Source organism: Podarcis gaigeae (assembly GCF_964106915.1).
Source record: "Podarcis gaigeae genome assembly, chromosome: Z".
Lineage (NCBI taxonomy): Eukaryota > Metazoa > Chordata > Lepidosauria > Squamata > Lacertidae > Podarcis > Podarcis gaigeae.
Window position 1 is genome coordinate 46,318,994 of NC_139691.1, and position 144,179 is coordinate 46,463,172.

Here is a 144,179-nt window from a genome sequence, read left to right on the forward strand (position 1 = left end):
GCAAATTTACCCCTGTAAGCTGCTTGGGGCAAAAAATGCAGCTGATTTTTGTTTATGGTTTCCTCTATAAATCATAGAATCATAGAATTGTAGAGCTGGAAGGGATCACTAGTATCATCTAGTCCAACCCCCTGGAATGCAGGAATAATTTGCCCAATGTGGAGCTTGAACCTACAACCCTGAAGTTAAGTCCCTTGTGCACTACCATATGAAGTATCCCAGAGCTTAAGTGCCATGTGCTATGATGGTACATTACAAACACACAAAAATGGAGTCCTGCTGAATCACACCAAAAGCCCATCTGATCCTGTTCTCATCATGGTCAATGAGATGGCCTAATGGGAAGCCTACAGAGATAACCTGAGAGCAACAACACTCTCCCCACTTGTGCCCCCAACTACTGGCATTCAGAGGTAGAGTGTCTTCAGTCCTGGTAGGGTCAGCAGCTTTCACAGCTAGCTACTGATACTCTTTTCCTCTCTGTGAATTCAGCGAAACCCCTTTTAAAGCCATCCAAACTGGAGACCATCACTGTGTCTCATGATAGTGAGTCCTTTATTTTTTATTATATGCTATGTGAATAAGTGCTTCTTTTTGGCTTTCCTGAATCTTCCAACATTCCTTGCATGACCCCAGAACACAAGAAGCTGCTCAGTGGCAGAGTGCAGGTGGAGCGGGACTGGCACGCGTCCTGGGGGCAGGGCACACTGCCTGTGGGGGCAGCGGACATGGTGGGGCAGCTGCAATTGCACCCTTCTGGGATCGTGCTGCCGGAGGCGATGTGCTCCCCCCACACTCCTCTTCCTCCACCAGTGAAGCTGCTGTATGCTAACTCAGGCCACTTATTCATCTGGCTCTCTCTCTCTTGTCTACATTCACTGACAGTGGTCCTGTAGGGTTCAGGCAAGGTCTCTTCCAGCTCCATCTGGAGATGCTGTGGGTTGAACCAGGGAATTTCTGCATGCAAGGCAGGTGTTCTGCCACATGCTCTTCAACAATCCTCAGGCCTGTGACCCACCCCCATGGGGGAGCCACACCCTATTATGAAAGCAACCATGAAATCTGGCAGCCACATTAAAGGCTCACACATTTAGCAAGGGTTATAAGCCCTTGTGGCCAGTGCTCAGTTGCCATCAATATTTCCTTGCTGCTTATGTCAGGTCTCAGCAAGGGTTGGGCTCCAAGAAGCTTGGTTCTGGAAGAGCTAGCTGACACCCCAAGTGGGCAGTGGTATGCAACAGGCAGGGTGGAATAATTTTGCAAAGCAGCAGCTGCGATTTTGGAGGCCCAGGTCAAGGCAGGGGAATCAGAGGCTAGGCAGCTCCTTCAGGCAAGAAATGAGTTACTACGTCTGAGGTGCATGCAAGCTTTATGGAGTCTGGCAGACAGGGACTGGCCCTTCAATTTCAGTTGATGGGAAGTTCAGACAGGCTGGTACTGCAGTTGAATCCTGGAGCTCAGTGCTGCTGAGGTGGGAGGAAAGTTGTAGTACTGCTGGGAATTCCATGTTTGCTCCCCTGGACGTGGCTTACATCATTAGACTTGTGCCCAGTTATTGATGTTAATAGTTTTATTGTTTTGGAAAATAAAAATGTTTGGAGGGGGAGAAACAGCATGCACCCACTACCCCCAGTAGATACATTTTTGTACCCCAGTAGATGCACACAGTACTTGATTGGAAATCTGCACTGCAAAATTCAGAGAAATGCAAATTTTAAAGAATGAACCTAAGAGGAGCCCTGCTGGACCAGGCTGATGGCACATCTGCTCCAGGATCCTGTTCTCACAGTGGCCATCTAGATGTCCGCAGAACAGTTCCCAGCAACTGGTAGCTGGAGTTTCATTTGTAAATTAGGTAAGTTTGCCTTTCAATGCAAACTGAATTGAATTCAACCCTCCCCCACACTCTCCACTGTTGCCAGGAAGAACGCATTGTTTGATAGACAATTGGGTTGACCTAACCTGGCAACATTCTTATGAGAAACAGATTAATTTCAACAGGAGCTTTCAAAGAGCATTGAAAAGAAAGGCACAGCATCGGAAAAGCACAAGTACCAGTAGACTAATTTTGTTAGACAGGTAAAAAAAGAGAGGCTAAAATCGGTGGCAACTTTCTTATCTCTTCGCTTGCTAACCACTCATCATGCTGCAGCACTGTTGCTCAGTCACACCACTTTGTCCTTTCCTGTCTACTCCTGGTGGACTGAAATTCATCCTGACTTGTGCAAGTGAGGCACAGAAGACATTCCGACGCTTGTATCTGCCACACCATCATAGTCAAGCCTTTGGTGTGGAGCAAGGAAAGGATTTAGAGCAGCATTCATTTATATTCTTATGTTCTGGTCTCTGCCAACGTGGTGCCCTCCAGATGTTTTGGACCACAACTACCATCAGCCCCAGTCAGCCTTTGGTCCAAGGGGAAAGTTAAAAAAAAGGTAACCTGTAGCCTTCCAGATGTTATATGACTCAAACTCCCAACAACCTTAGCCAGTGAAAACACCCTGATCATAAACCACCTATCTTCAAAACAAAAAAAATTCCTTCCAGTAGCACCTTAAAGACCAACTAAGTCAGTTCTTGGTATGAGCTTTCGTGTGCATGCACACTTCTTCACACTTCTGAAGAAGTGTGCATGCACACGAAAGCTCATACCAAGAACTGACTTAGTTGGTCTTTAAGGTGCTACTGGAAGGAATTTTTTTTGTTTTGACTATGGCAGACCAACATGGCTACCTATCTGTAACTGCACCTATCTTCAGTGTTAGCACTTAAAAAATGCAGACAGAGTCCAGAAAGAAAAGGAATGCTGACAATACTTTACTGCAGAAATGGAATGAAACAGATTGGAATAAAGAGGTGTGGGATATTAATGATAAATTAACATATGCTATTAAGGTAAGATGGGGTATATGCAGGAGAAATGATTTTGAGGCGATATGGAAGGTGTTTGTAGAATTTGTACTGTTAAAATGGAAAGGGGTCAAACCATCACAAGAGGTGTTGAAATTTTGGGTGGTTGGATTATTGCAATGGAATGGTCTTGGGGGTGGGGTGCACATTTTTATTCTTATTTATTTATTATTATTACTTTGTCAAAATAAAAAATAAAATTATATATAAAAACGAAAGGAATAGAGAGGCTTTGTCTTTCATACTTCAGGCCTTGTACACAGTAGGGAGATATTCAACCAAACATACAGAAGAAAAGCTCCCTCAGAACTAATCAGCAAATCAGAGCACATGCTACCACAGCAAACATCAAGCCACACAGCCTGGTTGCCAAGCAATTCCTCTACCTGCCCCGCCCCCCTCTTGAGTAGTTAAATTTAACACAAACTGAATTAACCCTTAGGCTGCACACAAAATGATTCCAATATGACAGCCACATGTTTGGGGATAGAATTTGTATTTACTGGGGAAATCTTAAAGGGGACATTCAACTCAAAAGCCAGTTTTGGCAATTTCAGCTGAGTATCGCCTGCTTCTTGGGAGAAAAGCAATGACAAACCTAGACAGCATCTTAAAAACAGAGACATCATCTTGCCAACAAAGGTCCATATAGTTAAAGCCATGGTTTTCCCAGTAGTGATATATGGAAGTGAGAGCTGGACCATAAAGAAGGCTGATCGCCAAAGAATGGATGCTTTTGAATTATGGTGCTGGAGGAGACTCTTGAGAGTCCCGTGGACTGCAAGAAGATCAAACCTCTCCATTCTTGGGGAGATCAGCCCTGGGTGCTCACTGGAAGGACAGATCCTGAAACTTAGGCTCCAATACTTTGGCCACCTCATGAGAAGAGAAGACTCCCTGGAAAAGACCCTGATGTTGGGAAAGATTGAGGGCACAAGGAGAAGGGGACAACAGAGGATGAGATGGTAGGACAGTGTTCTTGAAGCTACCAGCATGAGTTTGACCAAACTGCGGGAGGCAGTGGAAGACAGGAGTGCCTGGCGTGCTCTGGTCCATGGGGTCAGGAAGAGTTGGACACGACTAAACGACTAAACAACAACATCTTATAATCACAAACTGTAAAAGTGGCAGCAGTTAGTTTTAGTTTTAAAGGGGTTAGTTTTAAAGAACCCAGTGATGTTATTCCTGTCCCAGTTTTGTTTGAGTCCATTATGCACAATGCTTGTTTTTTAAAAACCAATTCCATTGCCAAAAGATATCAGAAAACGAGATCACCAATGCTTTTCCTGGATTTCTATGGTGTGAAAGCTTGATTGCATTTTGCCCTCTCAGGGCTCTATGAAACACAATAAGAAAACTGCATTTTAATTATCACCCCAGGATGAGATAGGTTGTCAAAAGGCAAGCATTTAAATTATTTGAAATCAAAAGGAGACTGAGTGCTAGCAGAATGCACGATGTGTCTTATCAGCCTTGTTAAAATCAAACAGTACAACACGCCCTATCTAGCTAAGGTTGCGATACTCGGCAATTCAATTTTGGAGAGTGTGAAGCTATCAGATTTATGAATATGGATGAAACAGATGGTAGCAAGGACTTTGGGTGAGGGGAAGAAGCACATCAGTTGTTGATTAGCTTCAATGAACTGGAAGATTCCTTTGCTGAAGTCCCTCAGCCACCAGCCACACATTTGGAGGGGTAACGAACACAAAGCATGCATTGAAGTGACCAGGAGCACCGGCTGCAATCACACCATGCATGTGAAGCACATTTAAAGCACATCACACACACAAGAATCCTAGGAACTGTAATTTGTTGAGGTTTCTGGGAGTTGTTGCTCTGTGGGGAAAACTTTTATTTATTATTTTAGGGACTGTTGTCACCCATATGAATCTGTCTGAGCCTTAGATGGGCATCAGAGGCTCAACGTTAACTGAAAGCCAATTGCTGGATACTAAATTCAGGGTCTTTTCAGTGCTGCCACTAAGTTTATAGAATTCTCTCTCCTCCTTCTCTCTTCCCATTCATATATGGCATTTTAAATATGTTTTTATTCCAGAAGGTATTTTATGACTGGTCTGGCTCTTTTTAATCTGCTGTTTTTACCAGCTTTTTATAAGCCTTATGCTTTTAATTTCTCAATGCAATTTTATATTGCATTTGCTTGGGGGTTTTTTTTGGGGGGGTGTTAATGTCACATGCTTTGGAAAATTTATTTGAAAGGCAAGGTAGGAATTATTTAAGTAAATAAATTAAAAGTCAAATAACCATGCTAGATTTATCAACAGCATTCTCACTTTTAAGATTCCTCATCTACTGCACGATGCATATATAAAGCAATAATGCAGTGAATATTTTACATATACATTATCTCTGTCTCTCCTTTTTCTTCTCCCTCCCCCCCCCCACACCATTTACTGTTGGATTTTTCCTAGTTTATAAAGCAAAGCTTTAATACTCTTCCTGTTGATGGTGGAGTAATGTTAATCATACCAACTTCAGGGTGCCAAGGCTTCTCAATGGGGAATATTAAGCACTTGTTGAAGTTTCTATCATTTTTTAGACGTGACAAGCCAGACATGACTGATGGATTGATTATGGGGAAGAAAAACCTTTCTGCAGATCCTTGATTGGCCTGGAAAGAACAACACTCAAAAAGCAAAAGACTCACTGATGGGTCTGATGGAAAAGCAAGCAAGGTTGATGAAAATAACCTTGAGAGTGAAATCCTAGGGAACATTTCACTGATTTTGCAAGAGCACTTTCTAAGGTACTCTGCCAAAAAATATATAATAGAGGCCTCTAAACCCACTAGTTCACTTCGCCCCTGTCAGTGAAGTGCACACTTAGATGATGACGGCTTAGAAACTGTTTTTGCATATAAAAGGTATATAAATTAATAAATAACAACAACGCTTGACTATGGGCTATATTGTCTTTATTTTCTTACGTTTATACTGTATCCTGCTTGTCTTCCACTGTGGTTCCCATATAGTTACCTATCCAGGCACTGACCAGACCCAGACCTGCTTTCAAGCATGGTAGTAGCCCCATATGCCTTCAAGCCACACTCTTAGACATAATGAAGTATCCTTTGAAAAAGGTTTTGGGCTTGTCCACATTCCTGCTTGCCCAACCTGCTGTTTACTGCTGAACTGGAACAAACAATCTTTTTTTCTGCAAGTGGACATGATTCAGTGGTAAACAGTGCAATTTCCCAGAGAAAGTAGCAAAACTGCTCAAACTTATGCCTAGAAACCACAGGACAAGTGGAAAACCTCTTGGACCCGTGCAAAGGACAAGCAGAAGTATGGGTGAGCCTGTTGACTGGATCTCCATCAGCCCCTGTGTTACTCCAAGGCTATTGCTGAACTTTTGGTTTCTCTCCGAAGGTATTTTCAGTACTGCTTATATATGTCTTTCGTTGCATGCACTGCATTTGTGATGGTAAAGCCTTTGATACTGACTGACAGAGAACTGGTGTGATGCCACAGAACATTTCATTGCTCAGGGAACAGAGCAGTTCACAGTCCAGCTTCTGTGGGGGAACTGAAAGTTGTCAGTTTGACAGCAATTAAACCCTTGTCTGGGCAGGTGGGAGATTGAGAAAAGTTTCTGGGACACAGGAGAGAGTTCTCATATTGCCTTGTTAACTTAGTATCCCCATATTCTGGCCACACCACACAGTTCTGGTCAATTTGATGGGCTAGATTCTCCCCCCATTAAAAAAAAAATCACTGGCACTTATAGATGCAAAGAGACTAACAGTGCAATCCAAACCAAGGATTTGACAGAATGGGGCAGTTTGGATTTGATAGTCTTTGGCTTGCCCAGCTAAGATGTGCCCAAGTTGGCATTAAGTCCCTCACTGTAGCTGAGTCTAAGATATGCTGACATATGTCCCTCACCCAGACAGGGCTCAGCCAGAAGAACTTACAATGGCAGAACCTATATTGGCATAAGTCTCCCAAAAAGGGTATTCTGGATTTGTAGGGTAGCATAGGAGGAGCAGGACAGAAACTGATGCCTATTCCACACATCTTTCCGCTTGTCACATGACCTACTAACCCAGAGGAACTTAACAACAACAACAAAAAAGGTGGTGTAAATCAAATTCTTCCCAATTCCTCTTGAACTGAGTTTGGAATAGGGGTACCTGAAGTTGGCTTTCTTTAGTTTGAATTCTTCAGTGAGTAGCCAGTTCTTTGGCTTCAGGCTTTCAGTTGTGAAGGGACATTTTGGGTCTATTCATCGGGTATTTTGATCCCTGTTTATCTAAACCATGCATTCACCTGAGTGCTTTGCTATCCCTTTCAGCTCTTGTGGGATAACCTGGTTTCCTGGCTTCAGCTGACTCTCCTTATAAATTGGCACAGCACTGTTTATTAAATCTGCTCCATGGCATGCAAAATCCATTCCCTGGCTTAAAAATAGCACCAGGATCGTGTACACCTCAGTTTTTATATACCATCTAATGCTTTCTAAAGCATTGTGGTTAGCTGTTGATGTCCTGTTTTTAGAAGTCTGCAAGCTATATGATCATTACTGTGCAAGCTGCGGACAGAGGCAAAAATAATAATAAATAAAAATCCAAGATGTAAGCCAGTGTTCTTTTCCGCAAGGTGACCATATTACACATGGAGCCTATATTTCTGGAAGGAGTTTTATGGCTGCTCATTAGCTCCCCAAGATTATAACAGGGGGCCTGTCAGAGGAAAATCCAACTTATGATTGGAAACCACAGCTTAAAAAATAAATAAAACCTGCCTGTTATGTATTTTTGTTCTTAAGAATATGCCCAGGAAGAACAGGACATTGAGGGGGCGAGGGAAGAGGGAAAGACTTCTGCAGTTGAAAAGAGATCTATCAGCTGATAGATAGATAGATAAGAAAGAAAGAAAGAAAGAAAGAAAGAAAGAAAGATTGAAATATTATACCAGTCCTACAATACTTAAAACTGTTGATTTTAATTATTAAGAAGTGCCAATGGCCCATCTTGTCGAGCATCCTGTTCCCACCAGATGCTTGTGGAAAACCCATAAGCAGCAACACTCTCCCCTCCTGCAGTTTCCAGAAGCTGGTACTCAGAAGCATTACTGCCTTCAACTGTTGAGGTAGAGCACAGCCATCATGGCTAGTTGCCATTGATAGCCATCTCCTTTATGAAGGATAACCCTCTGTTAAAGCCATGTAAATTGGTGACCTGTGGGAGCGAGTGCCATTGTTTAACTACACTTCTCGCTGCCACAGACTCTCCCAGCTCACTAAGCCCTCCTCAGTGGCGTAGCGTGGGGGGTGCAGGGGGGGGCCGCACCGGGTGCAACATATGGGGTTAGGGTTAGGGGGCGCAAATCCACAGGTTAGGGGGCACAAATCCATGGGTTAGGGGGCGCAAATTACTTGCCTTGCCCTGGGTGCTGACAACCCACGCTACGCCACTGGCCCTCCTGCCTCTTCAGTCTTCTCCCTGTTCTCCCTCTGACCACTCATTGTCATCCCAACACCAGTCCTCCCACCACTCCTCTGCATCCAACCAGTCCATAACAATAGCCATCCAAGTACGAAGCCTTCGCTACATCTTTTGGAAGCAAGTTCCATCGTTAAACTATGCTCTGCATCAGGAGTGGGAAAGCTTCTTCAGAATAGAGGTCACATTCCCTTCTGGGAAACCTTTTGGGAGCCACATACCACCAGTGGGTGGGGCCAGATGCAAAAGTGGGTGGAGCAGTGAATGTAAACATCATCGTTGTTGTAGATTTATAACCTGTCCTTCAAAGGCTGATCCCAGGGCAGGCTACAACAATTTGAAATTCAGTATTTCAAATGTTGGCAAGCAAGAGGGATCTTCAGAGTTCAAGGACACATTCCAGACAGAGAGAAACCCTCAAGGAGGATATAAAGCAGTTCTCATGTGGGGTGCATTTGTATTTATTATTCTATTTATATCTCACCTTTCTCTACAGGTGGCAAAAATAGTTCTCCCCATTTTATCCTCACAAGAACCTTGTGAAGGAGAGAGGTTAGGCTGGGGGGGGGGGCACTGTGAATGGACTGCAAACTACACAAAAAATGACCCTCAAACTAAGCCCTGTGTGGATGAAGCTTTCCCAAAGAGGAGCCAAGCTTCCTCACCAGTTGCAAAATGCAGCCCTTCCCTTGCCATCTTCCCTCAACCGCTCAGAAGTCTTTTATTTAAAAACAAATGGAAAGAAAAGCGGGGGGGGGGGAGGACAGCTCCTGATCCATGTGGATGGAAACCAGCCGGACCATTGTGAGACAGGAAGACAGAGAGGTAGATGGAGATAGTCCGAAGTGGAAAAAGCATTTCTGGGAACCAACTGAGCCAGCAGGGAAATGACAACCATGTGTCCACCTGGAACTGTTCTCTTAATGACAATTTCTACATCATGAACCCGGGAACAATTTATTAGTGAGTGAAGAAGAAAAATAGGGAAAGGGGGAATGCTTGATGCTATTCAACTCGTTCTTTTATTTTGCTATGGTGCTGTTTTTAAATCTACTGTTGTGTTGGCATTATTTTAATAAGTATTTACTGTTTTTGCTCCTTTTCTGTGTGGGATGCCCTGGAAGTATGTGTCATAAAGGTTGGTATAAGAATTCACTAGATCTAGGGAAATCTAGCTGTGATTCCTGCATTGCCTGGGGCTGGGCTAGATGGCCCTTGGAGTACCTTCCAACTCTTCAGTTCTATGAAATGCCGTATTTTTCGCTCTATAGGACGCACCTGACCATAGAACGCACCTTGTTTTAGCGGGGGAGAACAAGAAAAAAAATCTCTCCCTCTCTGCTCAGTGCCCCTTCAGCAAAGCAGCAGGAGAAACGGAGCTCCTTCCATTTCTCCTGCCGCTTCGCTGAAGGGGCGCTGCGCAGAGAGGGGGAGATTTTTTTTCTTGTTCTCCCCCGCTAAAACAAGGTGCGTTCTGTGCGTTCAAGGTGCGTTCACCTGAAGCCGCTGGAGCGCAGCAGGAGTTCCCACTGCGCTCTGGAGGCTTCAGGGGGCTACCTTGGAAGCCTGGAGAGCGAGAGGGGTTGCTGCGCACTGACCCCTCTCGCTCTGGAGGCTTCAGTGAAGGCAACCCGAAGGCTCAGGAGCGCGGTGGGAGTTCCCGTTGGGCTCCGGAAGCTTTGGGTTCCTTTTGACCTGCTCTTTGGGGCTGGCGGGGGGATGGAAGCGCTGCTTTCCCCCGCCACCAGCCTCAAAGACTAGGTAGGGGAGCAGCACAAAGGCTGCACACCGCGTTCCCGCTGCCCCAAGAGCTTGTGGGGCTGGCGGGGGGGGGGTGTGGAAGCGCTGCTTTCCCCCACTGCCAGCCTCAAAGACCAGGTCGGGGAGCAGTGCAAAGGCTGCGTGCCACCTTCCCGCTGTCCCCCGAGCTTGTGGCTATAGTGGTGCAGCTGGGGGAAAATGATGCGGCAACTACTGATTGCCTTGCATTGTGCACCACAATCCAAAGGGATTTGGAAGAATTGGCAGCCTTACTACCTTCAGTGAGAATAATGTGGTCTCACCTGCTGCAGAGGTGAACCTGGCGCGGCATTTCCTGCCCAGAGGCCGCTGAGAGGGCCAGGAAGCGCATAAACTCTGCTGTTTGCGGGAAGGTATTGGAGATGGGTGGCTTGATGATTTTGCATGCAGACATTAATTTTTAGGCTGAGGCCCTTTACTGGGCAGATGGAGTGCACCTCTCCGATTTGGGGAATGATGTTTGGCTGGATGCAGTGGCTGCAAAATTGGGTACTTGGTTGGGGTTGTGAGTGGTTTGGCAGCGAGCGTAAGAGCTCGTGTGGCGGTTAGACATTGGTTATAAAAATTGGTGGACAAGTGGTCAGGATAGGCTGTGTCTGCCCCTCCAATGGTGGTGTGGAAGGGAATTCCGTTAAAGGAATCCTGGGGCTTGCCACGATTTTGTCCAATCCCTGAAATGGGACCAGGGCTGGCAAGCCTTGGGGAGCTGGTTGGGTGAGTGGTGAGGGACTGTCGCTCAGCTCAACTGATCCCCAACATTGTTTTCCCTTCACTGACTTCTGAGGGAGTTTGGAAAGTCAGTTCTGTCCCAGGCGGGGGGACAGATAGTCATAACCAATGCCTAAGCAACCACTCACAGATTATGTATTTTAATAAAGTTGTGGCCAAGATTATGCCAAAAACCTTAAACAAAAATTACGTGTGTTTGTGAATTATTTTGAGGGGTGGCTTGGGGACCTCAACACACAAATGGACTACCAAAAATGTGTGAGGCAAACGGTGGAAGTCTTTTAAAAATATTTTAATTAAGATAGATAAGGATATGATGAAAATACATAATTGAACATAAATATAGATTGGAAATCGCTGTGTATAGTGACTACTTATCTACTTTTAAAATTCTCATTCTTGATCTTATTTCTTCATTTTCTTTATCTTCTTCTTTTTCTTTTCTTTCATATTTTACCTTTCATTTCTTTTCTTTATTGTGAATATTGTTTTGTAGAGGTGCAAATAATTGTAAATATGAGAAGAGGTAAAATGTTTTCTAATTTTTTATTGGTTACATGTATATTCCTCTTTTTTTTTTGTATATTTGTATTTTTTTCTAATCCGTAAAAGGGAAGCCTTTATGGAACACCTCCCTGACACTCAGCATCAAAGCGAGGAAGATGGCAGGCCTCTTCTCGAGATCTGGAAGGCATATGTGGCCTACTTGCCAAATCTGGAACTAAGTGGAAGGATGACTAAACTTCTGGTTGCAAAGCGTCTGGTACCTGGGAGAGATCAGGGGGATGAGCCTGTGACAGAAGGAGGAGACCAGTGGACTCCAGTGGGAACAGAGCTGAGAGGAGAGCATTTGCCTTTGGTCTGCTTCTTTGGCTCATGTTAAAAGATACACTGGAGAGGAGAGGGAGGGAGGAAGAAGAAGTGGTAGCAACCGTCCACATAGCTACCAATAGGGATGGGGGAGAAACTTGATTCAGATGGCATTTAAAAGCAAGCCTACTTAATCTGCACCTGCAGAAGGTTCAGGGCCGCTATACAGCTTCGCTTCCAATCAGTGCATGTCTCATAACTTCCTGATTAAATCCAGTAGCTTTTCATATCTTAAATGCTCGTGGGCATCTTTTGCTTGCCACGCCTGCGGGCTCTCTTCCGGCCAATGCTGCCAATGACAGATCTCAAAACTTCGGGTCAGTGAGATTCGGCAATCGCAGCACCTTGCGCCTGCTGGACCTCCTGAGCGGAGCGGGTTGTGTCTTGCTCCTCGTGAAGTAGGGTGAAATGTGAGGAGTGTTGCAAGCCGGTGCAGAGGCAGAAGGTCTGGCCGAGATGGTAGAGCCCGGCTTCTCTGTCAGGGGCTTCTTCCTAACCCAGTGGAACACCAGTATCATACGCCTCTTAGATGGGTTGGACATGCTGAAGAAGGTGCTGGAGGCCCAAAGACCAGGGTGACTTCAAAGCGGAGGACGTAGCAGGCAGTTTCCTATCAATGGTGCCAAATCCAAGCAAATGTTAGCTCCAGTCCTGTTAAATCGATCCAGCAATTATGAATGTTAAAGAAGGGATTAATTCCTCAGTCAGTAGGAAAAGACTTTCTGTGGCTTTTTCATAGATGGGAGCCCCCAACTACTGCCACTGTTGACAGCCTGTTGCCCCTTCACTCTGCTTGAATGGGTTATGTCACAATGGTTCCTTCATCAGGTGTTTGTGAGCATGAAAATGCTGTTGGGAGTTTCAGCAATGAAGGCTCAGGCATAACATACTGTTTGAAAGTCTGAACATTTCCTCTTTTTTTATTTAACAAAGTTTATATACCACTTTTATAATTTATATACAAATTATTAGGAGAGTAAGTTAAAAATATACTGTAGTTTATTCACTTATAGGCTAGTTTACATACTTTATTCCTTCTTATACTTCTATCCCACCTTTCCTCCACAGAGCATACACACTTCAGCCTCCACCTTCTCCATTTTATCCTGACAGCTATATTGTGAGCTAGGGCCACAGCTCAGTTGTAGAACAACTGCTTAGCATGCAGAAGGCATCAGGTTCAGTCCCCAGCATCTCCTGGTGGGACTGGGAGCGCTCCCTCTGCGCTTCGGAGGCTTCACGTTGCTATCGCTGAAGCCAAGGAGCCTGCATTCGCTCCATAGAACGCACACACATTTCCCCCTTAATTTTGGAGGGGGAAAAGTGCGTCCTATAGAGTAAAAAATATGATAATTAAATTCCAGGGTTATGTGTACAGCCTAAGTGGGATTCCACTCCCCCTTAAGTCAGTTTCTCATGTTGATCTGCATATAGTGGGTATGTTTATCCTGGAAAAGAGGAGACAGAGGAGATATGGGAGGCATCAAATATCTCAAGAGCTGTCATATGGAAGATGAAGTGAGCTTGTTTTCTCCTGCTCTGCAGGGTAGTGTCCAGATCAAGGAAGGTAACAGTACCAATCTATTCTGCCTTGGTCATACCCCACCTGGACTACCATGTCCAGTTCCAGGAACCTTGGAAGAGAACCAAGTTGACAAACAGTCTGGAAACCAAGCCTTATAAGGAACAGTTAAGGGACCTGGGTATCTTTAATATGGAGAACAGAAAACTGAAAGGGCTGTCACAAGGTCCTGATAATGGAGTAAACTTGCTTTCTGCTTCTCCAGAGGGAAGGACCTGGATCATAGGATCATACAACTGTAGAATTGTAAGGGACTCTGAGGATTCCTGCAATGCAGGAATATGCAGCTGCCCCATTCAGGGATCGAACCTGCAGCCTTGGCATCATCAGCACCACACTCTAAACAACTCAATGGATTCAAACTATAGGAAACCAGATTCCAACCAAACATTAGGAAGAACTTTTTGATAGTAAGAGTTGTTTGACAGTGGAATGGACTCTCTCAGAAGGTGGTGGACTCTCCTTCATTGGAATTCTTTTTAACAGAGGTTGCCTGGCCATCTGTCAGGGATTCTTTACTTGTGATTCCTGCATTGCAGGGGGTTGGACTAGATTACCCTTGGGGGTCCCCTTCCAACTCTACAGTTCAGGATTCTGTGATTCTGTAAAGGAGCCGTGATGTAAGAGGGGAGGTTAGAAGCACAGTCCCACTTCAAATCAGTTTCGGTAGCACACTATGTGTGAATAATGCCTGAGTATTGCTTAAATGCCCCTCAGATTCAGGTGAGGCTTCCAAGTAAGCAGGATTGCAGCCTACCTCTCACAGGCTGAGCATCTGAAGAGCTTAAATGACAAAGGCTGATTCATGTAGCTAAGAAGAGACGCTAACCCAGCACCAAATTCTCATTTAAACTCCCTGCTGTGAAGAATGTGCTGGCTCTTGTTCCTTAGATTTTGCTTGCTCAAGGTCTCTAAGGGACAAGGGGATTACCAGAACATGGATAAATGTTGTGGAAGTGCTGTTGTAGCACAGCAATACATCCCGGAAGTGCCCACATGAGGATTCTTGCAATCCTTTTTTTAAAAAAAAATATACCGAAGTTAAAATATACCAGCTAAAACATCAGAACAACAGAAGAGTCCTGCTCAATCAGGCAAGTGGCTCATCTAATCCAGCATCGTGCTCTCACAGTGGCCACTCAGATGCCCATGGGAAGCCTGCAAGCAGGACCTGAACACAACAGCCCTTTCCCCACATGGGATTCCCAGCAGCTGGTATTCTGAAGCATACTGCCTCCAAAGGTGGAGATGGAGCATAACCATCTGGATTAGCAGCCACAGATAGCCGAATCCACCATGATTTCATCCAATCTTCTTTGAAAGCCATTCAAATCCTCTGCTGGTATGGTTGACTAGCATCCAACAGGTTTTTCCCCTAGTGTTTTTCAAGCCTTCCATGCCATATTGTCAAAGCTGGGTGGCCCTTCTGCTGGAATCAGAAGTCAAGCTTTATCTAGTAGTGAAAACCCAAGAAGGGCCTCCCCTGTTGATCTTAATATAGTAGGAAAGCAGATTCCACAGGTGAACTCTGGTAGAAGAGGAGCTGTGTAGGCAGGCAGACTAGCAAGCTTGAAACCTTCCAAGGGATGAGGGAGAAATTTGATTCATCTTGCATTTAAAACAACCCTAATTAGCACATTCTGAAACAGAAACACAGACCTCTTTTGAATTTTGCAGTTCTTTGAATTTTACGGTGCAGTGCTCCAGCAGATTCATACGTTCCATGTTCCTCTTTCAACAGATCTTCTGAAATCTTTCTCCCAGTTGGAAGCCGTCTTGGATTTGAATTGATCTTATCTATGTGGACCGGGAACTCCCAGAAGTGCAAGCTGGATTTCGAAGGAGCAGAGGAACCAGAGACCAAATTGCAAACATGTGCTGGATTATGGAGAAAGCTAGAGAGTCCAGAAAGATATCTACTTATGCTTCATTGACTATGCAAAAAGCCTTTGACTGTGTCGACCACAGCAAACTATGGCAAGTTCTTAAAGAAATGGGAGTGCCTGATCACCTCATCTGTCTCCTGAGAAATCTCTATGTGGGACCAGAAGCTACAGTTAGAACTGGATATGGAACAACTGATTGGTTCAAAATTGGGAAAGGAGTATGATAAGGCTGTATATTGTCTCCCTGCTTATTTAACTTATATGCAGAATTCATCATGCAAAAGGCTGGGCTGGGTGAATGCCAAACTGGAATTAAGATTGCCGGAAGAAATATTAACAACCTCAGATATGCAGATGACACAACCTTGATGGCAGAAAGTGAGGAGGAATTAAAGAACCTTTTAATGAGGGTGAAAGAGGAGAGTGCAAAATATGGTCTGAAGCTCAACATCAAAAAAACGAAGATCATGGCCACTGGGCCCATCACCTCCTGACAGACAGAAGGGGCACAAGGGGAAGGGGACGACAGAGGACGAGATGGCTGGACAGTGTTCTCGAAGCTACCAGCATGAGTTTGACCAAACTGTGGGAGGCAGTGGAAGACAGGAGTGTCTGGCATGCTCTGGTCCATGGGGTCATGAAGAGTCGGACACGACTAAACAACTAAACAACAACAACAACATGTGGTGTTGTTGTTTTAAACTGTTTATATGCATAATAGATAACTGTTTTATATAGGTTATTATATTGTAAATTGGTTTTGGATGCCTTAATAAATGAAATGCTGCTGCTGCTGCTGATGATGATGATGATGATGATGCATGTGCCACAGTAAATAATTATCCATAGAAACACATAAAGGTAAAGGTAAAGGACCCCTGACAGTTATGTCTAGTCACAAACAACTCTGGGGTTGCGGTGTTCATCTTGCTTTACTGGCCAAGGGAGCCGGAGTTTGTCCACAGACAGTTTTTCCAGGTCATGTGGCCAGCATGACTAAGCCACATCTGGCAAAACCAGAGCAGCGCACAGAAACGCTGTTTACCTTCCTGCCAGAACAGTACCTATTTATTTACTTGCATTTTGATGTGCTTTCGAACTGCTTGGTTGGCAGGAACTGGGACTGAGCAACAGGAGCTCATCCCATTGCGGGGATTTGAACCACTGACCTTCCTATCAGCAAGCCCAAGGTCCAGTGGTTTAGACCACAGAGCCACCCCAATCCTAGGAACACATACATTACTGCAAATAAGAAAGTGTATTATTTTAGTAAAAATAGTATTGGAAAAAATGTGTACGCTAGAAAACATTTGAACTAAAATGCCCATGAATTGCCATGAGCACTAAAAACAAGGGGGGAGGATTGAAAGCTGGTGTGGAAATGTGGGGAGCTGAATTTAAGAATTTTAAGAAAAATGAGAAACGGGGAATATTAGAAGAGCCTGCTGTATCAAGCCAATGGCCCACCTAGTCCAGCATTCTGTTCTCAGAGCAGCCAACCAACTGCCTTTGAGAATCCTGCAAGCTGGCCCAGAACACAAGAAAAACTGAAATTGACAGCCTTGGCTATCCCTGTGTCTTAGTCTGGCTGCACATTCTCCCCACCCTGCCTTCATTCCCTTACAGCAGCACAGTCCATCAGCATTCATGCTACAAACGCCTGCTAAAGCTTCAGTGTTTTTCTAGCAAAAAGATCCCCCACTAAATTCAATAAAATCAATAGCTCCCGGGAGTGATAGGTTACTGAGCCGATGACTCACACACTTAATGTCATAGCTGGCCCATGCAGCCTGTATGTTACAAATCCAAATGGCACAGCATTGAGAGTTCGATGAGCCAATAAAGAGGAAAGGTCTCTGCAGGGATCTTGTTACAAGAACAGTTGTTGTTAAGAACCTCAAAAGAAAAATTGCAGCCCTGTACGCACTCACACTAGGTTACCCTTCTGGTTAGGCTCAGGCAGGATATTTGTAAAGAAAGCAAGAGTTAGAGAGACAGTGTGTCTCCAGTGTGTTCTCATCCACAGGAAACCAAACCTGAGTGGCAATAGCCCTGGATGAAAAAAGCGTTCTGCTGGATCTGAAAAACTGCCAGTCAGTTTCAGGGTCCACTTCTACATATAGACCAGACAGATATCTCTTTGGAAGCCCACAAGGGGGACAAGAGGGCACAGCCCTCTCCCACTGTTTTTGCCCAGCAACTGGAAACTAGACGCATCTATCTAGATGGTGAAGGGCCATCACTCAGTGGTAGAGCACCTGCTTTGCATGCAGAAGGCCCCAGTTTCAATCCCTCGCATCTACAATGCCAAACTAGATGCTCTGACTCACTATAAAGCAGTTTTCCATTTTCTTATATTCCCACAGAAGAAGCACAGAGCAGCCATAGCCATCAAATCAAACTTATGTGGTAAAAATAGCATTATAGTGACAACCTCTCGGGGGCACTAGCTTGGGCGGTCCTGGGCGCCCAGATGACAAGACCCTTCCTCAGCTTCACTGATGTGGTCCAAAGAAAAGGAGAGCAAGGTAGAAGTTGCCAGAAGGTGAGGCATCTGAACAAGGCCTGTATTTTAAAATGAGCTTAAAGATATATTTGCAAATGTTTGTATGTTTCATGCCAGGCAGAAACCAGCTGGCTAAGTACTCTGGCAGTTGTTTATCTTCCTGCTCTCCTGAACAAGGGCCCCCCTGATGTGGTCTCTTCCAACTCTATGATTCTATGATTCTATGATTTATAGCAGTAGCAGGAGACAAGTTTCTCAAAGTTGTAAAAGGGAATTACAGGCTGGGAGCAAAGGTTACACTGACCCTACATATTACAGAATGCAATCAAGCTGCAATAACACTAATTAAGAGTTGGTAAATAGTAAGATTTATTGTTTAACAGAAAATAATACCATGTGCCTCCCATAAGACTCTAGCCATATTTTCCTAAGGTTTAAGGTATACTGAGAGAGTTAAAGGGTAATAAATTTTGGGAAGAGCTAATGGGAAAAGCAGCTGGCTGGGAAAGGAGGGTGTAAACTGAAGAGGCTTCTTTTGAAGCTGTTTTTTACTGAGTTCCTTTTTACTTTGCAAAGGCCCTTTCTTCTAAAAAGCTATCTATGTTATGTATGAGATTTGTTGGCTTAATGTAATTAGGCAAAGGATTTAGAAAGTAAGAAATGTTAGATTCTTATTTCATTGATGGTGTGTGAGAATGTGAACCCAAGATCTGTTTAGATAGAATTTAATACCACGAGCCATTTGTTTTAGCCATTTGTTTTGGAATGCAGGGGCAACAGGGGCAAAAGGTGATCTGGTAATTAAGGTGCCTTGTTGAGGCAAATGTAAGATATATGGCTACTTGTCTGTCATTTATGGATAAAAGGAAATATAGCTCTTTATCTCCCATAAAAGGTAATAGGAAATGGGTGTATCTTTTATGATTGGTTCTAGCAAACAGCCAATAGGAATTTCAACCAGGCTGATTGGACAGAGGCAGCCCCTTGCTGGGCTGAGGAAATATAAGTGCTGGCCATCAGGGCTGGAGGGGGCAGAGCTTTGGTAACCATATACCACTGTGCCTATCATTTATTTGTCTGACAAATAAATTATTATTTTAATTTCTCTATTGCTGCATTGAATAGAACAGAAATCGGGCTCCAGCGGCATGGCAGCAGCAGGAGGCCCCATTAGCTAAAGTGGTGCTTCAGGTTAAGAACAGTTTCAGGTTAAGAACAGACCTCCAGAATGAATTAAGTACTTAACCTGAGGTACCATTGTAGTTCTTTATCTCCTTGACATCTGATGGGAGGGCGTGCCACAGGGCAGGCGCTACTACTAAGAAGGCCCTTTGCCTGGTTCCCTGTAACTTTGCTTCTTGCAGTGAGGGAACCGCCAGAAGGCTCTCGGCACTGGACCTCAATGTCCGGGCAGAACAATGGGGGTAGAGATGCTCCTTCAGGTTTACTGGACTGAGGCCGTTTAGGGCTTTAAAGGTCAGCACCAACACCTTGAATTGTGCTTGGAAACATACTGGGTAGTAGTAGTAGTTGTTGTTTGGTGATGTGACATGTTGATCACCCAGAGGACAAGGCGAGGGCACAGACTGGAGAAGCTGAACCTTGTGGAAGTCTCCTTTGCAACCCTTAAAAAGAGCCAGATCCATCACCACATATAACACAATGAATTTTCAATAAAAACAACAGGAAGCCAAACCATTTGAAAACAAATGAAGAAGACTTTAGGTTAATGGGGATTAATGGCAACAAGTGTTATTAAGCATTAATCATTGCCCACTTACTGTCCAGGACAGCATTAAAGGCAGCTAATTCTTTCCCTGCTCTCCCTCCCCCTGCTATTTCACTTTGGTAAGTCTAATGCATAATCAACATTATACATTGTGAGACTCCTCCCTCTCCTCTTGCCATGTCTTTGGTTCTAATTAGAACATGTAGGAAGAGGGATTGGCAAGTGCACATTTGATACAAGGGTGAATTAAGCTGTTTTTTGAGGGGGTATCATTTTGTGACATTTGAATGTATTAATTATTCATGCACTCTTTGAGCCAGATTTTCCAAAACATCCTCTGCTCCAGTGCCAGGACCAGAATTTCAAGATAATGCAAGCTTCTGTTTGGGGTGTTGAATAACTGGGCCATGAAAACATCGTCACAGATACTGCAGAGGGCTTTGGGAAAACAAATTGTGTTCCTAAGTGGACTGCACAGTCAGCCAGTGAGCTACAGAGACCAGTTCATGGTGCTGGTTTATAAAGACCTAAATGACCCAGGGTCCAAGTATCTGTAGGTAGGCCTGCAGATATATACCAGATCAGACCATGGAGCCATCTAACTCTGTATTGTCTACTCTGACTGGCCGTAGCTCTACAGGGTTTCAGGCAGGATGCTCTACCAGTCCTGTGTGGAGATGCTGGGGAGTGAAATGGGGCCTTCTGCATGCAAGGCAGATGTTCTACCACTGAACTATGGCTCTTACCTCAAAAGGTTTTTAAAAAATCTAGTCCTCATGTAAAGGCTTGGTTTATATAAGCCTATATAAATCAGTATAAAAATGAAAACAACAACAACATTGACTATCAACAGCTCTCCAGGGTTTCAGATGAGGAGTCTCGCCTAAGCCTACTTGTAAATTCCAATGGGGATTGAACCTGGGACATTCTGCATGCAAAACAGATGCTCTGCCACTGAACTATTGCTCCTTCCCAACTGAGTGAGTAAGAACAAGCACAAAGTCCCTGAAAAAGAACTACAGTGGTACCTCGGGTTACATACACTTCAGGTTACACACTCTGCTAACCCAGAAATAGTACCTCGGGTTAAGAACTTTGCTTCACGATGAGAACAGAAATCGTGCTCCGGCGGCGTGGCGGCAGCAGGAGGCCCCATTAGCTAAAGTGGTGCTTCAGGTTAAGAACAGTTTCAGGTTAAGAACGGACCTCCGGAACGAATTACGTACTTAACCTGAGGTACCACTGTATGGGGGGGAGACACTGAGTGGGGAGTGAGTTAAGGGGGAGTGGGTTAAGGAAAGCTAATTAGAACTCAGCACCCCACAGCATCAGTAGTTTCACCCAAGAGGAAAATTCAACCCCCTCCCCCGAAGATGGCTGTATGTTGTTTCCATCAGCATCACTCCAAGTCACTTGTCCCATAGAGGTTGGGGTGGGGTAAACCGCTAAAGACTCTGAAACAAAAGGCCTATAAATGCTTTCGCAGTGACGTGAATCCAGGAGGCTTCTCCAGCTTGCATATCCAATTCATTTTGCATGGGATTAATTCTTGCCAGAGCTGCTGCAGCTGTCTTGTTCGGCTACTGTATCCTTCTCAGGCAGAAGCTCATTAAGGAACGGCGTGTCATCACCCAGTGATGGGTGCTGTAGGTCACTGAAAATTTATACTCCCAGCTGCTCTGCTTCCTGCTTTGTCATTAAGGGCTCCTCTGGAGACAATCAAGTTTGTCAGTTAAGGTTCATATGAATACTCTGAATCCAAAGGATTTGGCATATTCCCCTCCCGCCCTTACACATATGATTCGTCAAACCAGGATCACAACTTTTTCTTTGGCAGTGAATTAACTGTGTGGCCTCCAGATCTCTCCTTCCCCTCTTTCCTTGGACTGAGTAAAACTCAGTGAGCCATAGAGAAGCTAAACATGCACCTTCCCAAATAGCCACCATCTTGGCTCCTAGGACTGTCAAGTGAGTCCTTGTTGGTGATGGCACAACTGGGTGCTGCCTGGTTGTCATTGACCTGTTGTTGTTGTTGTTGCTGCTGCTGTTGTATTTCACCTTAAGATCCCAAGGCAGATTACAACAATTAAAACACAATGTGTGTGGAGTATGAATGTAATAGTTGAAGTTTGACAGACTGTATCCCCTCGATACTCCCCAAGAGGCTGCATAAGCTCATTGCAGGAAAGCATGATGATCTTTTCTTTTCTTTTTTAAATAGCAAATTTTGTAAAGATGAGGCAGAGAGCTCATCCAGACCTCTTCTTTAGACACAGGTCTGTACTTTGAAGTGCCATACCTAAGCACGTTCTTTTTCTTTTTGGTACTGGTGCTTTCCTTGCAACCGCCCCCCCCCCCCCGCTCTTTGCCACTGTATTGGAGCAATGAAAATCTATGGAAAATCCAAACTGCCATTCATTCAGATTTAGCATTAAAAAGTGGGTTTTCAAGGGGAAAGCTCCCAGACAAAAACAAAAAACAAACCCCAAGCACTTGGACACAGAGCTTTAAAGTGTGGACCTGTGCCTAGAAAACATGGGGGAAAGTAATTGTGGATGAGCCCAGAATGTTAGACTTGGAGAGATAAACACACACTTTATTTGCAAATAGGGAATCCAACACTCCCTCCCCCAACTGCTCCCTGAATGCAAAGAGCACATCATTTGTATGCAGGGCATTGTTGATTAAATTTCTGACATTTCAGTTAAAAGAAAAGAAAAAAGAGGACCTGGTAGCCAGGGGCATAGGAAGGGCAGTGCAGGGGGTGCGGTCCACCCCGGGTGTCATTCTTGAGGAGGGTGACAAAATGGCACACCACTGGGGGCAGCACTTACTGTGAGGCCTGGACTGCAGTGTACCCGAGGCACGTGTCTCTCCTGGGAATGACAAGGTGGCTCGGGGGCCCTCGCTGCCCGAAACAGCAGAGTGGGGCTTGCATCCACCAGGTGGACTCTGTAGGCAGCTCACCGCACCACCCCCCTGGATGGATCACCGCAGCGCCCCCGTGCAGTGCCCCCGTGGTGCCGGAGTAGCTAGCTTTTTAAAATAATTAGGTCAATAACGTCCTTAGGAGGACAACCAAATTTAAGCACAAATTCGACCCCCAGCTGTGAGGCATTCGCAAGTTTTTTTGCGGAGAAAGTCCTGTTGCTCCACCGTGACCTCCCTGCCAATTTAGATACAGTGACTGAACTGGAGGCCCCTCGACTGACTTCAGGTCCAGTGTTGGACCATTTCGATCGGATACTCCCTACTGATGTGGATAGATTCCTCCAAGTTGGTAGGCCCACCACCTGCCTCCTTGATCCGTGCCCGTCTTGGCTGATTAGGGAGTGTCCAGATGTTGTGTGGACCCCCCTGGTTGAAATTATCAATTTGTCCCTTGACACGGGGACATTCCCAGGGGAACTGAAGGAAGCAGTGCTGTGTCCACTCTTAAAAAAAACTTCATTAGATCCCTTAGACCTATCCAATGACCGCCCAGTTTCAAATCTTCCATACCTGGGTAAGAACAAAAAAAATTCCTTCCAGTAGCACCTTAAAGACCAACTAAGTTAGTTCTTGGTATGAGCTTTCGTGTGCATGCACACTTCTTCAGATAGTTGGTCTTTAAGGCAAGAACTAACTTAGTTGGTCTTTAAGGTGCTACTGGAAGGAATTTTTTTTTGTTTTGACTATGGCAGACCAACACCTATCTGTAACTGATACCTGGGTAAGGTTAATTGAGAGAGCGGTTGCTGAACAGCTTGGTAGGTTTCTGGAGGAAACATCGGCATTAGATCCATTTCAGTCCGGTTTCCGTCCTGGTTTTGGGACGGAGACGGCTCTGGTTGCCTTAACAGATGATCTCCGTAGACAACTGGATCGAGGCGGGTCAGGACTGCTGATCCTTTTAGATTTGTCAGCAGCCTTTGACATGGTCGATCATGATCTTCTGAACCACCACCTCGCAGACGTGGGGATACAGGGCATAGCCCGTAACTGGTTGTGCTCTTTTATCTCTGGTCGGGGACAGAGGGTGGCACTAGGGAGGGAAATGTCGTCGCGCCACTCCTTGGTGTGTGGAGTGCCGCAGGGCGCAATTCTCTCCCCAATGCTTTTTAACATCTTTATGCGCCCCCTTGCCCAGATTATCCGGAGCTTTGGGCTGGGCTGTCACCAATATGCTGATGACACTCAGCTCTATCTGCTGATGGATGGCCACACTGACTCGGCCCTGAACACACTGACCAGATGCTTGGAAGCTGTGGCTGGATGGTTTCGTGGGAGCCGATTGAAACTAAATCCTTCGAAGACAGAGGTCCTATGGCTAGGTCGGGATGGCATGGGGATGAGGGACCAACTCCCTTCTCTTGCGGGGGCCCAATTAGTGCCATTGCCTTCCGTTAAGAGTTTGGGTGTAATCCTTGACGCCTCCCTTTCCATGGAGGCGCAAGTTACAGCAACAGCCAAGGCGACATTTTTCCACCTTCGCCACATCAAGCAGTTGGTCCCTTACCTTTCCCGCCCCGACCTGGCAGTCATCTCCAGGCTTGACTACTGTAATTCGCTCTATGCGGGGCTGCCCTTGAAGCTGTCCCAGAAACTCCAGCGGGTACAGAATGCTGCAGTGAGGCTTCTTACGGGGTCTCTGCCATGGGAGCATATTCACCCAGTGCTTTTCAAGCTGCACTGGCTCCCGGTGGAGTACAGGGTCAGGTTCAAGGTGCTGCTTTTGACCTTTAAAGCCCTTCACGGCCTAGGACCCTTGTACCTACGGGACCGCCTCTCCTGGTATGCCCCACGGAGAGCCTCAAGGTCCATAAATAACAACACCCTAGTGGTCTCGGGCCCTAAGGAAGTTAGATTAGCCTCAACCAGAGCCAGGGCCTTTTCAACTTTGGCTCCGGCCTGGTGGAACGCTCTGCCTCATGAGACCAGGGCCCTGCAGGATCTGATTTCTTTCCGCAGAGCCTGTAAGACAGAGTTGTTCCGCCTGGCCTTTGGCTTGGAGCCAATTTGATTCCCTCCCTCTCTTTTTTTTCCTTTCTTTTCCTTCTCCTCCTGCGATGAGGCTACATTTTAATATTTTAATGTTCCATTATTTTAATTGTTGCATTTTATTTTTGTTTTTAAGTTGTAATCATTCATCTTGTTTTTATTATTGCTTGTAAGCCACTCTGAGCCCAGCCTTGGCTGGGGAGGGTGGTGTATAAATAAAAAATTATTATTATTATTATTAGCTACGCCCCTGCTGGTAGCAGGTGAAAGATTCCTATCTGAGACACTAGGGAGCTGCTGCTGGTCCAAAGACAATCCTGGTCTAGACTAGTGTTGCCCAAAAACCTGAGTTATCGACCCAAACTAAATCAGACCCAAACTCAGGGTCTTAGAAATGCAAATAGAATAACATCAAGGAATATCTGTATATGGTCAATATTTACTCATCATCACTCTCCACTGCCAGGAATCATAACATGTAAGAAATAAGGAATACTGTAAGAAATATGTAAGAAATAAGGAATACAATAAGGAATATTGAAGAACTGCCTTATTATAAATATGGTGGTTCTTTATTGGCTAGGCAGGTGCACTCTGTACATGCCTATGCTCATAGTTCCTAAATAAAGTTTATGCACTATATCTCATAAGCCTTTTTTTCTGCATAGTCCCATTGACCCCAAGGGGTTAATAGCATCAGGCATGAAGAGGAAATTTTATCCTTTCCAGCCCTGCTGTCCTGAGGGAAAACAGAAATTTGGGGTGTGGTATCCTTAATTAGTGGGACGCGGGTGGCACTGTGGGTTAAAGCCTCAGCGCCTAGGACTTGCCGATCGAAAGGTCGGCGGTTCGAATCCCCGTGGCGGGGTGTGCTCCCGCTGCTCGGTCCCAGCGCCTGCCAACCTAGCAGTTCGAAAGCACCTCCGGGTGCAAGTAGATAAATAGGGACCGCTTTCTAGCGGGAAGGTAAACGGCGTTTCCGTGTGCGGCTCTGGCTCGCCAGAGCAGCGATGTCACGCTGGCCACGTGACCCGGAAGTGTCTTCGGACAGCGCTGGCCCCTGGCCTCTTAAGTGAGATGGGCGCACAACCCCAGAGTCTGTCAAGACTGGCCCTTACGGGCAGGGGTACCTTTACCTTTACCTTTTATCCTTAATTAGTGCCTAAAAAGCCTTGTCTCATGTTCTGAGAGCCTGTTGACATGCGTCATTGAATGCATCTTTGCAGATGGCAAGGAATGGATGAGAACGCACAGGATGGTTGATACGTAAAGAGGTGGTGCTTAACACACCCTGCTTGCAGACAACAGGCAAGTCATAAAAGGCAGAGGAACTCTTTCTGGGCCCTGCAAATATATGAATCAAGCTACTCAGCAGATTTACAGAAGTGGCACTAAGAAAAGAAACTGCTGGCCACAGTTGTTTATGAGCATGCTTAGGATGCTTTAAGCCACTGCTATGCAATATGCTTGCAAAATCTTCCTTTTTTTTCAAGAAAATGAAAGCTTTAGCAACTGTTGGTGGAAGTAACATCATCAATCACATCATTAAAGTCTAATGACTCTGTGATGGCCTCAAAAGAATGTGCGGGGTGCATATGCAGGCATGATGTATTATACTTTGAAGGTAGCGTTTGATGCATTTCCAAACAGAATAATTTGTCTGCATCAGTGTTTGATGTGAGATGGGGCAAAAGCACTATCTCAGCACGAAGCAAAAGCTGTGCCATCTAACACATTGCACCTCCTTGAAAGGAGGTGATAAATAAGGGGGGGAGGTAAAAAGTCCGCAGACGTTCTTCTGGTCAGGTTAACTCCCTTCAGTGTCCAAAGCTGACTGAGGTTCATGAGAGAGGCATCAGAAATGCTTGCGCTTAAGGCATTTTTACCCCACCCTCCAGCCATGAAGACAGAGTGCATGCACAGCATACAGTTCAAACCCATGACTTCCCCCAAAGAATCCTGAGAATTGTAGTTTGCCTCTCACAGAGGGACAACTCCCAGCACCCTCAGTAAAATATAGTTCCCAGATACTTTGCAAGAAGTGATGGGTTTTTGATGTGCTTTAATTGTATTGTGTGTGCCATACATAAACTGCCTCAGCCTCTACTTCCCAGCACCCACAGGAGCACCATAAAGCTGTCTCCAGTGTTTCTGAAGCATGACTGGTTTCAGCTAGAATTTGGGCATTTCCCTTGACTAGTCCCATGCTGCAGAACACTTGAACTTTCAGGTGTCCCTCAAAGACCTTTTTATGCCAGCAGGCCTATTCAGTTGTTTAAACATTTTTCATTGTGAGTCAGCCATATTTATTTTGGATATTTTTTTTGTTTAAAAAGAGTTTTTAAGGTTTTATTATACTTGTCAGTTTTGTTGGATACTACCCTGATGTTGCATATGAGGGAGGGTTCTATAAATAGCTTGTATGCATAAAAAGGGCACTACCTTACCCATATATTTCCCCTTTCCTCCTCTGTGTTTGTGTGTATATATAATGGAAGGGGAGTTGAAATCAGAAGAAATTGCACCATTCTCAGAGGGAGGGACCATCCCCAGGTCTGATAATTTGAAAAATGGAAGTGTAAGCATTTGCATATAGACACCGCTACATGCTGCAACATTATAAGCAACACCCCTTCCTATGAAAGTGATACAGCCAGCAGGAGAAATAAGGAGAACCCTTTGGGATGTAGTACAAATTACTTCCTTCTTGTTCTCCATCAAGAAACTTTGGGCACTGAAACATCTTGCAGCTGTCCAAGTAACAGAGAAAACAGCAGACATGGCACCATTTCCTAGACTTTTACCTGAGATAATAATGGTTTTCATCCCATTTTGTTACTCAGCAAAGCCATTAGCATGAAGAGGGGTACCTCTGGTTTCCCTAGAGCGCATCCTTCTGCAGAATGGTTCCAAAGTGCTTCTTAACAGTCACGTTGAGTTTTGTTTCCTGCTCGTGAATATCTTTTAGCAGAAAGGGTTGGGCAAATTGATTTCACTTGAAGGCCTTTCCAAAGAGGCCCATCCCTCCTTCCCTCTAGCATCCTTCCAAACCCTGTTCCTCCAACCCCATCTTTTCCTCAAAGTTTTTGGCCTAACTCAGGAGACTGTGTGGCAATTTTAGGAGCAGATTCACTTGTGGATGACCTCATGGGGGCCACTTGGCAGAAGTGGACAGGGCAATGGATATGACTCTTATCTTTGTATGGGAGGCTACAGACCAGTCGTGCAAACATCAGCCATTTGGATGGCTGTTTCTAGAAGGTGGTGCTGTACGATTGCTGTATGACTGCCAAGGACTGGCAGGACACTGGCGAGTGTGCACTGGGGAAAGGGAGCCTGGAGTCTGACTCAGGGGAGGGAGGCAGTGATTTGTGGGGAACTGAACCAGCCAGGAGGCAAGAGGCGGGCAGGGGAAGCTTCAGACCTTCAGACCTCTCCTGCACTACTGTCTCCCAGAAGCAGGGAGGTGGGATTGAAGAGGGAAGAGCAGAGGAAACTTCCGTGCTCCGGGTGTAGTCTTGGGCTATGTGTGTACAGCCTGTGGGGAGAGGGAGATAAATAAGCTAATGAAGGGGGTTATTACTGCAACTGCTCCATAGAGCATAGGCTAGGCAGGGGTGCATGGGTATTCAGAGCTGTAGAAATGACTGTCAGCTTTGACAATAAAGCGTTAACTATCTGCCATGTGAGCTCTTTTGGCTGGGGAGCACCCATGGCAATGACCCATTGGTAGTCATGCTTTGAGGTTTTGTAAAGCCCGGTCCATCTCAGTTCTGAATGGAGATGGGATTTAAGGCAGCTTTCCAGATTACCTGTTTATCAAGGTGACCTGAGGGTCATGTAGGTGACCTGAAGATGGGGCTGCAGTCATTGCAAGTCATGCTTTGGGAGTATGTAGGAATGGGTGGACCAATTAAAGCTAGGCACAGTGAACTAAAGTCACTTCGACATGACCTGTTTTTTGTGGGTTGATCCAAATCTGTTTGCAGTGAGATTAGACAATGTCAACTAATGAAGAAGAAGCTTTAACTTGAGCTCTCCAACAGTACTTTAGAAGACCCAGAAGATGCGAACCACCTTTGCTTTTTCCCCAGGTGAATGTTTAGTATCTGTCAGTGAAAGCACTCAGCGCTGTTCTTTGCAGTGTAAATCACCAGGCTGTCAGCAGCCTAATCTCAGTCAGACAGCCATAGTTGTCCTTTATCTGTGCAGCACCAAGCTTGGGGATTATTATGCCACTGGGCCACAGGTTGTGCTTGTTTTATTTCCCGGCCATACTGAGCTTCATCTTTTTGGATCTCCCCATCATTTTCGTTTGGCACAGTTTATACACATTGCTGCCCTCGGCTCCTTTGGGTGGCATACAAACTTGACAACTAATATTTATTGAGCATTCAGTCCAGTTTGTTTGTGGGGAGGTTAGAGGCAGCACTTCCTCTGATGACATTTTTCTTTCTTTTTAAAATGTTGAGCCATCTGGCCATCCACAGCAGAGAATGGCAGCATTTACCATAGAGCAATTCAGAAGAATGTAAGGCGTATAGCTCAGTAAGTAGAGCAAGATACTCTTAAACAGAGTTGTTGGTTCGAACCCCACATTGGCCAAAAAGATTCCTGCATTGCAAGGGGTTGGATTAGATGACCCTTGTGGTCCCTTCCAACTCTACAGTTCCATGATTCTCTAATTCTTATAATCTATTACCCCTCCCCATAAACATAGCTGTTCCTCCCCCTTCGGCCAAAAGTCTCTCTCCTTCCCACTAGAAGCCCCACTTTTTATTTGGAAGGCTGTAAATCCTATATGAAATCATATAAAGTTAATATTGAATGCCATTAATGTTATCTTAAATTAATTAGAAATATAAATTTGAGCATGAGCCTAGATATTCTAGAGATTACTTTTGTAGCTGAGACCTGAGGGACATACACACAGTAAGGACTTCCCATTATTGAAAACCAAAAATAAAAAAATACTTAACATTTATAGCATTTAAATTTTATATCATTTATATGATTTAATATCATATTTATAGTATTTCATATCAAAAGGTGGGACTTCTAGTAAAAGAAGATGGGGCATCTGTTACTTTTTCTGACTAATAGGTGGCATGACTTAGACACTTTTGTCCACTTTCCCTTGGAGCAATGGGACTAGATGGGATTCCATCTCTCTCAGGCACAATTGTTCGGGGGGGGGGGGGGAGGCAGTCCCCACATAAAATTGAGGGGGGGGGAGACAATGCATTTATCTAGATCAGGAGTGTGGGAGGATTGATCTGAAGCCAAATCACAAAAGCATAGTGTCATATCCGCTAAACTTTTGTGGCAGGAGAGGGAAACAATAGAAATTTAATCTTCTTCTTGTCACAGCACACCCTTCTTATCTACAGTAGGATATGTTATAAGCTCTCCTTCAGAGAGTGCACTGTATTTTGGACTGGAATATAGACTTTTGTAACTTTTAAGGATTACTGCATTGACTGATTTTCAGCACTGTAACTGTTGAATCCTGGCACGACTTATAAGTGAGTAAACTTTTTATTTTTCTTGTTTACTTAAGCCATCCTAGAGGAATACTTTGTTAAGAGGGAAACACAGAAAGGAGAAGAGTGATCCAAGTCTGTCTGGGCATCCTTGGGTTTCATAATTGTTCTAGGTTACACAGCCTTGTCTCTAAAAGCTTCTAAAGATAAGCTGTGCACTGATGGTGAATTTAACTTTTCTGAAATAGTTATTTGCATTCTAACAACAGTAAGAAAAGGAAGGATAATTAGTAAATAAAGTATCCTCTTCATCTGATTCAATCCAACAAGGAGCAGTCCTAGCCAGTATGGCCAATGGTCAGGCATGAGGGCAGTTGGAGGCCAATATCTGTAGGGTACCACATTGACTGCCCCTGCTTTAGATTATTTATTTAGATGGCATATAGGCCACCCCTTTGCAAAGGTCACGGAACTGTTTACATTAAAGAGAAGTAGATGCCCATACATGAAATCCATAAAAAATAAAATCCACTGAAAACAACAGCAAATCATTGAATGATGGTTACTAACAGCAGCAGCAATCAGGTCTTTTCTCCAAATGCTCTGTGAAAAAAGATGCCACTTTGTGCTCCTTGGAAAATAGGCAGGATAGGAAGGCAATAAATAGATTTTAATGGGCAGTATCCAATGCTTGTCCTGTTTAGAGTTGACCCATTGAAATTAGTCAGCATGACTTCAGTGGGTATACTCCCAGTGGAACATAGCTGAATACTTTCCTTCAAGTATTTGTGCAACAATACTATTCTATTTGTTTTAACAGACTATAAAACTTGGGCTAAATAATCAGGAGGACTTTTTGGCCTCTGCTTTGGGAGGTCTTTCCTGACACCTCCTTGCTCAGCGCTGGCTGCTGTTTTAATAATGGAGTGCATGTGAGATCACAAGGTGAAAATGAGAAAACCCTCTGAGATCAGAGAGTTACAGCAGCATAAAAAGAAAGATGTTCACAAACAGTTTGTCTCTGATTCTACCATCTCATTACTTTAATTGATACGGACAACACTGCCAGCCTTAATTTCAACGAAATGTGAAAACTAGAGGTGAACTTTGCACCTAGACTGCAGGAAATGTGTGGTTTGGGGATTCTTCCACCCTGCATTTGATGGGCTTCAGGAGTCATGTGCTAGAGAGGAAAGATGGGGCACCCACCCTTCATGGAGAACCATCAAAAAAGGTCAACATTTGTCTGGCAGAGGGGGGAAAGAGTGGAATACCATGGTTTGGGAAAATAAATCAACTTACATTTAAATGTTGCACAGTAAGCCAGCAAAAGGATAATTTAGGTAATTTATTAGAGAACAATACTTTCACAGGGCCTGAGGTTCCCCACCTCTGCATAAATAAAGGGCAGTTTAGAAATGTAATAAATATTTCATCAATTAACAAGCAAGTAAATGGATCCCTGATAAAAAGTTCCATGGTGAGAAAATCAGTAGCTGCAGACAAGACTGTTTGCATGCTCACCACTACAGATCTTCCTCTGGGATATGCTGTACAAACTCTATTAGACATGCTGTAGGTTGCTGCTCTGATATGAACACAAGAACCATTGCAGCTTACACCAAGACGTGCATGCTGAAGCTAAGCAGGTGTGGACTGGTCAGTATTTGGATGAGAAAAACCTTGGGAACCACATGTATGCTTTGTTTGGTACCATGATGGAGAGCAAGTGGGATATACATTGTTCACTGTCTAATTCACACTGAAATTGGGAATGTCCAAATGTGTATTACTGAAGGCTTTAAAGATGGGGATTTTCCATGGGGCTATATTCAGCTCTCTGAGCTCCTTGATGGATTGGTAGCTAATTGTTGTTGTTCTCTGCTAGCTTTGAAATGGTGTTTAACCTTAGATCAGTTGATTAAGGTACTGAATGGCAAATGGGAATTTGAAGGGAGTTGCCTTTGGTCTTTTTTCCTAGCCAGCGTGGGAGTAATATGTCTCTTACTGCATAGCCATGGGGCTGGATTGCAGACTAATGGAGCCTGTGAGAGAGGGAGCTATGTTTGTCAGCTCTGATTATAAATTAATTTATTTCTTATAAGATGCTGAACCTGTGCTAAACTTGCACATGATATTATAGAATTATTTGGATGCTTCATGTACTGTTTTTAGTTCTGTATTGAGGAACGTTCTGCAAGTAAAGTTTTGAACAATCTAATGGGTCTGGGCATTGTTTTATTCCAAAACGAGTCCATTTTTATGCTTCCAATCGCTTCAAGCTGTGCAATATTAATATCTGCAATACACATAAATAAGAGAGACAAGTCTCATCCAGGTGTCTAATTCCTGCAGAAGTCAAAGAAGTCAACCAAATATATCTGGGGAGCCAACAGCAAAGTGCAAAGCCTATGCCAAGGGATCTGCACTGACTACTTATTAGATGCTGAGCCAGTTTTAAGTTCTTCCTACAGTGGAACCTCAGGTTGTGAATGTGATCTGTGCGGGAGGCACGTTTGCAACCTGCAGCGTTTGCAACCCGTAGCGCCACTTCTGAGCACGCGCATGACGCAATTCAGCGCTTCTGCGCATGCGCAAAGCACGATTTAGTGCTTCTGCGCAAGCGCAAGTGCCAAAACCCGGAAGTAACCAGTTCTGGTACTTCTGGGTTTCGGTGCGTCTGTAACCTGAAAATGCGTAACCTGAAGCGTCTGTAACCTGAGGTACCACTGTATTTTCATATATAGCCTGAAACAACTCCGAAAGACTGGCATCCATTGCCCAAAAAGCATTTTAAGTACATACTGAACGGTAGGCTGTATACACATAACGGTTTACTCCTAGTACACATTGCCATTTACTCGGCATCCACTGTGCTTCCACTGCTGGGTTTTGAAGTACACATGACATTAGCCACAATCCATATCCATCCTGTAGTGAGTTATTGAAGAAATCCTGCTGCACATGCAAGACAGTCATTGGACATGTGCAGACAGCAGCTTCATGGAACAGGCGCTTGGGGTGGTTGCAACAGCATGGAAAAAAATAAGGAAATGTGTATTGGGTGAAGACATCCCCACCTCCTCTCTGGTGTGCACAGCGATATAAAAACATGACTTGAAATGCAGCGAGGGGAGAGAGGAGGGAAACGACCTTCCTGCATTTTAAGATGCTAATGTGCATATAAATGAGGAACTGAGAGAAGCTGGACTCAACATATTTATTCACCGTTACACATTGCAAAATACACCTGCAAACAAACCATCAGTCGGTAGGGATCCTGCCAGAGAGCTTCTTCCCTCCCTTGGCCTAACAGCATTCTAAGCATTTCAGAGCACTTTCAAAGTCTCAAGCTTCCTCAACGGGTCTCCATGAAATCTGAGCTAATTGCAAGGCGAGTTTGCCGATCACTTGAACCAATTTTTGCGATACTTCTTAGGCACCCCACTGTCACGATCCCCACTCCTTCAACAGTGCCATTTTGCTGATTTGTGAACCACCACCGCCCCATTATTATTTTTTAAGAGTCTTTGGTTGACAGCCTGATTTAAATCCTGCTTTTCCTGAGCAATTTTGTATATTTGCTATTTGTAGCTCCAGGAGTCAAGGACCAGAGGGAGGAGGGATGAAGCGGGACAGCAATTTAATAACATTGATGAATAACAGTGTGGTCTTTCGAAAGCAGCTCCTTTCTCCCTTTATTTAAAAATGCCTGCTGGGGATAAAAAAGCAAGTGTCACCGTGGACTGTAATGAATTTGGTGGATGATAGATAAGTATCCTCTTCTTCGCAAGCTTGGCATAAGACACCAGCAAGGGAAACAAGCAAACACAACCTTCTAGTACAAAATTGTACATTTCAACCAGATTACTGGTTGTAATTTGGGCTCGGACTGAGTTGGGTCAAGACAGCACTGCATCAAGTCGGGCCTCCTGGATAATCTAGGATTGTCACAACAGGCCCTCCAAGTGCCCCTATTTTCCAGGGAGATCTCTGATTTAGAGAAGCAGTCCTAGTTTCTGATTTGATCCTGGAATGTTCCACCTTTCCTTAAAGGTAAAGGGACCCCTGACTGTTAGGTCCAGTCGTGGCTGACTCTGGGGTTGCAACGCTCATCTCGCTTTACTGGCCGAGGGAGCCGGTGTACAGCTTCTGGGTCATGTGGCCAGCATGACTAAGCCGCTTCTGGTGAACCAGAGCAGTGCACGGAAATGCTGTTTACGTTCCCACTGGAGCGGTACCTATTTATCTACTTGCACTTTGACGTGCTTTCGAACTGCTAGGTTGGCAGGAGCGGGGACTGAGCAACGGGAGCTCACCCTGTTGCAGTGATTCGAACCACTGACCTTCTGATCAGCAAGTCCTAGGCTCTGTGGTTTAACCCACAGCGCCACCCGCGTCCCCAACCCTTTCCTTTGTTGTTGTTGTTTAGTCGTTTAGTCATGTCCGACTCTTCGTGACCCCATGGACCAGAGCACGCCAGGCACTCCTGTCTTCCATTGCCTCCCGCAGTTTGGTCAGACTCCTGTTTGTAGCTTCGAGAACACTGTCCAGCCATCTCGTCCTCTGTCGTCCCCTTCTCTTTGTGCCCTCCATCTTTCCCAGCATCAGGGTCATTTCCAGGGAGTCTTCTCTTCTCATGAGGTGGCCAAAGTATTGGAGCCTCAGCTTCATGATCTGTCCTTCCAGCGAGCACTCAGGTCTGATTTACTTAAGAATGGATACGTTTGAACTTCTTGCAGTCCATGGGACTCTCAAGAGTCTCCTCCAGCACCATAATTCAAAAGCATCAATTCTTCAGGAATCAGCCTTCTTTATGGTCCAGCTCTCACTTCCATACATCACCCTTTCCTTAGGATGTCCCTATTTTCATTGGAGGAATGTTGGAGGGTATGGAATTATCCGACCACCGAGCCTTCTGAAGGCAATCCTGTATAGGGAAGGGTGGTGTGTTTTTTTTAATGTTTAATGTTTTATTATGTTTTTATGTATGTTGGAAGCTGCCCAGAGTGGCTGGTGCAACCCAGGAATAAAATTATCATTATGGAATGGGACATCTCTATTTTCATTGCAGAAACGTTGGAGGGCATGTCACAGGGTAGTGGTGGGGTTGGGTGAAGGCTACAGGGATCTGATTCACCAATGTGTTCCCCACAGGAAATGTGCTGTGGTTGCAGACCCCAGCAGGATTAAACCCTCTGTTGACTGGCTGCCATTTGCAGGTGCTTCTTCACAGTGCTGACTTAGGTGTCAAATATCTGAAAGACCATCCCCATCATCCTGTATCCTGGGTGTTAAGAGCAGCATGGAAGGGGACTCTTTTCATAGTTTTCCCATTCTCAGAAGTGCAGGGAATTGTGGTCTGAGAGAGCCCCTAACCTATGAAATGTCCTCCCCACAGAACCCTATTCCCAATCAGTGGTGCAGATAATTGGGAGCTAAATGGATCAATGCTCTCAGCTTCCTGTGTTCCTTTTCTTGTGAGAGAAAACAGGGGATTTGTCTTTTAAGATGATGCTTGTTATATTCCAGTTTTTGCTACAGGTGTTTTCAGTGGTGGTTCCCTGATTACAGAATACTCTCCCCAGGGAGAGCTTCCAGGCTGAACATGTGTGCGTGCACACACACGCTACCCCTTTCTCAGGAGGTGAGGGCGGTTACTTTTTCCTCCCTTGGAAAGTAGATACAGCTAAAGGAGGAACTTGGAAAAGTGGTGCTCTTTCCCGCTTCCTCTTTCAGCTCTATGGTCTTTTCAGGATTACCTACCGTAGGGTAAGCTTGCCAGATGTCCCTGGATTTGCAAATCAGTCCCCTGACAAAATCCATCTAATTAGCAGGAAGTTGAAAAGGGTCCCCAGATTCAATGAAAACAATCTGGTAACCTTACAATATGGAGTTGCACACACATTATAATACTTGCCACTGTCATCTTCAGCTAGGTAGAAGGAAAGAAGCATTATCCAACCACACTTGTTCTAGACTGTATAAATTAGTTCCTATCCTCCCATTCCCAACCATAAAGTTTTATCACTTGAAAAGAAGATTCCCAGAAGGCCATTTATGGAATGGACCCACCTCTGGCTGAAAACAGCTGCATGGAGCTGCTTCCCAAGCCACGGGTGGCTTCAGAGTGCTTACAATAACATTCTCTTGTAGCATCAAATCAATAATTTTGCATTAAATATTTATCCAGAGATACTCTGCACTCGTCTCTCCTCTTTGCCGGCCTTCCACAAAATCATCACAATGTATTAGCATTAGTAAAGTTCATTGCTTAATATGGTTAGGACAGATTAATATGAATATTTTGCTTAAATGAGCAGACATGCCAATCTCAGTTAGACAACGCCTGCAGAATGGAAATCTGTTCTCAAATCAAGACAGAGGAGAGTATGGAAGAAAGGCATTGACTGCGGTGCAATTAGTCTGAGCTGGAAAGCAAACAAACAAGCAATGGAGTTATTTAGATACTGAATACCCCTAAGAACTATTCTGAATCACAGAAAGGAGATTTCTCCCACAGGCAGCAGAAATGGCCAGTAACTCGGATGGCTTTAAAATAAACAAACTTACGGAAGATAAGGCTATACTCATCTTTGGAATCTGTAACAAGGCGGTTTCTGCACATGCCATAGAGGGACGTAAGGGGCAGATGGGGCTTGTTCACCTGGCAAGGTAGCCCGTCTAAAAGGAGGAAAGCTCTGACCCTAAACCTCCACTGTCTTGTGGGATATATTTGGGAGAAGAAAAGGCTAAGGAGTAAACCTACAAAACTCCAGAGTGGAGTCCCTTGTATGGTGCCTTGTATGTCTCCTTCCAGCAACTCCTGCAGCCAAGCTGGTGCCAAGCATCTTATTTTGCTTATTTTGCTTTCCTTTGGACAACATTAGTGAGGCTGAGTCATCTTGTCATCTGAGCAGCCCAGGTCTGCCATACACATTGCCCAGGCTTGGGCCCTTCACTGCTGCTGATGCAGCAAAAACAATGTAGGAGGCAGCAGCTACAAGCCCCTGCAGCCACAGCAGATACTATGATTCTCCATGACTTCACCCCTAGAGATGCACTCAATTCTCTCTCAAGTCACAACTGCATTAAGAGCACATACCTCTCAACTGTCCCTGGAAAACTGGGACATCCCATTTTGTTAATGTGAGAGCACAGCAGCCATTTTGCGTGCCACAATCTCACTCAGTAAAAGCACTTTTTTCAGTGGTGTGACCTCGCAACCCCCCCCCCATAACATGCACTTTTGGGTGCTGTTCTCCTGTACAGTTTTTGAGGGGGTTGCGAAATAATGCTGGTCACATGGCTCATGTGGGAGCATGTCCCCAGAAGATGGTGTCCCAGTTTTTCACCTTGACATGTTGGAGAGTATGAGATCAACAGGGGAGGCCCTTCTTGGGTTCTCACTACTAGATAAAGTGCTGATTTCAAAGGATACCTGTGTTTCAATTCTATTATTATTATTATTATTATTATTATTATTACAGTGGTACCTCAGGTTACATACACTTCAGGTTACATACGCTTCAGGTTAAAGACTCCGCTAACCCAGAAATATTACCTCAGGTTAAGAATTTTGCTTCAGGATAAGAACAGAAATTGGGCGGTGGCGGTGCAGTGGCAGCAGGAGGCCCCATTAGTTAAAGTGGTGCTTCAGGTTAAGAACAGTTTCAGGTTAAGAATAGACCTCCGGAACGAATTAAGTACTTAACCCGAGGTACCACTGTATTATTATTCTTGGAATTGTGAATGACATTCAGCTTAAAATGCAGACCATACCAAATTTCTACCCCCATCCCTTGGGGAGATATGGGCAGAAAAACAGAGAAAAGAAGATATACTTTCCTGTCGCCACTCAGTTAAGGTGGGAATAAAACCTGTTTATTGTGACAGCTATTTTCAGCCAATTAATGTCTGGAGGGACTTGGACTTAGTGATTAATCAGAGGAGTAGATGTTTCTTGCAGAGCTGACCTGCCCTTTTCTAACTCATTGGGTTTATTTTTAGAAGTTCACCAGAAGGAGGTGTGATTTAGGCCTTCTCAAATGGTCTTATCGGTATAGCACAACGTTAGTAAGAGATAGTTGTTGGTGTTTTTCGACACACACTCTCTTTGCTGTTGACCAATTGATTATGTCATCCTAGATGCATTATCTTGTCCTAATAGCAGGCATAAATTGTCCAACAGAGGAAGGCTAAAGAGGGGGTGGATTTCTCTTTGTAACAGTATGAGCAAAAAGGACTAAGACTTGTTGCTGACTGAATATCAGATATCCCTCTCCTTAACCCAGAGAAATATATTGTTCTTAAACTCTGGTGGAGCTGATGAGACTTTTAATTTAGATAACCACCACAAGTTTTCTCCATGCCATGGCTACCTTATAGAAATATCATAATGAAGCAAATGGTCACATTTCTGTACATTGGAGGCTTTTCCTGTTGTGAACTCCATGCTGGCAGTGGGAGGAGCCAAAGTGGATGATGGGAAGAGTCAGAGAGAAAAGTGTTTGGGATTATCTAATCGGGAAAAAGGACTGTCATAGTCCCACTTTCACCATTGCTGCTCCAAGTTGGAATTCCAATTCTACACTGAAACTGGGGTGTCGATCATGGTCTTGTGGGACCCTGACTACCCACATCCAAAAAGAAAAAAAGCTCATCCTCCCCCCAAAAAAGCTCAACACCTCTGGTCAATCCAATGGGTAGATCACTGCCAGTTTTTTTTTATAGTGGGAGTAGATTGCAATCTCTTGGAAGTTGGACGTGCCTGCTATATAGGGATAGGGGTGGGGTATGTTTAAAAGCTAAGAAAAATGATACGGGAAGAAGTAGCAAGGAAAGAACTTATTCCCACAGAAAGCAGTGATGGTCACCAATTTGCATAGCTTTGAAGGAGGATTGGACAAATTCATGGAGAAGGAGAAGACTATCAAGGTCATAGCCATGATGGGGGCTATGCTCTACCTCCATGATTAAAAGCAGCAATGCTTCTGAATATCAGTTGATGGAAAGCACAGGATCAGAGAGTGCTCTTGTGCCCAGATCCTACTTGCTGGTTTCCCTCATGGCTTATTTTTTTAAAAAAACAAACAAACAAACACTAATTTTGATGCTTGCGAAATACCAAGTTCCACAGACCTAAGAAGAACATACTTCAGAGTAAACACACTTCAGGTGGCGTAACTCCTTTTAACTGAATTGGGGCCCTTGTATCCTAGCTCTCTGAACTGTACTGAGCTCCTTATGACTTGCAGATTGATGAAGACTTTTTAATTAAAAACTTGAGCAAATGTCTGCCTAGATGAATTGTAGATTTAAAAATAGGCCCTGACGGGGAGAATTTTATGGCATTCATCAGTGGCAATGGATATTCCAGTTACATAACATTTAATGTCCATTCATCATGTGCCAACTCTTTTTAATTCATTCACCTGTGACTCGGGGATTGCTTCCTATGAGAATCATCATTTTGGTAGACACAACTGCATCTTGTCCCCCTGTGGTCTTAGGGAATTTCCTTCTGCTGTGTTGGATCAACATTGTTCATACTGTCCTGTTCTCATTGGGGTTCTGCACAAATGGAGGACTTGTCAACAGCAATGCCAGTGTGGGCAGCAACAAAAACAGTATTCAAAACTGGTCCAAGCTCAGAATCCAAGCAAGAGAAGTCCACATCAAGAGTTACTCGGAAGACAAAGTCAGAGCAGTCTGTGATCAGGTTTTTAGCATAGGTTGGAGATCTGAAAACAGACAGGGGATGGAGCTGGGACATAGATGAACCAGCAGCTCTTCCAGCCTAGCATTGGCATTTCTAAGCTGAAGCAGCTGGAACCAAACCCTGAACTCAACTGACTCCTGTCAACTCCCTTCATCCAGAAGTCTCTTTGAGAGGAGAGTCTTATTTCTGAGGAGAGCAGGGGGGAGTGTGAGGCAATGCCTCTTCCTCAGCCTTGGACCCATTTAGCCTCAGTTTCAGAGGCTGAATTACCCGGGTTCTGGATGACGCTTTCTTGGCCTCATCACAGGTTCTAGCTCCTCCACCCCAGAATGATCCTGACCCAGCGCTGGCTATAGGGCCAAGACCTCCTTGTCATCCTTGAACAAAGACTCATTTAGCTTGAAGAAGTTTGTAAATGAAAGCAAGTGGAAGTTTTTCTCTTTGTAAACTGACTCCTGTTTAGAAATAAATTTCTCGTCCAAAAAAAAAAAATGGTTGAAAAGATTTACTAACAGAGCTTAGCTTCAAACATTACAAAAACAATGAAAATACTTTGTCTCAGATATACATAAACATATACTGTTCCCACTACAAGACTTAAAGACCTAACTTTGCTAAAATCCAACTTTTGCACTAAAAAAAAAAAAAAATCAAAGCTCTTTCTCTCTCCCCTATTTCCAGCCTATGTGCCTCAGGCAGTTGAGAACAGAAGGCAACATGTTCTCAGATGGAGGACCCTACTTCATGAACATATGCAAACATCTTGTAAACCAATCCAAGTATTACGGCTGCATGTGATTGTAGTATAAAGAGTCAGATCCCTCCACCTCTGTAATGGAAATTTACAGCAGGTCTCCATCTCAAACCCCATGGAAAAATACAGGCATGAATTTCCCTGCAATACAATACAATACAATGATCACATTTGTTCAAAATCTTATGTAACATTAAATAAATGTAACATGTCTGAGATGTGGCATGCATTGATCAGCAGCAGCTTTCTAAGGTAAAACATTCCCAGAAAATTCCTTGCCCAAGTTGGGGATGTGGAGAATGAACCTGGAGCCTTCTGCATGCAAAAGAGATTCTCTACCACTGAGCCACAGACCTTCGCTAATATTGCACTCACTCTGCAATGTGTGCTTGAATGGTCAGCTTCAAAATCTCCTAGAATGCTCTGCTTCTTGCTGGGGCTGGGAACCTGCAGTCATCCAGGTATTCCTGAATGCCAATCCAGTTGGGGAGGAGAAAGTTCAATCCTGCTCAGTTTGACTGTGTATGTGTGGTCCCTTGCCGAGAACAGGCACACTGAGCCAAAGCCCTTTCTCTCCCCCACCCATGCTGTATCCCCTGACTATTGCAGTCATTAATATTGCACATTTGGAAGCAATAGAGTGAATAAAAACGGACTCTTCCTGAAATTAAAACTGTCCAGTCCAAAAACATGGTAATTGCATGAAATCATGCGCTGTTCCTAGCACAGGCATAATGTCTTAGAAATATGAAATAACTTTATCCAGAGCTGAAAACAAAGGTCTGTCTCTCCTCTGCCTGGAGGCTGGTTTTTTTCCTGGAGAGATTCATTAGCACACCATCCTCTTTTGTGGCTTGAAAACAAAGACTAAATCACACAAAATGGATGCCCACAGATTAGCATGGGCATAGGCCTGAAATTCAGTCTCTTTCATGTGACCTAAATTGAAAACCTCATGTCAGAGCAGCATTCTAAGTGGAAGTTTCCATACTATGCCTTCAGCACAACACATACAGAATTATTTTCAATGTACAATTAAAAAATTATAAACACAGACAGCCCCAGATCATTCTGAAGCAACCCAGGGCTACCTTTACCCAACTTAGCCAAAGGGTGAATCTTAACTGGTTTGAGCTGAATCTGGTGCACAACTCTATTCATAAGCCTTGGTCTTGAGACCACTCCCATCCACTTGTGAAGGACTTTTAGGGAAGCTTTTAATGTTTGATGGACTATTGTATTTTAATGTTTTGCTGGAAGCCGCCCAGAGTGGCTGGGGAAGCCCAGCCAGATGGGTGGGGTATAAATTATATGTTGTTGTTGTTGTTGTTGTTGTTGTTGTTGTTACTTCAGAGCATTAATGGGCCAGCCCTCTGGCCTGAAGATAGGCACTCATCCTCCATACCATTGTCTCTTTCCTGGTGCACTCCTGGCACGACTGGTGACATTTGGTGGAAAGCATCTGGTCCGTATAGTTAAAGCTCTGGTTTTCCCAGTAGTGATGTATGGAAGTGAGAGCTGGACCATAAAGAAGGCTGATCGCCGAAGAATGGATACTTTTGAATTCTGGTGCTGGAGGAGACTCTTGAGAGTCCCATGGACTGCAAGAAGATCAAACCTCTCCATTCTGAAGGAAATCAGCCCTGAGTGCTCACTGGAATGACCGATCCTGAAGCTGAGGCTAGAATCCTTTGGCCACCTCATGAGAAGACAAGACTCCCTGGAAAAGACCCTGATGTTGGGAAAGATGGAGGGCACAAGGAGAAGGGGACGACAGGGGACGAGATGGTGGGATAGTGTTCTCGAAGCTACCAGCATGAGTTTGACCAAACTGCGGGAGGCAGTGGAAGACAGGAGTGCCTGGCGTGCTCTGGTCCATGGGTTCACGAAGAGTCGGACATGACTAAACGACTAAACAACAACAATCTGGTCCCAGTGATGCAGAGGGGAGGGGGCACTTGAGGTTTACAATTTTATTCATGGAGAGGCAAAAACAAATGCAGATAACTTTCTCCCTGTCTCAGAGTCCTAGAACAGAGGGCCATGCCATGAAATTGATTGTCAGAATATTGAGTCTAGATAAAAGAAAAAAACCTGAGGTGCTGAGTGCTTTTTTGTGGGATCAGAGCTCCTCGGGTATCTTAGAGTGGGTGGGGTGTTTTTAATGTATTGTTTTAATGTATTTTTGCTTGTCTGTTTTAATATCTATTTTGTTGCAAGTTGTTTTGAGTTGCCTTTGGCAATAAATTTAATAAATAGTAATATGCAAACATCTTTCAGAGTCTGCACCACAGTGTTGGCATAATTGCCCATATTGCCTCTCCACAATTAATCCAGATTTACCCTTTTAGCAGAAAATCAGTTAAGGGAAAAAAAGAGAGAAACCTACCACCAATTACCTGTTTGTGATATCTCAACACCTCATTTGCCTCATTCATAGCTGAAATTTACTGCCACATGATGCAACAATGACTATTAGCCTTGGCTTTAATAATGGTGCGTCTCATCATTAAACCTTGCTGAGAGCACTGCATTTCATAGCGTCAGCACAGAATGGTATATCTTGTCAAGGGCTTCGGCTGGGGAGGGCGGGATATAAATAAAATTTATTATTATTTATTATTATGGCACATTTGTCAGATTTATTCAAAGGAGATTAGGCAAATTCCTGAGGTAAGGATATTGTCACTGAATACCACTTGATGGAGGAGAGGTGTCATGGTCAGTGGTCATGAGGTGAGCCAGCTCTCTCCTAAATAGCCTGCTTGTTTGAGGTTTCCCCATCTATTGAGCGAACACTAGTAATTGGCCACCAAATTTGCAAATACAAAATAATAATAAATCCAGTGTGCCCAGGAACAGCCTCTGCAAGGACTGTTAAGTTCTGGGGTTTTTTACCCTGAGTGAAAAATTGATCAATGCTGCCACCTACCCCACACAGAGTGAAATGTTGCCAAAATTTTGAGCCATTAGAGAGAGAGCAGGGCTTTTTTTCCAACTGGAACTCACCGGAACTCAGTTCCAACACCTCTCAGATGGGCACCATTGCCATTATAAGAGAACAAGAGAGGTGTTCATGGTGAGTTCCAGCACCTCTTTTTCTAGAAAAATAGCACTGGAAAAAAGGCTTTGGATATCATCTAATTTTATCACCTTAAAAAATAAACCAACAAAATGAACATTCCACTTTTCTGCAGAAAAAGTGTCCTCCTCCCTCTCCCTCCCATACTCAAAACTCGAACCATTACCATCACAGGAAGCTTTGAAAGTTTTATTGATGAAGTCAGTGAAGCATCCCAACCTTGGGTCTACAGGTTAAAGGTAAAGGTAAAGGGACCCCTGACCATTAGGACCAGTCATGACTGACTCTGGGGTTGCGACGCTCATCTCGCTTTACTGGCCAAGGGAGCCGGTGTACAGCTTCCGGGTCATGTGCCCAGCATGACTAAGCCGCTTCTGGCAAACCAGAGCAGCGCATGGAAATGCCGTTTACCTTCCTGCCGGAGTGGTACCTATTTATCTACTTGCACTTTGACGTGCTTTTGAACTGCTAGGTTGGCAGGAGCAGGGACCGAGCAACGGGAGCTCATCCCGTCGCGGGGATTCGAACCACCGACCTTCTGATCGGCAAGTCCTAGGCTCTGTGGTTTAACCCACAGCGCCACCCACATCCCTCAGTCTACAGGTTACGATGAGATAAAGTGTGACAGAGCACTAAGATTCATGGCTAGGCTTGGCTAAGTCACTGATCCAACACGTGATATGCCCCCTGGACTCTCCTTTTGAAGAGCACAGTTTATTGGCACAGCTGACATCCTAAGTTTCAGGCAAGCAAACAGGAACTCCTCTAGAGAGACTGGGCATGCATGGTTTGTTTGCGCCTGTGCTGCTGCTTGCACATCTTTGGAGATGGCGGTGGAGTCAATGGAGTAAGCTTGCAATCAGAATTATTTTCTTGGGGGGCCCTTACCTGAAAAGGAAGTCACTGGAGTCACCTTTTCAGCCAGTGGTGTGTCACTTGGATGGGGTGCTCCTCTAACAGGCCACTAGGCCCTTCCCCTGAATCATGGGACTAATCTATACTGGTGAGTTATAACATAAATGCATTATAAAAATGTGACACCAGGGGGTGTTGTACAGCAGTCAGTGGAAAATTGCATTGAGAGTTATAAAACTTTTTTCCTTAGCATTTTTTTAGATCAGTATAGATCCAGTCTAGATCTCCGCATCCCAATCCACTGGGACCCTCCCCTGGATCAGTTGTGTCTCAGAGCCTCAGGTTCTAACCCCCCAACCCTGCTAGGACTTACCCCAAGGTTGGCATCTCCTAATACTCTGAGATTTCCCAACAAAGATTGAACTGAAATGTCATTATGCACTTTGTTCAGAGAGTACCAGACAGGAGCGCATTGTCAGCAGTTTGAACCAATAGAAGTTCCCAAGGGCAGCCCCATATAGAGCACGCTACATTAGTCCAGACTGAAGGTTAAACCAGTGTGAACGAATGACCTTGGTTAGGTCTGTCTTCTCAAGTCTGTGATATTGGCACATAATTGGCACATCATCAGAATGCCACTTCTTCTTTTTACATTGGTGTATTCCAAATGCTCATGTGCAGAAGGTCTGTAGAAAGTCCACAAAGGCTAATAATAATGTACAGTATTCCTTTCTTTCTTTCATACCAGAGTATGCCCATCTTTCCTGTCTGCTCTCCTTCCATTTTCTTATAACTGTCAGACTTTAGATGGAAAGTCCCTTGATGCAGAGGCCTGGTTTGCTCCTATTATAAAGCACCACAAGCATTGGTAGCCCTCAGTGTTGTGCAGTGAAATTTTTCATAGGGGAATGGTTAGGGCCAGAGACATCACCTTACAAGGGTGATCGTGGGGGTGACATATTGACACCCCATGAGTGAGCATCACACCTCCTTTCCTAAGCTGGACAGAAACTTCCCTGGCTTTGGGAAGGAGGCTCCAGGCTTTAATAGTTTAGTACTCTAATTTTCCAGGAACATTCAGGGGACTAGCCTAGTTCCCCATGGCCACTGACCACATGCCATTGGTAACCCTGTATAAATAGTAATCTTGACCAGGATCTAAAGAACAGTTTGCACTACCGTATTTTCCGCCCCATAGGGCGCACCGGCCCATAGGGCGCACCTAGCTTTTTGCGGGGAAAATAAAGGGGAATTTTTTTTTCTTTATTTCCCCCCCAAAACCAGGTCGGGGAATCCAAACCAGGTCGGGGAACAGCGGAGTGGCGGCGCTCCGCCTCCCCGCTGTTCCCCAAGCTTGTGGGGCTGGCCAGCACCAGCCTCTGAACCAGGTCAGGGAACAGTGGGAAGGCACGCTGCGAGCTTGTGGGGCTGGTGCTGGGGAGAAGCGCGCTTCTCCCCAGCGCCAACGCCAGCCTCCAAATCAGGTTGGGGAACAGTGGGAAGGCGCGCTCCACCTCCCCACTGTCCCCCAAGCTTGTAGGGCTGCCTGATATCTGCACAAAGTTATCCACAAGCCTTGGGAGTCCAACGGGAACTCCCCTGTTCCCTCTCGCTCTCCAGGCTTCAGCGAAAGCCTGCATTCGCCCCATAGGACCCACACACATTTCCCCTTCATTTTTGGAGGGGAAAAGGTGCATCCTATAGGGCGAAAAATACGGTAATTCAAGGAGCTTTTAGTAGCCCAGTGGAATTTTTGGCTTTCTGGGGAGCAGGGAAAATTGAATGTGTAATCCTCCTGCTGTTTAGCAATCCACTTGCGCAACTCCCCCACATTTCATCCCAAAAGCAGTTTGCCATGTGGCATACAGCAGTGAGTGGGCGCTGTTTGAAGAGAAACAAGTTTAAAGTCCCCAACAATAAATACCCAAATTGGCTCCTCTGATATAACAGCTGGCGAAAAGTATTTTGCCGTGTTTAAGGACTGCATGGCTCCTGTATACCCTCCAGTACTTACAGAGCCAGGTCTACTGCACAGGAGAGTGAGACAACTGCCTCAGGTGGCAAATGCTGAGAGGGTGGGGGCAGAAGCAGCAGCCCCCAGCTCTCCCTCTTGAGTTCCTCAGGCATTAATATACTGAATCAGACCATTGCTCCATCTAACTCAGTATTTTGTACACTGACTGGCAACATCTCCCCAGGGTTCCATACAGGGTAAATTCAGCAGAGATGCTGCAGATTGAACCAAGGGCCTTCTGCATGCAGAGCAGATACTTGAGGACTGAGCTATGGCCCTTTGTGATCACACTCAAGAACTGTGTCCCTCCAAATTGCTTCAGTTGCCTGGCAATGCATGAAAAGGGTTCAAGTGCATGGGAGATGGTGTGTGATGAGCAGGAAACTCAGAATTTGGCTCACAGTCTGCTGTTCTCAAGGAGCACCCCTAAGTCAGCAGCAGTCCCACAGCTCCTGGTCTCCTTATCAAGCAGAGGGTGGCAGGAAGAGAACAGCATCATGGCATACCCATTGCTAGTGGGTAACTGTTCTGGGTTGGTGGTAGAACAGGGTGTTACCATTCTTGGCTGCTGGAAGATTCACAGCAGACATGGTGCAGAGTTAAACTATGGAAGTAGCAATGGCCAGCAATTTGGAAAGCTTTACAACAAACTCATGGAAGATAAGGCCATCAAGGACCACTGGTTATGATGGCTACATTCAACACCCCCCATTGGAGGCAATATGCCTCTAAATACCAGTTGCTGAGAATCACAAGTAGGGGATAGTTGCTGCTGCACTCAAGCCCTACTGGCAGGCTTCCATACCTGCCACTAGTTCTCCGATAAAAATAGGGATGTCCTATTCCATAACAACAAACAACAACAACAATTTCCTAGACAATGACAGTTCTCTTTCTCAAGCTCTGGGAGGAAGACCTTTCATTGCCTACAGCCAGCCACCCAATCTTAACAACATCTGTTCCAACTCTAAAGACAGAGACTCTCACCTAAGAGATCTACAGCAAACCCTTTTAGAACTAAGATGCCTGCCCAATGAAGTTAAACAACACACCAACAGAGCCAGACTGATACCCAGAGAGAACCTGCTGCAAGACAGACCCCCAAAAAAGAAAATAACAGAACACCAATAGTAATCACATACAGCTCCCAAGTTAAAACAGTTCAGTCCATCATCAGATATCTACAACCTCTCCTAGACAATGACAGTTCTCTTTCTCAAGCTCTGGGAGGAAGACCATTCATTGCCTACAGACAGCCACCCAATCTTAAACAACTCCTCACCCACAATAATACAACAACCAGACTTAACATGGACACTGGTACCAGAGCCTGCAATAAAATCAGATGCCAACTTTGCTGCCACATACACCCGAACAACACCATTACTGGCCCCAACAACATCAAACATACCATCTCAGGACTATTTAATTGCTCATCTTCTAACATTGTGTATGCCATCAAATGCCAACAGTGCCATTCAGCTCTCTATATTGGACAAACAGGACAAACCTTACGCCAAAGGATAAATGGACATAAATCTGACACCAGGAATCACAAGACAGAGAAACCAGTAGGAGAACACTTCAATCTCCCAGGACATTCTATACAAGATCTCAAAGTAGCTGTCTTATTACAAAAGAATATCAGAAAAAGACTGGAAAGATAAGCTGCTGAATTGCAACTTATTACCAAACTTAAAGCCATGGAGAGACCTGGTCTGATTAGAGACATTGGATTCTTATCTCATTATACATATATACATATACACTATACATATATAAAGCTATTTTTAGCCATCTTACCCCTTGCTTTTTCCTGCACGACCAATTGTAGTTGTTAACAGTCATCAACAGGTTTACCACACCTATCAGCCAATCACCCATTCCCACCCCCCTTCTGAATAATACCCCTCCCACCCTCTCACTATATATAAGGGTCTGGTGACTTCTGTTTCAGTGTATCTGAAGAAGGGTGCATGCACACGAAAGCTCATACCAATAACAAACCTAGTTGGTCTCTAAGGTGCTACTGGAAGGAATTTTTTAAATTTTGTTACAATTTCATTATTTACCGGTATACCCCACCCATCTGACAGGGTTGCCCCAGCCACTCTGGGCAGCTTCCAACATACATAAAAACATTAAACATAAAAAACTTCCCTATACAGGGCTGCTTCCATATGTCTTCTAAACGTCGTGTAGTTACTTATCTCCTTGATTTGGTGGCTGTAAAACTCCACACCCTTCAACATTTCTCAGATGATAATGGGGACATCCTAAGGGAAGGTAGGACATTCTGGGATCAAATCAGGATGCCGCCTGTAAATCCAGAACTGCCCCTGGAAAATAGGGGCACTTGAAGGGTCTGGGCAGTGGCGTAGCTAGCCAGTTGGGTGCCCGGGGCATGCATGTGCCACACACGGGAGGTTGCAAGCTGCCCACAGGACAGAGTGGGACACACTGCTGGAATCCCAGTGCCCAAGCTGCCACATTCGGCTCAAGCACCCTGCAGGCCTGAATTGCTTTTTTGAGCAGCACAGAGCATGCAGGGGGTCTGCCCACCCCACCCCACCCTCAGCTGGAGGGTGGCTGAGGGAGAGGTGGCCAGCCCCACACTGCTTTTTCTGGCGGCGCAGTGCCTGCAGGTGCCTGAGCCACCGTGTCACTCCCAGGAGAGACACCATGACTCGGGAGCACTGTGGGTCCAGTGCCACTTGTGGGGACAGCATGTGCCAGCTTCGTGCCCTGAAAGCACAGCCCTGGGCCGTGTTGCTTTTGGGAGCAGCGCACCAGGCTCTGGGGTGCCTAGACTTGGGCACCGCCTTGGGCTCTGGCGTGCTGCCCCCAAGGTACCTGCGGCCCAGTGTGTCCTGCCCTACCCACCCCACCCCTAGCTATGCGACTGGGTCAAGTCTTCCCATTATGGGTTCTGCTTGGCCACTGTAAGAAGAGGATGCTGAGATAAATGGCCTGATCCAGCAGGGCTCTTCTTCAGCTATGGTCTTCTGTTCTTGACATAAATTCTCTTGGACCTCTGAGTAGCTGGGTCCAGATGAAAGGAAGGACAAAGGAAAATGCTTTATACACAGTCAGAACATTAAACCATCTAGCTCAATATTGTCTGCCTGACTGGCAGTGGCTCTCCAGGGGTTCATGCAGGGAATCATTCCCGGTCATGCCTGCAGATGCCAGGGATTGAACCTGGCACCCTCTGCATGCCAAGCCAAGACTCTACCACTGTGGCGCTTCTTGTAGCCATGGGAATGGGGCTCCACTACTCTGCGTTTCAGGGGATTTCTATTCCTGGCATAATAGCCTGCAGCATCAACTCCCTTTCCATCTTTCAAGTGTGGGAGGCAACACTGAAAATGGAGTCATGCAACAAGTGTGGCAAGGGACGTAATTTGATAAATCTGGTTCATTAAATCTGGAGCAGCCCTAGGCAATCTTCTACTTTCTAGGCCGGCTTAGTCACAAACTCTACAAAATGTCCCACAAGCTCTGTTATTAGTACTTCTGGTTCTGGATTTTAAAGGGCTATGCGCGGTGAATGTAAAAAAACAATACGCTGCAGCAGACAGGCAGGACTTGACGTTATTATTCAAGACAACTTGAGCATATTACACCGATCCTGGTCCGGCTGAACTGGCTGCAAATTACTTTCCAGGCCCAGTTCAAAGTGCTGGTTTTGCCCTATAAAGCCTTAAACAGCTCAGGACCACAATACCTCAAGGACCCCCTCTTTCCACATGGACCTACCTGGACCCTGAGATCATCTTCTGGGGCCCTTCTTTGTGTGCCTACTCCTTGAGAGGTCTGGAGGGTGGCAACACAAGAACAGGCCTTCTCAGAAACAATATATTTCGAAGATCTCTAATAGAAATATGGGGTAGGTATGAAAACCTATTGGAAAGAAAAATACCACACTGGTTATCCCCATTAGAAGTGATGAGTGTGAAAAAGATCAATATGAAGTGGGTAACTTATGAAAGGTTACTAAAGAAAGAAGGAAGTAAATGGAAGTTGAAAACATATGAGGAAGTCAAACAGTATGTTAGAGATTGGTTACACTATCACCAGGTAAATGAAATGTTTAAAAAGGATTATAAAGAAAAAGGATTTGATGAAAATAAGTCTAAGTTTGAAGTTGAGATATTAAGTAATAAATGTAAAATTTTGTCGAAAATGTATAAATTACTGCTGGAGTGGCATTTAAAGGATGAAGAGGTAAAGTCGGTTATGATTAATTGGGCTAAAGACTTTGGGTACAATATACAACTGAATGAATGGGGGAAATTATGGAAAGAAGGTTTAAAAATTACTGCATGCAATGTCTTAAAAGAAAATGTGGTGAAAATGTTTTATAGATGGTATATTACACCCGTTAAACTTGCAAAAATGTATAAGGTAAGCAGTAAATGTTGGAAATGTAAAGAAAAAGAAGGAACATTTCACCATATGTGGTGGGAATGTAAAAAGGTTAAAAACCTCTGGGAAATGATATATAATGAAATGAAGAAAATGTTGAAATATACATTTATTTAAAAACCAGAAGCATTTTTATTAGGCATTGTAGGAACTGATATAAATAGAAGTGATTGTAAGTTGTTTTTGTATGCAATGACGGCAGCACAAATTTTATTGGCACAAAAATGGAAGCAAGAAGAATTACCGACGAAAGAAGAGTGGAGGATGAAATTGATGGACTATGCAGAACTGGACAAATTAATGGGAAGAATCTGAAACCGGATTCTATACCAGAGATTCACAGAAGATTGGCATAAATTTATGGACTATATGAAAAGTAATTGTGATTATTCGATTACATTTGTAGGTTTGCAGGAAGTTTTGTAAGGGAAATAATTCAAATTATTGCCTGATTGAATGAAAGGGATGATATTGGTTATGAGGTTAAAGGTAATATAAATTTAAGAAATGCAGGAGAAATCTTAAAGATGGGAGATCATCAGAGGAGCTGATGGAAGTCCAAAAGACTGTATAAGAGCTGGAAATTTGTAAAATGTATGACAATATAAATGTGTTTAAAACGAATAAAAAATTATATATAAAGAACAGGCCTTTTCTGCAGTGGCTTCCCATCTGTGGAATGCTCTCCTGAGGCAATTTTGCTTGGTGCCTTCATTATACACATTTAGGCACCAGGTGAAATGTTCCTCTTCAGCCACACTAATATCTTATATCCTTTAAAATATGTTTGTGGGAGGTTGTGTGTGGGTTTTTGTTTTGCTCTTGTTTTTGTCTTGTATTTTTATGCTGTGAACCACCTTGAGATCTACGAATGCTGCTGCTGCATCCCCATTAAACTTTGCATATTTATGACTGGAACTCCCAGTTAACAGCTGTTGAGCTACTGGCAAACTGGCCACCTTCGACACTGCAGATGGGACCTTATCGCAAGGAATCTAAGGTGAGGAAAAGTTGCCCCCAGTTCCAGTCACCACACAGGGGCAACTTAAGGTCCAAAACTGTTTGCTGCTGCAGATGATTAGGCTTCTGGACATAGAATCATAGAATTGCAGACTTGGAAGGGACCACAAGGATCATGTCATCCAACCCTCAGTAATGCAGGAATCTTTTGCCCAATGTGGAGCTTGAACCCACAATTCTGAGATTAAGAGTCTCTTGCTCTACCAGCAGAGCTACCCCATGTGGAGCAAATGATTATACATCTATGTAGGTAGCTTACTGCAGGTCTCCAATGTGGAGACTTTCTCAGCCCTATTTAGGAGTTGCTGGGGATTGGGACCTTCGTCATATAAAGCAGCTGCTCTGCCCACTGAGCTTTGGCTATTACCCCTGTGTATACATTCCCCTATACATACATACCCATTTGGTAAGTGAGGGGGGCAAATTTAGCAGGGGATCAAATACTTTTTCCCCTCATTGTACATACAGCTTGTAGACCTTACAGCTATAGATATAAACAAGTACAAAGTATTTTGTTGTTGTTGCTCCAGCAATTCAAGATGCAACACAGACTCTCGAGAGTCGCTGGCCGAGTAATGAGCTGGCCTGCCTTAATTACTTATAAAGATGGCACTGGGCTGTTGCTTGGCTGACCAGGCATCTGTTGGTGCATGGGGTGATTTGTGCCCATGTGAAAGCAATTAACCCTTTCCCCAACATGTATTTCAGAAAATATCGCTCAGAAAAACCACCAAAAAGAAAATATTTTGAATCTGGGATCCACAGTAGGGGAGTAAGCTCTATTTAGATCAATGTGACTTACTTCTGAATACACATGAAAAGAATTGCCCTTTTAGAGTGCAAGCCTGTAATCGGGAATGAGCTGCTTTTTTATGCCAGGGATTGCATTTCCTCAGGGCAAGAGCTGGGAACCTCCAGCCCTGGGTCGAAATGCTGCCCTCAGGACTCTTGAGACTCTCCTCCATTCACCCATTTATTCAGCCTTGCTCCACGACCTCCCTAAATGACCTTGCCTGGTTGTGACCATATGCACACCATACATTTAAAGCATTATTATACCATTTTAAAGAAAATAAATATTTTTAAAAGCGTGTGAATTGGGCAGGAGACACACACACACACCACACTTCTCATTGTCATGATGTTTTCTGCCACAAGTCGTCACTGTTGCACTTCCAACATTTCTATCTGCCAATGAAGAAGTCAAACAGTTCCAAAACTCGGGGTTCCATAACTCGATGCTACTCAGAAGTTGGTAGTCAAATCATACTGTGGAGCCAGAAGGGACCCTGGGGGGGGGGGGGGGAGTCATCTGGTACAACTCCCTGCAAGGCAGAAATCCTGTCCTGGGCAAATCCTGGGCAAGGTATTGCCTGAAACCGGTTTAAACTTGTAATTTCAAGACAAAAACAGAATTTCCGAACAGGCAATGTCTCACAAATCCCCGGGCAGCGTAGCACACTTCAGTCAGGCCTCCGGATGGCCACCTGATGCTCACCCACTCCCTCCCTCCCTCAGCAGTCCAGCCACCAGCCTCAGGAGTGGGGCTTGCCTGCCAGTCAGCCAACACCTTCATTTCTTTCTCTGCCTCCATGAGTGCTGGCAGGCTGCCTCCTCTCTCCGTTCCTCTTCACACCTAGTGGAAGTGGAGGAATGGTCAGAAGCTGAAGAGGTAACAGGGTTTAGTGGGAAGGAAGAGTCCATGGCAGAGAGAAGTCCAGAATTAGAGCCAGGAGCTGAAGCAAGAGAGGAGGGAGGCGAAGAGGCAGATATGAGTCTGGCTGGAGAAGAGCCATGGGTGTCTCCCTCTCCTCTTGAGATGTGAATGCTCTGCAATCCCTTCATCCTGGGTCAGGTTGTATATATGTGTAAGTAAACCATATATCCTAAAGACACCACAGTCTCTGCTACACAGACTCCTACACCCTTCTCTATCCTCCATGCACATAAACAAGCATTATTGGAGTTTATGGACACATTCCAGCCAGCCAAAAAAGACCCAAGGAGGGAGCAAAGGGGGTTGCTTAGGGTATGGGATATGACCTGGGAAGAGCCCTGAGGGCCGGTTAGAGAGGATTGGATGGCCACAATTGCCATCCCCAACCTCTGAGGTTCCCCAACTCTCCCCACTGGCTATACTCTCTCTCTCCTTTTTCTTCTTTAATATATTTATTTATTATGAATCCAGGCATAGATAGCTCTATTTAGCTATAATCCATGTTCCGATGAAGGATTTAGGCATTCTATTAAAACAGATTTTCCAGCAGACATTGCAGAATCTGCCAAAGTAATTGTGGGATAAGCAGCCTCATATAACCAACATGCTTAACCATAATGCATGAAGGGGTTAAGACCATAGAGTAAGCTGTCCTGCCAGGCTTCGCTAGGTCAAAGCTTGCTCACCTTGGCAGGAAGGGTTATCAAACTCTTTGTTTTCACTCTTTTCCACAATGTGAACCTCCACAAAGAGGATCAATGCTGGATGCCCAAAGTTTAATCTTTGTGGGTTAAGCAAGCCATCTTTGTGTTTCTATATAAATAATTTGGAAACAGTTACCATTTTGGAAACTAAGTTTTACTGTCTGTCTTTTCTTAGGGCTGTAAGGAAAAACGCACAAATCTAACAATTGAAAAGTTTGTAACTAAGCCATTTTTAACTTACCAAATGTGTGGTCTTTTCTATGCTAAGGGGACTTTGGAAATGACTTAGGAGGAGATATTTTAAAGGTCTACCAGCCTAATTTTCCATTCTTTACTTTGCCGCATGTTTTGTGATTTGAAATCTCTGCTGAGGCTCTCTTACCAAAGAGTAAAGGTAAAGGTAAAGGGACCCCTGACCATTAGGTCCAGTTGTGGACGACTCTGGGGTTGCAGTGCTCATCTCGCTTTACAGGCTGAGGGAGCCGGCGTACAGCTTCCGGGTCCTCTGGCCAGCATGACCAAGCCACTTCTGGCGAACCAGAGCAGCGCACGGAAATGCCGTTTATCTTCCCACCGGAGCGGTACCTATTTATCTACTTGCACTTTGACATGCTTTCAAACTGCTAAAGAGTACAACCAAAGAGTAATTGACCCAAACCTGGATCTAGGCACCCAGGGGATTCTCCTTTTATTTTACTATATCTAGCATTTTTCCTTTTAGCCAAACCAAATCCAACACTAATAGGCAACCTTTTGGCTCATAGCTCCCCATCAGCACCATGTCAATTCCTAGATCCCGCCCCCCCCCCCCATTTATTTCCAATTCTGGTACCCGTGGCCATGGCAACATACACTGAAACCTTTCAAGCAGAACAGAACTGACAATCACTTTAACAGCACAAAATACCTGAGTTTGGGGTGTGTAGGGGGAGAGAAGCACAAAGAGGCAGCTGTTGAAATTAAAAGCTAATGACTAGAAAACAGCTGGAAACAAATCAAGAGGTGATCACGTGATCTTCACTTGCTGGTTCTCATTTGGTTTTCTTTCCTTTTCCTCTCCCTGATCCTAGCTGGTTGGGTATGTTAATGTTTCACGAGAAGGCATGTTTAAAGCCAACAATTCTAGGGTGGGGGGCAGGGAGGGACTGACTTATATTGCCAGTTTTGCCATTTGAAAATAATACATTTCACAGCAACATTCAAATTTGTGCTTGGAATTGTGGAGAGAGGTGCAACGCCACACTAAAAAACAAAACAAAAACCTTATACCTCTCAAGTTGTTAATTAATAAATTGATTATTTTTGTATACTGCCCTTCATCTGAAGATCACAGGGTTGTTCACAACATAAAAATACAAAATGAAAACACAGAATACAATTAAAAAAACTAAAGCAAAACAAACCAATAACCCCTTCCCCCAACAGAAACATTTAAAAGGCCATGGAATGTTAATGAGCCAAAGGCCTGGTTGAAGATAGGCATTTTTGCATAGCTCCTACAGATATGTACAAAGGAATCAGATGAGCCTCCTTGGGGAGAGCATTCCACAAATGGGGGGGCCACTGCAGAAAAGCACTGTTCTCATGTTGCTGCCCTCATGACCTCTCTTGAGGGGAGGCACCCGAAGAAGGGCCTCAGGGATGGTTTATATGGAGAGAGACGGTCCTTGAGGCATTGCGGTTCTGAGCTGCTTAAGGCTTTATAAGTCAAAACCAGCACTTTGAATTGGGCCCAGAAATTAATTGTCCCAGTGAGCAACCTGGCTGCCAAATCCTGTACCAGCTGGAGTTTCCGAACTGTCTTCAGTGGCAGCCCTACATATAACGTGCTGCAATAACATAACCTAATGCATCAATGTTAGGCTACTGCTGTCCAGATACAGCTGAAACTGATGGAAGGCACCGCAATTGCAGAACAAACATTTTATGGCACTACTAAATGTGGCTGTTCCACAGATTGACTCAGTCAAGTGAACACATATGAAGGAAGGCCAAGTAAACTGGTCCAAAGCTGTTGGAAGCAACGGTAAATTAATCAACACAGAGTTTTCTTTATAAACAGAATAAAAATTTGCTGAATAAAATAGACTTGTTCAGAAACAGCATAGTTAAAGAGCATACACAGAGTGCTCATAGCAGCTATCTGACTCTTCACAGAGGCACAGTCTTAGTTGCTGATTTACTGGAGTCCTGGAGCCACTGTGTCTGCCTTAGCTTTACATTCACAGCAACGCATTACAACAACAGCGCAGACACTACACTGGGCCTGCCTGCAAACAGGATACAAATTTATAGAGAGAAGGAGTCATCCTGTAGATGAGTTACAATGATTCAGCAGTTTGCTGTTAACAGTTAGCCGGCTTGAATGATTGTGTAGGCCTTGTAGGCCTTACTGCTGCTTCTTCTCTCAAGATGCTTTGTCTCATGACATTATGTACCAATAGTTACACTTTGAATGTAATGGTAATGACCTGGTAATGAATCAGCAGCTAGTGTAGGTCTTTAAGCAGGGGTATCTGTTTGCCCCAGCCTCTGAATCATGGGACTCCTACCTCGCTCGGTTCGACTGCTACCTCCAAGCAAATGAGCTGACAAGAGGGTCTGCAGAGCAGAAGCGGGGCCTCTTCCTTCAGCCTTTGTGGCCCCGAAGTGTTCACGATGGCCCGAGCATTGGTTGCGCCTCTAGCAGTCTAGGCAGAGCCGTGGGACATGATTCAAGAGAAGCTCTGCAACCACTACGTGCCAAAACCATCCAAGATTGCTGCCTGCCATGCGTTTTACCACCGGAACCAGGCAGAGGGGGAGTCAATCAGTAACTACACCACTGCCCTCAGACAGGCTGCCATGCACTGTGAGTTCTGAGACTTAGACGATGCCCTGATGGATCAAATCGTCTGGGGGTCCGGGACATCCATCTGCAACGGCGTCTCCTCGCCAAGCCAGACCTCACGCTGCAGAAAGCCATTGAGGAGGCCGTGGCCTCGGAAGCTGCTGAACGCTCCGCCCAGGAAATCCACAAGGCCAGTAGCCCGTATTTAGAAGACTATGTTCACTGGACAAACTGCACATGTAAAGCTGTATGGTGAATAGGGTCAATTAATATGCTTATGTGCCTTACTGAAACCAATAAGGGTATTGCTGTATGTAATGGAACCACTATGATTGTAACTAATGCCTTATTATGTATTGTTATGTATTGAAGTTCTCACCCTGGCCACCAGGAGTATCATGTATATAGTTTTCACTCAGGTCCACGTCAGTTACTTTAGGCAGGAAATCCTGGGTTGTTGTTGCTACCATGTTGACAGCCGGCTGCCTATAAAAGCAGGCCGGCTGAGCTGTTTGCTCTTCAGTTCTGTTCCAGCTTACAAATAAAGAGCTGCTTTGGAGAAATCACTGCATCGTCTACTATGTCTACGCACTATTCAACAGGTATGGTTTGCTGCTGGGATGTCAACCCCGTTAGTAATTGTGTGGCAGGTTTCTGCACTATTTGTGGTTTCCAGATCAAGCAACAGGGAAGCCCCACAAAGGGTGCATTGCAGTAGGCCAGTCCTAAAGTTATACAGAGTGCAGGGATGGAGACACAGGACTGTAGGCAGCTGCCTTATCCTGACTTAGACCAATGGTATATGCTGCTCAGTACTGCCTACATTAGTGGCTCTCCAGAGCATAGGACATCCCCAAGCATATCTGGAGATGCCAGGATTTGAACCTGGGTCTTTTTGCATATAAAGCAGGTGTTCCACCACTGAACAAAACCTGCTGTGGTTCTCCCCACCGCACCCTTTCTCCCTCTCCTAGATTCATAGTTTGGGTTTTACTTCTTGTCACTCTGAATGTGTTGTAGCACTATATCCTGTAGAGATTTAAAGTGAGACGATAGGATGACATGTTGCACAACAGCCCCCAAATGGGAGCATCATTAGTGCCAGGAACCTCTTTGACAATGGGATTAATCCAAGAGCAAGAGACCTCTGTTAGTATTGCTGCCCAAACTCCTTGCGAAGGAGATGGGATGTCATTTGTGCTTCTGTTTCTAAAGCCTCTCTTTTTCCTTTGCCACACTGGTGCACGTGAAAGAGTTGTCACTCACTGTCACCCAGCTAATACTAGCCTGTTCTTTCTCTGGAGAGTTGGCTTTTCTGAAGCAATATCTTCCCTTTCTCTTTTTCCATCTTCAGGCATTGGGGGGCGGTTGTGAAAGAGAACATTTGGGTTGTCTTCCACTGACTTTCATTTTTGCATATATTTTGTACATTCTCCTCTCACTGTGCACAAACGCTTCGTTGTTCTCATTGTTCCACGATTTCGGGGTTAACATATTATTACTTATTAACATATTGTTACTTGTTATTATTTGTTAGGCTTGTTAGTTTCTTCTTACCCAAAGGTTTCCAGGAGATTTCAAAACAGTTTAAAACATAAGTATGTTATACAGTTAGTAAATTATACATAACATTAACAAACTCATACAAAATGCCTACAATTCATGTTCAGTATATATACAATATATTCCTCCTATATACATAAAAGCAGCTCTGATCCAGCTCCTGTTCCCGTGCAAGCAGCAACGCTGCCTAGAAAGAACAGCCCGATCCCACTCCTACTTGCCTGCAAGCAGGATCAGGCTGGGGGGAGGCGGCAGTGACATCCCTTGCCCCCTTGCCTGCTTGCTTGCCCAGCCTTCCCTCACTCAGCTCCTCCGAAGCTGGAGGAGGGGTTGTTGCTGTTGTGGCTGCGGCAGCAGAAGGACCCAGCATTGGAGAGTGGCAGGTGCCTGCTCGCTTGCTGCCCAACCCACCTTCCATCACTCTGAAAATGGAAGTGTGGCAATCAAAACAGAAGTTATACTCAGAACATAGCACGTTCTGCTTCCGATAAAAGTTCAAAAACCAGAACACTCATTTCCGGGTCTGAAGTGTTCGGGTTCCAAGTAGTTCGAGAACTAAGCAACACTGTGTTGCTCCACTCTCTTTCTACATGGATGCGCCAACCTCCCCTTCTAAACTAAAACTTCAGTATTCAGGTTAAATTGCCGTGTTGGCACTTTGCGATAAATAAGTGGGTTTTGGGTTGCAGTTTGGGCACTCGGTCTCTAAAAAGTTTGCCACCACTGGACTAGATGATCCTTGGGGTCCTTTCCAACTCTACAGTTCTATTATTCTGTGTTACCCCGATGAGCCCCCACATGCCAAAACCAGCCCAGGCCCTCTTGCTGGTATTTGATGCTGCTTCTATTAGCTGTTGCTCTCCGGGTGGTCATTTGGTGTGAGGTGGTTGCCCTGGGCATGGAGGCCCTGGACTTCAGCTCCAAGGCTTAGTGATAGCTGCAATGCTGTCTGGAGGTGAGGCAGGTGACTACCTGCAAGTTAGCACAAGAGGAAGCAAAATGGTGTCGTTCATGTGTTGGTTGGGCTCCAACTCCCATCAGCTCCAGCCTGCATAGCCAAAGGTTGAGAATAATGGGAGTTGCAGTCTGGCAACACCTGGAGAACACCAAGTTGCCTCCCCCTGAGATAGCTGGTCTTTTGAGCATTGGAACCTCATCTTTAGAACACTCTCCCCAATCAATTTTAGCAAGTAGCACCTCAAGTCCTGATATGAAAAGGCAATTGTAACATGTTGTTGTTGTTGTTGTTACTACCACTGCTATCTCGGTCATTTGAGCAGTTCTTCTGCTTCATGATTCTATGATTCATTACTGGAGTGGTTCTTGGATATAGAAGCTGCTGTTTAATTGACTCTAGCTGCCGCCTGTTGTTAATTTCTGCTCTGCTAGTACTGTATTAATTGTTTACATATTTTATTTGAATGTCAGGCACTTTCATGTGGCAGTTTGCTACAGACTGCTCACACGTGCAAGTTCTGTACACTGTCCACATGACATTGTCCTCATCAAAACACATCCAATATTACTTTCACATTTAATCTGGGTTTGCTCCCCTCATTGACATTCCAATATATATTTTCAAACACACATGTACACATACACATCTGGATGGCATCAGGTTGCAGAAGGCAGGGCAGTATCTTCCTTTCAATCAGGGATGGGGAGCCTGTTGTCCTCCAGATGTTGCTAGACAAGCAATCTCATAATCCCCGACCATCAGCCATGCTGGCTGGGGCTGATGGGCGTCTCAGTCCAACATCTGGAAAACCAGACGTTTCTCCATCCCTGCCTTAGAAATTAAGGAACAGCAACTCTTGACCTTAACATCTGCCTCTGTGCACCCTCTTGCCCAGTGAAACCTAAAACCAAACTTTCCCAACCTGGTGCCCTCCGGATGTTTTCGATTACAGTTCCAATCAGGCCCAGGGCAAATAGGTGTTGTCACCCAAAACAAAAGAGAGAACAAACTAGGGAAAGGTTGGCTTCACGTTAACAACTGTGGTCCCTGATGTGAGCCTGACGCTTGTGAAACTTTCACATCTTGGACAGATTCCTCTTTAAGATGAGTGAATTTGCCTTGGGACCCAGAACTTGAAGATTTCCTTGCTGCCCCTAGATGAAAGAATAAAACTGAGCCCTGGAGCCCAACCAAAGCATTTCCTGCTCTGTTTTTTATTTGCAGCCATGTATGAATTATTCCAGGGAGGATGCATGACTGAGAAATGGAGATGCAGCTGAAGGATCAGTCAGAAAGGCATGACACTTGGCAGGTCCACAGCACACGGTTGAAGTGCTCAGGTTGATGATACAGCCCAAGTTTAATGTGCTTCTCAGAATCTTAGCCAGTCTTTGGAAAAGTGAGGTAGGGACAGGATGGGGGTGGGGGTGAGAATGAAGCTTGCCGGGTGGATTTTGTTTCATGTGCGCGGCCCAAATGGTTGCTGCTGCCTTTGAGGCTGAAAGAGAAACTGGCTCTGATCATTATGTGCATCATTGAACATATATGAGCACAACAGGATGTATCCAGTTTGGTGCTGAGTCTAAGTCACTTGGTGGTATACTTCTGTTCACAGAATGTTTTTTGCCGGTGCAACATTGCTGTGCAAAAGAAAGCATGTTTGTAGTTTTATATATGTGGTATTAAGTGGAATTTTCTAATGCACTTCTACAAAAATTCAAGAAAGTTTTTTTTAAGCATAAGTAGGTTGCTGGTAGATTGGTTGTGCAATAGATTCCACAATTTGATGCACAACACGTTCCCACTGCTAGTCACAATGGTTCGGCTCTGCCTCCACAGTCAGAGGCAACATTGCTTCTGAATACCAGTTGCTACATAACATAGGAAGGGAGACTGCTCTTGTGTTCAGGTCTTGCTTGTGGATATCCCATAGGCATCTGGTTGGCTGCTGTAAGAACAAGGTGTTGGGCTAAACTGGCCTGATCCAACAGGGCTTTTCTTATGACCACTAGTGTGTTACACAACATTAAAACTCACCAGTCCACTTGTGATAGCAGAGAATGCTGGATGCAGTCCATGGTGCTCAGACTGGTGATTAAGATGGCAATGGTCCATTAGAACACCTGAAGCACTGGCTCACCAGTCTGTCCCTGCCTACCTGCCTGCCTGCCTGCCTGCCTGCCTTCTTACTTAAAACTAGTCAGGGTGTGGTTCTGTCTTTCCTTAGCCCTTGCACCACCTACTGTTGGCCTCCCTACTTTCCACCCTGTCAAGTGGTAATGTCTTCTTCTTTGCAGAGGACTTCTGTCTGCTTGAAGGTATTGCCCATTTGAAGGGCTCTGCTCAGTTTGGTTTAAAGATAAAGAGTCATAAGAAGGGAGAGCAGCAGGGGCCTTGCAGCTGCCTGTCAACAATGAATGCCTGGACAGCAGACAGAGCAAGCACCAGCTCATAGTCTTCCCCACCATCATGAGATTGTATTTCTATTTAACTCAGAGATGGGGAACCTTTGGTCTTCCAGACATTACTGGACTCCACCTCCCATCTCCCCCCAACCACTATGGCCAATGATCAAGGTCCAGGAGTTCTGCCAACATCTGGAAGGCCACAGGTTCCCCACTCCTGATTTAAATGATGATAATAATTTCTAAATTTGCACCATGCACACTTAATGCAATTCTATGCAGATTTGTGTCCTTTTTGTTGTTCTTGTTTTGTTAACATTAAAGTTTTGCAGTACCTTTGGGGGGCTTTTGGGGGGGTAGGGTGGGATGCAATGCATAAGTGGTCACACTTCTAGCATTTCTTATAGCCCAGTGTTGTCTACGACAAGTGGATTCTCAAAATCTCTGCGGAATGATACCTGGTTAACTGGCAATTTTAGGGACTGGAGCTGGGACCTTCTGCATGCAGCTCTACGATCTATCACCCAGCTGTAGATCTTTCTGAATCATGTCATATGCAGAGCCAAGTAACTGATCCATCGAGCCCAGTGAACTGTATATTCTCTGCCAGGGTCTCACCAGCTCTGCTATTGACACCCTTTTTGTTCATTTCATTAGCAATGAAATGTTGTACTGAATCAATCAAGATGTAAAACTGTGTGCCATTACTTTTTACTCCAGTACAAGAAACTAAGAAAAGGCCATGGATATTTTGGAATTTCCATTTTCTTCTTCAGCATTGAAAGCAAGCAAGCAAGCCTTATGGGATGTCTTTTAGCTCTGGCAGACTCAAGCTAAGGCAGGTTTTCTACAGCTACAGTCTCCCTCTCATGATTTCCTCTATGCTGAGTTCAAGCCCTTTCCAGCAACCTAAATTGCAAGCATCCTTTTCCCGATGCAACCATTTATTCCGCTCATCTGGCCTGCTCACTCCCCACCCCTCACAAAGTTGGCAGTTAGACATCTCTTCCCCCACCCCACCCCCGCTGCATCGCCTGGTACTGTTTCGAGCAGGAAACCTGCTAAAGAGCACCTGTTTTCCATTTTGACCTGCAAATAACAAAACACTATCAGCTGGCAAAGATAATTACTCACTTGTCAGAGCAAGTGCTACTGCTTGATTTGCCACTCTGCACACACAATATCAGCACCACCTTAAGTCAGGATGTATTAAGCAATTCTTGGTCACGTGCCCCAGTGTGTGAACAGACACATGCTGTGCTGTTGCATTAGATGGCAGGCTGCATACATAAAAGGAAAGATAGCAGATACTGTATAGACCAAGGACTTGCACTGCTGATAGGCTGTCCTTTTCCGAGTTGATAATGCAGCTAATGCCTTGGGTGGGTTGGCCATCACTTGGCATGCCACAGCAACTAATGACAGCAAAATAGGGGAAAATCAATAGGGGAGAAACTCTTTCAGTTCAAGGGCAACATTCCCACGCGGACAACATCCCAGGGACCATAGTGGATGTGGCCATACACATACCCTCTTCCTTCCTCCATTCAGGCAAGAGACATCATCCCAGTTGAATGAAACATTCTAGCTGGGTACAATCTTGAGGGCCAGACAGAGGGAGGTAGAGGGCCACATTCAGGCCCGAGGTTTCACACCCCTGTGCATAGATAGGGTTTACTCCTCCATGAATTTGTAGAAACCTTCACAGGCTTGGTTGCTCATTTCTGTAGAAGCCTGGAAAGAGAATACATTCCCTGCCCCTTTGGAAGAGGGCTTGCACATATGAAATACCCTGGTATCATGTAGCATCATATCAACAATCTGAGGAAGTGATGAAATCTGCAAGGAACATCTTCATCATCACCATCATTTATTTGCATGCTGTATCTCCTTGTTAAATCCAGGCCCGGGTGAGGCAGGGGAGAGATTTTTTTTTTTTTTAGTTTATAACTTTATTATAACAAAACTCCTGCCCTGGACCTCAGACAAGTTCTGCTTAGGCCTGGTTAAGCCACACTCAAGGCAGTTTACAATAAAGATTACAAAAATTAAGTAGCAGTAAAAATAAATGAAAACAATAAGTATACAATCAAATTAGACAATCCCCACATGATTCATAGTAAGGTCTAACAACAGATATACAAACAAACAAAACAATATGATAACAGGAACTAATGAAGCACCTACAAAATTAAATCTTGACCCCCTACAAAAAAACTCCTAAATAATACCCCACCCTGATAATCTCTGGGCATCCTCAGCGTCAGGTTCTGCAGCACTCACGAGTATGATGGTCTCTAGGCCACTTCAGTAGCAGCTTATGTGGCAGGAATCCCTTAGCTCCAGCCTGCTGCCTCTCACTGATAGATCACTGCCTCTATAAATGGCTTGGTGGGTGGGACAAAGCCACTATGTCAGCTTCCCCACAGGTGTGTTGCTGTTGCTTACTGGAAGGCTATGATGGAGGAAAGATGGCTTTGGTGCAAACCCACTGACCGAAGCACCAGATTAGCTCTGCTGGTGTGCTTACCCTGTACGAAACTCCCTTCCATTTTGTCCCGTCTCTCTCCCTGCATGATCACCAGCTGCACACCCTCCAACATTTCTTTGATAAAAATAGGGATGTCCCGTTCCATAATGATAATTTTACTATTTATACCCCACACATCTTATTGGGTTGCCCCAGCCACTTGAGCAGCTTCCAACATATATAAAAATATAATAAACATTAAACATTTAAAAAAACTGGGGTTCAGGGGTTGGATAACTCCATACCCTCCAAAATTAATCCAATGAAAATAGAGACATCCTACCATACCCTCCATCATTTCTCCAATGAAAATAGGGACATCCTAAGGAAAAGAGGGACATTCCGGGATCAAATCAGAAACCAAAATGGCTTCTCTAAATCAGGGATGTCCCTGGAAAATAGGGACCCTTGGGGGGGTCTGCAGTTGACTAGGATCAGGTAGTTAATCTATTCCTTTTTGGCTAGGCAATGACAGCAAAGAAGGAGCAATTTGAATGATAAGCAGACACAGAAAATGTGAACAGACTCAGAAGTCAATTTTCTTGGAGAACATTGTGCCTGCTCCTCCACTACCCACCCCAGAAAGCACAGCAGAAACCACAAACCAGAAATGAGTGACTATTTGGTGCAACCCTAATTCTAACCCTGGTGATATATCAATTCAATGTTTCAACTTTGGGTGATCAAGAATGCCGAAAAAGTAAGGTAAGACACAGTTATGGCAAAGGATCACTTTGTTGCCTTTGGAAGCATGAGGGTACAAAGTATTAAGAAGATAATGTATTAGAACTGATATGGGGGACCTGTGGCCCTCCAGATGTTGCTGGGCTGTGATTCATCACTGCTGACTATTAGCTGTGCTATCTGGGACTGAAGGGAGTTGGAGTCCAGCAACATCTGGAGGGCTACAGGCTCCCCATCCTTCAGACATCAAGGCAGGGTATATCCAAGTTCTGTCAAGGCAACATGAAGCAACAAGAGGCTTCCAGATGTACAGCTAAAAGTGGAGCTGGAACAAGGTTTGAACATTGCTCCAGCAGCAGATAACCCAAGACGGAGCCTTAAATGATGATGATGATAATAATAATAATAATAATAATAATAATAATAATAATAATTAATACTCTCCCCGGCCTGAGCCAGGCTCAGGGTTGCTAACACCAGTAAAATTACAATAAAAACATAAGGGGGGGGGACAATTTAAAATACAGGTTAAAATGCAGTCTCGTTTTAAAAGTAGCCCATGGATCAAAACCATAAGGGGAAGGAAAACTTAAGGGTCAGACTGAGTCCAGACCAAGGGCCAGGCGGAACAGCTCTGTCTTACAGGCCCTGCGGAAAGATGTCAAGTCCCGCAGGGCCCTAGTCTCTTGTGACAGGGCATTCCACCAGGTCAGGGCCATTACTGAAAAGGCCCTGGCCCTAGTTGAGACCAATCTAACCACCTTGTGACTTGGGGCCTCCAATGTGTTATCATTTGCGGACCTTAAGGTGGACTCCGCAGGGCATACCAGGAGTGCAGTTCAGCTCTACCTTCAATGGGAGAAGCCTCCTTAGTTAAAGGGGGAGAATTTCATGTTTCAGCAGACATTGCCTCCAACAGCAGAGGGCAGGCAGGGTCCTCAGGGAGGGAGGGTTCCAGTGTGGCTTTCTCCTTAGGCCAGAGGGGTGCTTGCAGAATGAGCAAAGGGAACATCCAAAGCCAACTCTGAAGGTACCCCCCTCTCACTCTCTGACTCGTCTTCTAAATCCCAGCCTTGTCCCCTCCCTCAACCCACAACAAGTGATGCCACAGCAAGGGAGTAGCAGAAATCCCCACAGCCCAGTGGGAAAACTATAGCCTTAAAAAAGTGGCACCATCAAACCAATCCGAAGGAAGCATCACTGCATTCTGCAGCACACTAATGGAATCATGCCAACCACTTGTGTGCACGTACAATTAGCAGGCCCATTCTCAATGCTATGGTTGGCACCATGCTTGATGGCCACACAAGCCGTTCCATGATGCAGCTTTGTGTGTTGGGCTGAAGGGACAACTGCAAGCAAGGACTTCGTGGGTGCTAGTTATTGTGCAAACATTATTGCCAAGGCAACGTCACTCCAGCTTTTTGGGGGTACATGTGGAGAAGGGTTTTTTTTGCCCCGGTATACACAGTGCAGCTTCCAAGTAAGGCTGGATACAAATGCTCCTACGCAATACAAAGATTTTGTTTTCCCTGACACTTTAACAGGAGAGCAAACTGCAATTAATATACCCCATTAAAGCAGACAGCACCCAATTAGTTATCATCCATTTTCAGACTGGGAATCTAGATGCACAAAAAGGAGAGAAAAAAGTGGAGGGGGTGAAGCCATGGAGCCAGCTTCTTATTCAAAAGGAAAATACATTCAAAACTACAGGTTTTCAAAGACACATTTAACTCACAATGGCACGGATACTCACTTGGCCTTTAATGTGAAATGGAGTGTTAATTTTTTCTCTGTCACCTCTTAATTGCTTCCTTATTATACTGTTCAAGCAGTTAATTGCTAGACAGAGTGAAGGAGTGTTTGCCGGGAAAAGGAAATGCCACAGAAAGCAGCGCAGTGGAGTAATTGGGTTTGATATAACATTCATTGCAGTATTACTTTTAATGGCATCAACAACATTAAGTGGCAAAGCTAAATTGTTTTTCTAACATGAGGTGGGGGTTGGGGTGGTGAGTTGAAGGAAGTGGAAGCAAAAGACTGAAGCAGGAACATAGTGTGATGGGCTGCCATTTCGAATTGTTTTTAAAATATCTATGCACCAATCTGTTGTGCATAGGTGAGCATGATGACCAGCTGTGCTGGAATATGGAGAGGGGAGGGTAATGTGCATGCAAATTTGTATCCATTTGAAAGCAATGCAGTGTGGGAACTGTATGTATGGTATACCCTGCTTTCCAGCCAAGATGGTCTCTCAGAGCAGGTTGCCATTCAAGTGCATGTAAAAGGACATCAGGAATATGGAGATGGCACACTCAAAGTAGTGTTTTCCCAACAGAGACAGTGCCTCTGCCTCTGCTTTCTCCATGCTTGAAGCTAAGAATGTAGGATTGTTGTTGTTGTTATTATTATTATTTATCATTATTATTATTATTATTATTATTATTATTATTATCACCTTCTAAACAACCATCTCAAAGCAATTTACAGATACGATGATTAAAAATGGTTGAAAACACAGAAAAACAACGGATAGGTTTAAAATAAGACCAAAGGCTAAGACGAAGGAACATAAGAAGAGCTGGCTGCTGGATAATGCCATAGAACCATCTAGTCGAGCATCCTCTTCTTACAGTGGCCAAGAAGATGCCTAGCTGGGAAGCCCAGAAGCAGGACCTGATTGGAACAACATTCTTTCCAGCTACGATTGCTAGTAACTTTTATTCAGAAGCATACTGCTTCCAACTGTGTAGACAGAACATATGAAGCATCGTTGGTCATCACTGATAGCCTTTGCACTGATAGCCTCTTTTAAAACCCTCCAAGTTGATTGCTTTTCCAATCCAGTAAATTTCTGAGGAGTCTTGGAGTACAGGACAGGAGAGGTAGTGACAGCAGAGTGGGTACTTTTCACATGTCTTTAAGATTTTTGCATGCATTTGCTCCTAACACGTTCAAAGCTTCAATGCCTTTTAGAGTGAGCTCAAGGATTAGAGTATTTATGGTACGTCAAGCCTTCAGCACAATTGCTTTGAGTCTGTGGCATGCTGAGGTCACAGAATTTGGGGGACGTATTAAGTTCATAGCAAGTCAGCCAATGGTCCATTCAACTCAGCATTGTCTACACTAACTGAGAGCAGCTCTCAGTTTCAGATGGGTTCTCCTCTGGCGCCTCTTTAAGATGCCCAGTATTGAACCTGGGGCCATCTGCATGCAAAACAAATGCTCTACCACTGAGCCACAGCCAAGGCATTTCACTGGGTCAATCTCTGGCTTCTCCTCGTATGACTTAGGGATGCCTGCTTCCTGGGATCCTGCTGAGCCACTGCCAGTCTTTGTAAACAATGGTGAACAAGATGAACCAATGTCCTGACTTGATATAAAGAATCTTCCTATGTGAGGAGAATATATAAAACTTCCTTTTACCTACTGGTTAGTTGGTGTTGTGGTCCTGTGTTGATACTCTTGCACTTGGTGGTTTTTCTTTTGAAATAGTTTCAGAGGCATCTTTATTGCTTTGCTTTGTTGAACACTGCAGAAGCAGAGAGTAATAAGTTGCAAGGGAAGGCTTAGATGAAACAGGAAGCTGTGCTTGGACCACCAAGAAGCCTGAACTAGAAGCTTTCCTAGGGCACCAGTGTTGTCTCATCTGCTCTGCTCTGAGAAGTTAGGCTGAGCATCACTTTCTGGGTAGAAGCTGGAATTGCAGGGAGTACAGCCACTCCAGCCAAGAAAGTCTTCTTGTGGTGGTTCATTGGCTGAAGTCATAGGACACTACCTTCTGCCAAGTCAGGCTACTGGTTTATCTAGCTCAATCTCACCTACACTGACTGGCAGTGGCTCTCCAGAGTTTCAGACAGAGGGTCCAACTTGGAGATGCTGGGGACTGAACTTGGGATCTTCTGTCTGCAAAGTAGATTTTCTACCCCTGAGTCAAACATGGACCTCTCCCACAAATTCCCACTAGCCATTGCTCACTTTACCTGGTCAGTACCAGGCAGTAAGATCAATTCCTAATAAGAGACATCACATTAGGACTGTGCTCACCAAATGGGGGGGGGGGTGGACTAAATCCCCAGAATGTGAAGGGAGGGATTACATGCACTTACTTAAACAACAAAGCATGGATCACTGACTTTAATGAGGTTCATTGCAAGCTAAGTGCCAGTATTCAGAATTGGTATTATTTCTTCTGTCCTCTTATTTATTAAATGCATAGCAATTATTAATGCAGACAAAGCAAAGGAAACATTGAGATTGAAGAGCAACACTGCCCAACCACCACACTTAAAAATACATTGATATAATGGAGAGAACAAGAATGTTTGTCGAATTCAATAAGTACCGTTTTGGCAATGGACAATCCAGAGGGGGGCAGGAATGCTCCAGTTTGTAACTTTGCCTATTGGTGTTTAAACATGCAGATTAACTCATTAGTAAGGCTATTTTTACACTCTGTGATTTATTTATTTCCCATTTATATTTTAAAACAGCTGGCCTTCTCAACACACCCAAAAGACAAGCTACAACAGCAACTTGTGTTGAACCAAATAGGCTTGTCTCAGAAGAGAGTCTGTGCAGCATCAATTAAATAAAAAAAACACACCCACATTTCTCTCAGTTCAGAACTATTTTTCATAGTTTTGTTCCTTATTCATTGGTGTTAGGGACCAGCAGAGAAATTCCACAAACAGAGCACTCAAACATTGTAGCTGGGGAAATAGCTCAATGGTAGAGCCTCTATTTTACATGTGGAAGATCCCTGGTTAAATTCCCTGTACACTGGTACCTTGGGTTACATACACTTCAGGTTACATATGCTTCAGGTTACAGACTCCGCTAATCCAGAAATAGTACCTCGGGTTAAGAACTTTGCTTCAGGATGAGAACAGAAATCGTGCAGCAACAGCGAGAGGCCCCATTAGCTAAAGTGGTGCTTCAGGTTAAGAACAGTTTCAGGGAAGAATGGACCTCTGGAACGAATTAAGTACGTAACCAGAGGTAGCACTGTATCTTCAGACAGGGCTGTGAGAGGCTGCAGGTTCCATCGCCAGCATGTAACTTTTTTCTTTTTTTTTCTTAAGTCTTAAGAAAGCAGCCATCATTGTTAGGGATGAGTGAATCTGTCAGTTTGGGTTTCTCTCTCTCTCTCTCTCTCTCTCTCTCTCTCTCTCTCTCTCTCTGTCTGTTTTTCCAGACTTACAGTAAGTTCAGACCTCTGCATTTCCACCGTTTGTGATAATAAAAAAGGAAAAAGCCCTCCTGAAAATGTATCAGCATTCTAGCAACAGCTTCTGCTAATGTGCACATTTTTGCATGTAGTGCTGCCTAATATACACATTTTCAGATAAAATCACAGCGGACTTTGCTACCAAACTGCCATTTTGTCCTCACCCACAACCACTTCAAATTTGGTGATGATCTGTTCCTCCAGATCAGCAGCACAGCAATAGGCACCCGCGTGGCCCCACAGTATGCCAGCATCTTCATGGCAGATTTATAACATTTCCTCCAACCCACTTAAGCTTCTCTTGTACCTGCGATATATTGATGATATTTTTATTATCTGGACACATGGTCAACAGACCCTGGACACCTTCCACCAGACATTCAATGACTTTCACCCCCCCATCAACCTAACAATGAACCAATCTATGCTAGAAGTGCATTTTTTTTGGACACTACTATAAAAATACAGGATGGGCATATAGACACCACCTTATACCGTAAACCAACTGACTGACAAACATATCTACATGCTTCTAGCTACCATCCCAAACATACCAAACAATGCATTGTATATAGCCAGGTGCTACGTTACAGCCACATCTGTTCCAACTCTACAGACAGAGGCTCTCACCTAAGAGATCTACAGCAAACCCTTTTAGAACTAAAGTATCTGCCCAATGAAGTTAAACAACACATCAACAGAGCCAGACTGATACCCAGAGAGAACCTGCTGCAAGACAGACCCCCAAAAAGAAAATAACAGAACACCAATAGTAATCACATACAGCTCCCAAGCTAAAACAGTTCAACGCATCATCAGAGATCTACAACCTCTCCTAGACAATGACAGTTCTCTTTCTCAAGCTCTGGGAGGAAGACCTTTCATTGCCTACAGACAGCTACCCAATCTTAAACAACTCCTCACCCACAATAATACAACAGCCTGACTTAACATGGGCACTGGTACCAGAGCCTACCATAAACACCGTTACTGGCCTCAACAACATCAAACATACCATCTCAGGACTATTTAATTGCTCATCTTCTAACATTGTGTATGTCATCAAATGCCAGCAGTGCCCTTCAGCTCTATATATTGGACAAACAGGACAAATCCTACTCCAAAGGATAAATGGACATAAATCTGACATCAGGAATCACAAGACACAGAAACCAGTAGGAGAACACTTCAATCTCCCAGGACACTCTATACAAGATCTCAAAGTAACTGTCTTATTACAAAATAAATAAATTCAGGAATAGACTGGAAAGATAAGTTGCTGAATTGCAACTTATTTCCAAACCTAAAACCATGGAGAGACCTGGTCTGAATAGAGACATTGGATTCTTATCTTATTATATATGATAAAGCTATTTTTAGCCATCTCACCCCTTGCTTTTTCCTGCACGACCAATTGTAGTTGTTAACAGTCGTCAACAGGTTTACCACACCTATCAGCCAATCACCCATTCCCATCCCCCTTCTGAGTAATACCTCTCCCCACTCTCTCACTATATATAAGGGTCTGATGACTTCTGTTTCAGTGTATCTGAAGAAGTGTGCATGCACACGAAAGCTCATACCAATAACGAACTTAGTTGGTCTCTAAGGTGCTACTGGAAGGAATTTTTTTATTTTGTTTTGACTACGGCACACCAACACAGTTACCTACCTGTAATATTTTCACAAAGCAGTTTTCCTGCGTATGATGCATTTTGTATGTTACTTTAAACTACATATGAATTTGCCCTTATGCATGCGTTGAACCCAGCTCAGTAGTAGTTGAGAAGCCAGTGTAGATGTTTTAACAACAATGTTATGTTCTGCCAGCCAGATACTCCCATCAGCAGCCTGGCTGCTGCATTCTGCACAGGCAGGACCTTTTGGAACAGGCCCAAGGGCTGCCCCACATAGAGTGCACTGCAGTAATCCAGCCTTCAGGTTACCAAACACATGGACTCCCGTGAGCTTATTGCTACTCTGTCAGCCACCACAGGAGTGCAAAATTTATGCAAAAGGTTTGGGACAGAAATAGTTAAATAAGAACTAGATATTTTAAAAAAATAACCAGATGGCTTACCTGCGTCAAAATCCATTACCTTGACCTGCCCCTATTTTCCTTGATGAAGTCCCTTACCTAAACCTTTTCCCCGTCTACTTCCAATTTGCTATTGTTTAAGCAGCCCAAGAACATCCCACATAACCCTGAAATCAATTTAGTGAGGTCGTCCTTTTGTACAACAGTTTTTAAATCTGTGACATTTACATTTCTATAGCTTTTTTACTTTATTTAAGAGCCCCCCACAAAGGATAGAATATTTTTATATGAAGGAAATGTGGGGAAGAGAAGAGAACCAACCCTGAGCTCTGAAAATATGAAAATCATTTCCAAATTGGTTCAAGGATTTAAAATGTTTGGCGTTAAACGAATCTGTAATATGAGGAATTTCTTTGTGTGTCAAAGTTCTGACGCTTCCATTTTTAAAAAGTGTGCAGAAGGTCCTCATTATACCGTGAGCGAGTTGGTGGAGGCAATTTCTCATTCCATCCCATGAATTTATGTTCTTTCCCTCCAAGTTCTGAAAAAAAGAGCTAGAAATAATCTTTTCCTGACACTTCATTTCTTACAGATGTATTTATACGCAGAGCTTGATTGACTCCGAGATAATTCTGCACCTTCTTCCGAGGCCAAAGAAAGAATTTAGACATAATGATCAGCACCGTCATTGTCAAGATAATCAGTTGTCAAACTTTTGTGCAGCAGAGGAACCTGACTCATAGAATTACTTTAGAGGCTTAGAGCAATGGAGGAGCCCTGCTGGATCAGACTAAAGGTCCACTGAGGGAAGAAGCAGAACTCTTTTTCACCCAAAGGCCACAGACCCTTCCATAAGGATGTTGCCAAAGCTCAACAATTTTGCGAAACAAAAAACAAAAAAAGGTCAACAACTTTGCCAGGATGTTCACTTTTTGAAATATGGCAACCCTATGTTCCATAGGCCGGTAGTGGGTGCAACCAAAAACAATAGCAGACTGTGGCTCATATCAGTGCAAAGTAGGCTACATTCCAGGCATGCAGAAGGCATACTTCTCTGCAGACTCCTGCACATACATCTATCCAACTTCCATACAGACGGGCAAGAAGCATTGTCATAGTTCAAGGACTTGCTGCAGTCAGACAAAAGCATCTGAGAAAGGTGCAGAGTGGGGCCAGTGAGAGCTGTGGCCTCCTGAGGGCCAGGTAGGCCCCATCTGCACTATACATTTCTATTTTTTGTAATAATTTTAATTAAATTTTCCTGTTTTACAATTTCAAATAAACATTTTACAAACTTTTAAATATCCAATGACTTTCCTTCTTCTCTTTCCATGGTTCATTTTACAAACCACACATCCCTGCATATTTTACTATAACCATTCAAATCAATTTTCCACTTTTACATCCATCAAAAATTATTTACTCTGTTGAATTTATCTTAGTGCTGCCAGCGTTTTCAGCTGTATACAGTTATTTCCCATATATTCAATAAATGTTCTCCAATCTTCTTTAAATGTAGTTTCTTCTTGCTCTCTTATTCTATATGTTAAATTTGCAAGTTGTGCATATTCTGTCAATTTAAGTTGCCAAACCTCTTTAGTTGGGATCTAGCTCACTTTCCATTTTGGGGCTAAAAAAACATGAACCTCAGTTGTTGCATACATAAATAGCCTTTTCTGACACCTGGGGATTTCAGTCTGGATTATTTCCAACAAAAAAGACTCCAGTTATTTGGGGAAATTAAAAAAAAGTCAATTCATTATAAACCATTTCACAATACCCTTCCACCACATGTGGAAGAACGTTCCCTCCACTTCTTTACACTTCCAACACTTATCTGATTCTGCCTTATAAATCTTAGCCAACCTACTCAGAGTTTAGAACCATCTATGAATCATTTTCAAATCGTTCTCTTTCAATGAATAGCATGCTATAGATTTCAGGTCACTTTTCCAGAGTTTCTCCCAGGGGTTAAGATCTCTATTGTGTCCTATATCCATCTGCACTATGCATTTCAAGCAGTATCATACCACTTTAAGAAACCATGGCTTCCCCCAAAGAATATTGGGAAGTGTAGTTAATTAAGGATGCTGAGAGTTGCTGGAGAACTCTGCCCCTGCTCCCCTCTATTATTTCAGGATTGATGGTTTAACCACTCTGGGAATTGTAACTCAGTGAGAGGAGAATGTGGGGTTTGCTAACAAACCCTCAGCACCCTTAGCAAACTACAGTTTCCAGAACTCTTTGGGAAAACCATGGCTATTTAAAGCAGAGTGATATAGCTTGAAATGGTTCTCCACCCCAGGTCTAGTGAGTAGCCAATCAATATTCTAATTCAACATTCTGCTTCCCATAGTGGCCAGACCAATCCTTTCAAGAAGCCCTCAAGGAGACTATGAAGGCAATAGTCCTTTCCTGCTTTACCTTCCCAGAAATTGGAACCTGGTGGTTTACTGCATATCTGGACATGCAAACTCCATGACTAGCCACCATGACGAATAGCTGCCAATAGAACCATCCTCCATGGATGTGCCTAAAGGCATCTGAGCTAGCAACTACACCTTGTGGCAGCAACTTCCATCAATTAGCATGGTACTGTGTAAAGAAGGACTTCCCTTTGTCCCGAATATACCTCCAATCCAGTTCATGAAGGAAAGTTACATGGGTCTTCATAACTATGGTTAAGATGGCCCCCATTGCTCTCACAAACCTTCTGACTTCCATGTCCTCAACAACCACTTATCCAACATATGCATGAGTGGTATAGCGTGAAATATGGGACAGGGAAGGTAACAATCCATCCCAGGTTTGGAAAACCTGTGGTTCTCCTCCAGATGTTGCTGAACAACCTCGTCCTCTGTGACCAATGACCATTGACCATTCTGGTTGAGGCTGACAAAACCTGAAAGCCAGCTACATCTGGAGAGCAGCAATATCAAAAGCAACGCAATGGCCAGAAACAATTACAACGTGAAAAACTTTATGGACTAATTCAAAACATCAAAACTAACAAACTGAAGTCTCTGAAAGTCCTTAAATGAATCAAGGTGCCAGACTTTACCCCGCGGAGAGCAAGCTGTGAAGCTTTGTATAATCAGCAAATGTCCGATTCTGATGTCCTTCTCTGAACTCTGCTGAACAGTGTTTCTAGATAACAACTACTGTTTCATTGAATTCTTCATCAGCCAATTAGTTCAACATTCATGAGTAGAAAGATATGTAATTTCTTCATTAACCAATCTTTTTTCAAATAGATATAATATACATCTGGAAAGCAGCAAACATTTCCTATGCTTGATCTACCCTGCTCTGTTGAGGCAAGGGAAATGTTAGCAATTACTGGAGTCTCTTCCAGTCTGGTAAGATTCAATCTCAGCAAAGTACAGTGGTACCTTGGGTTAAGAACTTAATTCGTTCTGGAGGTCTGTTCTTAACCTGAAACTGTTCTTAACCTGCGGTACCACTTTAGCTAATGGGGCCTCCTGCTGCCACTGTGCTGCCGCTGCACGATTTCTGTTCTCATCCTGAAGCAAAGTTCTTAACTCGAGGTTCTATTTCTGGGTTAGCAAAGTCTGTAACCTGAAGCATCTGTAACCCGAGGTACCACTGTAAAGCAGATCAGGACCTTGGCAGCTCCCAGTGGGACCTTGCCGGCTGAGATACGGAATGTGATGCCTCTGCAAAGGATTAGAGTCTCAGCTAACATGTTCCATGTGTGTTGAACGGTTTTTAGCCATGCCTAAATTTAGTTAATTAACAGTATATTTATATAATGAAACTAAAGTCCCTCTGGGTTTATCTCCTCCACAGCAGGGGGTGGGTGGGGGCAGGGAAGAGGCTGAGATGAGCATTTCTAGACCTTTTGGCTTAGATCAAATGTAAGCTAAATATAGTTGGGTGGTGGGCATTGATTTTTGTGGCACTTAGGCTCATCTGACTTCCTTAGAATTGTACTATTAGGTTATTAATTGTGTTTAAAAGTCCCTGGAGCTATTTGCCATGATTTTGGCAGGCTTAATCCACTCTGAAGGATCTAGCAGGCCTGAAAATTCCATCCACTTCTGTCAAAGGGGTAGAGTTGTAGATCATTAAAAAATAAAATAAAATGCCCCTAGTGAATGGAGAAATTAAGCAGATTCATGAGCTGAATCAGGCTACTTTCTGTTGTTTGTTGTTGGCATCCATCCGTCTCAAGAGACAATGGCATAAGCCTGAGCAGTATTTATGGAGGTCCTGGGCTGCCCAGACATCAAGCCCACCCCTGTTTGGACTTGGTGGTCCAAATGAAAGCAGAGCCAGACATTTGGTACCAGCTTGCCTGCAGGAGTGCCATCCAACAATCTTAGGGACTCCACCCTGGAGCTTTAAGGGTTTACTCCTAAGGGTTTACTCCTTAGCCCTTTCTTCTCTTGAAGATATCCCACAAGGCAGTGGAGGTTTAGGAGCTGAGTTTTCCTTCATTTAGATGGGCTACAATCCCAGGTTGACAAGCCGCATCTACCCCTCACTTCCCTCTACAGCACATGCAGAAACCACCTTCTTGAGCATTGGACCTACTATTGGTCTTCTCTGCTCAATCTGCTGGAACTTGTCTTTGCATGCAGGGGAAGTCCCTAACTCACTGATGGTTTGAGACCTATCGGCTACCCTCACCTGGCTCAGCCAGACAGTTGAAGCCATACTCAGAGTGTGACCACTGTCACATGCTGACAGCTTCTAGGAGCCCCAAGTGGGAGTGGAGACCAAAGGTGGACAAACTAAACCAAACTGGGGTGCAAACTGATCTTTGGTTAATGTGCACCCCAAACAACTACCCAGTCACAGTAAAATATTACATTAACCCTGCTTAAAATATTTAACATAAAATCCCTGCAGCCAATATTCAAACAACAACTCAGCAAAGGCTTATCTACCATCCATGTCATAATTAGTCCTGGGGGCATAGTAAAAGTAAGGATATTTTAAAACAAAATGTCAAGCAAAATGGTCCAGGGGTTGGAGTAACACTCCTGTGTAGAAGGGTAATGACATTTGGGACTTTAGTTGAAAAGTGAGTTAGACAGAGGTGTGTGATGTTTTAAAGGGTGTGGAGAAAGTTGATAGGTAGAAGTTACATTCTCCCTCTCTCATAACACTACAACCCAGAACCATCCAATGATGCTGAATGTTGGAAAATTCAGGACAGGGGGAAAAAAGAAATCCTTCTTCATATAGTGCATAGCTAAACTTTGGAATTCACTCCCCCAAGAAGCAGCAATGGCCTCCAATTTTGGTGGTTTAAAAGAGGATTAGACAAATTTATGGAGGATAAGGCTTTAAATGGATACTTATACCAGTTGCTGTAAATCACAAGTGGGGAGAGTGTTGTTGTGCTCTGGTCCTGCTTCTGGGCATCTGATAGGCATTTGGTTGGCGAGTGTGAGAACCAGGGCTCTTTTTTTTCAGCCAGAACTCGCTAGAGCTCAATTCCGGCACATCTTATATTGCCAATATAGGAGAACAAGGCAGGCATTCATGTGGAGTTCCGGCACCTCTTTTTCTAGAAAAATAGCACTGGTGAGAACATGATGCTGGACTAGGTGGGGAGCTATTGGCCTGATCCAGCAGTTCTTACTTCGAGGAATGGAGTCAGAGAGAGAGAGAGAGATGACCTCCCCTGTGCTATTTTGTTACCTGCACAGGTGAGGTCATGCCCACCTCTGGTCACATGTAGAAGAAGTTTGTCTCAGCCCAGGAGGAAACAGGAAGTTCCAACTGGCTGGTCCAGACATCCCCTTTTAATAATAATAATATAATAATAATAATATAATATAATAATATTATTTGCACCCCACCACTCTGGGTGGCTTCCAACAAAGATTAAAAATGTCACACATTAAAAACTTCCCTAAACAGGGCTGTCTTCAGATGTCTTCTAAATGTCAGGTAGTTGTTTATCTCTTTGACATCTGATGGGAGGGTGTTCCACAGGTCTTTTTATGTCCACTCTAGGAATGTTGTATTTGACTGCTCTGTGTTTCACACCCCACAGTTTGCCCACAGTACCAGTATTTTAAAACCTTTTCTCCTTATTGCTCAACTCTTATTTTTCTCTTCCAAGAATCTCCATCTGGCGCAGCTGGGACCTGGGTCCACTGTGTCACCCAAAAGCTTTCCTGAAGTCTCTTACTTCAGAGCATATTCAGTTCAAGATGCTGATCCTTTCCCCCTCCAGCAGCTTCCTTGACGCAGGATAATCCCAGCAGTTTCTGAAAGGTCGCAGCTCAGATTTGAAGGAGTTAAATAGCTGGAAGCAGGTGGACGCAGGAACTCTAGGGGAAGACCCGGGTGGGGAGATGAATAGGCTTGATGGCTGGAACTACAGGGAATCTATTGAAGGCCCAGATGTAAATGCTGGCCTTGCTTCACACACTGTTCAAAGTGGGGTGAAGGTGCTTGGGTAATTGGCTATAAATAACTAACCTCTAGGAGGAAAATTGCCCTGGTTCTTAATTGCTTCTTGTTGAGAGTGTCATGTGGCCACCTGGCCTGGAAATTATTATCACAATGTTGTTTGGGGCTTTGCAGATGAAATCCAACAATTAATAGCTCCCATTTTTATCCTCTATCTCTATCTCTATCCCCTCTGGGGAGCAGAGGGAAACAGAGACCCTTCCTGTACATCCCCACTGATCTGAGTGGGCTTCCAGAATAATGACAGGGGGGCGGGGAGTGTAACGTCAAGACAGGAAGCAGAAAATCATTAGGAGTGCAACACAAACTGGAGGGGAGGGGAAAAAGTACAAAGAAAGAGAAAGTGCCCACAACACAAACATTATCATTGTTAGCATCTTAAGGAAGGGGTGGAGAATAGACTGAGTAGTTGTCTCAGTTTCACTGACTTTCTTGGTCAAAGTTCCTTTCTACGCCATTTTGAGTTCTTCTTGTTGTTTACAGAGCTGGCTGCAAATCCATCATCAGGACAGTTAGCATTGGTAAGACAGTGGACCCTTCCAATGGGCATTCACTGTGATTTGTTTGCAGACAGACTAGGGGACATTGGCTACTTAAAGAGCATTCATTATGATTTGTTTACGGGGAGGTTAGATGAAATTGCATCAAAGCAAGCATTATCCTGCACTTCCTCACTATTGCAAAAAGTCCGGGCCTCTGGGGAAGCAGGTTTGTTGCACGAGACCTCCTAACCAGCTATAATTGCATAAACCTGAATTTGCTGGAATGTGTTTGAATCCCACCGCAAAAGAAGGATTGTCTAGAAGCACTCAGACTTTCGCATTTCACTTCCCCCTCTTGGCCACTAGATGGCAGGCAATGATACTGTTTCATGGTGAACTGCAGGCTGGATGGGAACTCTTTCTGCCACTGCTGCAACCATCTCAGACGCTGCTCTGGGTGACAGTTTTTGTAAATTATGATACACCCTAATTAATCATTTGCAACCACCCCTAGAGATATGTTACGCCTCACCCCAGCAGGGACCTTCAGCATTGATACAGTTCTGTTCCCATATGGCTTTCTCAGCTGGATATTTTACACAGTTGACCTTAGGACTTGATGCTACAGAGAATCTCCTAAATACATTCAATTAATATCAGCCTACTTTATTTATTCATTTCTGTAGGAACCTGAACCAAAACTGCAGCAAGCCAACACCTGACATGCAGAAAGGCATGAAAATTGAGGAAGGGTTGTGTCTACTTTATTCTCTTCTTCTTTAGCAATCACTCGTAGCCGAGTAAGATTGTCTTCCATGAACACAGTTTTAACAGTGAGTCCGTAAGTGACTGTGGAGGCCAATTCTGGATCCACACGTCCTTCCACAGTGGGGACATTGGTTTCCAGGCAGGAGTTGATCACAGTGTGGATTTGCCAAGTGTTCCTTCCTCTTAGCACGTTTTTTCCTGAGTTCAAGTGTCTTCAACGCCCATAACACCTTTGGTAAAGGCTGTTCTTCAATTGGAGCACTTGCAGGCAAGTGTTTCCTAACTGTTGGTGTTTATACTACATTTTTTAAAAAAATTGCCTTGAGACAGTCCTTAAACCTCTTTTGTTGACCACCAGCATTACACTTTCCATTTATAAGTTTGGAATAGAGTAGTTGCTTTGGAACTACTGATAATCAGGCATCCACACAACATGACCAGTCCAACGAAGTTGATGTTGAAGAATCATTGCTTCAACACTGGTGATCTTTGCTTCTTCCAGTACACTGGTATTAGTTCGCCTGTCTTCCCAAGTGATGTGTGAAAATTTTTCAGAGACACCATTGATTTAATCTTTCAAGGAGTCAGAGATGGCGTTTATAAGTGGCCCATGTTTCCCAAGCATACAGTAAGGTTGTTAGTACAATAGCTTTATAAACAAGCATTTTGGTTTCCCTGCGAATGTCCTGGGCCTCAAACACTCTGCACTTGGGAAAAAGCCGCACTCGCAGAGATCAGGCGATGCTGGATTTCGGCATCAGTGTTGGCCCTTGTGGACAGTGGCATAGCGTGGGGGTGCAGGGGGGGGCGGCCACACCGGGCGCAACATCTGGGGGTTAGGGGGCGCAAATCCATGGCTTAGGGGGTGCAAATTACTTGCCTTGCCCCGGGTGCTGACAACCCACGCTACGCCACTGCTTGTGGAAAGATAACTGCCCAGATAGGAGAAGTGATTGATATTTTCCAACGTTACACTATTGAGTTGGATTTGTGGCGCTGCAGAGGGGTTGTTATGTGCTTGTTGGTGCAGCACTTCGGTTTTTTGGATGTTGAGTGATAGGCCAAGCTTTTCGTAAGCTTCTGTGAATATATTTAGGGTGGTTTGGAGGTCATCCTCTGAGCGTGCGCACACTACGTTGTCATCAGCATACTGAAGCTCTATGACGGAAGTTATGGTAACCTTACTCTTTGCTTTCAGCCTGCTCAGATTAAAGAGCTTTCCTTCTGTTCAATATATGATTTCTACTTTGACAAAGTGTAGGACCATGGCAATGAAAATAATGAATAGAGTTGGGGCAATAACACAACCCTGTTTAACACCTGATCCCACTGTGAATGGTTCACTTTGAGAGCCATTATTATCTGTGATTGTTGCTGTCATATTATCATGGAGGAGCCGAATGATGTACACAAATGTCTACTTTATTATCTATGTTGTGAATCATAATCATAGCATTGTAGAGCTGGAAGGGACCCTGAGGATCATCTGGTCAACCCCCTGCAATGCAGGAATCCTGGTTAACAGTGTCTGAACTATTGCAAGAGAGGAGTATGAGGAACTGAGGCTCATAGTGATGATGAGAAATGAAGCTCTAGGGCTAACTGACAAAAAACAATCAAACTGGGAAATCTCTGTGTCAAGGTGGCATCCACCCAAGCAATCTCAAGGAACTCAAAAGCGAAAATTCTAACAAAAATATGTAGATCCACCTCCACACCTGATTACTGGAAATTAGCCAATGTAACAGCAATATAACACTAAGATTAACAAATCTATTATGGCACAAACCTTTGTAGATTAAAGTATATATCATCATCATCAGATGATGATGATGATAATCAAGATGATTATTTTGTGTTAATATACAGATGAGTGTGAAAATGTGGGCACAGCAGTGACAGGTGGCAACACAAGCATCTTTGAGCAACATTGAGTAAGGGTGCAATCCAACATGCACCGGACAGAAAGCCCCACAGAAATCAATGATTTCATCATCATGGCTCAGCTCTGCCTCCACAGTCAAGGCAGTAATGCTTCTGAATACCAGTTGATGGAAATCACAGAATGGGATGGTGTCCTTATGCCTGGGCTTTGCTTGCTGGTTTCCCAGAGACGCCTTCTTAAGTCCTTATGTTCTAATCATAGCTGTCAACTTTCCCCTTTTCTTGCGAGGAATTCTATTTGGAATAAGGGAATTTCCTTTTTAAAAAGGGAAACGTTCTAATGTTCTTCCTATTCAATTATATTCCCTTCTTGTGTAATAATGGCACTCAACTTAAAATGTTACCTTTTGATACCACTTGCAGAAAAAATCCTTTGGCACTTTGCAGTTGTGCAAAAGGATGGGTTTGTGATCATTTCCTAGCTCTCTTGGTTCATGCAAGAGGACTTTAGGACGGGGTGATAGACCTTTGGGAGAGGCAAGATGCTATTAAGGGCTGTCTCTACTCCCCATGCAAGCCAAGATTGATCTTGGCAGAGAGAAGCAAGTTGCTGCTACCCAGGTAGCACTAAGGAAACAGGATGCTATTTTGGGATCCTGATTCTTTGACCACCTCATAATCTCCTGTCTGGAGCTGCAGATTCAAAAAGGGGTAGTGGTGGCAGCAATAACTGGATAGTTAAGATGCAACTGGCCCACCCTTCAGGTCTGTTGTACAGCAGTTACACAAAGAAGGGCTTGAGCAGGCTCTGCTAGCCTTTCCCCTTCTGTTACAAAAACAAAATTGCATATTAAAATACAGGCCAAATTTATATCTCTGGATAGGCTTCACTAAACAAAAATGTTTTAAGCAGGTGCTGAGAAGTACAGTGAAGGGGTCTGCCTAATGTCAATACACAGGCAGTTCCAAAGTGTATGTGCTGTGGCAATGAAGGATTAATTTCTAAGAGACATGGAATGAACATTATGTGCCCCTACCTTTATAACCTGGGACAACCTTTATACCTTTATAACTTGCCCACCTAGCAGTTCGAAAGCACCCCTAAGTGCAAGTAGATAAATAGGTACTGCTTTATAGCGGGAAGGTAAACGGCGTTTCTGTGTACTGCGCTGGTGCTGGCTCGCCAGAGCAGCTTTGTCACGCTGGCCACGTGACCCGGAGGTGTCTTCGGACAGTGTTGGCTCCCAGCCTCTTAAGCGGGATGAGCGCACAACCCTAGAGTCAGACACGACTGGCCTGTACGGGCAGGGGTACCTTTACCTTTACTACCTTTATAACAGCATAGAAATGTTATTGAGGGACACAAGGCAATAACTCATAGCCGCAGTCAGATATCATGCAGATAGCGACTCCCCTATAGTTTCTGACTTGTTAAACTGCAGGGGGGCAAGATCTGCTTAACACAATCCTGCCCCTTACTCAGTTTGCAGCCTTCTAACCTGAGAAAGGGCTCTAATAAACATACTTGGGAAAGTCTGGGATGAATTACCCCAGCAGGAGATGCCCTGCAAGTACACCTCTTCCTCCTTTGGTTCCATAGGGTATATGGCGTACAAGGAACCTTTACACTGAAGCTAATTAAATAAATATTTTATATACTTTCCTGTTCCACCACCACCACCGTCTCTTGAAGCAAGCCATTTCTAGATAGAAAACTGTAATTGCAGTGTAAGCAAACCCTTACCATTCCTCATTCCATCAAGAAATATTTCCCAGTTGGCTTCTTCATTTTCTCTCTGAGTGCTTCTAGACAGTTAGTGTTTTCAAGTGGGATTCAATTACATACCTGCAAATCCAGGTTGTGCAATTAAAGTGGATTAGGAACAGTTGCCCAACCAAGTCACTTCCCCAAAAAAGAATGGATTTGGGGAGTGGGATTGCAATAAGGAAAGTGATGGGAACATGCCCAGGAAAGTGTGGGGTGATGCTTGCTTTTACTGTCTAACCTCCCTGCAAACAAATCAGGATGAATACTCCATAAGCAAGTTATCTGGGAGCATAAGAGTGTAAGAGCTAGGTCAGGCCATTAGCCCATCTAGTCCAGCATTCAGTTCTCACAGTGGCCAACCAGTTGCTCATAAGAAACCCACCAGCAGGACCCAAGCACAAGAGCACTTGTCTTTTAGAGAGTTGCCTCTGACACCGTCTTTATGACTATGATATATTTTATATTTAAGATATAAAATATATATTTAAGAGATAGGTAAGGTAAAGGTAAAGGACCCCTAGACAGTTAAGTCCAGTCGAATTCAATCTTGGGGTGTGGCACTCATCTCATCTTTCAGGCTGAGGAAGCCAGCGTTTGTGACTAAACCGCTTCTGGCACAACAGGACACCATGATGGAAACACTGTTTAACTTCCCGCCACAGCGGTACCTATTTATCTACTTGCACTGGCGTACTTTCAAACTGCCAGGTTGGCAGGAACTGGGACAGAGCAACAGGAGCTCATCCTGTCGCAGGGATTCGAACTGCTGACCTTCCAATTGGCAAGCCCAAAAGCTCAGTGGTTTAAAGCACAGCACCACCCGCATCCCTAGTAGAGATAACCAGAACATGCCCCACTCTGATGAGACAGGGTGCAGGCAAATGGGTTCTCAGCCAGCGTACCCAAAGGAGCTAGTAGACAGCTGCCCAGGACACAGAATTGACCTGCGCCTCCATGGACAGCTTTGATCCCAAAATGGCACAGCTACCCCATTCAGGACCGGGGAGTCCCCACACTTGCCCACCTTATTCACCTGAGCTATTAAAACTTTGTATTGTTTTAGTAGCAATCCAATGCAATTTAGGATTTTTATTTTCACTTTTTGAGTGCAGAAATCAAATAGGAGCTGATCTAAAGGCAGCCGACTGGATGAATCTGTGCAGTTGCCAGCAAGGGTCGTGAGAAGTATTTGGCGCTGGGTTCAAGTTCATCTTGCTATCAAATCCTTCCTGTGTTTCATGTGGCTTCAGTGGTGGGAGCAGCCTAACTGCGTCACCTATCATCTGATGGAACATTGTGAACTCAAAACAGCAGCCGTATTTACATATCTGCGATGGTTGTGGGGAGAAAAATCTCAAGGCCAGTTATTTGAAGGATCACAAAGGGAAGAGAGAGAAGATCAAGAGTGAACGGGTGGAAAGGGCCCCTAATAGCAGCTTGCAGCTTGTTTATGAAATTGAGAATATCAAAAGATTTCTCAAGAGGTTGAGAATCTGAATCAACATCCTTTGTTTTACACACACACACACACACACACACACACACACACACACACACACATATATATGGATTTTGGCACAAGAAAGCTCCCTCATTAGCTATAGGCAAAGCAAATTGCAAATCCGCCCCCCCCCCCCCCAGCACAAGTCGGCCACATCACCGAACAGGATTCCTGCTTGGATTATTGGGGAGGGGAAAGAAGGAAAGGGGCTTCAAAGAAATCCAGAAGCCCCTCTCCAATTTCTTGTCCCAATTTTAGTCAGGACCCCTGATTTCACATATTCATCTGAAGCAAACCCAGCTTTGCTATTCACACATAAGGAGACGTCGATGAGCACACACTCAAGAGAGAGCTTCAGTCAGTCTCTGATAACTCAGTGCTTATTTGTTGCATGTTATTTGCATTCACTTGTTTTAGTGCATATTATTATTATCATCCTCATCAACAACAAGAGTTTTTCAAGAGCTGTGTAAGATTTTTTTCCTCACTGGTAAGGAAACAATATTTTGGTGTGGCAGCAACTACACTGTGGAACTCCCTGCCCACTGATATTCCTCAGGCACCTCCATTGTACTATTTTTGACGCCTGCTAAAAATGTTTTATTTTAGGCAAGCCTATTCCGACATGTAATGAAATTATGCATATTTGTTTTGATAATTTTGTCATGTCTACATTTTTTTAAAAAAATACTTGCTTTTCTATTATATCACACCATCAACACTTACAGTGGTACCTCGGGTTACAGATGCTTCAGGTTACAGACTCTGCTAACCCAGAAATAGTACCTCGGGTTAAGAACTTTGCTTCAGGATGAGAACCGAAATCGCGTGGTGGCAGTGCGGCGGCAGCGGGAGGCCCCATTAACTAAAGTGGTACCTCAGGTTAAGAACAGTTTCAGGTTAAGAACGGACCTCCAGAATGAATTAAGTTCTTAACCTGAGGTACCACTATAGTATTTTACAGTCAAACACAGGATAATAAGATAGCACAAATATAATACATATATAAGTGGTGGTGGTTGTTGTTGATGATGATGATGTCTACATGTTTTTAAAGCCTGTTTGTTATCTTGGTGTTTTTAATTAATGTTCTGTTTTATGTTAACCACTTAGAGGGTTAAGTTGTTGTGTGATTAAGTTGTTGATTGGTTGGTTTATATTCTACCTTTCCTCCAAGGACCTCAAGGTGATGTGCATTGTTCTCTCCCTCCTCATTTAGTCCCTGCAACAACCCTGTGAGGTATGTTAAGCTGAGAGGCAGTGACTGGCCAAAAGTCACGCAGTGGGGACTCAAAGCCCAGCCTCCCCCCCCCCCCAAGTCCTAGTCCAATGCTCTAACCACTACACCACACTGGCTCTCTCTATAAATCTTGATAAACAAAATAAAAAGAAACACTCAGGGCAGTAATGACACCATTAAAGAGACAACAATGACTGAAAGCAGAGTGTCTTGGATCCTAAGGTAACTTAAGGGATTTTGCAGAAGGGACATCCCTCTGCCTTTCTCCCTTGCAGCCACCAGAGTTCCCTGTCACCTGAAATCTCTCTGAAGGGTCAGGATGCCCTCACAAACAATTCATGATGGGACATATGGGGCTGTTGGAGAAAGAGGGGAAGTTACTAACACAAACTTCCTGAAGTTTCCTTATCTTCAGCCCAATCCTTTTTTATATATGCCAGGGCGGGGAGAGGGGAATATCCAGATGTTGATGGGCTCTCCCTTTTTTAAGAGGCCAGAGTTGTTGAGATTTTTTTTAAAGAATTAGCAAAAGCTTTGAACTTTTTGGGAGGAAATCACCAACATTTCTTTAGCTGGTGGTTTGAGGAATGGACAATGGCTCCCCCCCCAGCAGCACCCAGGACGCCCAGTGACCCCTGTGCCACCCAGCAGCCCCCCGCACCCCAACCCCCACACCCCTGCCTTCCTTCACTACAGCCCCTGGATCCAAGTCTGCGTGGCCAAGAATCAAGGAAATGATTCTTGTAGTCCATCAACACCTAGATTTCCCATCCCTGCTCCATGCTGAATATATTTTCAACATAGCCCCCCAGATATCTGGGAAGTAACAACACATACTGTGCAATCCTATGTAGGTCTACTCAAAAGCAAGTACTATCGCATTCAATAGGGCTCATTAAGAGAGTACAGTATTTCTGCTCCAGCATTTATATATGCATCACATTCACTGCCTTGAATGTTCTTACAATGACAAGGATAAAGCGGTTCCGTGTTATCATCCTCATTGCAAGTGAGAGGGCTGAGGTTACTTTCTCTGTGCCATGCTGAATTGGCCTGATTCCTGTTGATCTGGACTTCAGCTGGATCAGATCGAGACAGTCCCAGATTACTCCAGGTGGGAGTGGCCCCACCTGGACCAATCCGGGGCTGTCAAAAGGGGTGATCAGATGGGGGGGGGGGGGGAGAAAGAAGCAGGCAGCCTTTGCAGGGTCCACCTGTTTGGCACTTCACTGCAGGAAACATGCTGGAGAAGCATCACCCAGCAGGGCTGAACTCTCTGCTCATCAGCTGGTGAGTGGAAGGTCCAGTCCTGCTCTCCGCAGGAGTCTGCTTTGCTAGCACTTTCCCCACAGGATAGACAGCATAAGGGGAGGAAGACTAACCTCAAAAACACTGATTGGAGCTGCTTGAGTGAAAGGTGGAATAAAAACATAATAGACAAATATCCTTAACTCTTTCCTTGCTACCTTGCATGGCTGTAGCAGATTCAGAAAATATAGTTCTGCTCTCCCCTTTTTTCTCTTGCTCCATCAACCAATGAGGACTGTGAACTTAGGGCCTGGAAATGTCAACCTTTCTTTTGGTTAGCAATGTGCTGAAAATTTCTCTGTTTTCCCTGGCCCCTCTCCATCAGTTCTGTGCTCAGAAATTACACTGGGCAACAATTTTTTACTTTTTGAATGTTGTCTTGATTTCTACAACTGATTTAGGGTATTTTTGGACTGCTGAATCAGGAAATGGCATCTGTTTCTCTCCATCAGGTCAGGTTTTCTGTAAACTGAATGGTGGGCATTGATAAAGGTAAGTACACGTAAATTGCATGTTGCTTCACCATTTTTCAAACTTCAGGGCTTGAACTTCTGTTTCTTGGAACTCCTGGAATGCTCAGCAGCATGGAGGTCTCTCTTCAAAGTCCAACAGTAGTCAGACATCATGACTGTGTCCCAGTGACCCTGATACCTGGTCTCCATCTCTTTCATGTCCTGATGGAATCTCTCCCCCTGCTCGTCACTCATTGAACCCAGGTTCTCAGGAAACTGGTCCATATGTGAAAATAGGTAGTGCATCTTGACGCTCATGTTGCAGCCCAGGTTTCTGAAAGCAGTCAGCATGTTGTTGACAAGTTCTGCGTACTTTCTGGCCTTATTGTTGCCAAGAAAGTTCTTCACTACCAGAACAAATGCCTTCCACGCTTCCAGTTCCACTTCGTTCACTGAGTTTCCGAACTCTGGATCTCTGATGAGCTGACGGATCTGAGGACCGTCAAAGATGCCAGCTTTCAACTTCTCCATGGTCAATCCTGGAAAAGCCTGGCACAAGTAAATGAAGCAGTCACCATCCTTGTCCAGAGCCTTGGTGAACTGCTTGATTAAGCCGAGCTTGATGTGCAGCGGTGGGAAGAGTATTCTGTCTCTCTCCACCAGAGGGTCGTTGATGACGTTCCTTTCTTTGCAAGGTACCAATTCCTCCCACACAGGCCAGTCCTTCTTCGTGTAATGCTGAGCATGGTCCCTACTATCCCACATGCACAGAAATCATGGGTACTTGGTGAAGCCAGACTGTTGTCCTAACAAAAAGTTCACCATCTTCAGGTCCTCACAAATAAACCACTTATGCTGATCATAACCAATTTTCTCTACGGCATACTTCACCGCTTCATAGTTCTCCTTCAGTGTACTCCTGCCATGGGGCTTTTTCAGATCAGAAAAGATGAGCAGCTGGGGAGGCTGCTGGTGAAATATTTATGGGAAAGGGGAAAACACACATGCTACTTTTGCAACAAAAAGGTGCACTCAAAACCCACAGAACTTCTAGAGAAATAATAAAGAAATCCTTCAGCACCAGTTGCAGACAGCGGACTGGGATATGACCTCCTGGCAATGGAGTCACTGCTGCTTACTGAGAGGGACAATGGGAGGGGTAAGTTGGTAGGGAAGAAACTTTCAAGAAACTGGCACAGAATGAGTTTTAGCAGAAGAGGCAGGCCCAGTCGCTATTTTAAAAACATGAAATGAGTTTGTAGGAATCTGTAAGAAAGAGTACAAAAAATTAACTACACTTCTTTTTAAGTACTTTGTTTTTAAAACCCAAGGTGTGGGGATGGGGAGGGGTGCTGAAGAAAAGGAAGCCAGTTAAGAGGCCCTGAAGTCAAAAGTGAGGAAATTAAAATCCTTGGACTCAGCATGAAAGCTACTTAAGGCACCATAACAGTCGCTGAAGGAATGTTGAGGGCCAAGCAAGAAAAGGAGCAGGTGGGCAAGGAGGAAATTAGGGAAGGAAAATGGCATCACACACAAAATTATTGTTGCCAAATGGTTACCCAAACCGGGGGGGGGGGGGAGAGATGCATGAATCCCAAGGGCAAATGAAGGGTGCAGTATGTCTGGAAGTTCTCCTCTGTGAAATGAATGGCAGCAGCAAGAAAGAGATGTAGGTCATGTAGGTCAGTTCCACTGAGGGTTGTTGTCTGTGGTGAGTTCTGCAGGCCAGATCTAGAGATCGGGGGGGGGGGCACATTTGGCTCCAAGGCCTGAGGTTCCCCACCCTTGCTCTACAGCAACCCATTATGCAGTGGGTTTCCAGCTGATGAACACTTGGGTTTCTTTGCAGCTACTCTTCGTTCTGTGATGATAAGGCTAGAGACAGCTTATACTGGGCCAAAATAATTTCTCTGGTTTCTCAAAAGTTTTATTCTGCTGCAAAACAGGCTTTTGTTCTTCTGCCTTATTTTTTAGGCATTTGAGAATTTGTTTAGAATTTGGTGGGTTTTAAGCTTACCTTGGGTGGTGTATGTTTTCTTTCCAGCAAGCCTTTCTCTCCAGCACATTTCAGTCTTCCTGGTTGCCTGCACTTCCTAATCTGAAGCAGGAGCAGTTAACCACACAATGTCTTCCCCTGCACTTTACTTGAAATGTGGGCACCTGGGACGGCTGCAGAGTGCACCACACCACTCATATGATTTTGCAGAATGAAAGAAACAGCATTTGCAAACACCCCCCAGCCACCTTAAAAGCAAGCTTGCCTAAAGTAAGAACCTTGCAATTCCACCCATGATAATTTCACTATAATTTTCTCTCCCCTTTGAATGCAATTTCCTTTCTCATTAATTGATGGGGAACAGTCAGGGTGGAAGCAGGGGGTGGGATATTACAGCACTAGTGATAGCGGACAATTTGCTTGAAAGGCAGGCCATCTGCCATTGCTGGTCTTCTCTTTCTATGTGCACACAGCTACAAATGAACGCCTGGGCATTCTAAGGCACTCTCCGTATTTTGGCTAGACCTAAGAGGCTTTACCTGAGCCCTGTGGAGAGCATGTTCAACTGATTTAGGGCTAATGTATGCACATGTCAAACATCACAGAAGCTATATTCATCTAGGTTTTCAGCTGGCTGGATTGTGCAAGGAATGTGTCCTGTTAATTGAAAAGGTTTCGGTTAAAGTCGAACGCTCTGGCCAACCCATACTGTGCACATGAACTCCGCACAACCTTTGGAATACCTCTGTGAAGGCAGGAAATTGAAATATTGTGCTGTATTGGCAACCTAAGTGGCCATTTATCATCCATGGCTCGATCTGGAGCAAAATCATATTTGTTTTGTTTTGTTTTAGGCTCTCTGAGGAGTCCTCATTTAATATTTTTGAGTGAATTTTCTTTTCTTTTCTTTTTTGTTAAAAGCACATATATAGATTTTTTCCCCCCAGCCTACAAAACCTTTGAGATGTTTGACATTTGCTTCCACCATTAGCAGCCCCTCTCTAAGAACAACGCTGGGCTAAATTCACACACACAAGAACTGCATTAAAATACATTATAGGCAGGACACCAACTGGCAGAAACAAGGAAATCCACAGTTAAAAGGGGAAAGCGGACCATATGTTCCCCAGTACTTAGGAACAACAGGGAGTGTTCAGAGTCATTAAAATGGCACCCAGTTGGGCTTAGGTATTGAAGAACAGATGGAATACTTGCCTCCCCAAGTAAACGTTCTATTGACGTTGCGAGTTTATAGGCCAACCTTGGGTATTTCTAATATAGGGTTTCAGGGAGAGATATATTAGTTTCAAAAAAGAAAACTTTTGTGTATTTATTTAAGGGGTAAAACAACAATAAGGTTGTCACTTATTCATCTATTTAGCAAGCAGCCTAATTCCCCAGCCCCCAACCCTGGCAGGATTTTGCAGAGTTGTGGAGCCATGGTGGTCGGGCATGTAGATTGCTATGCCAGACTCAAGATGGTGCAGCAGTTCAGTTTGGATTGGGCCCAGTGCCCTCATGTGATGAGAGCAGAGCCAGCTTTAGATCCAAGGAACCAGCTCAGCCTCACCCCTAGAAAGCCCTGATGAAATCCTGTAAGTCTCCGTACTACAAAGTCTTCATTATTTTGTCCTGCTTTTGTTAGATTATAATGCACGCATTACCCTTGATATGGCAATAATACTACAACACCAGAGAGGCATTGCAGAAGGAAGGGTAATGATGTGTAGCTGGGCCAGTAAAAATGCACCACTAATGCATCAATGGCACATTGCAGAATACATGCACAAAACCATTCTGGAGGAGCCCTCGGTCATCCCTTAGCTGAAATGCCTGAAGAACACCCATTTTCGAAGCCTGGTACCAAGCGAAAGCTATCTTTTCCCGGATAATTTTGTTCTCTGTTTGGTAATCAATGTGGGGTTAACCAGAGAAGCTGTCGAGGAATACTACCTGGGAGTATAATCCTACGAGTTGATTAAACGGAGCAGGTGGCTTGCTGAATGAGAGCTGCCCTGTAGGTAGGCTAGTCCATTTAACACATCTGCATAAATAGGCAAGAGGAAATGATAGTTTAGAAGGATGATACAGCCCAATAGCTGACATGGAATCAAAGCGAAAAGACAACAGGCTTCAAGGGCTGGTGGGTGATGATTTACATTTACTTTCCATCACTGTTTTCTTTCCCCAGTGCTCCTGGGAAGCAATGCATTTCTTTTTTTATTAAAGTCCTTGAGAAAGCACATACTCTACAATTCAGATTTTAACATTCACTGTTGATGTTGACTCCTCAGTTATTAAGCTGTCTTCCAGAAGTTCATCTGAACCTTCCATCTTAAGAATCTATGGAGCAAAACACATCAATTTTCTCCTTCAAATTCCTTTCCACTCGCTTGATGGCTTGACAGCTACATCTTTGGGGCAAAATTGTTCCTGAGTGCTGATTTATTTGGTTTATGGGCAGATTTGTTGCTGGGGGATTCATGACCTTCAGTTTCTTTTTTAACTGGAAAGGAGTGAGATGCCACCAGGATGGAGCCCTGTGCCACCCAGCTGTTGCACATCTGTCAGTGATACCATGAAGGTCTATAGATTTAAGGAACAATGCCATAAAAATGTAGCCAGCGATTAGGAAGAACTCATGATAGTACAAGGCATTGGGGGGGTGCCTTTGTGAGAGGATTTTAAAGTGCAAGTTGGGTGGTCACCTACAAGGGAGGCTGCAGCAGTGGTTCTCCTGCATCATCAGTGTTGGGAGTAAAGCAGCAACACTTGCAAGAAGCTATCTGAACCACCTGGCAGCAACAGACAGAAAGACAACCTAGTCTTCCCTCTCTTTAAGTAACTAATTGTTGGTAAAGTAGACCCTCTCAGGCTTACTTCCTTCCTTCCTCTGCAGTTTAGGTAGGCCAAGTATGAGTTGGCATGTTCAAGTATTAACTTCTTGGCTCCCCCTTGGCCAGATGTAGAGCCTGCACTCAGAATGGCTTTGCTTGCCATGAATCGTTAACCTTCAGATTTCTTTATTCTTACCAAACTATTTCATTCTGCACAATGCTGCAATACATTTATGAGACTCCAACAATTGAGAAGTTGGACTAGATGAAGTCCTTTTTCCTGCTGTGATTACTAGAAACCTGCAACCAAAGATATTTTAAAACTGATGTGTAAAATGAATTCTCAGTCATCTCCTGGCCAGTGGCCATGTGAGCTTTGTCTTCTCTGCCCATTCTCTCTCTCATTTTCTTTCCCAGGGCAAACATCTCCCTCTGGCTTCTTTCACCTCGTTCCTCTGGCCAAACATGGTGCCTTCTACTTCTTCCTGGACAAGCACTTCTAGCAGCCCCATCCAACATAGCCAGAGGTCAAGGATGGTGGGAGTTGTAGTCCAACAACATCTGGAGGACATCACATTGGCTACCCTTCTGGACCATTTTATTGCATGCAGAAGGTCTCAGTCTTGATTTCCAATCAAAAAGGCTAGGCTGACTGTGATGAGAGTGGCTCCTAAGACCTTGGTGATCCACTGCCAGTAAAAATAGCCAGTATCCCTCACCAAGCTCCCTCTGCTCCTATCCTTCTGACTGACTTTTCAGGTGGTTCTCCATCCAGACAAGCAAAAATCATTATTACAGCTCAATGACACATTGAGCTGGCTCAAAAACATTTAGGGAGGGTGCAAAGTAGAACTGAGGAAGAGATTTAGCCTGGGGGTAGTCTCAAGGGCCAGACAGATAGACCTGCAGGGCTGCCATGCACACCCCTCCCACTTGTGGTTCTTGAGCCTTTACCTTGTCCATCTCTAAGATTGCGAGGACTATGCATCCACCTTTCTGTTGTGCATTACAAGACAGATCTATCTATCTATATCTATCATCTATCAATCTATCTATATTGCTTGTAGATGATGACTGAAGCAGCAGTTGAGAATATCAGGTTTTAATGAGGAACACCAGGAACTCAGGGAAGGAAGACCAGGAAACCCTTGGGGCTCAGCTTATATTTCTAATGGCAAACTCTGGTGCTGAATTGCAGACAGGATCATAGTCAAAGTGGGGCCACTGCAGAACAAGAGGAAGGGATCAAAGTGTTCAGAGGAGCAACAAGGTTTATAGTACAGAAAAAGCTCAAGGGAAAAATATAAGAGGGCAAAAACTCCACATTCCCAACATATCCGATTGGCATGCTCAGTGTACACTGTGGGGGGGGGGGGAGCATGAAGCCAGAGGTGGGAAAGTGGAATGGAGTGTCTTAGGAAAACACATGGGTGGCTGCCTGGAACCCTGAACAACAGCACTGCACACCACAATATTTTCCCACAGCTCATTGAGACCTCTAGGCCAGTTTGGGCTTTAGAGGCCACTATCCATAATAAATGCAGCCATGGAAAAATGTTGACACACAAAAGCAAAGCAAGATGCCAAAAGAAGAAGAACAGTGAAACATAATTTGAATTTTACCTATTTAACAAAAGCTTTTCCAGCCCTTTTTCTGGGCAAATGCACTTGCTTTCATTCAGCATCGCACTTCATGTTAAGCATATGATAAAACCTGTGATCAGTTAATGAAAAAGGTTATGTACGGTATTTTACCAAACCACATTTCTCTTATTTAACTTAAATTTGCAGCTGTTGAGTTGAGAGAGTATGTGAGCCTAGTCACTAAGTTCCTTGCGGATACATTTCAGTGCCACCCTTTATTCTGCGAGGGGGTGAGTGTCACTGGGGTGGTAGTCATGGTGGGGGCCCCTGCTGCAAAAAAAGCAGCAAAACTTATCAAATGTCAAAAAAGTGTCTGAATTTATGGGCCCCATATGAACATAAGAAGTCCAGCACCTTCTTCTCACAGTGGCCACCAAGATTCCTGTGGGAAGCCTGTAACCAGAATCCAAGCACAGGAGCTCTCTCCCAACCCCAAATCATCTCCAGAAAATGATATTCAGAAGAACTGAATGAATTGCCTCCAAGTGGAGTCACAGCATAGCTATTGATAGCCTTCTCTTCCATGAACTTGTCCAGTCTTCTTTCAAGCCATCCAAGTTGATGGCCATTGCTACCTCCCATGGGTTCCATAGTTTAGCTACACAATATGCAAAGCAGCACATTATTTTATCTGTGCTGAATCTCCCAACAATCAGCTTCATTTGATGCTCAGGATCAGTGCCGGATTTACATATAAGCTAAACAAGCTATAGCTTAGGGCCCCACTCTCTTGGGGGTACCCCCAAAAAATTAAAGGAAAAAAACAACTGGGTGTACATTTCCAAAATATAAGATAAAAAAACAAATAATAATAAAACCTACATACAGCAACAGTGTTTTGTGTTGTATAGGCTCCTATTTGTTATGTGCAAATGCCTTTAGATACCTACTAGGTCCATAAATTACCATATAGCATATATTCAACACAAAAAACAGCGACAATTAGTTGTTGACAAAGGACAGCTGGACATATAAAGGGCCCCATTACCTTCAGTAGCTTAGGGCCTTATCAAACCTAAATCCAGCCCTAAGTTCTAAGGAGGGGAAAAAACTTTTGTCTATCCACTTTCTCCATGCAATGCCTCATTCTGTAAGCTTCTATCATGTCGCCCATTCTCTAAGTTGTCCCAAACACTGAAACCTTTCTTCATAGGGTTGCTCCATTGCCTGGATCATTTTGATTACACCTTGCTGAAGCTTTTCCAACTCTTCAATATCCTTTTTGAGGTGAGGTGACCAGAACAGTATTCCTGATGCTATGCTCTAGGGTTACATAATGGTATTATGTTACTGGTGATTTTGTTTTCCTTTCCTGATGATCCCTAGCATGGAATTTGATTTTTGATTTTTTCACAACTGCACACTCTGAACTTGACGCCACAGAACCACATGGTCTTTCTGAGCTCCTTGCTCACATTGGCCCTGGCTTCCACTTGTTTATTTAAAATAGAACTGGTGAACTCATGCTACCTTTCAAGGCTTCAACATACAAGACAAACAAGGCCCAATTCAGCTCCACATCCCTCCTTTTTTATTATTCAGAAAAACCTCCAATGTGGTTCTTTTAAATGTCATCCTTCTCCCACCCAAATATGTTCCATCCCTTACTCACTGTAAGGTTGTGCAAATCAGTATCTGAGTGTGAACCAGTGGTTTAAAACTCACTCTAACAAAAGTGCTTTGGAACACTTGAAATGTGTCCCATATATGCCAGAATTTAAGGGAAATATGCAAGACAATTTTGGTAATAAGTATTTTGTAATAAGACATAAATATGAACCTGACTTCATATGTGTGCATCCTTTGACTATTTTTAAATTATTGTTGTTTTGTCTAACCTATCATGAAAGTACATACTTTTCCGATTTCACAAGGAACATTGAATGTTGTGTATTGGCAGACCTCTGAGAAGTCCCAAAAACACACATCAGCTGCTTTCAATTGCCATGACAGATAAGGAAACCTTGCCTGTAGTGAGTGCATCCGCTTGCAGCTCTTCAAACCTGCTGAGTTAAAGCCAAACCAAGAGACTTAAGCCGCTGAGAATGACCTGGAAAGAACTGGAGTCTATGAAGGCCTCCAGCACAGGAAATATTGATGTCAGTCACCTATCAACCCTGGTGTTCAGAACCAAAAACCTCCCCCCTAAATAAATTCACACTTGACTGAAATTTTGGTTTTGGTTTTTGGCAGAATTTAGGCCACAACTTTATTGATTACAGAAAGTGACTGGTTGCATAGGCTCTGGTTAAACTAGTGCCCTGCCATGTATGTAGCACAGACCCAGGGTTCCAGCATAGGTCAGCCAAGGGTGAACACCTGGATAAGCAGAAAACTGGGAACAGGCTATCTCCACCACTCAAATGTCCCCCTGGACTCAGGCACGGGCACAACCCCCTCTCAGGGGTTGACCAAACCACTGAGTCCCTAGATTCCTTTAATGAAATACCCTTCACATAGGGATGGTGAGAGCGTTCTCCCATCCCTATCACCTGAACCAGAGCCTATCTGCAACCTTACAAGTTATGACGATTTGCTACGCGGCAGGCGAAACCCAAATGGCAACAGCCAATCAGCCAAGTGGGGAAAATTCCGGCTGTGCCCCTGTCCCAACAACACGACAGCGTAGCAAGGTCAAGCGCAAAATGCCCTAAAAGTAGGGAGAGGTGGGCAGGTGTTCTGATTCACACACCGAAAGAGGAAGCTCTGGGTCACGTGCATGGGTATAAATGGGTCCCTCGAACCATTTGGACTGTGTTGCATTGGCCAGATTGCACCCAGCTATGAGGGACCTACCAGTCAGGTGTTGTGGCTGACCAATTGTACCCACCCACAACATAGGGTGTCGGTTTTCCAGGTCTCACTGCAATACATGCCCTCTTTAAGGAAGGACCTGATTTCTCCAGGACTCACTGACCTGCTATTGCACACAGCATTTTAAAACAACACATTATTGGGAGTGCCGGGGAGGATGTTGGAAAGTAGAAAACAAAAAAGCCAGAAATGTGTCGTTGTGCAGCAGTGTGGATTAGGCCACATGGGTCTGCGTGGTGCATGACAGAGTACTACTTACCACTTGCAGGCACCAAACTAAGCTGAGACAGCGATCTAGCACAGCAGGAGAACCAGCAGCTGAGAAGCATTCAAGTAGCAAAAGATCTCTGCCATGTTTAATGATGGTGTGCCTGCAACGGGGATATTCAGTGAGGCACCTTCCAGATGTTGGGGATATTCAGTGAGGCACCTTCCAGATGTTGGGACCACCAGCAGCCCCAGTCAGGCTGGCAAGTGGTCAGGGATGAAGGCAGCTGTAGTTCAAAGCATTTGGAGGGCACAAGCTACTCCTGGCTTATAGCAAGAGGTCTGTTCAACCAAACACCCTTACGTGAACATGAAACACCCAGCCCTGCTGGATCACACCAAAGACTCTGTCCTCCCACAGGCCAAACATATATCCATAAGAAACCCGTAAGCAGAAACTGAGAGCAACAGCACACTCCCACTTGTGCTACATGGTACCTGGTATTCAAACATTGTGGCAACAGTCCCATGACTCTTGTAATTAAATCCTTAATGTTGTTGTTGTTGTTTAGACGTTTAGTCGTGTCCGACTCTTTGACACCCCTGGACCAGAGCACACCAGGCACTCCTGTCTTCCACTGCCTTCCACAGTTTGGTCAGACTCATGTTGGTAGCTTCAAGAACACTATCCAACCATCTCGTCCTCTGTCGTCCCCTTCTCCTTGTGCCCTCCATCTTTCCCAATATCAGGGTCTTTTCCAGGGAGTCTTCTCTTCTCATGAGGTGGCCAAAGTACTGGAGCCTCAGCTTCACGATCTGTCCTTCCAGTGAGCACTCAGGGCTGATTTCCTTGAGAATGGATACATTTGGGGGACTTCCGGAGGCGGCGCAAAATAGCAATGGCGGTCCTCTTTACCTGGTGAAGAGGGGCTCCGCGAAAAAGGGTCGTCCGCTACGGCAAAGCGGAGACCCGTTAAGAAAAACCGCAGGCAGAGCGACCCTGCGGCCGTGGGACTCGGCGGGCGCCCAGAGCCCCCCCGGAAACGAAGAAGGGGCTCCGTAAGGGGCTCCGGATCGCGAAAGGGGGAGCGGCGCTGTGAGTTCATCGCTCTTTTCGTGGATGCAAAGCCGCGCTGCTGCTGCTGATGAGCGCCGACCTTTCTTCTTGAAAACATCAAAATTGGCTGCTACATACCCGTGAGTAAGGGGAGCTAAACATCGGAAAATTTGGGAATTTGGTTGAAATTCGGCTGAAAACGGGAGGCGAGTAACAGGAAGTCCGTCTCCCGACCCTGCTAACCAGATTAAAGCAATTGCGCCGAAGAGTGCTGAAGCGCTGAAAGGGGACTGTAAAAGTAAAACGAGGGTGTATTTGACAGACTTTGTAGCGAAAAGACAAGCAGGAAATCTCTGTAAAAGTTGTGGATTTTATCTTTGGGACCTTCTTCCTAATTTTGAGCTATGTGGAGTTAAAAGAGACAACCCAGCGATCGGGCTGTCAGTGTGCAAAGGAGAGCTGTCAAACTGTTGATACTGTTATTGGAGCTTAACTGATACACAGACTGAGACATTAACGTTTAAACATTGTTGCTGGGACCCTTCTTGACACCTTGTGGCTTCTCTTTAAGACAAAGAAAGCCTGTGGAAACTTCCTTTTGTGCTCTGGAACTATCAAAGACTTAACATAGGGAATATAAGAACTTCAATGGCGGACAAGAGTTCTCTCCTTCCTTGAAACTTTGAAATACCCCCACCTAGAGGATTGTGGAGATATAGAGGCCTGGGAATTGTACTTTATTGTGATTCTCTGTGGTTAAATTGTTTACACTCTGGACTTTGTCTAACTTATGAAACAAAAGAAAATTTGACCTTGAACAGAGGCAGGTGTGGAATGAGTGGCACAGGGAGAACAAGAGCAGCCAAAGCTAAAGAGAAAGAAAAGAAACCAGGGCAACTTGTTCAAACAACCCTATCTCATCAACGAAGATCATCCGTTCCAACTGTGCTGACAGCACAGGAGGTGGAATTTGAAGAGCCTGCTGCAGAGCCTGCTGCAGAAGATATGGCAACTGGAGGATCTGAAATAGTCCTGAAGCAAATCTTGGAACAACTTGGAATCTTAAATCAAAAAGTGGACAACCAATCATCAAAAATTGACCAAGCTACATCCTCTATCACTAAATTATCTGAGCAAGTTTCCCATCATACCCAGGCAATTGAAAAATTACAAGGGGCAACGACTGAAAATTATAAGCTTGCGGTGGAAGCTTGTCAAAAAGCAGAACAGGCGAACAAAAAGGTTGATGAGATTAGGGGGGAAGTAAGGCCTCTGAAAAGACAGGTAGGGGAACAACAAGCCTACCTGTCATTGGTTGAATTGAAAAGTAAGGAAAATAATCTCAGATTAAGGGCTATCCCAGAATTGGAGGAAGGAAACCTACAGGGATTTTTAACACTTTTGTTCTCCAAATTCTGGGGGATAGAGGAAGATAAGGACTTTAAAATTGTGACTGCCTTTAGACTGGGAAAATTGATAAAGAAGGACAAGTCCAGAGACTGTTTGGTTATTTTGAGATCGAGAGAGGAAAGAGACAAGATACTAGGCCTACACTTCAAAAAATCCTTGGAGATAGAAGGAAAAAAGGCTGAAATTTACAGAGACATACCTAAACACCTTTTGGACCTTAGGACTACCTATATAGATTTGACCAAATTGTTGAGATATAACACAATCCCTTATAGGTGGGAGTTTCCGCAAGGACTATCATTTACTTACAAAGGAAGGAAAGTAAGAATTAAAACACCGGAGGACCAACAGAAGTTCCTACACGACCACGAGGAGGACCTCCAGAAAGGAGCTGCAGCTTCTTGGCCTCCACCACCACCGGGACCATCTCCAAAGCCTACACCGCCTGGATCTGGACCAACATTACCACCTCCGGGATCGGAGGGAAGCCTAGACACCCCATTGTAGACCCACCAATTAGACCAGGATGTCGCTGCAGCTTCTTAGTTGGAATATAAATGGCGGAAATTCTCCGGAAAAAAGAAGAAAAGTATTTCATATTTTGAAAAAAGAACATTTGGACATTATTTGCCTGCAAGAAACGCATGTGACAAGGCTCCACAGAAAAGTGTTAATTAATAAAAGACTAGGCCAAGAATTTATCTCTTCGGATAAAGTGAAGAAAAGAGGTGTGGTGATATATGCAAAGGAGAGCCTGTCACCGAAATTCTTATTCAAAGATGAACACGGCAGAATTTTGGCGATTGAAATTCAGACACAAGGAGAAAAATTTCTGATATTAGGAATATACGCCCCAAATGAAGGAAAATCGGAATTTTTCAGGAAGCTGCATGAGATTATGCTGGACTACTTAGACTATAACAACATCATCATGATGGGTGACATGAATGGGGTTGTGTCTGTAAATATGGATAAGTCGCAAAGTGCTAACATAACGAAAGATGGCAGACTACCTAAAACTTTTTTTGAAATGACTGACAATGTGGACTTGATTGACATATGGAGGGTTAAGAACCCCCTAGGAAAAGAAGGGACTTTCTTTTCTGAAGCTCATCTGACATGGACACGAATCGACCAAATATGGATAACTAGAGGACTGGCACCCAAGACTAGAAAGGTGGAAATCTGCCCAAAAACCTGCTCCGACCATAATGCTTTGAAAATGGAATTGAGACTAAATACAACCGGATCCTTCAGATGGAAAATGAATGACACCTTATTAAGGGACGAGAAGATTGTTAAGAAGGCCCAAAAAACTTTAAAGGACTATTTTGAGATAAATTTAAATACTACTGTGGAAAAAAGAATAATCTGGGACGCAAGTAAAGCAGTCATGAGAGGGTTTCTAATACAACAAAATACGATCAAGAAAAAATTCTGGAATGAAAAGAAGGAGAAGATATTGGAAAAAATAAGAGATGGAGAGAAAAAATTAAGATCTAGGCCAAAGTCGAAGGAGGTGCTGAGAGAAGTGAAATTCTTCCAAGCACAATATTTGAAATTGATAAATCAAGAGGTGGAATGGAAAATTAAACAAATGAAACAAAGATCCTTTGAATCAGCAAATAAGTGTGGGAAACTGCTAGCATGGCAGTTGAAAAAAAGACAAAAACTTAATACTGTTACAAATCTAGAGATTGAAGGGAGAATGGTTCAGAAACCCGAGGAAATTAGAAAGTGCTTCCAGAGATACTTCAAAGAACTTTATTCACAAGGGCCACAGAAAGATTCGGAGGTGGACCAATTTCTTAAAACCAACGGATTACAGAAAATACCTCAGGAAATGAGAACAACCCTGAATAGTAATATCACACAGCAAGAAATTGAAAGTGCCATTCAGAACCTCCAATTAGGCAAATCTCCAGGCCCCGACGGACTTACCTCCAAATACTATAAGGTTTTGAAAGACTATTTGATACAGCCTTTGTTGGAGGTTTGTAACCAGATTATGGAGGGGAGGAAGGCACCGGAAACGTGGAAAGAAGCCTTCATCACATTGATACCCAAACTAGAAACTGAAAAGACTCAGCTGAAGAACTACCGCCCCATCTCACTCCTAAATGTGGATTACAAAATTTTTGCAGACATTTTGGCAAGTAGGTTTAAAAAAGTGCTTAATGAAGTGATCCATAAAGACCAGGCTGGCTTTCTCCCTGGTAGGCATTTGTTTGGCAACACAAGAAACATTATCGACATTTTGGAACTTTTACAAACAAATCTAAACACTAGAGCGGTGTTAATTTTTATTGATGCGGAGAAAGCCTTTGATAACATTTCCTGGATGTTTATGAAGAAAAATTTGGAAGGGATGGGAGTGGGGCGGGGGTTTGAAAATGGAATAGAAGCAATATATTCAGAACAAAAAGCGAAATTGATAGTAAACAATGTGGTGACAGAGGAGTTTAAAATTGAAAAAGGGACACGGCAGGGGTGCCCCCTATCCCCCCTATTGTTTATTTCAGTTCTGGAGGTGCTATTGAACATGATTAGAAAGGACCGGTTGGTACAGGGAATTGAGGTCGGAGTGAAACAATATAAATTGAAAGCATTTGCAGATGACCTGGTATTAACATTGCAGGAGCCTGTCTCTAGTACTAAAAGAGTGTTAGAATTAATTTCGGACTTTGGTCGGGTGGCGGGATTTAAGTTGAACAAGCAAAAAACTAAGGTTATAGCAAAAAATTTGACAAGTACAGAAATAGATGAGTTTGTGAAGGAAACAGAATTAAATGTGGTTAAAAAAGTAAAATACCTAGGGGTGTATCTGACCTCCAAAAATTTGAATTTGTTTAAGGATAACTACGAGAAATGTTGGTTAGAAATCAAAAGAGATTTGGAAACATGGTCAAGATTGAAACTTTCCTTGTTGGGCCGAATAGCAGCTATAAAGATGAATGTATTGCCAAAAATGCTATTTTTGTTTCAGACCCTACAGGTCGTGGACAAGGTGGAATGTTTTGGAAAGTGGCAGAAGGATATCTCTAAGTTTGTTTGGCAGGGCAAAAGGCCCCGAATAAAGTTTAAGATACTAACTGATGCGAAAGAAAGAGGGGGATTTGCCCTGCCAGACTTGAGGTTATATTACGAAGCTGCAGCCTTCTGCTGGTTGAAAGATTGGATTTTACTGGAAAACACTGATGTCCTAGATCTGGAAGGGTTTGACAATGCTTTTGGGTGGCATGCATATTTGTGGTATGACAAGGTTAAAGTGCACAAATTGTTTAAAAACCACATTGTTAGGAGAGCAATTTTAATGGTCTGGACAAAATATAAAGACTTATTGGAGAGTAAGACTCTGAGGTGGCTCTCACCGGTGGAGGCCAAGGCACGTAAGAGACCTAATATGGAAGCCAATTGGCCTAAATATGGGGAAATCATTGAAAAGATTGGAGACAATTGGAGGTTGCAGAGCTTGGAAAAACTAAAAAACAAGGTGCGAGATTGGTTGCATTATGCACAAATTCAAGAGGTCTTTAAAGTAGATAAGAAGGTTGGATTCCAGGTGGAAAAATCGAAACTAGAGACAGAATTGTTAGAACCAAAAAGTAAACTACTTTCGAGAATGTATAACCTGCTGCTTAAATAGAATACTCAGGATGAGACAGTCAAATCCGCCATGATAAAGTGGGCGCAGGATTTGGGGCATAACATTATGTTTGAAGACTGGGAAAGGTTATGGAACACCGGAATGAAATTTACGGCATGTAGTGCCTTGAAGGAAAACATTATGAAAATGATATACCGGTGGTACATGACCCCAGTCAAGCTTGCTAAGATATATCACCTGTCTGATAATAAATGTTGGAAATGTAAAGAGGCGGAAGGGACATTCTTTCACCTCTGGTGGACCTGCCCGAAGGTGAAGGCCTTCTGGGAAATGATCCATAATGAACTAAAAAAGGTACTGAGATTTACCTTACCTAAGAAACCAGAGGCCTTCCTTCTGGGTATGGTGGACCGGAGAGTGTTTAAGAAGGATAGTACTTTTTTTATGTATGCTACTACAGCAGCAAGGATTTTGATTGCAAAATATTGGAAGACACAAGATTTACCCACACTGGAGGAATGGCACACGCAGTTGATGGACTATATGGAACTGGCCGAAATGACTGGCAGAATCCGAGACTTGGGAGAAGAAACATTCGAGGAGGATTGGAGAAAATTTAAAGACTATTTGGAAAAACATTATAAGTTGTATGAATGTTAAAAAACGCTTCTAGGAAATTCTAGCTTCAGTAATGTTAAATTAAAGGAATGGAAATTAAGGTACAAGGAGTCAGAGATAGAATAATGAAACAACTTTATTGTGTTAAAATGAAAATGTACATGATTTGAGTTATATTACATTTGAAATTGGGTAACATGATAAAAAGGAAGATATAATAAGTATTGAAACAAGTTAACAAATTGCAGACGTTATGTATCACAGAGAATGCAGGGTTGGGAGGACGTGGGGAAGTCCAACAGATTTGGAAAAAGGAGTAAGAAAAATTTGTAACCTTTCTTTTTTACTTTACAATACGTTCTTTATTCTTTTTTCTGTATCATATAAAACTAATAAAAAATATTATTAAAAAAAGAGAATGGATACATTTGATCTTCTTGCAGTCCATGGGACTCTCAAGAGTCTCCTCCAGCACCATTATTCAAAAGCATCAATTTTTTGGCGATCAGCCTTCTTTATGGTCCAGCTCTCACTTCCATACATCACTACTGGGAAAACCATAACTTTAACTATACAGACCCTTGTTGGCAAGATGATGTCTCTGATTTTCAAGATGCTGTCTAGGTTTGTTATTGCTTTTCTCCCAAGAAGCAGGCGTCTTTTAATTTTGCGACTGCTGTCACCATCTGCAGTAATCATGGAGCCCAAGAAAGTAAAATCTCTCACTGCCTCCATTTCTTCCCCTTCTATTTGCCAGGAGGTGATGGGCCCGGTGGCCATGATCTTCATTTTTTTTGATGTTGAGCTTCAGACCATATTTTGCACTCTCCTCTTTCACCCTCATTAAAAGGTTATTTAATTCCTCCTCACTTTCTGCCATTAAGGTTGTGTCATCTGCATATCTGAGGTTGTTGATATTTCTTCTGGCAATCTTAATTCCGGCTTGGGATTCATCCAGCCCAGCCTTTCGCATGACGAATTCTGCATATAAGTTAAATAAGCAGGGAGACAATATACAGCCTTGTCGTACTCCTTTCCCAATTTTGAACCAATCAGTTGTTCCATATCCAGTTCTAACTGTAGCTTCTGGTCCCACATAGAGATTTCTCAGGAGACAGATGAGGTGATCAGGCACTCCCATTTCTTTAAGAACTTGCCATAGTTTGCTGTGGTCGACACAGTCAAAGGCTTTTTGCATAGTCAATGAAGTAGAAGTAGATGTCTTTCTGTAACTCTCTAGCTTTCTCCATAATCCAGCGTATGTTTGCAATTTGGTCTCTGGTTCCTCTGCCCCTTCGAAATCCAGCTTGCACTTCTGAGATTCTCGGTCCACATACTGCTTAAGCCTGCCTTGTAGAATTTTAAGCATAACCTTGCTAGCATGTGAAATGAGTGCAATTGTGCGGTAGTTGGAGCATTCTTTGGCACTGCCCTTCTTTGGGATTGGGATGTAGACTGATCTTCTCCAATCCTCTGGCCACTGCTGAATTTTCCAAATTTGTTGGCATATTGAGTGTAGCACTTTAACAGCATCATCTTTAAAAAATTTAAATAGTTCAGCTGGAATATCACTTCCACTGGCCTTGTTATTAGCAGTGCTTTCTAAGGCCCATTTGACTTCACTCTCCAGGATGTCTGGCTCAAGGTCAGCAACCACACTACCTGGGGTATACGGGACATCCGTTTCTTTCTGGTATAATTCCTCTGTGTATTCTTGCCACCTCTTCTTGATGTCTTCTGCTTGTTAGGTCCTTACCACTTTTGTCCTTTATTATGGTAATCTTTGTACGAAATGTTCCTTTCATATCTCCAGTTTTCTTGAACAGATCTCTGGTTTTTCCTATTCTATTGTTCTCCTCTATATTTTTGCATTGCTCGTTTAAGAAGGCCTTCTTGTCTCTCCTTGCTATTTTTTGGAAATCTGCATTCAATTTCCTGTATCTTTCACCATCTCCCTCGCATTTTGCTTGCCTTCTCTCCCCCGCTATTTGTAAGGCCTCATTGGACAGCCACTTTGCTTTCTTGTATTTCCTTTTCATTGGGATGGTTTTCGTTGCTGCCTCTTCTATAGTGTTACGAGACTCCATCAATAGTTCAGGCACTCTGTCCACCAAATCTAAATCCTTAAACCTGTTCCTCACTTCCACTGTGTATTCATAAGGGATTTGATTTGATTGTATCTTACCTGCCAGTGGTTTTTCCTACTTTCTTCAGTTTAAGCATGAATTTTGCTATAAGAAGCTGATGATCTGAGCCACAGTCAGCTCCAGGACTTTTCCATCTTTGGCTGCAGAGAATATAATCAATCTGATTTTGATGCTGCCCATCTGGTGATGTCCATGTGTAGAGTCGTCTCTTGCGTTGTTGGAAAAGAGTGTTTGTGATGACCAGCTTGTTCTCTTGGCAGAACTCTATTAGCCTTTGCCCTGCTTCGTTTTGATCTCCAAGGCCAAACTTGCCAGTTGTTCCTTTTATCTCTTGATTCCCTACTTTAGCATTCCAATCCCCTATAATGAGAAGAACATCCTTATTTGGTGTCATTTCTATAAGGTGGTGTAAGTCTTCATAGAATTGGTCAATTTCAGTTTCTTCAGCACCAGTAGTTGGTGCATAAACTTGGATTACTGTGATGTTAAAAGGTCTGCCTTGGATTCGTATCAAGATCATTCTATCATTTTTGAGATTGCATCCTAGTACAGCTTTTGCCACTCTTTTGTTGACTATGAAGGCCACTCCATTTCTTTTACGGGATTCTTGCCCACAGTAGTAGATGTGATGGTCATCCGAACTGAATTCGCCCATTCCCGTCCATTTTAGTTCACTGATGCCTAGGATGTCAATATTTATTCTTGCTATTTCATTTTTGACCACATACAACTTACCAAGGTTTATGGTTCTTACATTCCAGGTTCCTATGCAATATTTTTCTTTACAGCATTGGACTTTCCTTTCGCTTCCAGGCATATCCACAACTGAGCAACCTTTCGGCTTTGGCCCAGCTGCTTCATCAGCTCTGAATCTACTTGCACTTGTCCTCCGCTCTTCCCCAGTAGCATGTTAGATGCCTTCCGACCTGAAAGGCTCATCTTCCAGTGTCATAACTTTTATATGCCTGTTGTCTTTGTCCATGGAGTTTTCTTGGCAGGGATACTGGAGTGGCTTGCCGGTTCCTGCTCCAGGTGGATCATGTTTGGTCAAAACTCTCTACTATGACCTGTCCATCTTGGGTGGCCCTGCACGGCATAGCTCATAGCTTCTCTGAGTTATTCAAGCCCCTTCGCCACAGCAAGGCAGTGATCCATGAAGGGGTAAATCCTTAATATCAGAAGCAATTACTTTTGGTTGGAAATCACCTTTTCTCTTCCTCCACTGAAGGAGTGGTGCAGGTATGAAAAATTGCATATAATCTAATTTCCTAGTTTTTCAAAATGCATGTGGAGTTTGTTTTTAGATTTAGACTTTTACTTTGCCAGCTTGGGTTGTTTACCTAGCTTGGTCATCGCTGATCATTGATCAGTGGTGAGGAATATCCCGTTTTATTGCCAGAGGGAGCCTAAAGTCATTTAAATTACCTATGGAAGCAATCCTACATGCAAAAAGGTGCCCTAAAACAAGCCAGTGTGTAAATTAAGCTGACATAAAGTTACACCAGACCCCATTCAGACCCTGTTAAGTAGCCTAAACTTAGCAGAAGGAAAACAAGCCTTTAAAAGAATGTTCTGTGCTGAATTGCTAGGACACTTGACCAAGCAGAATGGGCTTTTGATCCAGCCAAAGTCCTCTATCTCTAGTCCCACCCCAGCCATGCCCTGGAATGCGCCTTTTGGGGGACTTGCACTAACCCTGGGTCAGTCAGCTGAACCTAGCCAAGCTGTGTCTATCAAGTTACCCTGGATTCAGGTAGGTAGCCGTGTTGGTCTGATGTAGCCAGAATAAAAAAAAAAAGTCCAATAGCACCTTAGAGACCAACTAAGTTTCTTCTGGGTATAAGCTTTCGTGTGCATCTGAAGAAGTGTGCAAGCACACAAAAGCTTATACCCAGAACAATCTTAGTTGGTCTCTAAGGTGCTACTGGGCAATTTTATAAAAAAAAATTTATTAAGTTACATTGGCATATCTTTTCCTGAATCAGGGTTGGAGCCTTAATGCTGGCTGAGCCAGGAACCAACCAGCTGAGCTGGAGATCTGCTGCATCCTAAAGTGCTTATCCCTGTGGATCTGGTCATAAGATTGATGTGTGTGTGTGTGTGTGTGTGTGTGTGAATTCTTTATTGTTACTTTTTCATTTTTTTACTTGGCTTGGCTTAAGAAAATGTTCCCCGCCATGTCTTTGTTAGAAAGAAATAATTGGTGGCAATCTCACCAAAGGTAACAACATGACTGATTACTTTTGGGAAAGAAGTGTGAGTGAAAACCATCTGTCAAGCAAAGCATTTTGCTCCTCTTTGATACAAATGCAAGAAATGGTTTGCTTTAGTTTAGCATACGGAACTGGTTTGTACACTTAGCACTCAAATTACCTGTGGATTTAAAGGATCCTTAAATACTTTTTGACAGGTGAGACTATAATTGTTATTGGATCAAAAACACCTTTCAAAAATGCATTGTATGTGTTTGCTAGCAGCACATATAGTTTCAAAACGTTCAGCTTCCCTTTCAATGATCCTTTTATAATTTGATTGAAAAAAGGGGTGCAATTTTCCCATATCTTCCTTTCCATCCTTTAACAATGAATACCCAGAAAGGAAGAAGACAGTATATAAAATCAGCCCATAAATACATTGGAAATATTTATTTCATAGGTTTAAAGAAAACATATGTAAACTCCACCACATTTGAACACCAGCCCAGTATGAAGATGAGAAATTATTGCTGCATTGTGGTTTTTTCACACTGTGGAATAAATGATCTATCATCAGCTTTGCTGTAATCACTGTACTGGTTGGGCATTAAGTATTACAAAGTTACTTTAATTACCTGAGTATAATTAATATTACATATATTGTATTAATAATTAATATAAGAGTTCCCTGGGAAGAGGGTTTGACTCCTTAGCCATTCTGTGAATTGTAGCTTTGTGAGGGGAATAGCATTCTGTTAACAACTCTCAGCACCCATAACAAACTGCAGTGCCCAGGATTCTTGGGGCAGGGGAGTCAGCCAAAATGGTATCGCAGTGCTTTAAACTTATAGTGCAGGTGGGGCCTTGCACTGGAGTAAACCTCTGCAGAAGTTAGTAGAATTTGCCTCTGAATTGTGGGATGCACTTAGGAATATGGGACACATTCAATTCAATTCACATCTGAAGGCAAACTTACCTGACCGGCACTTTCCAAAATAATACACAAACCAAAACTCAGCCATCCTTCAAAATCTGCAGTTCTAGAGCCAAGCAATGTGCACAACAATGTTTTGGGGTGAATTGGGTGTATGAATGCACATATTGCCACCCCCACCCACAAAAAACAGCATATGAAAATGTGCTGCATTAGGAAAAACCACTTTGCAAAAATGTGTCTATAAGCCGAAAGTACACATGTGTAGGAGAAATCTGGCCTAAAGAGCTGATGAGGACATAATTACTTCCAACATCACCCCCACCTCCACCCCCAGAAAAAGAAAAAAACTACTAATGTAGAAATGTGGAGAACTGAAGCCTGGAAAAAATAGAGAATTGGAGAGAAAATGCAATTGACAGAGTTGCTCATCTAGACAATATCTAGATGAGCAACTGAGCAACTCTGCCAATTTCATTTCAACAACATGGCGCCCATGGTACAATGGTTCCTACAAAGATGGAAGAAGCCAGAAAAGTGACACTCTTTCCTCCTTCATCTTCCAGCAGTGTGTCCTTTTCAACATCCAGATTCAGTGGATGTAACCAGAGGTGATGATGCCTGAGGCACTCACTCAAAAATCCAAATATGCCCACAGGCCTAAAACATTTGCTGACTTCAGGGCTGCACTTTGGCCCCAGATATCTGAGAGACCTCTTTCTTTACAGACCCCAAACTGCTTTGGTGTTCAGAATAGCAGAGGGCCCCCTCTTGGTAGTTCCAGCTCCCTCAGATTCCCTGGTTGCCAAGGAGGGTTGCTCATGGATGTGAGGGGCAATACATCAAAGCCATGACAGACTGAAACCCTGAACCCAAGAAATCTCTGCACATTGTAGTTCACATTAAACTCTACTTGAGTCAAAAGCCACAATAGGTTCAGGTGACTGGTGCTTCAGCTTTCAGATGCTGCTTTCATATTGTTTGGCCAAATAACAGAGAAATATATAACCAAATAGTGGTGGGTGCAGCGGGGACTGAGATTAAGAATGAGAGATACACTACAATTTATCCTATACATACATATTTACTGCTCATGGCCACTTTCTGTAAATTCCAAGTATGCCCACTAGCCAAAAAATCACACGTTGCCAACCCCTGGTCTATAGCCAAGTCTTATAATACAACTGCAGCAATTTGGGTTCATTGGACTCACAACAGAAAAAAATCCATCAGGCATTTCTCAGACATAGTACAAGATCCACTCAAGGAAGTAGGTGGAAAGCAAATCAACAAGGCCAGACTGGAATAATATTTGGCCTTAAAGTTGTGGCTAAACTCCAACTCACATCATCCCTGGCCATAAGCCACCCTTGTTAGGGCAGATGGGAGCTGCAGTTCAGCATCCTATGGGGTGGCTGGGCAAAGGTTCCGTTCACCTGATATGCAGGCTAGACCTAGAAGAGAAAATGATAGGACACCACTTGTATAGCTCCCAGCTAAAACTATTCAAATGCATCTACTGGAGAAGGCCATGTCCCTCGCATAGGCATTGGATAAATGTGAGAGAGGCAGGCCTGTACTTGCTTGCAGACGTTCTTCCTTCTTCAGCCTAAAACAGCCACTTATGAGCAATGGCAGACTGTATAACCAAGACACCAAAATAGGAACTGGAGCCTGCATAGGAACAAACCGCAGCACCAGCAATGTTCCCTTCTCAGCCCTATTACAGAATTTAATGATGTCTGCAGTCCATTCACCTGCTCGTCTCAGGAGCACAAGAAGCTGCTTTATACCAAGGCAGACCACTGGTCCATCTAGTTCAGCACTGGCAGCACCAACTGGCAGCAATGGCTCTCCAGGATTGCAGACTCAGGCTCCCCCAGCTCTGCCTGGAAATGCTGGGGAATGGGGGATTGGACGTGGGACCTTCTGCATAGAAAGCAGATATACAGTGCTACCTCCGGTAACAAACTCAATCCATTCCGGAGGTCCATTTGTAACCTGAAACCGCTTGTAACATGAGGTGCGCTTTCGGTAATGGAGCCTCTTAATGCTGCCGCACTGCCAGCGTGCGACTTCCACTCGCATCCTGAGGCAAAGGTCGCAACCAGGAGCATCTACTTCCAGGTTAGCAGAGCTCGTAATCCGCAGCGTTCACAAGGGGGATGGTATGTAACACGAGGTTCCACTGTACTATGCTGTCATCACAGCCCTTATAAGGCATTTTCTGCCAGCAGCGCCCTTTGCATTGCATGTAAGACTAACAGGTCAGTGACTCTGCAAAAGAATAGATACAAATCTGATATCAGAACAGTCCAGGTCAGTCCGTAATTGACCCTAAGATGGCCATCTTTGAACAAAAGAACTTCAAAAGGAAACTCCAGCAGGAAATTGCTGAATTACAGTTTTATCAAGCAAGTTAGTGCTGTCACCTGTGCCTTGAATAAAGATTACGTGTTTGAGGTTTCTTTCTCTTTTTAATCACACTACATGTGTTAATTAGCTCACCAATATCAGCATGTTTGTGTTATCAACAACACACTGTCTTGTTAATTGGTTACAGTAACTTTCAGGTGGTGGCCTTTGTATGATCCTCTTTTTTTACTTCACTTTCCTCTACATTTATGTGTTTTATTAAATAATCTGTTAATTTCTTCATATAAAAAAGAAAAAAGCAAAGTAATGTACGAGAGATTTTAAAAATCACCATAACATATAAAGGAACAATAAAACTTATAGTAAGCAATAAAAAATACAGTTCTACTATTTCATGAAACTGACACATACACACAACCTACCATGGCTTTCCAGTTTAGGAATGCATTTTCTGCATCTGCTGAACTTGAATTTGGTTCACACAAAAGCACATGCGGAACATGAGCGTGTGATGTGTGATGTGGACATGCCATCCATGCACACACACAGAGATTGCACACACAAATACTGCATTCCCAACATGGCATTCTAGCATGTTCTTTATTTTCAGACAACTGTGCCACAGATTCTCATAAAGATTTCCTCTTGCTTAATCTTTCAAAATCTTTGTGAAATGTGATAATATTGAGCAAAAAGATGAGAAGATTCTTAAAAGCAAACAGGGCAAACTTTGTGATGAAGTTTGTATTCCCAGTAGCAAAAGAGTAGCAACAGAATCTGTTTTTCATGATCATTTCATGCTGGAAAACTGTTGCAGCTGCTGATTCTGCAGAGATAGCAGCACTATAACACTTTGAATTTTCAAAGGACTCAGTTGGTCAAAACAAGAGAATCCAAAGAGATTTAAAACTACACAGCAGGCTCAAGTTAGCTGACTATCAAATGAAATCCATGCTACATTCTGTCTCTGTTTTACACGGATGGTCCTTGTTTTCTAATCCCAGTCCCTGATAAATTACTTTTTTTTTTGGTGCTTTTACAGATGCCTTTTTAACCACTTCACTATGAGATGCTAGAATCATCACTTCTCAAACTGCAACTCCCTTCCCAAATTAAGAGTTCTTCCAGAGCACCTATTTATTGATCATTCATCCAGATTTGCTTACATGGAGGTTAGATTATGTCTGATCTTTGTTGATCATTCATACTGATTAGTGGGGTGGGGGAGGTCATACAACAATAAGCAGTCATCCCAGACCTTCCAAGTTTTCCAGGGACAGTCCCTGATTTACGGTAGCCATCCCAATTTCTGATTTGACCCTGGAATGTCCAACTTTTCCTTAAGATGTCCCTATTTTCAACAGAGAAATGTTGGCAGGTATAGAATAGGATGTCCCTATTTTCATCAGAGAAATGTAGGAGGGGACATCTCTATTTTAATTTAGAAACATTGGTCTGTAAGGAATAGGATGTCCCTATTTTCATCCAAGAAATGTCGGAGGGTATGTCATCCTTGTTTGCAGTTCCAAACAATCCTTTCGGCTTAGAAAGGATACTGTAGAATTGGGGAAAATTCAGAAAAGATCAACCAAAATTATCAAGAGGATGGAGCAACTTGCCTTTGAAGAAAGCTTGCAGCATTTGGGACTCTTCAGTTTGGAGAGCAGGTGAGTGAAAGGCAACAGGAGAGAAGTTTATAAAAATTTTGCACGGCATGGAGAAAGTGGATGCAAAGAAGTTTTTCTCCCTCTCTCATAACACTAGAACTTGATGACATCTAGTAAATCTGAATGTTAGAAGATTCAACACAGGGAAAAGAAAGAGGCTTCTTAACACAGCATGTACTTACATGATGGAACTCACTCCCACAGGAGGCCACCAGCTTTGGTGACCTTAAACGAAGCGGCTTAGTCATGCTGGCCACATGACCCGAAAGCTGTACGCCAGCTCCCTCGGCCAAAAAAGGGAGATGAGTGCCACAACCCACGAGTCGGCCACGACTGGACCTAATGGTCAGGGGTCCCTTTACCTTTACCTGAACAAATTCATGAAGGATAAGGTTATCAATGTCTACAAGCTAGGATGGTTCTGCCTCCCACTGCTTCTGTCAGTAGCATACCTGTTTTTAATATTTACTTGCTTACTTGCTTGCTTACTTATACTCCAGAGGTGGTGACACCATTCTGCAGAGCTTGAAGGCTTTCCTTTTTGCAAGCCACAAATTGGCTTTTGGTGGTTTTTCCTATTAGGATGCCCCCTGCTGATAAAATGGGCAGTTATCACCTCCAAGGAATCTAGTATGCCTGTGTGAAACTCCCACTGACCTCCAATGATGGTCAAGGGATGTTAATTGGGAGGGGCGGGGTCATCAAGATGTAAACAGCTGCCTTGAGGTCATCCTGATTCCTGCACAAGCTCAGGACAAAGTGAACCAGCCTTGGGATAGAAAAACAAGTATTTGGGGTTACTCTTCCTTCATTCTGTTACTCTCTCAAATTCCAGAGCAGCCAGTCTTCATTTATAGATCAGGGAAATCATAGGTCAGGAGTGGAGAAGCTTTCTCAGCCTGAGGGAAGGAAAAAACCTGTACATTTAATACAGTAACACAGACTAAAATCCTTTTCTGAATTACCTGAACAGTATGGGACATACTTCTGTCATGGAAAACTTAGAAAAATGTGTCAGTCAGGAAACTAGACAAGAACCTTTTTTATCTCTTTCAAACAAGAACAGAAGACAGCGGGTTGCCTAGTAATTAAAGTTTACAACCTTCTTATTAAGCATGCATTAGTACAGAGTTTCAAGGTTATATGATGTTGGCTGTTTACTGAGTATTCCTACTCATTGGTTTCCAGAATTGTTACCCCACACCTTCGATTGCATTTCCCCATCACTTTCCTCACTGCACAAAGTCTGACTTTTTTGAAGGGGGGGAAGAGGGTTTATTGTTTAATTGTGCAACCTGAACTTGCTGGTATACATTGAATTCCCCACCAGTATGCATTGAATCCCGCAAAATAGTGACAATCTGGAAGTATCCAATCTTGCATTTAAATTGCTAGCAGGAAGCAGGTACCCCATCAAAAGAAAGGACAGAGTGACCTAGCCTCTGCTTGATCATTTTGCTCTTTCTCATTCTTCTGTGCTACTCTGTGACAAACGTGAAAGCCTCACGTCATTCACTTCCCAGAGCAAGACAGGTTGATTTGTTATGCTGACACTCTAGATGACATCATTGCCCTGCTCTGTCCACTACACCATTGACTCTAGTCTGCATGATCAGGGTCACATGTACAGCAGGCTCACCACTTCAGTCCCAGCATGGGGATGGTGGTGTGGTCAAGCCATTGGAAGTATGAACCCAGTCTCCCTCTCATGCCACTTCTTTTAACACATCTACATAGATTTCCAAATGGCTTCTGGACACAATTCTAAGTGTTGTTGTTTACTTTCAAAGCCCCCAAAGAATTGAGCCTTGAGAATCATAAGAGTGTGCTTCCTCCTGTAAATCATAGAATCGTAGAGTTGGAAAAGACCACAAGGGTCACCTAGTCCAACCCCCTGCCATGCAGGAATCTTTTGTCCAATGTGCAGTTCAAACACATGACCCTGAGATTAAGAGTCACATGCTCTACCGACCAAGCTAGTCCACATTCTGAGGATATTACCTACCCCTTACAGTCTCCATATGAGTTATTTCTCCAAGGTCTATCTTACAAGAAAATTAGATTAGCGTCTCTTAAGAGCAAAGTCTTCTTCATATTGGCCCCCATGATATGGAATTCTCTTCCAAGAGCAAGACTTGCACAGCCCCCTGTTATGTTTTCTTTGCTCTAGATATTTTTTAAAAAAACAAAACTTGGGGGAAGGGCTGTAGGAATGCATACCTGAGGCTCCAAATTCAGTCCCAGCATCTCCAGATAAGGTTGGGGGAGACCCTGTCTGAAATCCAGGAGTGCGGCTGAAAGTCAGTGTGTACAACACTGACATGAACCCGATAGTTTGGCTCATTATAAGGTCAAGTGCCCTATGTCTTTACTAACTGTTAACTCAGTTGCCAACTGGAGATTGCCCTCTTTTATTCTACTTGCTGTCTTTTTTAAAAAATAAGATTAATTGGGTTTTAATTTCCTGCTTTAAGTTTGCTTTGTTACCTTGGTGGCATTGTTTCATAGTTGGGTACTGCTGCAGGATCTTTTTGATGAATGGTGTTTGTTTGTTTTTAAAATGCAAACTAAATAATAAATTAAATCATTCTGGTTCAGCCCTTCAGTACACTGATTTATGATTGCTACATGAACCAGGGCACCAAACACGCAAATCCGAGAAAGCTAGCAAAATGGGAAAGAAGATATATTGAGCTAGTAAGAATCAGTTAACTGGAAGGCTGACATCAGAGAGAAGAGAAGTAGGGGGTGGGAAGTGAAGAGTTATTTCTCGTTTTACTACGAGACTTGCTGCTGGCTTTGTCTCCATAACTGTTTTTAATATTTGCCGTGTTTGGGTTGTAACTCAACCTTGGGGCCAGGGGCTGATGTTGAGCACATGTAAAGACTTTTATGCCGGATGAACCTCCTTGTCTCCATTGCCTTGGAAAGTCAGAAGAGGGGAAAGGTTTTGAAAAAGAAGCTACAGCTCTAGTTAAGCTGAGAGCGGACCAGGAACATCTTAAACCATTTGGCACAGGGGAGACATTTGTAAAGGAAGAGAGAGAATGCAGAAATACAGGCTTTTGGCTCTGGTTACCTTGCTGAATGGGAGGGTGGGCTGCCCATTCCTTTGCTCTGCCATGTGGAAGTGGTCAAAAAGTCATCAGGTTGATGTCCAATGGCCAAACTGGAGCAAAATACCCATTTATTTATTTATCGTTTTTCTTTTGTTTTGTTAAAAAAAACACACCCTTGGTATTGACAAGGTGCTTAGAGTGGCTGCTGGCCCTTTAAAACCAGTTAAGAAGGTGTGATGAGAAAATAAAGTTATTCACCGTGTGAGCATTTCATGTTGGACACCAGGAAGTTCTTGAATCTAACCATCTGGTTAAAACTGGAATAAACCACAAGGGATCATTTTGGTGTCAGAAACCAATTGATCTATAAAAGAGAGAGAGAGAAGTGTACAGAGGCTGTGCACCATCTTCTTCCGTACGCCAGCATAATTGTATTTCAAGATGACTCAGGAGCTTCTTTGGTGAAATGGCAAATCCTTATATAAAGTGGGCTAGAGCATAGGCATAGTCAGGAGGTAAGGGGGCAGCTGCTCCCCACCCCCACACAAAAATCAAGAAAATAAATAAAAATGTTTAACTAAAAGTAAAAATTGTGAAAAGATTTTGATAGATTTTTATGAGCGCTTGGGATCAAAAGAAACAATTGTTGTTGAGACATTTCACTCCAAGTCTGCTAGACAGAGGATGATGACAGGCGGGTGTCCTGCCTCCCCCCCCAACATAAATCCTGGCCACACTCATGGATTAGAGCACCCTATTGCCCCACTTCAAGAAAGTCATTTTTAAAAGAAGAGAAGACTCTTTGCAATTTTGAAAATGATGGGAAAACGCACTGAAAAGTGAAAAATGAGCTATTTATTTATTTGTTGCACTCATATCCCACCTATTTTTTCCAAGGAGTTCAAGGTGATGTACATTGTTCTCCCCTTCCTCATTTAATCCGCACAACAACCCTGTGGGGTAGGTTAGGCTGAGAGGCAGTGACTGGCTCCTAGTCATGGCTGAGTGACGTTTTGAACCTGGTATTACAGGTCCTAGCCCAACACCCTAACCATTACACCACACTGGGGTAGTGATGAACAGGAAGCATCTTGCAAGTAAATCATGGTGAATGCAGGAAGAAAAGTTATTGTCATCCTCTCTCTCTCTCTCTCTCTCTCTCTCTCTCCACCCTTCACCCCCACAGCCTGAGGGAATAGCTGCTGTAGATAACAGCTGGTGTAGTGGTTAATAGCAGTGGACTCGTAATCTGGTGAACCGGGTTCGCGTTTCCGCTCCTCCACCTGCAGCTGCTGGGTGACCTTGGGCCAGTCACACTTCTCTGAAGTCTCTCAGCCCCACTCACCTCACAGAGTGTTTGTTGTGGGGGAGGAAGGGAAAGGAGAATGTTAGCCGCTTTGAGACTCCTTCAGGTAGTGATAAAGCGGGATATCAAATCCTAACTCTCTAATAGAGTCTCTAGGCCTCTCTAGGCATGGCCAGGAGAGACTCTGCCTGAAATGTCTGGAGAGCTGCTGCCGGTCAGTGTAGAAGACAATACAGAGCTAGGAGGGCCAAGGATCTGATGCAGGATAAGGTAGCTTCCTGTGCCAAAAGACCTTCCAGAGAACTGGTACCCAAGAAGCCATCTGGCTGGATATCCATGGATGTACCTTACATGCTGAACCATTTGTACCAATAACAGCTGCCTTTCTAGCAGGGTGGCTGGCCACCTGGGCATGATGGTGATGACATGACACTTTGAATGAAAGGGGGATAAACAGTGCAGAGGTGTGGTCCGGAGGTTGGAGCAACAAGCCACTAGTAGGGTCATCATCATAGAAAAGATTAAAGTCAACTGGTACCAGAGCGAAGACAATTCTCTTCCCCGCCCCCTTTACGGCTCCTTATTCCACCACATGCTTAGTAGAACTTCTAAGGGTGCAGGGAAACTGCTCTGTTGCACAAATGCATACATATAACCCATGAGAGCCTGGTTCTCAATTAGGATATTTCATTTAGTAGTTTGCTATGCTTATTATTGATTTCCCATGTATCTTAGCTGCAGATTTTTATGTGCAATGCTTAGTTCTGTACTAAAGGGGTTGGTTTGTTTAGAGTTTAATTCAGTTTTATAGGATGTAGGCCTTCCCTGGTATTTTTTTTGGTATTTTCTCTTTATTTGAGATGTTTTAACCTATATTGTAAACTGCTTAGAGTTTTGCTTTGTACAAATAAAAATAATTTAGGGGGTAAATGTGTACCTGAGATGGACCATTCCAGATTCCCCACAGGGACTCATTGATTCAAAATCTGCTCCATTTTTATTTTTTTTAAATGCTAATAATAATCTAGCAGACAGAAAACCAGATATCATGGAGAAAGATCTTATCCTAGCTTTATCCTTTGTGTGCTGTTTGCCTAAATGCAGGGATTTGAATTTACTTGCTTGTTAGGTATGCAGCAGAATTTAGTTGTGTGAGCTCCTGCCAGCATCCTGAAGTAGGAAACTTCAGACACACATTCACTGTTCCAGTGAGAATTAGGCCTAATTCTCACATCAGTGTTAACATAATTCATGCATCTGCAAGGGGCAAGAACTAATCAAGGAGAACTGACCTGGAAAGTGGGTGTCCGTGATTTGGTCTCTTCTCCTGTCAAAGTGTCCAGGGCTGGGTGGAGGATCAATGCCTGCAGCAGTGTTAGATTTAGGCTGGTTTCCCTGCACAGGGTCCTGAGCCAAGAGGGTGCAAAATAATGATGATGATACTGATAAAACCTATATTGGTACTCAAAGTACCAAAAGGAACTATTGTGAAAACAACAAATATTGAGGCTGGGGGTGCCAAATTTTGCCTTTGTTTATTACCAAAGTCCACCTCTGCCTGCAGCTGGAGTCTTTTAAAAGGTTATTCCATTTGTTTTAAACAAAGTGTTATTTTACAACTCAACAAAGTTTTTTTAAAAAATTGTTTGTGGAACAAACCTGAAAATAACTGTTCTTTTTCTTTTGATGACAAAATGTATGTTAGATCAAATATTGGTTCCCCCCACACCCAAGCACATGTTTCTAGTCCTCAGCAGCCACTACATCAGCTTGGGTTGTCCTTAACCCTGAGATCCGTATATGAATCTGGCTCTACTATTTTCTAACACCAATGGAGTCCCTTATTCATTGCAGTGGAGCAAAGTTTGGTAGAGCAAACATCCATATTTTTTTTCAGACACAAGCTTCCAGTCCTCTTGACCACTACAGATAATGCTATCACTTTGGGTTTACCTTAACCCAGAGATCCCTATACAAATCTGAGTGCCCTGTTCCCTAACATCAGTGGAGTCCCTTACTCATTGCAGTAGAGGACTGAACCACTCAGAATGCTGAACCATTCAGAATGCTGGTTCATAAATCACACTGAGCAAGTCCAAGCTAACTCTTTATTAGCAAAAGCAGGAGTGGCAGACCTAATGAGCATGGGAATTCATCTCTGGTAGGCCTTGCCCTGGTGGATCAGTTGCTGAGACTGAAGGTCCCAACCTCCCCACAGCTGTTTGTCCCCTCATCTCCAGGGCTTTTCCTAAGCAGCCTGAGATTGTTCCTGCATGGAGCTAACCTCTCCATTCTCTTCATTCCTCTCCTGGTTCTGAAAAACCAAGGGGGGAGAGGAGCTTGTTGCAGGAGGAGGGGGAGACACCCGTGACTCTTCACCAGCCAAACTCATCTCTACCTCTTGGTCCCCCTTGAAATAAAAAAAAAGGAAACACATACATAAATATATAAGGTCCGTATAGTAAAAGCTATGGTTTTCCCAGTAGTGATGTATGGAAGTGAGAGCTGGACCATAAAGAAGGCTGATCACCGAAGAATTGATGCTTTTGAATTATGATGCTGGAGGAGACTCTTGAGAGTCCCATGGACTGCAAGAAGATCAAACGTATCCATTCTTAAGGAAATCAGCCCTGAGTGCTCACTGGAAGGACAGATCCTGAAGCTGAGGCTCCAATACTTTGGCCACCTCATGAGAAGAGAAGACTCCCTGGAAAAGACCCTGATGGTGGGAAAGATTGAGGGCACAAGGAGAAGGGGGCGACAGAGGACGAGATGGTTGGATGGTGTTCTTGAAGCTACCAGCATGAGTTTGATCAAACTGCGGGAGGCAGTGGAGGACAGAAGTGCCTGGCATGCTCTGGTCCATGGGGTCACGAAGAGTCGGACACGACTAAACAACAACAACAACATAAATATATAAACCACATGGCTGAAGCAGCACAGGAAAACAGCCATGAAGCCATTTTGGCTCCCAAACTTACCAAATGTTTTCTCTGCAAAGTCAATGGAAAATGGAAAAGCCTCCCATTGTCTTTTCCTTCACAAATCCTGTCTTAAGGGTATGTCTGTGTATGAATAGGGTGAGCCTGTGACCTGGCTCAGGAATTAAGTATTTATCATTACAAAAGACTCGCCAGGCTTCCCAGGGTATCCAATCAAGTAAGCATTAACAGGTAACCTGCCAGACAGAAGGTAAACAACAGAACTCAGATTTCTGTTGTAGACCACCCCTTTCTGTGATGTAGGTATGATGTGTCTGGGGGGGTGGTCTTGGACTCCAGGGCGGGCACTTTAAAATGTCTATATAAGGGCAGGCACACCTCCTCCTTCTCCTGAGTGTTAAGTTGGCACCCTGTTGCAACAGTTCAATAAAGATCAGGCTTACGAGCTGCTTTGCTTCTCAATATTCTCTGGTTGGCCTCTGTTCTTTTCTCTGACTGATGGAGAACCTGCAAAGGACTCTATAAGGGCTCTTGTGTCCCCCATAAGGGAATAAGGGCAGACTTACGTTTATTACACCCTCCTCTCCATCCTCTGTTTCTGCCTCTGATTCTGGACTTCTGTTTGCCACAGACTCTCCCTGCTCACTAAGCCCTGTTACTGCTTCAACTTCTGCCACCTCCTCTTCCCAGTGGTTAGAGCATGGCGCTGATAATGCCAATGTTGCAGGTTTGATCCCCATATGGGACAGCTGCATGTTCCTGCATTTCAGGGGTTGGACTAGATAATCCTCAGGGTCCCTTCCAACTCTACAACTCTATGATTCTTCTACCTCTGACACTCATTGGTATCCCACTGCAAATCCGGAACCATAGCTCTGAACCATTTTCCTCTGAGGATTCCCCAACTGGTTCCTCCCACCATTCCTCTGCATCCAACCAGTGCATGACAATAAGACAGCTTCCTGTGTTCCCAGAATAGCAATCTGATGTAATCAGAGAGGGCCTGCACCATTTCCTAGAGCTGGAGGAATCCCCTACATTCAGGGGATCCTATGCTGCCAGCAAGGCTTCTTTCCAAGCAGGAAATCTGCAGGAACTTTGTGCAAAAGAGTGGAGACTTGAGAAATTTCTTTGGAACATCAGCAAAGGGCGTGCCTTCTGCACATGATATAGAGTGTGAGATCAGAAAAGCAACTAGGATCTGGACTTGGAAGAGATTCTACTGGAAAAAGACACTGCAGATGGAAACTGGATCAACTCGTAGTAGACTCTTCCACCAGGAGGAGGCAACTAAACATTCTGATCACTTCCAGTTTAATGGCTTAAGTCCCATTTCATCTGTTTGCTGTTTGCGTCCTTTTGTGAATGTTCCTTTAAAATAAAAATAATTTCTACATTTCAACCAGTCTAAAGGAGTTGGAAAGCAAAAAATCATTGCAAAAGTATTTGGCACTGGACAACATCTCACTTCATCCCCAATGCTACGTTTGAAAACATGATATAATTCTACACTGCAGATGGAAATGACCATTAGCACATCAAGAAATCAAGATGTCAGCAAATATGGCTTTGCAATCTCTCTCTCCACCCACTTTCACTCAGCATTAGCAATAGATGTTGTCAGGATCTCATATACAATCTTGTGAGCAAAATGGGGAGGACTGGTGGTCCCAGATTAGTCCATGGGTCAGAGGTTCCCCATGAGTGTTCTATAATCTGGCCTCTTAATAGAAGATGAGATGAAGGCGACATCCACACTGGGCATTTAAGCATCATCATACCACTGTAAACAACTATGGCTTCCCCCAAAGAACCCTAGGAACTGTCATTTGTTAAGAGTGCTGAGAGTTGTTAAGAGACCCCTGTTCCCCACACAGTTCCCACAGTGGCTTAACAACCAATCCCTCTGTTGAGAATTGTATCTCTGAGTGGGAAATACGCTGGCTCCATGGTTGGAGGCAGTGTGCCGCTGATTACCAGTTGCTGGAAACCACAGGAGAGGAGAGCTGCTCTTATTCTTGGGTCCTACTTGAGGGCTTTCCACAAACATCTGACTGGCCACCGTGAGAACAGGATGCCGGACTGTATGACCCCCTTCCCCCCTTGGCTCGATCCTTCCGTTCTCAGTCTGTCTAAACAAAATGCGACACCTGCAACCTTTACATCAGGCAAGCAAGATGCCATGTGGTGCACTAAGAGGCGTATCCTCAGTGCAAGAAGGATATCAACTCATTCCCCTGAAGTCCCTTCTAAGAGAGCCTTTCCACCTACCTGAGACACCCTCTTTTCCAGAGACCCTCATCATCTGTGCAAGCAGAGTAAATGGGATATTTCACATGTATTCTCACTCTAATCAGCACAACAGTCCTGTTGAGTAGGCTGATGCTATCCTATCTATATTGCAGGTCCAGGGCTGAGGGTGGGGTGGGGTGGGAAGTCCTGCTGCTTTGTCTCATTAACTGCTGAGGTGAGAATTGAGCTGTGGGCATCCACACTCCCAGGCATTGCCCATAACCTTCAGCTCCCTGACCAACCCACCCTGTTTTGTCTAATGCATTTATACATTGTTTTGCTTCGCTTCAAAGCCGCCTGCCCAGCTTCAGTAATCCTGCTTGAGAAGCTGACTGCTGAAATGAATCAAGGGAACAAGCTTGTTCATTGGTCTGAACGACAGGTCATACATAATCACCCTACGAATATATAATTACACCTGTCAAACCCATATTGTGTAATTGATTCAATAACTAACAATGTCAGAAGCAGGCAAAGCTCAGAGGTCTCCCTGTGAGAAAATGCTTGAACACGGTGAGGCATCTTGGTATTTTAATTGCTTGTCATCCTGCCAAGGTCCAGTACTGTTGCCATCTCCACAGCAACCGACTGGAACAAGTAAACTTAATACCTGGAAAAGGTGAATTTATAGCTTGCGATTCCATTTTCTTATACACCCATGTAACATACTGAAAAATCACTGAGTGCTCTCAAGTCATCCACCAACAACATAAAGCTGGGATGCTGTAGGAAAAGCTCATTGGCTACCTTTTTACTAATTGCAGGAAGGCTAGAGATTTTCTCATAATGATGCCCCTCAGAAGAGATCAGTTTATGCCTCAGAGTTTCCACAAGTACAGACTGACAAGAAGCCTTAATCCCAAATGCGCCTGATGGGAAGCTGCATGAAAGCCCCTTTCTCCTAAGCCAACTGATTCCAAGATATGGCTCTCCTCGGAGAGAGGAATAAAAAAAAACCACCTAGAAATAGCTCTGCTCTGTATTTCAATTATATGCAATAAACGTTACTCGCTCATTAATGCTTCATTCCACAGCGTCTTCTCAGAGTGACATTCGCAGGGGAGCACAGCCTCTTGAACAATGGGCCCCATGCATCGTTGATCTGCACATTACAGTTTCCAGACAGAGAAGGCCTCCCCCTCCACTCCACCCCCCGCAATATGAGTCATTCCCAGCTCTGGAAGTATGGCAAGGTGGGTGTCGTGTAAATTTAAAACATAGGTGGCTTGTTTCCCAAGGACTCCTACTGGGCAACATGGCCTTCCAGCCAGCACTGTAGCCTACTTGGAACAGATACATGAGATTTATTCCATCCTTCAAGCAATAAGATCATGGCAGTTCACATGGTCTGGGTTGGCAGCAAGTGTCAACATGGTCAAGCACCTGTCAGGGTCCACACTCCATTGGGGGCCCAATGACAAGAGCCCCCTGGACCTGCTCCTCCTCTCCACCTCTGAGAAGCTTGTAGGAAGGCCATCCAAACAACATGGAAGGGATGTAGCTCAGCGGTAGACCATCTGCACTGCATGCAGAAGGTCGTAGGTTCAATCCCCAGCATCTCCAAGTAGGGCTGGAAGAAAAACCTGTCTGAAATTCTAGACAGTTTGTGTCAGTTTTGTTGACATCTGTCTGTCTCAAAAAACAACAGAGTGCACCTCCAGGGATGAAGTTAAACTGCTGGAAAATCACAGTCTGGCTGCAGAGACCATTAACTCATAACTACTTCAATTTTCTTTTGTTAGCAGCACCAAAGTGACCTCTCTGGGGTGCAAGCCTGGACAGTCAAACAATAGAAATAACTAAGTGACCAATCAAGTTGATTCTGCCCCCCCCCCCAAAGTCCTGCCCCGCCCAACAAAAATCCTGGCTACATCCATGCATCACATCAGAACTATATGATAAATACAGTGGTACCTCGGGTTACAGATGCTTCAGGTTACAGACGCTTCAGGTTACAGACTCCGCTAACCCAGAAATAGTACCTCGGGTTAAGAACTTTGCTTCAGGATGAGAACAGAAATCGTGCTCCGGCAGCACGGCAGCAGCAGGAGGCCCCATTAGCTAAAGTGGTACCTCAGGTTAAGAACAGTTTCAGGTTAAGAACGGACCTCCAGAACGAACTATGTACGTAACCAGAGATACCACTGTATAGCACTATCTATTATGGTGACTTCATCTCTGGGGCACAAGCCTGGACAGAGTGTGTGGAGATCCTGGGCTGACCAGATGACAAGACCCCCTTCTCAGTCTCACTGTTGTGGTCCAAAGGAAAGCAGAGCAGTACATTTGGCACCAGCTTGGCTGCAGGAGTTGCCGGAAGGAGGCGTATAAGATGCCATCCAACCACCTTAGGGACTCCACTTTGGATTTGTGTAGGGCTCACTCCTTAGCCTTTTCTTCTCCCAAAGATATCCCACAAGGCAGTGGAGATTTAGGATCAGAGTTTTCCTTCTGCTAGATGGGCTACCTTCCCAGGTTGATGAGCCCTATCTGCCCCTCACTTCCTTCTAATGAATGTGCTGAAACCACCTTCTTGACCTTCTGACCTACTATTGGTCTCATCCACTCAATCCGCTGGAGCCTGCCTTAGCATTCAGGGGAAGTTCTTAACGCACTGAGAGTTTGAGGTCCATTGGGAATCCTCACCTGGTTTAGCTGGCCAGTCAAAGCCATTTCCCAGGGTGTGACCACTGTTGCAGACAGACAGCTTCTAAGAGCCAAAGGTGAGAACTGAGTGCAAGTTGGGGAACAAAGGTGGACAAACTACAGTGGTACCTCGGGTTCCAGATGCTTCAGGTTCCAGACGCTTCAGGTTACAGACTCTACTATCCCAGAAATAGTACCTTGGGTTAAGAACTTTGCTTCAGGATGAGAACAAAAATCACGCAGCAGCAGCAGAGTGGCAGCGGGAGGCCCCATTAGCTAAAGTGGTACCTCAGGTTAAACACAGTTTCAGGTTAAGAACGGACCTCCAGAACAATTTAAGTTCTTAACCCAAGGTGCCACTGTACTCCAAAAGGAACACAATGTATAGTATAGACAATACTGAGCTAGATTGACCAATGGTCAGACTTCAGCAATTTCCTACATATCTAGGCACCAGTAATGGGGCAATGTTAGAGAAGCATCTCAGAATAAAGAAGAATTATGTGTGAACAGTGCTATATAAATCCACCATGAATACAGTATTACGGCATCAATGATATGCAGCGGAATACACACAAGAACACACACACACACTAAAAAACCCAGTCTGGAGGAGCCTCTTGTTATTAATTCATTTCAGTTTCGCTCTTCAGATGGAATGAAGTTCTAAAAGTATTCCCTTGTCTTTACACCACTTCTTTTTTCTTTTTAAGGGTGGCCCGAGTTCAGGGCAAGAAAGGCGGGAATGACTGAACAAAAATCTGACAAGTGTGTTACTTATTACTCTTGACATCACTCCAGCCAGGGTCATTCTAGTTAAATATTTCGTTTGTTGCAATGTCCATCTTCATCAAGGCTTTCTTTTTCAAAAAGCAATCTGCAGATCTTTCATTCTTTGTGCTTTTGTGAGGGCTGGTTCTCTCTCCAGCTGCTTACTGTACCACTTGGCTAAACTTCTTCTCAGAGAACTTGATGGAGAGGGGGCTTAGCAGCTGGTCTTCCTCTTGGCATATTCTTTCTCCTTCCTTGTGGCAGCTACCAAGCCTTTGATTGTGCCATTTATCTTAGAAGCAAAGCAAGAACAGAAGAAAAGCCTGATTGCCGGATAAGGATATTGGCCCATCTCTTCCACCATCTTGCTCCCACGTGGTTAACCTATGGACAGCCTATAAGCACAACATGAGCACAACATCATTCTTCCCACCTGCAGCCCCCAGCAACCCACATTCAGAGGCATACTGCCTCCGACAGTGGAGATAGAACATAGCCATCGTGGCTATTAGCCATTGATAGCCTCATCCTCCATGAATTTGTCTAATGCTCTTGAAAGCTGTGCTAGTTGGTAGCCATCAATGCCTCTTGTAGTGGCCTGGAGAACTACATTTGGCACCTAGGTCTGACGATCCCCACCCTTTGTGCAAACAATAATGAGTTAGATGCATAAAGGTAAGGTAAATGACCCCTGAATGATTAAGTCCAGTCAAAAGCGACTATGGGGTTGTGGCACTCATCTCACTTTTCAGGCTGAGGGAGCCAACATTTGTCCACAGACAGCTTTCTGGGAACACTGTGACAGAAGTCAGAGAGCACGGAAATGCCGTATACCTTCCCACCACAGCAGTACCTATTTATCTACTTGCACTGGAGTTGTTTTTGAACTCCTAGGCTGGCAGGAGCTGGGACAGAGCAACGGGAGCTCATCCCATTATGCGAATTTGAACCACCAACCTTCCAATTGGCAAGCCCAAGAGGCTCAGTGGTTTAGAGCACAGCATCACCCACGTCCCCCTGGTGCAAACAATAATGAGTTAGATGGACTAATGGTTCAACTGAGCAGATTTTTGTTGTGTGGACCAACTGTTCGAGTCAGCAGCAGTGGGGGCTGCTCCCCATAGGGACGGACATCAGGGACACCAACAGTATGAGGAGCCAGAGGCAATGACAGGTGAGGACAGCTAATTCTTGTGTTGCTACTGTGCTTCTCCCTGCTAAGTTCTAGAAGGGCAAAACTGAGACTAGGAAGAAGGAGAAAGCAGTGCACCTCTTGGACTGGTTGTAAGAAAGAAGATAGGCTGGTGGGATCCAGCTGACGATAGATTGAGGCTGGGTGGGGCAGCAAGTTGCTGCACTAGATTTTGAGACTAGAGTATCTCTGCACCTCCCAGCTCTTGGATTTTTGACAGGGATTCAGCGTGGCAAGTAAAGACCAACTGTAATTTGCATCCTACAAGGCACCGTAACCAGTGGCCATTGATTACCCGATCTAATACCCATTTAAAGCCATCAAAGTCTTCAAACAGCTTGGAAATAGACTGTTACCTGCTTTGCTTTGACCGCTTTGCTCTGTGGATCTAGCACATTTATAAATGCCATCTAATGTTGTGCTGTTGTTGTTTTTCTGTGTGTGTTAGTAGTCAGCCTTCAGTGTGGCAACACCTATGCTGTTTTAAAATGTCTTTGCTTAAACAAACCTACCCCCATTCAAATGTATAGTACTTTGCTTTTAAACATTTGCTGATTTTATCTGTGTACTGTTAATAATTTTCTATTCCCACCCCCACCCCCATTTTCCATTCAGCTGGTCCAAGTCCATAGAATAGAATAGCCTTCTGCAACCTGGTGCCCTCCAGAAGTTTTGGACCCTCAACATCTGGAACATTTTGTTCCAGACCATCAACCGTACTGACTGATCCTGATGGGAGCTGAAGCCAAAAACATCTAAAGGCAACAGATTGTGGAAGGTTGGCCTAGCTACTGTATTTTGCACTGGCCAAAGTTAACAAACGTGCTTAAGAAGTAGCCCCATGTGCTATCGGAGCATATTTGACCCTGCATCTCAGTGTTCCTTGGAAGGAGAAGTGTTTTGTCTGTGCAAGGTTTCGGTAATGAGGGAGTCCCGCGGCACTTAAAAATTCAGTCTGTGCAGCTGATAAATTTATTTTGACACTAATTAAATTTTTTGAAAAGCCCCTGGTTTGCAGAAGGGTAGATTGACATGAAATGAGAGAATTGCCGAAACAGAAGGCTGCTCTGAACAGAAAATTGCTGTTAACTGTCCAGCAAATTGCTATACCAATCTTAAGGTTAGCACTCCTTTTTACAAAACAATGCCTCTCCGAGGTATCATAACAGTGCAGATCTAGCAGTTGCTATGGCTCCCGCCTCTGTGTTGAACAACAAAAAGTTCTAGATGTAGTTCAGTAAATCTCCTTGCAAGTTATATGTCCCCTGTTAACTTTTCTACCCAGTTTTTTTCCCATGCACACAAGAAAAAGGAGGAAAAAATAAATTGAAGAAGCATGTTTTGGCATCCCAGCACTGTATAGGAGGACTGTGTATGTATACATTGCCTTTTCTGGTATTGTCATTAGGTATTGCAGCTCACATTGAACTGCATGTGATGATGTGCCAGAGATGAACCTGAAATACAATTTTAGCCAACCAAACTACCTGCGAAGATTTAGGGAGAGTTGTGACAATCAATCCAGAACACTTCTGGATAATCAAATTTTAAATGAGTTGACACCAATGTGAAATAAATGGGGGGGGGGGAGGGATACTGTATTCAAAGACTCTGGAAACAGGGAAAATCAAGAAGCAGTGCTTTTTACTAACACTAATGCCCACTTTCTGGGTGACATTTTTTAACAATACAAGTATATTCCTGCTGGTCATCTCTACACCTTAGGGCAGGAGTGGTGAACTACAACTCCCAGAATTCCCCTGGGTATGTGGGCTGGGGCTTAAGGGAGTTGTAGTCTGGCAACATCTGGCAGGCCATGGAGGTCCCACCCATGTCATAGATGCACACACCCCTATCTTGATGCTCTCCAGATGTCATTGAACTCCAACTCCCATCAGATCCAGTCAGTGAGGCCAATGGTCAGGGACGATGGGAGGTATAGTTTGCAACATCTGGATGGCATGACATTGGGCAAGGGTAAAGTTTCTTTAGGGCCAAGTTGCAAATTTTGTCTATCAAGTAGCTATTTGACTTGTCCAAAACCAGTAGCTGTCCTAGTTTGCTACCAGAGAAGCTAACAGTAGACTAGGCAAAGATTTTGAGTGTAGGAATGGATTTAGACCATGGGTCGGCAAACTAAGGCCATGGGCCGGATCAGGCCCAATTGCCTTCTGGATCCAGCCCACGGACAGTTCGGAATCACCACGTGGATCGCAAGCACGTGTGTTCTTTCCCTCTCCCTCACACGGCGGCAGAGGCACCTCCTCCCTCCTCCTGGCTTCTCCCTGCCCTGCCTATAGGAGGAAGGGGGCTGGGCTTTGTTGGTGCCAGCAGCAGCAGCAACGCTCGACCGGCAGCCATTTTAAACAGACCCTCTCCGGAGCCCTTTCGTGCACCACTCATCATTCCTTTGCTGCTGCCGTCGCCAGCCCCTGCTGGTCGCATGACACAGGTAAGCAGCTACTGGGGCTCGTGGTGCTCTTGCATCATTTCCCCCCTCAAAATATAGCCTGCCCCCACAAGATCTGAGGAACAGTGGACCAGCCCCCTGCTGAGAACATTTGCTGACCCCTTGGTTTAGACACTAGGAGAGGATCTATTGTTTAATCATTATCCTTCCTTGCTCACATTAGGGTTAGCAAGTATCATCCGTTGCAGCTTGAACCAGGAAGTTAAGACAAAGTTAATTTAACCTTCTGAAAACAATAATCCAGGATGCTTTAAGGCAGACTGGATTTTCCTGGTATTACCCCTTTTCTTCCCTTTAAAAACAACAAACACACAAACATTGTTTTGTGAAGAAATAAAAGTAGCATTTACTAGCATAACCTAGTTACAGTAGCAAAATGAAGGCAGGTTTATAACTACTATCTATGTTAGGTAAAGGTAAAGGGACCCCTGAGCATTAAGTCCAGTTGTGACTGACTCTGGGGTTGCGGCACTCATCTCGCTTTACTGGCCGAGGGAGCCGGCGTACAGCTTCCGGGTCATGTGGCCAGCATGACTAAGCCACTTCTGGTGAACCAGAGCAGTGCACTAAAACACCGTTTACCTTCCCGCCGGAGCGGTACCTATTTATCTACTTGCACTTTGACATGCTTTCGAACTGCTAGGTTGGCAGGAGCAGGAATCGAGCAACGGGAGCTCACCCCGTCATGGGGATTTGAACCGCCGACCTTCTGATCGGCAAGTCCTAGGCTCTGTAGTTTAACCCACAGCGCCACCCGCGTCCCTAGGACTGCAGCCTAAGCACCCTTAAAAACATGAGACCCTATGCATGTTTGTTTGGACATACTTCCCACTGTATTCAGTGGGGCTTACTGGTTTGAAAGGTCACAAGGGTCATGGCTGGTGCTGCAGTCAGGGGTACCCAAACCCATTTTTAAAGAAAATGATTGTGGTCCATTTAACAGCAGCCCTCTCCCTTTAGAGGCTAATGCTGCAGAAATGGATCCAAGAGGCAGGGAGCTTGAGGGAAGGAATAGATCAGGGTGGGTAATCAGATATATTTTTCTTAATACACATCCTGTTTTCCTGTTTTCACCAGCTATAAGGTTATATCACTGAGTAGAATCTCTGCGCTCTTTTGCAAAGCACCTGGCTTTGCAGCTTATCTCCTTCTGCATCCCAGGGCAACTGCGTAGGATGATTAACGTGAATGAAAAGATGAGCTGTTGCTGGCTGGTAGGTAGGCGCTGGGTGGTATCAGACCTCCAAGTGTCTCCATTTTCCAGGGACACTTCCAGATTTACAGACGCTGTCCTGGTTTCTGATTTGATCCCAGAATGTCCTGCTTTTTCTTAGGAAGTCCCTATTTGCATCAGATAATTATATTGGAGGTTATGGTAAAGGTAAAGGGACCCCTGACCATTAGGTCCAGTCATGACTGACTCTGGGGTTGCGGGGCTTATCTCACTTTACTGGCCAAGGGAGCCAGTGTACAGCTTCTGGGTCATGTGGGTACTCAGATATATTTTTCTTAATACACATCCTGTTTTCCTGTTTTCACCAGCTGTAAGGTTATATCACTGAGTAGAATCTCAAGGCTCTTTTGCAAAGCACCTGGCTTTGCAGCTTATCTCCTTCTGCATCCCAAGGTAACTGTGTAGGATGATTAATGTGAATGAAAAGATGAGCTGTTGCTGGCTGGTAGGTAGACGCTGGGTGCTATCAGACCTCCAAGTGTCTCCATTTTCCAGGGACACTCCCAGATTTACAGAAGCTGTCTTGGTTTCTGATTTGATCCCAGAATGGCCTGCTTTTTCTTAGGAAGTCCCTATTTGCATCAGATAAATATACTGGAGGGTATGGTAAAGGTAAAGGGACCCCTGACTATTAGGTCCAGTTGTGAACGACTCTGGGGTTGTGGGGCTCATCTCGCTTTACTGGCCAAGGGAGCCAGTGTACAGCTTCTGGGTCATGTGGGTACTCAGATATATTTTTCTTAATACACATCCTGTTTTCCTGTTTTCACCAGCTGTAAGGTTATATCACTGAGTAGAATCTCAAGGCTCTTTTGCAAAGCACCTGGCTTTGCAGCATATCTCCTTCTGCATCCCAAGGTAACTGTGTAGGATGATTAACGTGAATGAAAAGATGAGCTGTTGCTGGCTGGTAGGTAGGCACTGGGTGGTATCAGACCTCCGAGTGTCTCCATTTTCCAGGGACACTCCCAGATTTACAGAAGCTGTCTTGGTTTCTGATTTGATCCCGGAATGTCCTGCTTTTTCTTAGGAAGTCCCTATTTGCATCAGATAAATATACTGGAGGGTATGGTAAAGGTAAAGGGACCCCTGACCATTAGGTCCAGTCGTGGCCGACTCTGGGTTTGCGGCGCTCATCTCGCTTTACTGGCCGAGGAAGCTGGCGTACAGCTTCCGGGTCATGTGGCCAGCATGACTAAGCCACTTTTGGTGAACCAGAGCAGCGCACGGAAACGCCGTATACCTTCCCGCTGCAGCGGTACCTATATATCGACTTGCACTTTGACATGCTTTTGAACTGCTGGGTTGGCAGGAGCAGGGACCAAGCAACGGGAGCTCAGCCCGTCACGGGGATTCGAACTGCCCATCTTCTGATCAGCGAGTCCTAGGCTCTGTGGTTTAACCCACAGCGCCACCTGCGTCCCTACTATCTATGTTACCAAAGTACAAAATGTAAGTTCAAAAATGGTGTCTGAGCTGCAGAGCTCAGTCACGCACATTTGGCCAGCTTGCAGGCATGATGAATAAAGAGGAGGCAGGAAGTAAGTAAGTAGTGTACAGCTTCCTGCCAAGGCAGACAAAGGAAGTGATGTCACAGAGTTCTCTCTAGCAAATTTCACAGGAAAGCTCTGTGAGCCTCAGCCCCTTCATGTGCCTGTATGACAAAACACGAATTGTTGGTTTGAGTGCAATAATCAACCAAAATATCCAAGCACCGCCCCTAGTAAAGTCACTGCACCTACCTGAATCTCAGAAGTCTTTCCATGGGGTAAAGTGGTAGAGCATCTGTCTTGCATGCAGAAGATCTCAAATTCAATCCCCAGCATCTCCTGCCTGAAAACCTGGAGGGCCACTGCCATACAGTGTAGACAGAACTGCACTAGCTGGACCAATGATCCATTTCAGTATAAGGCAGCTTCCTATATTCCTCAATGTCACTCAAACCACCTCTCAAGTCCTCCTCCTCTGTGGCTGAAGGCAGATACCAAGCATCTCCCCCAAAGTCAATCAAACAGCTTTGAGTGACTCCAGATGCCCATCAGATGTCACTCCATGCTATAGGTACTGGCTCTCTGGGGCTCAGAGTGCCTGAACACCCACAAAATTCCCTATGAAGAGGCTGGGTACCCATAAATTTCAGTGCACAGGCCATGCATGGCACCTAGGGCCCCAGGCACCCACAATCGCAGTGCCAAGCTGGCACTCCTGCTCCATGCCTTCATGTCGGGTAAGCCATGCATCTGAAACCCAAAAAGATTCCCAAGAATTTTGGAAGGCAGGACACCCATCCAAACTACCAAAACTGAAAGATTTGGACAAATAGTCTTTCCTGACAATCAGTCTAGCTGAAAGAGAAGTCCAGTTGCTCTGGGAAAAGCAGGATAGTGGCCCAGGGTAAGGGACTGAACAGCTGTCATTTTCAGACAATGAGATTCCAAGAGCTAGTATGTCTAAATCAGGGATGGGGAACCTGTAGCCCTCCAGATGTTGTTAGTCACAGACTCCCATCAGCTCTAGACAGCATGGTTGATAGTTTGGGGTGGCGGAACCTGGAGTCCAACAACCTCTGGAGAGCCAAAGGTTCCCTACCTCTGATTTAGATGGATGTCTGCTAAAAGCATTACCCATCTGATGCTGCATCCCTGAACCAGGGGTGAACCAGGGGTGCTGGTTGTACTTCAGGTGAAATATGTTGACCTAGCCAATTTTGACAGTCAGTCTGGCTGAAACATTCCTCCTCATACCCCAGGGAATAAATGATAACAATCCTAACTTTTGTGAGCTGGAGTTTGAAAGGGCAAATCTGTATTAAATATGGGGAGTGCGCACACGCACACGAACGTTGATTTTTTTCCTGTAAATCTGAGCGTAACCAGCAATGCAGTGGAGTCGCGGTTCAGGGGGATACAGCTTCATGACTTTTTCCAGAGCAGGAATGACAACACCATTTGCCAAGCACAAGAGTAATTAATGGAGCCTCCTTGCTCTGGCAAATGAATGAGGTGATAATGAGGCTTTCAAATCTGTTTCAGACAAATTAGCAATAGAGGAAGCCAAACCATGAGGAGAGGCATCATAGTCCAAAGGGTCATCTAGTCCAAACCCTTGCAATGCTTATAAGCTGAAACCATGAAGTCAGCCACTCTGAATTCAAAAGAACTTATGCTTACCAGACTGTGGTCAGAATTGTAGTCATTGTAGCCCTAATAAATAAGTTGCAATGGTATATACTGCTGCTTCTGTGTGTGTGTGTGTGTGTGTGGCTGCGTTTGTTTGTTTGTTTGTTTGTTTGTTTGTTTGTTTGTGAGTGATTCAAAATGTGCCGCTCAGTATAATGGAAGACTCTCTGTTATCTTCAGATGTATATTGACCCATTGTGCAGCAGTTGTGAAAAAGGCAAATTCCATGCTAGGGATCATTAGGAAAGGAAATATCATTATACAAATCTGTGATGCAACAGCATTTAGAATGCTGAATACAGTTCTGGTCACCTCACCTCAAAAAGGATATTGAAGAGTTGGGAAAGGTTCAAAGGCATGGAGGGACGCTGCAATGAGGAAAGGTTGCCTTTTGTAGAAAAGGCAAGTTAAGAGATGCCATGATTGAAGTTTTATAAAATTATGCAGCGCACAGAGGAAGTGGGTAGAGAAAATGTTTTTTAACATTAGAGCATTTGGATGTCGAATGAAGCTGAACATTAGAAGTTTCAGGACAGGTCAAATACAGTACTTGTTCATGCAGTACATAGTTAAACTGGAACTTGCTCCCTCAGGAGGCAGTGAGGCCACCAACTTAGATTGTTTTAAAAGAATATTAGACAAGTTCATGGTGGAGAAGGTGGCAGCTGCTGGAAACAAAATGGCAGCTGAGTGCTCTTGTGTTTGTGTCCTGCTTGCGAGTTTCCCACAGGCATGGGATGCTGGACTAGATGGGGCACTGGCCTGATTCCGCAGCCTCTTCTTCTTCTTATGTTCTCATCCATTTCTGTCCAGAGGCTTATTTCATCCATGATCACCAAAGGGAGCAACATGCAAGTGTTGCTGGTTTTGTTTGTTTGTTTGCCTGAATACACATGTGGAGGCTTGTGGGAAGGGGAGAAAAAGAAGTATCTTTTCAAGTTCATGCCTCTTAAAGCCACTTCCATGGACCAAAAGATGTTTTAAGTATGTCCATCTTGCTTTCATGCAGGATCTGATCCAATCAAAATGGATGCATCCCCCACCGCACATTTGACAATCATAGCCCCTTTTCTGGAAATTGGATGGGGAGTGTTGTCAGTGTGTTTCTGAATGCCAGTTGCTTGAAATCTCAAGAGGGTAGAATGGCTGTTGCACTCAGGTTCTGCTTTGGAGCTTCCCATTAGGGAATCTGGCTGGCCACTTTGAGAACAGGATGATGGACTAGATGGGCTTGATTCAGGAGCTGTTTATGTCTTTGTTTGTATTTGCTCTGAATAACATTCATACAATCTGCACTTCAGCCTCTAAAGATGCACATAGTGCTGAATTGTGCGCTCTCTCTCTCTCTCTCTCTCTCTCTCTCTCTGTGTGTGTGTGTGTGTTGGCGGCAATGTTACAACTAGGGGCTGCCTGGTTGGCACAGACCCCATGACAGGGCCTTTTCAGTAGTGGCTCCCTGGGTGTGGAATACCTCCCTAATGAGGTGCACCTGCCTCCATCATTATTAACTTTCAGGAGGAATTTGAAAATTTTCCTGTTGAATATATGTGATATATACCATATATGCTATATTGTAATTTATGGACCAATAGGTATCGAAAGCCATTTACACATAACAATATATGTTATCAGTCTACAAGCACTCTTTAATATTAGGTAACAGGTACAACAGCTTGACCTACATTCAACTGTGCTGCGCTGCGGTCTGCAGCTACATGCTACATGTTGCCATGCAACCAATCCATGCAGAATGAAGGCAACCTATATATAGAAATTGCAAACCAGTGATATTTTAGGGAGCAGGCTAGCAGGCGGGGCCCATTATTTTACATTATAGGAGCCTACACAACACAAAACACTGTTGCTGTATGTAGGTTTTATTTTATTTGTTTTTTATCTTATATTTTGGAAATGTGCATCCAGTTGTTGTTTTGCCTTTAAAAATTTTGGGGGGGCCACAACAGAGTGGGGTCCTAAGCTATAGCTTGTTTAGCTTATACGTAAATTCAGCACTGTATACACTTGTACAAGTGCAAAGTCAGTTTGTACCTGTGTTATTGGTGGATTGCATGAAGAAGCCAACACACACGCTTCATGGATTCAAGCAAAGCCGATCTTTGACGTGCAATAGTCTGACCTACAAGTGTATGTCTGCCATGCCAGTTCTGTAACCCCTGGTCTGTTCTGCATTCACATTCGGTATCTATTTGCTTTAAATAAAAATAAAAATCTTCTAACAGAATATATAGAACTCTTGCAAGAACAAAACAACAACCCCGCAACTTTTTACCACTCTATTGTTCCTCTCCCTTTCATCTTTCTTTTCCCAAGAGTCCCAGCATTCCACTGTAACCAGAACTATATTATCATAACCCAACTTCCTTTTTTGTCAGAGAGAAAACACATTTCTCTCTTCTGAAAATAATACTTGGGGATTGAAAGACTTCAAACTCTTCCCTGTCGCCCCCCAAGCCCCCCCCCCCCCCGACCATCACTTTTCATCAGGACTTGGTGGAGGAACAGAGCTCATTTGCAGTGCATTTACATATTGTGTATTTTTGCAACTGTTTCATTTGCTTGCTTTATCTCAGCAGGGATAACAGGGGTGGAAGCCAGGCATCCTTCATCGATGAAAGATTGTGTGCAAGGAAGGACCAGTGTTTTGCCATGTTGTGGCTTTCAAGTTTAGCAACTGAGGAGGGCTCGGAGGAATGACTCTGTTCTGCCTCCGCGGTCAGAGGCAACATGCCTCTGAATGCCAGTTGCTGTGAATCACAAGTACAGTGGTACCTCGGGTTAAGAACTTAATTCGTTCTGGAGGTCTGTTCTTAACCTGAAACTGTTCTTAACCTGAAGCACCACTTTAGCTAATGGGGCCTCCTGCTGCCGCTGCGCTGCCGCTGCACAATTTCTGTTCTCATCCTGAAGCAAAGTTCTTAACCCGAGGTACTATTTCTGGGTTACTGGAGTCTGTAACCTGAAGTGTCTGTAACCTGAAGCGTATGCAACCCGAGGTACCACTGTACTGAGAGTTGCCATTGCGCTCAGATCCTGCTTGCAGAAGAAGCACTTAGTTGGCCACTGTGAGAACAGGACACTGGGCTAGATAGGCCTTTGGCTCTTCCGGTGTTCTTATGTAATGTCTACCTGCACACACAAAGAAACAAACAAACAGCCCTGCAGATCGTCTCACAGGCAGTGACAGGCCAGACCTGCAACAAAATGTTGCAGTATATGATCACTTCTTAACGGGGGTTGGAATCATGTTCAGGGCATCGACGTCAACCAGTCAGTCATGCCCTCCTCCAAGATAATGCACATTGTTATGGGTTGGCGCCACGCTATTCACTTTGCCACCCTTTTCTTTTTCTCTCTCTCCAACATTTCATGCTCCTGGAGACCAGAGAGAACACTAGTCCTTATTGACTCTGAGTGTGCATAGGAAGCTGTCATATGCCAAGCCAAATCCCCGTCCAACTAGAACAGGGGTGTCTACTCTGTGGATCTCCAGATTTTGCTGAATTCAATCACCGCCCAGCCATCACAGACCATGGTGGGAGTTGGGATTCAACAGCATCCAAAGTCACTGAACTTCTCTACGCCTGGTCTTCCCCCAACTGGCAACAGTTCACTAGGGTTTCATGAATGAGTCTTCACCAGCCCTACCTGGGCATGCCAAAGATGGAACCCAGAACCTACTGCTTGTGAATCAGATGCTCTACCACTGAGATACAGCCCTTCCCAAATATAATAATAATAATAATTTATACCCTGCCCATCTGGCTGGGTTTCCCCAGCCACTCTGGGCAGCTTCCAACAAAATATTAAAATACAGTAGTCCATCAAACATTAAAAGCTTCCCTAAACAAGGCTGCCCTCAGATGTCTTCTAAAAGTCTGGTAGGTGTTTAGGTGTTGTTCTCTTTGACATCTGGTGGGAGGGTGTTCCACAGAGTGGGTGCCATTACTGAGAAGGCCCTCTGCCTGTTTCCCTGCCATCTTGATCCATAGGACAGCAATGCTCTGGGTACAGGAACAACCTCTTTAAAATATAGCCACATCCCTTCCAATATCTGGCAACCTCATCTAAGTCTTTGCTGGCCCTCAGTCTATCAAATGTCATATTTGCTTGCAAAGTGCTGGTACAAATTGGTAATTCATTTTAACACTGCTTCTGATCTTTTCCCCGTCACTGTGATTTCTCCCATCCTTCATTTATCAGCTTTCATTAAGCTGTATCTAAATTTAAAGTCCTAATCCCGAAAGGAGACCGTTTTAACTTCAGAGGCACACAAGCTCTGTCTGTACATTGCATAGTAAGTGTGGCTGGGGCTTAGATTGCAATCACCTCAAGAGCAGAGACCTCTTCCTTTTAACCAAGGACCCTACTGTGAAATGGATTCACATTAGTCGATGATCTTATTTCTGAGATGATGAGGGTCAAAATCCCCTTTGGGTGGAGGAGAACTGGCTAAACTCATAAAATTAAAGAGGTTCAAATACACCCTCTTGACTGGAAGGTTTTCTGCTCCAATAAGAAGATACAAATTGCATTGCAAGATGTAGGGTTGAGCTGAAATTTATCAGAAAACATCCCCCCCCAGGAATTTCCTCCCCCCTTTTTTTCTCCCACACCCCACACCCTCCAGAAAGAAGAATGCTTCTCTACCATCAGGTGGTCACAATTTTCATTTCTCAGTATACTGGAATGATTTTTGATCAAGAGCACTGTAGAATATGCAAATAGGCAACCAGGTTGTGTGCACAGTTGCTGATGCTCCCATGTGCCTTGTGGGCAGGGGGTGGTCAAGGTAAAGAGAAAGAAGCAGAATTACCACAACTGTCAGCGGTGAACTCCTCCTGTATTGTTTGACCACAGTAGTTCAGGCATTGGTAATTTCAAGATTGTATCACCACATTGCACACTACGTGGGGCTTCCCTTCTGCTTAGTCTGGAAACTGCAGCTAGTGCAGAATGTTTTAGCAGAACTACTGACAGGAGTGAGACCCTGTCAGCATATTACACCTCCGCCCAGAAATCTGCATTAAATGTTGATTTGCTACCAGGCAAAATTCAAGGTGTTGCTGTTTGTATATAAAGCTCTTAATAGATTTGGGACCAGTTTACTGAGAGAATTACCTTGCTCTAACCGAACACACTTGACCACTTTGATTTACAAGACTAGCACATTTACAAGTGCCACATAATGTTCATTTTTGACAACTGAAGATTTTACTTACAATTTGATAATATTTCCAGGTCAGCCTGCTTTTTAATGCTTGATTGTACCAATATTTTTATGACCATTTTGCATTCTACGTAAACTGCTTCAAGGTTATGGACATTCAACAAATGTATAAATCTGCCTAGATAAATAAATAGATAAGAAAGTAGGAGATTTACTTCTCTTCTGGAAAAAAAATCCATGAAATGCTGCCCTCTTTCCTGTTTTCTGTACCCACAAAATTTCAAGAGGCCACATGGTTCCAGCTGCATGGGGCAGTAGCAGTTGGTGAAGGGGGTGGCATTCACCTAGCCTCTGGTCACCTACATGTTGGGCAAAAGATTCCTGTTTTTCAGAGGGTTGGACTAGATTAGCCTTGTGGCCGCTTCCAACTCCACAGTTCTATGATTCTGTGATCAGTGCTGCATGTGAAAAGCTGAGGTCAGCATGGTGCAAATGCACCAGCAGAACCAATCTGTTCTTCCCAGCTGAACCAATTTGTTCCTCCCACCTCTCTGACCCAGTATTTAGCAGCAATTCTGTTTGAACGGTGGTCATGAACCTACTGCCATGGGAACATTTAAGCCATCTATTTTTTCCCCAGCTGTGGCCAGCCAGAGACCCCTGATATTTAGTGGTTTACAGCCTATCTACATAGAGGTTCTATTTAACAGACATGGCTAATGATCTATAGCAGACACGTCCAACAGGTAGGCCATGACCCACTGGTAGATCATTGGCTCCCCCCGCCCCAAAGAAGCTCAACAGGGCTTTCCTCCCTAAAAAAGCTCAACAACTTTTACCTGAACCCCCACTGCCAGTTTTTAACTCTGTGAGTAGATCACAGTTTCTTGGGAGCTGGGCACCCCTGATCTATAGTAAGGTAAGTTTCATATTAAATGCAATGTTTCAGCTCAGGGGTGCTGTGGAAGAGAAGCAACTCAAGACTAACTTTTTAGAAGTGTGAGATTATATATATACACTCTGTAAAACAGTGCTAGCTTCTGTAAGTGCTGAGCTGGAACTGGGGGAGCCAAGCCAAAAATTCAGCTGAGAGCTGACCAAGAAGAAGCTCCTAGAAGGACTGTATGATGCAAGTTGTATAGAATCTTTATTCCATGCAAAGAACCCCAGTCCCTGTTAAACCCCATATAGACACAGTCTAACATCTGCCCAGACTCATTTTCAGCTGTTTCTTATTTCATATGTCTACGGGATGTGACTTTCCTAAGAACAGTTACACCAAGGTCCACAACCCAGCACCCAGGAAGTTTAAAATGATTTCTCAATGGTGTATTGATGTTTTCACTCTTTATATTTCATTTGTGATCATTCTTTGCCTTAAAGAAGGCACATCTGCCCAATGCAAAACTGCTGGTGGAGATTTGAGGTGTTATAGAAAAAAATGGGTTTGGTTTTTACAGCCCATTAAGTGATTCTGTGTCACCTAAGTCCGTTATCAGTCAGAGAAAAAATTGGATTAGAGGCAAGAAATTAGGCGCTTCACATTGGTGAGGTTTGCTTGTTTGTTTTCTCCCTTGAAAGCTGGGATTTGAATTTGCAGTAATTTGCAATACAATATTATATCTGTCCATGAAAGAATAAACTAATAATGCCATTTGAACCATCATTTTGGGGACAACAAATATTTTAAGGAACCTAATCCAAGTAACCAAGTAAGAGGGATCATGTTTGCATCGATCATAATAAGTAGCCAATAAGCTGATCACAAAGAGCAAAGATACATCTGGATTGCACATTAGAGCCACAAAACTTGGCCAATTGCAGGATGCAAAAAACACCAAAAAAAGGAGAGAGGCCATCAATAAAAAAAGAATTCCCTCATTTTAAAAAAACAAATCAAAACCTGCCTAGATAACATAAGTTTGTTCTATTCATGCACAATGAATTAATTGTGTCAGTTGAAGAACTTTCAGAAGCATGTCTATTTACGCAAGTAGCGCAATGAACACGTTTATAAAAGGCCTTTCTTTTGCCTCCAATTTTCTTTTAAAACCGTCTACTCCTTTATTGCATGAAAACCTAGCCAGCAATTTTGATGGCAGAGAAAAGATGAATGAGGCGGGGGCGGGAGGGGGGAAGCGGAGACTGGACTAAGCCACTTTTTAGCTTTTCTCCATTGACGGGGGTACATCTAGGAAGGAGCGTTAGGGGCCCAGCCCTGAATAGCCAAGAAAGGCGCAGGAGTGTGGATTTACTTTTCCTAAATCCTCTAAGTCTTTAAAGCCCTTCACACCATTTGGTCTTGGCCTGATCCAATCGGGAGGTGTAAACACGGGTGACAATAAAGAAGCCATCTGGCAAAGTGGCCGGGCTAGGCAAACAATGACACATCCTAGTGAAAAGACCCGTCACTATTTCCACAAACATGTGAACTCCTTTCAACTCGGGAGAGACTTTAAGGAGCTTCCTCGGACAGTCAAGTAAACAAACAGGCTACTGCGCCAACTCTGGGCTTCCCCGATTCTGAATCCCCCGGATTTATTTTGGATACGCGATGTGCCAAGCCCTCCGAGAGAGTGTGTGTGTGTGTGTGTGTGTGTGTGTGTTTTGTTGAGGGTTTTTCCCTCGTTGTCTTTCAGAACTGTATGCAGATTGATGAGGTGGGGAGGGAGGAGAGAAAGGAGAAAAGGAGGAGAGATGGGGAAAAACAACTCGGAGCTATCCAGACCTCACTTTAGTGCCTGGCGTTTCACTGTCAGGGTGATGTACTGAAAGTCTTTATTGCATTCGGCCTGGGCCTCTCCGCAGCTCATTCTCCTTGGAAGCCGTTCTCATGCTTTTCTTATCACCTGCTGAGGCCTTGATCATGGAGAGAGGAGACAAGCAGCAGGGGACAATTAGAGAGGACTTCAGACTTTGATCATTTGACCATATGTGAATACAACAGCTGACCACATGTCTGCAAAGACAACTAACTTAGAAAGTATTGGGGGCTGGGGAGGGAATCACAAAAGCAAAGCATAGATATTTAAATTTACATTTTAATTATCTGGCGGTTGAATGCTGCATTCAACTTTTCTCACCCCCCCAAAAAAAAAGAATAAATCTGGGAAAAAATGCACTTTTCTGTCACTTCCCCTCAATTGATGGTGCTGCTGAGAAATAAAATTCATATTTCAAAGGGAAATTGGCCTTTTCCTATTTTTTCCTGCCTTTTTAAAATGTGAGCTTCTCTTTTGTAAGGAAGAAAGAAAGAAAAATATGCTTTGAGGGATAATCTAAGGGCTCTAATTTAGTTTGGAGTACATTGTGAGAACAAGTCAAAATGAATCTTTGCTATAATCACCTTATTTAAATGTGGCTAACTAGCTTTGTTTTAAGCCACCCTTCCTAATTTTAAAGCTCAGCCAAAATATCTGAAAAACAAGAAATATGGGTGGAAATTTTAGAAAGTTTTTTTTCTTAGTACTTTCTTAATACTGTACTTAGTTTATAAGTACTGCTGTAAAAAGTGTAATTTGGGGATAGTCAGAAAATTAATTTCCGTCGCAATTTTAAAAGATGCAGTCCATATGTTTATATTTTTATTAATCTTTTTGGCAGCCTTAGAAAGTGAAATTATTTCATCCTCATCTCATTATCTAAAGTACCTGAAACATATAGAAACTGCAAAGAATGCCTGAAATGTATAATATACATACATTTTTAAAACAATTATTTTTTCTTGTTTGTGGAACTACAACATCATACTTATCTTTTCCACTTACAAAGCAATTAACATATTCATGAAACGTCTATTTATTCTAAAATAGGAGGGATGCAAGGAAAATAACCCTAATTGTTTTGACAGCAGTGTGCTTAAGAGTTATCTGAGGCAGTAAATGTTGCTTTTGAAAAGGGTGGGATGTCCCCTCTTTTGGGTGGTAGAAGGATAAAGAGTTTACCGCAGAATTACTCAGACTAGTAAACTGCAGCCAGAAAGGAAAATCTAAGGAGGGAGATGGAATTAAAAGGGAGATCAGTTTTGATTGTAGTAACTGCCTGCATGTTTTAATTA

At 44.0% G+C, this 144,179-nt stretch overlaps 2 long non-coding RNA genes across 2 annotated transcripts; one reads left to right on the forward strand and one right to left on the reverse strand.

The window, feature by feature from the left end:
- Positions 1 to 11,512: 11,512 nt before the first annotated feature.
- Positions 11,513 to 13,072, reverse strand: LOC310837092. The gene is made up of 2 exons (XR_014560427.1): positions 11,918 to 13,072; positions 11,513 to 11,621 (listed from the first exon to the last, which is right to left on the reverse strand). It is a non-coding gene; the product is annotated as an uncharacterized lncRNA (long non-coding RNA).
- Positions 13,073 to 54,228: 41,156 nt separating this feature from the next.
- LOC310836209 lies at positions 54,229 to 73,654 on the forward strand. The gene is made up of 3 exons (XR_014559922.1): positions 54,229 to 54,318; positions 54,413 to 54,454; positions 73,071 to 73,654. It is a non-coding gene; the product is annotated as an uncharacterized lncRNA (long non-coding RNA).
- Positions 73,655 to 144,179: the final 70,525 nt, after the last annotated feature.